We start from the raw sequence: 143,019 nt of genomic DNA, 5'->3' as shown, positions 1-143,019 counted from the left end.
CACCCAGTATCTTACCCTCCTGTGTTTCTTATTCTAACAAATGCCTCTGTTTGGACTTTCCGAGCCTTGTTGTTCAATCCACAAAATGGCGGAAACACGTCCTTCCTCCTCTGATCCTCAGGTCTTTACTCACACTGATTCTGCCTCCTCTGAGCAATCTTTCCTGATGCCCCCAACCACATTTCTCTTTCTCTCTCCCATCATTTTTCGTTCCTCCAGCTCTGTGATCTGCTTTGTATTTGAATTACCCATGTGTGCATCTAACTCTCCCTCTACATTGTGAGTCATCCATAGCCATGATTGTGTATATCTCCCTACACAGTATCTAGCACAGGGAATAATGAATCTTGATTGCAGTGACTACCATTCTCTTTCTCTCCCTCTGAGTTGACAGACTCAAAGAGAGAGCCCAGAAACAGACACGTTTTGCAAAATATAAAATGTGGGGTTGATTATCAGAGCTGGAGACCTTGGCCCTCCTCTCCCTCACTGCCCACATCACTCACTTCCTCGCTGGCTCTCAGAGCACGGGCTCCATCTCGCACAAATGAGGATGCAGTGACACTAAGTGAACTGCAATGGCTGACACCTGTAAGTGACAGACCGGTGCAACCCAGCATGAAGAGCTCCAGAAATGTCCCTCAGAGGCAACACACAGCCGTTTCCACACAACCCCAGAGAGACAGAAACTGAATCTTTAGGAGGGAACAAGGGGTCAATGATGATAGCATGAATTTTAAGCTAGATGGGAGAGGAGAGGAGCTGCCTAGCAGGCATGCCAGAGAGCAATTTGGAGCAAGCAGTGATGTGGTTCCAGACCAGAGACCTTAGAAATGATCAACTGTATCCTTCCTTTCCCAGAGGAACCACATAACCCAGGGGAAGATGCGGATGTCCACCTGCAAGATGGTCTCCTGGAATTCCTGCCCATGCATTGTCTCCCTCCCAGACGGACGAGGGCTGACCTGTGTAACCAATAGGATGTTGAGGAAATGGCAGTCTGTGACTGCTGAGGTCATAAAGTACATGGCGAATCCTGTCTTGGATCACTCCCTCTGCAGAAAGCTAGCTTCTGTGGCATAAGGATACTCAAGGTGTCCAATGGAGAGACCCATGTCTCTGAAGAATTGCAGCCTCCTGCCAACAGCCAGCAAAGAACGATGCCAAGAACCATGTGAATGAACCATCTTGGAAGCAGGCCCTCCAGCCCCAGTGAAGCCTTCAGGTGACGTAGACCAACTGATGTGTTGAGAGGCTGTGAGTCAGAGCCTCCCAGTGATGCCACTCCCACACTCCCGACCTGCAAAAACAGTGAGAAAATAAATAGGTGACACCTAAATTCACTAAGCGTGGGGCTTATTTGTTATATGGCAATGGATAACTAATACAGATGGTACATATCATCAAATCCTGTTCTGTCTTTTCACAATGTATCCATAGTCATTAACTCATCTTGTTCTGATACTTGGTACATTTCTCTGCTTCAGAGGTAGAGAAGTTGTGGGTGGGAAAGGATAAGTAGCTTTTCCAGATTCACATTATTGCATGATAGCCAAAACAGGTGAAGAAACCAAGCAAAATTCTTACTGCTACTATTTTCTCTCTGCCCACAGTCTGGCCACTGAGATCACATTATATGGATATCTGCCTTCTTATCCATTTTCCAGGGCCTGCTCTGTTTTGCAAGAACTCCTTGTTGGATGTTCTAGGACACACCTGGAGGCAACATCACAGGTGGATTAAGAAGTTACCTCAACTTTAGCACAAGCTGCTAAACTAGACCCAGTATTCCCAGCCACCAATCAACAGACCTCAACTGAGTGCCCGCCATATGACAAGTGTCAAAAAAGCCACGTCTACAGGATGCATTTCCTAGAGGCACAGTTCAATAGAGAGCCAGGGGGGTGAAAAAAAAAGAGAAAAGAAAAAATAAGAAAGCTATAACATTTGAGCTTGAAATGTCACAGAGAGCCAAGGAAGTTATCTGATGGATTGCCCTGTCATCTCCAAGCCAAAAGAAAAAAAATTTCAGATCCATCAATTTGTTCCTGCCCTTTTAATCCAAACATTATTTTACAGCATCAGAATGCAAAGAAATTATTTTCTTAGACATTCGACAATGTGTGCGGATTGCTGAGCTCTTCACCAGAAGATAGCAAGTGAGAAGGGCAGGTTGTTTAAATGTCTGCACATTGTATTGATTCAGATTATATATAAAAATATACTGTAACATACATTATAACCTATTCTGTGGCATATGTTCATCTATTCATTCATTCACTCATTCGTTGGACCCCACTGTCTATGTGACTCTGTCCTAGACAATGAGTATGAAGGGGGACACCTGTGAACATACACTCCAGCTGCCCAGGTGTAAGACCACCCCTGCCCCCCTCTGGACCTGCTGCTCCCTCTGGCTCACTTCTGGTCAGTAGACATATTCTTTTTTTTTTTTAATTTTTTATTTATTTCTTTTTTTTTTATAAACATAATGTATTTTTATCCCCAGGGGTACAGGTCTGTGAGGGAGAGGGAGACAAACCATAAGTGACTCTTAATCTCACAAAACAAACTGAGGGTTGCTGGGGGGAGGGGGAGTTGGGAGGGGGGAATGGGGTTATGGACATTGGGGAGGGTTATGTGCTATGGTGAATGCTGTGAAGTGTGTAAACCTGGCGATTCACAGTAGACATATTCTTGAACATCCTTTCCTTGAACCACAATCCGGGCTTCTACCTTCTGCTCCTTGGATCAAATGTTTGGCTCTTGGGCTCAGATCCTTTTGGGTTATGTCCTCATTTGCAGAGCAGGCTGAAAAATTCCCTCCCCGAACGCAGAAAGAGGATCGCCAGCATGAAGTATACACTGTAGAAGTTTAGAGAAGGACAAGCACTGTAGGTTGGCTTCACAACAAAGACTTCCAAGTGAGGTAGAATTTGATGTGGGGCGTTTGCCAATTTTCAAACATGCTCTTCCTCCTCTCATCTCAGGTCTTTCTCACATTGCTTTTCCTCCTCTGAGCAATCCTTCCTGGTGCCCCCAGGCACATTTCTCTTTCTCTCTCCCATCATATTTGGTTCCTCCAGCTCTGTGATCTGCTTTGTATTTGAATTACCCATGTGTGCATCTAACTCTCCCTCCACATTGTGGGTCATCACTAGGCATGAGTGTGTCTATAACCCCATACAATATCCATTATAGGGAATAATGAATCTTTATTAAAATGCCTACCATTCTCTATTCTCATTTTACAGATGGTGAAATGAAAGCACAGAAAAATGAAATAGCTTGCTCAGGGTCATATAGCAAAAAAGTGGCAAAACTGAGATTTGAACCCATGTCAACTGACTGCAGAACCAGAGCTCTTAAAGCCTTCCCAAGACTGGAAGATGTTTCTTGCTAGTGATTCCATACCTGCTGGTCTGTAATTTCTGTATAATTCTATTTTTTTAAAGATTTTATTTATTTATTTGACATACAGAGATTATAAGTAGGCAGAGAGAGAGAAGAGGAAGCAGGCTCCCTGCTGAGCAGAGAGCCCGATGTAGGGCTTGATCCCAGGACCTTGGGATCATGACCTGAGCCGAAGGCGGAGGCTTTAACCCACTGAGCCACCCAGGCGCCCCTGTATAATTCTATTTTGAACAGGAATCTAAGTCAGTAGATGGAATCTCTTTTTTTGTTTTTATGTCCTTTAAAATGTATTAAGACAGCGATGATTATGTTTTCCTCTGAATTTTCTTATCTGTAGGTTAAATATATCTATTCTCTCCAGATTTCCATAAGATGGGCTGTTTCTAGCTCCCTCACCATCTTGGTCTCCCTCTACTGAACATCCTTAAGTTTGCAATAATTCTCATAGAAAGTGAGACGTAGAAGTAAACACAATCTTTCAGGTGTGGTTCAACCGGAGTACAGTAAAGGGAAGTTATAGCTCCCTGGTGGAGATGGAGCCACAGGCAGACAAAGCCTGCAGAAAATCCAGTTAAAGGGAGACAAGAGCGATACTGAGTCAGAGAAGGAGACCGGAAACAGGAAGTTGGTAAAGACTTAGGAAGGTACATTCTAGTAAAGGCTTGATACACCACGAAAACTGAGAGAAGAGGAAATTTGAAGAAGCAAGAGGGTGGCTCTCAAGGTGAGATTGTGCAGAGGGGCTAAGGAGAATGAGAACTTAAACGATGGATGAATCTGGGGACGTGCGTGCGAGAGCAGGTGGGAAGAAATGTAGGAGTTATGGAAGAGCAAGCAGTGGGCAAGCAGGGTGATTGCACACTGTCCCTTCCCTGTTACATAAGGAAAGGGAAGAGGACAGTGGCTGTCAGGAGGTGGAGCAGGCAACGAGGTTAATGAGAAGGTTGTTTATATGCCCAGGAGATGGGGACAGGGGTGTGTTTCAATAGAGAGGAAAGAGTAAATGAGAAGCTCAAGACTGAAGTTGTTGGAGACAGTTTAAGATGAAGCGAGCCACCCAGGTGGAAGGTACAGGAGCAGCTTGGAGGTAGAGATAGAACTATCAGAAGGTCTGAAGGTACAGAGAAGGGGGCTGAGAACCCACACTTGGTGCTTCATGGTGTGTCAGCCTTTTCCATGTTCATCATTTAGTTACATTGCCTACCAATCCTGGGAGGGAGGTGTTACTATTTCTAGTTTACATGTAAGACAACAGAGGTTCAGATAAGGTAAACAGCTTTCCCAAGGATGAAAAAAGCATAAAGTTTTCTGACTTCTAGACTATTTTCCCCGACCTTTTGCCTGCAGCCTTTTGCACTGTGCACCAAGGAGTTCGGCAAGGTGTAAACCAAGTCCGTGCCCTAAAAAGGGAAGTAAGAGAAGTGAGTTGTTGGGAAGAGTTCAAGGATAAGGAGACTGAGAAGACTGACCACACAATTGTAGAAAAGGAATCAATGTGAAATGAAGAAACAGTTTATCTGGCAGTATCCAAAGCATCAAGGAAGACAGCCTAAGTTTACACTAGTCCAAGGGAACCCAGTTCCAATTTTCTCTTATATTCTGAGAAACAATAATCCATGCGTTAACTTCACTAAGCTTAGTTGAGTGCCATTGTGTTAAAGAACCAGGAGGTGACTCGGAGCAGACATTTCGCATGGCCAGAGAATGGGTAGAATGTACAAGATGTACATGATGAATCAGGACAGTGGCCAGTGACCATGCATGGTGGAATGAGCAACCAAAGAGTGAAGAGCGTGTACAGAAACCCGCAGGTAAAAGGGGCTCCATGAAAGTGGGTAGTCTGAGCAGTTCCCTGCAGAGGGTTGAACCCAGAATTATACACACGTGCAAACCTGGTGGTGAAAGTAGCTACAGAACTAAGGAACACTAAGGTTGAATGTTTTGGATAAAGTCAAGTCTTCTTACTAGGTCTGAACCCTCCCCCACAGAAGGGCTGGAAAAAGAAGCATTTTGACTTGGAGAAGGGACATGATCAGTCAACAGAGCAATGAAATTGTCTATGAGAAATCAAGTCAGGAGGCTACTGGAACATGATTCTGGAAGCCTAGACCAGAATCCTGACAATAAAGATGGGGAGAGAGGTTATGAAAGGAAGAATGGATAAGATTTGATTACTGAGTAAGAAAGAATGAAGAAGAAAGAAGAGGTCAAAGATGACTCTTGACTGTTGTAAAATGGTAGCAACATTGTTGAATAAAGAAAAATGGGAAGGGTCACAATTTATGAGGAGAAGGGAGCTTAAAAGAGCACAGGGATATCACAGTGAAGCCTTTTATAGGTATCTAGAGTTGCAGAGTAAAGTTCCTGACAATGGTTGAGCCTAAATGAGGAAGATTTCATCTACATGGAAGAGGCATGTGACTCTGTGACTGCTTGAGTATGGACTATAAGGGAGGGAAGAAGAGAGGTCATGGTCTGAGCTTTAGGTCACACCAAAGAGAGCATGACAAGCCACAGAACTATCTTCTAGAGTGTCAGGAAGAAGCATTTCAGTTAAAAGGGGGATGATAATAATAGGAGATGTTGGAGAAAGGGGCTGAAGACATCGAAACTTAGATACAGAGGTCCCTCATGTTCCTGGGATTGGGACAGGGAGAGTAATATTTGTGTGTCCAAAGGGTGGCCTAGGAAAGATAGGTCTAGAGTTGGAGAGGAAGTCCAAAAGTGAAAGGACTCTGAAGTTTTCTAGCAGAGAATACTTTTCCTTAAAAGAATTATAAAGTTCCAGAAATCCCTTAAAGTTTCTACTTAAGACTCACTAAGAGAAAATAAAGAGAGCCTCAGAAACTCAGAATTCTTTCAGACAACCGTCAAACTCCTTTTGCTCTCAAAATACTGCTCTCAAGGTACTACACTTGGTAAGACCAAGTGCCTGGAGGCCCAGGCTACAACTCTGAGGTTGCTAAAAACTGAACCTTGACCTCCAAGCAGGTATCTAACTAGCTTCACCATTTTCCCCAAATCAGTATACCACTGGAGGACTGTGGCTCTAACTAGAACCTTAGAGCAAATGTATGAGAGGAAACCCATTAGAACATATTTCCATCTGCATACAAATAATACTTGAAGCTGCTTGCATTTTTACAAGTTGAGAGAGTTTAACAGTTGTTTGGAAGAATACCCAACCCAGTTCGCTAAAAATCTGGGCTCAGACAGCAACAATGTTCTTTGAACCCCAACTGAGCTATGTAATCTGACTTACAAGTGTACATATGAGGATAATGGGACAACATTTTCGAAACTGTTCCTGCACATACAGCTAGAGTCCCATTTGTGTGATAATAAAAGAGTATGAGTTGGCCAACATGGGTTTGAGTCCCAGCAACCTCACTTACTTGCTCTGGGAACTTGAGCCTCTTTCAGACTTTTGGAGTCAGCTTCCAATCCCAGACCACCTCATGGTATTATGAGAATAAGATGAACCAGTCTACTAAAATGGGCCATATGGTATAAAAGAATTACATATTATAAAGTGGTATATATTTTTTATTATGATGATGATGATGAGGCCAAGAAATGGTAAGGAAGTCTTTCTTCAAGTTAGGCTCGAGAGCCTAGAGTTTAAACATCTGACAATGACTTCCCTTGCTTGAGATTCTTCCTCGTCTACCATTCTGAATTCAGTAATACATAGCAAGTCTCCATTTGCCAGTTATCCTCGATCATTTTTAGCAGTGAAACTTCACAGCCCCATGCTCTCTGAAATAAATTTGGAACTAAGTCAGTAGGTTTGGAGAGGAGTGTTTGGTGAACTGAAGCTAATAATTCATTTGGGTGCCTATGTCTCATTTTCTAATGAAGTAATTCCAAGACTTGACTCACTTTGGACTGGAGCTATCAGAAAATATCCATGTGGCCTTAAACTGGGAGAACTACAAAACACATCTTGGGCCCATTCTAAATGCCAGGTACCTTCCCATGCCTTCAAATACAAAATGTAATTCCAATCCTCAATGCAGCTTCTGGGTTGAAATGACTATACCCACTTAACAGATGAAGAAACTGATGAAAGGAAAAGGTTAAGAATGTGCCCAAAGTCATACAAATAAGTGTCAGAGGGAGGATTTTAACACTTTTCTTCAATTTCTGCATTCTTTTCAAATCTCCTATAAGGAAAATCTCTGTAAACTAAATGAATTATTTGGGGCTCCTTCTCGCAGTATTTTGATGCAAGAGCTTCACTGAATCCTCTAGTCCATCAGCAAGGCTGAGAACGACAAATTATCCCATGAAATGGACTATGGAACCCAGAGACAGATCCACATGTATATGGACACCACTTAATTTAGAACACAACCAGCATTACGGATCAACAAGGAAATAATAGACTATTCAACAAATCTTGCTGGGACAGCTGGTCAACCATAAAGAAAAAATAAATTGGAATTCTACTTCACAGCATACACAAAATCAATTGAAAATTGCTTAATAATTTAAATGTGAAGAGTAAACTGTAAAACTTTAGAAGAAAATTGGAGGGAATATCTTTATGACCTCAGGCTAAGAAGTACTTTTATTTTAAAACACAACATAAAAAATAAAGCTCATAAAGAAAAGATGGTTAATTTTGACTATGTTGAAATTAAGAACAAGGGTTCATAAAAATACACTATAAAGAAAATGAAAAAACAAGCCACAAACTGGGAGAAAATATTTGCAATACACAATCAACAATAGATTTTCAGAATAGAATTTCTGAAAATCAGTGAGAAAAAGACAATTTAATAGAAATAGTCCAAAGAAATCATGAGTCTTCATTTCCCAGAAAGGAAAATACAAGTTGCCAATAAACATACAAAATTCACTTGATGTCACAGGTAATTGGAATATTAAAATTAAAACCACAATGAGAAATAATTTTACACCCCAGCATTTAAAAGTCTGATAATACCAAGTGTTGGTGAAGAAGTGGACAAGCAAACTCTCACTGCTGGTGGGAGTGTAAATTGACATGGCCACATTGGAAAATTTATTCGGCATCATCTAGTACATTTGAAGATATGCTTACCCTGCAAGCCTGAATTATACTCCTAAGTATGTACCACAAAACAAATAAACAAAACTATAACACACACACACACAAAACAAGAAAAAGCTCTTGGCCTGTGCAGCAAGAGATATTGGAAAGAATGTCCATAGCGGAACAACTACCCTAGAAAAATTTACCGGAAACAAATCAATAAAACAAATGTTCATTAACAGGAAAATGGATAAATAACTTGTGGTAGAGTCCTACACTAGAATAGCATATAACCATGGAAAGAAAGTAGAGATGCAAACATCAACACACGGGAACCTCACAAACATATTCTTGAACAAAATGAGAAAAAGCTAAACTGCACAAGGATACAGCTATTTCATGATACCATTTCTATAAAATCCAAAAATATGAGATAATAAACAATCTATTGTTCAGAACATAAATTTGAGGCCAACTGTAAAGAAAAGTAAAAGATCTACAGAGGCCAGGATGAACACAGGATGGTGTTGTTTATGGTGGGAACAAGGCGCCTGGGCCTCTAATGGTTCTACGGGGGGGGGGGGGGGTTCTATCTCTCTGGTAGTGTGGTCTTTCTATTGCTATTCATGATATCAGTCTTTACACCTTACCAGTGCCATCTAGGCTGTGTTGTATGAGTTTGATAGAGGAACCAGACAAGGAAAAGTAACAGTTATAACTCAGAGTGACCAGTCGTCGAGCTATCTGGGTCCCAGCTTTAAGTACTAGCTCTAAGCTCCTCTTCTTGACATCTGTATGGCCAGCACCTGGCAGAGCAGCTGGAACCCTCCAGATGCATGAGAGTAACATAGCAAGGGAATGGATAGTGGAGGACTGACCAGGGGGATGGGTAGCAGGACAGATGGATAATGGAATGAGGTGGGCAACTCAAAGCCTACATAAGATGAAGGTATGTAATAGAGACTCTGGGGCAATTTAAGGGAAGAAGCAGAAGACAAACAAGGGATCTGCAACCAGAACCTTCTTTCTCTTATCTCCTGAATACACTCAGTCAGATGAAATTAGGGCCCTCTGATTTAACATAATAAATCTAATTGAACCTCTCTTTATTAATAAAGGAAAGAGGACTGGGGCACCTGAATGGCTCAGTCAGTTAAGCATTGGACTCAGCTCAGATCATGATCTCAAGGTCATGGGACCAGGCACTGTGCTGGGTTCCACACTTAGTGCAAAGTCTGACTGAGATTCTCTTTCTCCCTCTCCCACTGCCCCTTCCCCTCTCAGGTGCTCTCTCTTTCTCTTTCTCTCTCAGATAAATAAATAAATAAATGTGAAAGAAAGAAAGAAAGAAAGGAAGGAAGGAAGGAAGGAAGGAAGGAAGGAAGGAAGGAAGGAAGGAAGGGAAAGAACGAAAGAAAGAAAGAAAGAGCTATGACTATACTAATTCAAAACAACCCTCCTGCCCCCCTATCAGCTTGGAGAATCGTCTCTTCTTTCTCAACCCCCCTGTGCCTTGCCCTGATCCCACCTCCCCAGTCAAAGCTGGTTCAATCTCCAGGATGCACTTGGATTCTGGATATCGTTTGCTGATTTGCAAGCTCGATGCCCTCTGGGCCCTTTGATGAAGGGAAATGTGTTTTATTCTTCTGTTCATCCTACACCTACTAGAGCAGCTGGTAGAACACAGGTGCTGGACACACACTTTTGAAACAGACACTGAGAGGCAGACTATTAAATATAGTGAATCTAAAGTCAACAACTTCAAAACTCGAGTATGAATAGATTGGCAGAGTAGGGATCTCAAAATCGGAAGAAAGGGAAAAATACAAAGTAAGCTCTAGGCTGACTATGGTGAAGATGTAAAAAAGCAATTAAAACAGAGCCTGAAGCCTTGCTGAGGTCCTCTGATTCACAGAAGATACCTAGAGGGCCTCACAGCCCAGGGGAGAAATCGGCTCCATAAACTTTGGGCTGGGATATATTTGGAAGATTAAAGAAAAGTTAGCTTTGTGAAAACAGGACTTTCGAGAAGACCTTTTCTTCTCTGGTCTTTATTCCTGGAAAATACATCAATGCTTCATGGAAGAGACAGGCAGGACGCGGCCAGGAAGAGGTACAGAAATGCAGAGAGATGAAAGAGGAGGCTGGGGAAGTCATCCCTGGGGAAGTGTGAACCTTGGGTGGAATTAATCGTGCTTCTCATTACTCAGGGCCCTGTCTGCATTGATCCTATATTAATTCCGACACAGTGGTCAAAACTCAGTTAAAACCCTTCTAACAGTTACTGCCAAAAACTCGTCTTCTAAAAATCCATTCAAGTTGTTTTATTTTGTTTATACGTCAAATACTTGTTTGCATTCGAAAGTGAAAGCAAAACTTGGGGAAGAGACCAGGCTAGAATTCACAACAAGTTCTGGTGATGTTTTCCTTTTTGGGTTGGTCTCAAATCTTGGCTAGTTCATCCTGGTTGGTGAAAGCGCTCCATTTTCAGCTGCTGGATGAATGCGTAGCAACAGCAGCAACAACCCAGGAGTTAAGACTTGTTGACCACTCACTGTATGCTAACACCGCCTTAATCCGTGAGACTTTGTATACTCATAATGGTCATAATTGTGTCCTCAGATGGGGATTATCGCCCCATTTTCTATATGAGAAAACTGAGTCTCGGGAGATAAAGTAGCCTGTACTGTTAATACAGAGGTTAATCTCCAGGGCCATCTGATTTAATCTCCTTCTAGTTGCTAGTCATAAAGACATCTCTGAGGAACACTGGGTTCTCTACAAATATTTCTACCTTCTTTGAGGGTAAAGAACAACCACCATTAGACCATGGGAAACCTGTGGGCAAAAGTGATCACAGAGATGGGTTATCACGCAGGTCCATACGTCTGCTGATTGAGTTTATCTGGAGACCACACAGAACATTGGGGCTTTGAGAATGTCAACCAAGGAAGATTTCCAACTGCTGGTAGTCTTCTTCTTTACTTTTCCTCTTCCTTCCCTTCCACTTTTCCTCCCTTTCCTTTCCGTCTGCTTTCCACTAAATAAACATTTCCAAACACCTACTATGTGTATGCTTTGTGCTAGGAGGTGGGATACAGAGATAAGGCAGACAAAGATCCACACTCGGGGACGTTGGTGTCTAGACATGGGAACAATGGCAGCACAGTGCAAGAGATGCTGCTCAAATAATTCCGAAGAAGAGTAGAAAGACAGAAGTGAATCCTGTCCCTTCTCTCTGTGTTCTCATCAGACCACAGGGCTATGTTTTCAAATGGGAGAGCATTCTCAGGTGCATCTGTCTGGCAGGCCAGGACGGGTCTACAGATGAAGCAAGCCACATATTACCTAGAGGAAGAACAGTAAGACACACAAAGGAAGGACCATTGAGCCAGGGGTGGAAAGAGAGGGGCCAGGAGAAAGGCAGACAGTCTCCCCAAGTTCCAGGAAGAAGAGAAGGGGTTGGAGGCCCCAGGAAGTAACTTAGTGACCGGCAAAATTCCTCCCTGGCCTGTCACCAACCCCCCCACTCCCGCATTCGGCCCCTTGTCTTCCAATGAAGACTTTGACTTCTCTCTGTCCTTAATCTCGTAAACAGGAATGGAAGATATAAATTGCGTCTGTGCTAGAGAGCGGGACAGAGCCAGAGCCTGCCTGTCGAGCGGAGGGGAAGATCCATTCCAATATTTATTTATTATTATTATTTCGAAGAGAGGGGGGAAAAAAAGCCAGAAATATTTCCAAAATGTCAACACTATTAAGGAAATCTGAACACCTTAATCCATTTAAATGTCAGCTAGAACCAAGCGTGGGTTTTCAGGAGGGGAGAATGAGGAAGTAAGGAGGGGCAGAGGGAATTAATGCCAGATTCCACATAATTTATCAAAGTTTCTTTCTTTTCTTAATATATTAAATATTAAATGCTTCTTTGCATCTGAGTGAGAGAGGAGAGAGAGAGGGACCAGGGTGGAACTCATAAATGCCTAGATAATTGGTTTTGAGGTTTTTTTTTTCTTCTTTCTTTCTTTCTTCTTGGCGGATTCTCAATTTCCCTATAAAAGAGAAAATTCATTTCCAGCCGCTAATGTAATGTCAGCGTGCTGTTTACTAAGCATGGATGATGTATAGAGGGACACTACTTTCAGAGGACTACTTAATGATGCATAGAATTAAATCCTGAGCTCCTCAGCTGAGCCTCCTCCCTCCCTCCTGGTTCCCAGGCTCCCGGTGCATCTTGGGAGCAGCAGGGTTGGCATAACCTGTCTCCCCGGCTGCTAGAACTCTGGGGTCTCTGCTGAGAAAGCTCAACAAGAGCCCCTTATCCTCAGCAGACTTGTGTGCCCCTGGTGGAGCCCCGAATGAGCTCCTGGGCAGGGAGAAGCTGACAGACAAGGGGAGACACGGCTATTCGGTGCTGAGAAGAACAGGAGTAGGGCATTCATGGGAGGCACCAGGTGTGGGGTGCGGGGGGTGTGGGGCGTGGGGGGAGGTGGGAGGGGCAGGGCCAAGTTGAAGAGCCCTGGTAGGGAAAGGGCTGACCAGGAAGAGGTAGTGATTCTCTGAGCTCGCCCTCTGCCCTCTGGAAACCACGGCATTCAGATGTCAAGGAAAATAGATGGGGGGCCGTTCAGCGGCGTCCCCGGGGCCTGTGAGGCTGTCGCTGCCAGAGCAGCACCTTCCCCTGCGCTAGTGTTTGTCTGTTCCTGCCTCTCCCAGGAGGGTTGGGTGGTCTGAGGCAGCCTGACTTCCCCTGAGGCACAGCACCCTGCCGTGAGCCTGCCTGGCCTCCTGCCCTGGGGAAGTGACCCAGCCATGCCACCCAAAGAGACCACTGGCTCTGGCTGGCTGACTTGGCCACCGGCAATGGGGAGACAAGGTAGGAAGGCAGCCGGTGGGGCAGTGGTGGGTGGAGGGGGTGGGGGCAATTCGATTCTTCCAGGATGGGCCGTGGGGAGGGTCACCAGACACGCGGTCCCTTCTGAATATCCTCCAAGGTTCTTTGGCCCCCACCACCCCACTGAAGCTGATCCCCCTCTCCCCGTGGGCAAACTGGGTGGCCTCATTTTCTTTGTTCTCCTGAGCATTTGCTGTCACTGACCACTCCCTCTTTCTGGAAACCCTCTGCTCCTTTGGCTTCGTCAACACTGTTCTACTTCTGACAGCTTGCCGCTCTGTATCCCTCATGGGTACCTTTCGTTCCTCCACTCTGCACACAGAAGACTTTCCATGGGTGTCTTTCTTGATGGCTCATTCTTTCCCTGTGTATTTTCACTCCCTACAAAGGTTCCTGGCTTTCGAGACTCCAAGCCGATCTCTCTAGTCTAACCACTCTCCTGGGCTCTGAGGGCACATTTGAAGCCACTTCCAGGGCACCTCGGCATAGGTACCCTGCTCTTGTGGCCCATTCAGTATCACTGCCTTTTGTCAGCTGCCCTTCCTAGGGCCCATTTCTGCCCATGCAACTGCCATTTGCTCAGGCTTCATGGATCAGAAAACTAGAGTCATCGTTGTCTCTTTTTTCATTTATCAAAGTTTTCACGTGTCCCCTGGATTCTCTCTTTCCTACTCATCCCCTGACCTGACTTCACTGTGATCCAGCTCTTATGCCTGGAGTCTTGCCAAGGAGTCAAGTTTAACCTGCCACCAGTCTAACCATCCCCATCCATCCTGAACCCGGAGGCCTGACTCATCTCCACAAAACCCCATTGCCACTAAATCATTTCACAGGGTCCGGTCACCCCCATTCTGTTATGTCCAGAGGGCCCCACCCTAAGCAGACCCCACTTCTAAGGAAAGTCAAGGCTGAGGGGAGCACCAGTCAAAACCAGCAGAAATCTCCAAGCAAAGCCTCCTGTGGAAGGACAGTGGAAGAAATTGAGAGTTTCCAACAGGGAGGAAGGGAGGCTAAAAGTTTAAGCTCGATTTGAAATCTGAAGCGCTCTACTCTACAACCAAGGGGGAGATACAGACGGACACAGAGGAGTACTTTGGAACCAGTGGACACGAAATATAATCAGCCAGATTTTGGTGGAACTTTCCCTGGTCAGAGACATCTGAAGGTGAAATTACCTCCTCCTGTCTCTGTATGTGTTCCAACGAAGATTGATGGTCACGTGTGAGGATGTTAAAAAAGAAATCCACACTAAGGGCTACGGAGGAAGAGCTTTCCTAGAAGGGCTTTAAGATTCCTCCTCCACTGGAGCACTGGGTGTTGTGCAAAAAGAATGAATACTGTTAACGCTGAAAAAAATAAATAAAATGGGAAAAAAAAAAAAAAAGATTCCTCCTCCACACCACCTTCCCCCACCCTCAAAGGCCCTGTGTTATTCCACCTGATTCCAAGGCCCTCCGTCATCTGGCCCCACCTCCGTATCCACCTTCTTTCCCGGCATCCCAGGCTCTGTCCAGGTGGGTCAGAATCTTCACTGTCCCCCATGTTCAATGCAACTCTTTGCTCATGTGGCTTCCCGACAAAGAATGGTCTTTTACTGGTCCTTCAGACCCGCCTCCTACAGGAAGCCTGCCAGCTTCCTCTGCTCTCTCCCATCTTTGACTCACAGCACCCAACCACATGATCCTGTACTGTACTTCCTCTCCCCCACCTCAAGTTCTCTAAGTGTGAATCACCCAGGCCTCCTGTAAAGAATCGCCATGTTCCTTCAGTGTCTCAGCATCTAACACTGACCTTGGCACACACACACACTCTCTGTCAAGTCCTTGATCAGTTGATTTCGATTAAACACTATTTCATAGACGTTTTCCCTGCCTACATTAAGCCTTGCTTTGTTAGCCTTGCCAGACCCCCCCCCCCCCCGCAAAAAGTCATCCAAAGAAAGATTTTGTGTGTGGTTCTTCAACACATAGAAATAAAATAGCCGCTGAGTTTGACACTAAGGTTTCATTGCATCCTGACCATGAGCCACCTTTCAAAATCCTCCTGCGTCCCTTACAACAACCCACAATTTCACTCTGACCCCATCAGGCTCCCATTATTCCCTGCTGGGAATGTGCCCTTCCCATCTTTGTTCATCTGGAAAATTCCTATTCGCTCTCCAAAAGGGAACTCAGAAATCACCTTCTCAGCGAAGCTTCTCCTCATGACCTCTGAGGCAGCTCCTTCACTCCCTCCTCTGTGCTCCCATGACACTTTGGGCAGATCTCCATTATACTGCTCACCATATTTTATTATAGTTAATTGTGTACACATCTGCCTTCCCCACTGTATGATGTGCTTGCCCTTCAAGGGCAAGGACAATGTCTTACCCATCTCTCATCCCTCTGGAACCCAGCAGAGTGTGAGGCATATAGTAAGTATTTAATTAATAAGGAAAGATAGGGAAGGGACAGAAGGAGAGGGAAGGATGGAGGAAGGGATAGAGGGAAAGAAAGAAAGAAAAGAGAGGAAAAAGCGTGAGCCATTAGAGGTGTGATGACAAGGATCTCATGAGGGCATAGGCCTGACCCACAGGTAAGAAGCGACCAAGGAAGAAAGGAACTTTGTGAGACTTCAGGGATCTGGAAAAAGATGTTTGCCTTTTCTCTGGAACACCCACGCTGGTCCATAGTTACATCTTTCTTGAGTTAAAGCAAATCTGCCTCCCTTCCAGGACCCTGATATTCCCCTGTGCAGAAGCAAGAAGAGAGAGTTTCCATGAAGCCTGGAGATCCTGAGTGATGGGTTAGGGTAACATGGTGTGGGGACTTGGGAGTATGTGCTGTCCCAGAACTGGTTTACTCAGCTGTGGAGTAGGAAGAGAATCTGGTCCTCACAGGGGCACCGGGATAAGTCTGAATGACTCTTCTTGATGCCCATTCTCAGCAGAGTTGGTCCTCAGGAAGGCTCCGGCCCTGGGCTTCCTGCCTAGTTTTGATGCTGCTAATGGGAACAGCAGAGTGTCCCAGCTGGGCCAGAGCAGATGCTTGGATATAATCTGGTAGCTGGACTTGAGAAATAACCCATCTCCCAGGAAGCTATCTGGATCCTTTCTCAGAGCAGAGTGCTATACTTCTCAGAAAAATGTTGAACTGAGTCCGTAAGAATTTATACATAAAGAGACATGCCTAGTGAACTGTTTGGTAGTTCTTTACGGAGGCCCATATGTAAGAAAGAATGACAGCGCCCTCATGAGATAATTCACCTTGGGAAGAAAGTCAAAGAGAGTCAGACTCAGCAGCAGCACCAAGGGTTAGTGAATTCACAGTGATTTGGTTATGTGGCAGTTCTGTTACTTTGGGGACTTGTCCCGACTCGGCTCTCCTGAGGATACACGGAGAAAAAAAAGGTCTGTGTGTTTGGAAACTGAAAGAAGGATTCTGGTAAATTCTGAACTTTTGGCAGTACAGGCGACTTGGTTTTGAGATCTCCCTCCCCTGAGTGCAGAGCCCACAATAGGCTCACTTCCCGAGAGCATCAGTGGCTGAGTTGAGGGAGCCAGAAAGTGGCAACATCTAGACTATTATTAAGGAGTCCTCACCTGAACCCACACATAAGTAAGACTCAAGCCCCTGAGATTAAAGTGTTTAGTTGCTGCTGTCCACGTGGCTTTACCTTTTCAGCTTATTTAAATACAGAGGGTGATGGTTGGAGGCCCGAGAAGAGAGAAAAGAACCCTGGCAGATCCAAGCCAGGATGTCTACAGCCGGGTTGTTCTCTGCGTTCAGGCTCTGGATGTAGGGCAGGGCCCCCCACCCCCAACACACACACACAAAGAGGAGATGTTCCAGATGGAAGCCCTGGCCTTTATTCTGGGAGTCGAGTGCCCTGGGGATGAGATGGTGAGTGTGGGAGGCAGAGCTCAAAGCCGGCTTCAAGTGTGTCTGAAAGGTTCTTCCAGCCCCTAGGAGCTCCTCAGCCTCATCAGACACAGATGTCAAGGGACCTCTAGGAAGGTGGTCACCTTGCCCCCAGCCACTCCTGCCCAGAGCTCTGGTTAGTGCCTCTCCCTGCGTCTTGAGCACACTCAGTACTTGCTTGTCTTTGTGCTATTTTCTGAAAACCTTGGTTTTTTCCATCAAATTCTTTCAGTTTATGTCTTCTAGATTTTTTCCCTCTAACCTCCTGCCCTTTATATAATATCCTAATTTCTCTCCCTTCTCCTCCCTTCCACAATACAACTTACCTCTGTCTCCAGCCCCTCCCCCTAGAAAGCACTGGACAGGCCCAAGGAGAAAGTGAAGCCCACACAGTCTGCCCATCCAATGGCTTCCGTGCCCCTCTGTTCGGTGTTCCTCTCCCCCAAATTAACGGGGTGTCAGTGCCCCCAGACCTGGCCTGCCAGGCTCAGGCCCAGCTCTTCCCTCGGCCCCACCGCCTCCTGCCCGTCCCAGAATCCAACACCCCAGGTCCTGTAAACTCCTCTGGGTCTAAATGTTAATGGTTAATGCGAGTCAATAAGTTACATTTCCCTGGGGCCTTTTGAAGTCACATGGCAAGAGATTTTTTTCACTCAAATCCATCCTCTTAGGAAGGATGGATTTCCTGTGGAAAGTACGATAATCACGCTGCTGAAAGACCTGTGCCCCTGCGTGGCAGCACCCCACCTACCTCACACCTCTCATACTCTATCCTGGTCCGTCTGTCAGGTTCACTGCTCCAGTGGGGGTTGGGGGTATCTCCACACTGGGACCAGCCACCAGCACCACAGGACATTGTCTCAAACCCACAGTGTCTAAGTGTTCTAGGTACCTCGACCAGCAAAGAAACCTACTTACGTGTCTCCCATATCCACTCATTTGTGCTGGCCTGCTGCAAAAATAATATGACGGGGGTTTTTTTTCAAAGTTAAGAAGACTTTAAAAGATCATATGTTCGGGCTGTGACAAAATAAGGGAAACCTCATCCCTATGGGGTAAACTCTGAGATGACTACAAATGACTAAAATTGGAAATTTGGGATGGAAAGGGTTTGTTAGCTGCTATTCTCACAGCCCAAAGTGGAAACAGGCCCTTCACCCAGGGAGGATGGCAGGGGGCACTGAGAAAAGGGAAGCTGAATCCACCTTGCCTGACTGGGAAGTGAAACCTGGGATGGGAAACTCTACCCCAAACCTTCCTCTGGTCATAAAGGCTCACTCTCATTTTGGGATTTGGGGAAAATGGGCCTCAGTTTCCCTGCTTGTAAACCATAATAACCAAAGCTAAGAGCTCCTGGGCCTAGTCTATAAGACAAACAAACAGTGCAAAGTTATCTGCATCCATTCACCTATTCACTCCTCACAACAACCCCATGAGGTCGGTCCTATTAGAGAACTCGTTATTCGGATGAACAAACTAAGGCTTGGAGAGATTAAGTAACCAGCCTGAGGTCCAACAGCACCTCCAAGACTTAAGTCCAAGTCTGTTTATGTCTCTGTACTGCTTGTCCGGAGGCTCGCTTTGCAACCCGGGCATCTTATCCCTCGCTTGGAAGGCAGACTTGGTGCTGGGCCTTCTCCCCCTCATTCTCCTCAGCACACTGGGGCCGGAAGGAAGGTGAGCTAGTTTTCTTGGGCGCGACGTTGGTCAGCCAAAGCCAGCCAAGGACAACCACCCATGCACGCGGACAACACTTCCCAGTGCGTAAGGCACCTTACAGGCGCTCTCTGTTGGTTCTGGCTGCAGACTTCATACGTGAACAGAGCATGATCTCCTGCTCTGCAAAATGAGATCAAATGTTACAGGAAAGCCCCCGGAACAGCGTCAGACACAGACATTACTCTTTAAACAACAACGCGAGGGCCCTTCCCCTCTCCCTCCCAAGAGACGGCAGTAATGAGCAGCAGGGACATCAGTCTTACACGTGGAACCCCCCACACCCCCTCACCCCCAACCTCCCACCCCTCTCAGCCCCATCAGCTTTCTTCCCTGCAAGCAAGCCCGTCTTGGCACGCTGAGCCTCTCTCTCCTCTGGGCTACTTTCTCCCCCTTCCTCTCCACCTCACATCCCCTGCGGCTACAGGTCCTAAATGAACTTTCAACAGATACCGCATTGCAGGCCGAGAATCTAAAAGAAGACCCCAGATTTGAAATGGGGAAGGGATGCTTTGGGGGCAACAGGATGCAGAGCTTTTAAAGAGGGATGGGCTCAGGTCACTGTGGGGACAAAGGTACCAGGCCCTGAGAGACAGGCAGGTGAGTGAGTGCGCACGCTCCCGTGGGTCACATGGTTGCCATCGCATGTGTACAAGCGCACACACACACCAGCCAGAGGCCTGGGTAGAGCACACATCTGACAGTGACAGTCTCAGCACATGACCCCTGCTCGTGCTAAAAAAGAGCTATTTGGACCACCTGTTTTCCAGGTACTTTCTCAGGGGATGTTTAAAACATATATCGTCATAGATAATATATAAAAACATATGCCTTGTTTAACACGTGGCCAAGTGCCCTGAGGACCAGACCCCTTGGCCTGCCCCGTGGCCTCCTCAGCTGGCCCTGAGGTACTTCCACGGTTCCTTAGGGCTCCACGGAATGTTCTTTGAAAAGCAGCTTTTAAACCAGAGGAGGAAGAGACGCAGGGTTCGGGACTGGGTGGCAGAGGACTGTGCTTGACCCTTGGCTCGCATGACTTCAGCAGTTGCCAACGTGGCCTGAAGGGGCAGGTTGCCTGGGTATCCTGTGACTCAGTAGAGTCCCCGCACCAGGGCTGGGCGGTCACATCCTTGGTCCTCATTATGTGAGACCCTAACAAACCCCGGCTTAATGAAGGCCACTGCTGTTCGGATTCCCTGTTCCATGCAGGTCAGCTCAGGCCCTCCCCAATCGCTCATGCTATCCATTCCCTCCTGGCCCCCTGGATCCCAGGCTGACCCCGCAGTCCCACACGCACTCTTCCCCTGATCCAGCTCCTAACTTGACATTTACTCTCTCCCTCCGCACAAATCACTCAGGACGCCTTCTCTGCCAGATTCATCAAAGTAAATATCTTCAGGTCTCAGCTCTGCCTGGCACGTGGGATGCACTCAACGAATGAACCATCTTCCCAGCCCTGCTTTGCTCCCATTATCCTGGGGCTGCCCAACCCCAACCCCAACCCTGACCCTTCGGCCCTCCCCTAGCTCATATTTCTTACTGTCCAGAAGATCTCTATTTGGTTGACCTTCCCACCCCTGCCACAAACTTGTCTAGAGCAGAGCTTGTTATCTTTCCTTCCAAACCAGGGCCCCTTCCCACTGTCCCAATCATTGTTAGCCGTGCAATTAGCCTTAGGACCGCACAGTCATTGCTCTTCATTTCCCTCCTTTCTTGGCATCTCCTCCTTCTTTGGCTCCTGTCTGTTTTTTCTCAGCATGGGCTCCCAGACCGCAGTCCTCCCATCTCATGGCCTGCTCCTGATCCAGGCACATACTCTGTGCTGGGAGCGGTGGGAGGTTTTTCCTTCGAGCTTTGCACGGACCCCAGACACCAACCAGACATAGCCATTGCCAGTGCCTTGATAGAGATGGGTTGGCAAGTGAGTGTTGGAGGCATATGTGGGATGAAAGGATGAAAGAATGAATGGATGGCCCTCTGCTGGCTTCTCCTCACGGAGAAGGGTCACCCATGTTCTATCTGCCCAAGGTTAACACAGTAATTCTGAGGACTGGCTGGAGGCTCTTCTTAATTCTTCATTTGTTTCATCCTCAAAACCAATCTGGAAACAGTTTCCCTCTGTTCACCCTCACACCATGCACGCTCTCTCCCTTTCTCCTGCCCCTGGACCACTGCCCTTCAGTGGCACCACATGACATCTGGGGAAGGCGCCATGACGGGCCATTGTTGGTCAGCTCACACCCTGCCTGTGAAAACAAAAGGTCCAGGCCCATCCACTCAGCAAGGGGGCTTCTCCTGCTTCTATGCACCCCCCAGCTTCTTTCTTCACCTCTGTCTAGAGAACACTTCGAAGCTTCCCTCTCTCTTCAACATTTACCCTATGACGCTATCTTCCAAAGAAATAGATAAATAACAAGAAAGGAAGGAAAGAACAAAGGAAGGAAGGAAGGAAGGAAGGAAGGAAGGAAGAAAGGAAGGAAGGAAGGAAGAAAGAATAATTTTTTCTCACATAGGCAAGGCCAACTCACTTTCCTTACCACCCACCCCCCCCCCCCCACTGAAGACTCCAACCCTTGAAGCTACCAAAATGTGCTCCTCACATGAAGAGTGGGACAGAGGATCTTGCCACATAGCCTGCTTTCTACGTATAACCATATGTCTGGGATGAGCCTTTGGGTTCCCCGCACCCCCTACTGCTCAAAGTCTAACTGTGTCAACTGGTTTATGCAGGGCTATGAACCTTCCTGAGAAAACAGTTTGGGATTTGGACAAACACGGGCATAGCTGGTGTCATTAATGGGGTCTTCAAGGAGGTCAGATTGCAGTGATAAAACTTCAGGGTCTAGATCCCAAAGGGAAAATGCAGCACCCTTCAGAATCAGTCTAGACACAGGAGCTGAGCCACAGCAGAGATGGCTCAGCACAGAACAAGGCTAACATGAGGTTCCCTTGGCCCAGCCTTCTTAGTGGCCTAGATGCTTCTGCAAAGAAAAGGCCATGTACATGCACCGTTTAAAGAGCTAGGGGTTCAAGCGGCTCGGTACAGGTGTCACAGAGGAAGCGGAGGCTTGTCCTCTCCCATTTTGCAGATACTCAGCTAATGGCCTTGCCCATGCCCAGCGAGCCACGAAGGCCACCCTCCGAGAGGCAGCCTGAGCAGAGAGATGATGGGGGCACAGTCAAGAGGCAAGCAGCATCAGCAGATGAGAGAAGCAAAGAAATTCCTGAGAGCAGTGCGAGCCCCAGGCAGTGCCTGAGATGGATGGGAGGACCCACGAGGGGGGTGAGGGGAGGGAGCAGGGGGGACAGTGACAGGGGGGACAAGTTCCCAGCAGCAAGCTATTCCTCCGGTACCAGGAACCAGGCACACAGATCACAGTGACCTCGTTGTACCCACGGGAGGCAAGGTGAAGGAGCATCCAGATTACATAAGGAATCCTCCAGGTCAAGGTACATCAAGCAAGTCCAGGGAATGAACTAGGGAGAAAAGAAAAACAAGACGATTGGCTTCCAAAACCCTGAGCACATTTGAGAAGGCTGCGTAGGGACCGTGCCTGTGCAGAGGCTAAGTTTGGTCATGGCTGGATATGAGATGGAGCATGGGGCAGAAAGCCAGTCACTGGTGTCCCCTCAGCCCACCCTAAGCCAGCTGTGTCCTCAGAGTTGGGACAGTTAGCTCCAAAACACAGGAAGCCTTGGAGAGGAGAGACTTTTTTTTTCTTGGATAGGCAACTGGGCTTTTCACAAAAGCAAATAATTAAAAGTAGCATTTGGATGGTTTCTCACACACATTAGCCTGCATGAGTCCCACGGCAGCCTTGTGAAGCATGGCCGTCCACACTTCAAAAGGAAAGAAGGAAAAGTTCTGCAACATTACATCGGACCCAAGTTATTTCAGCCGCCCTGTACTCCTCGCTCTGCTAAACGGGAAGGGGGTTGGGGAGAGCTCAGGGACATCTTGGCAAAACACTGCAAGCCAGCCACTTGATACGTATAATACATATGAAAATGTTTGATACTGGTGCGCCTGGGTGGCTCAGCCAGTTAAGGGGCTGCCTATGGCTCAGGTCATGATCCTGAGGTCCCGGGATTGAGCCCCATGTCAGGCTCCCTGCTCATCCCCCACCGCAGTCCCGCTTGTGTTTTCTCACTCGCTCGCTTACTCTCTCCCTCTCAAATAAATAAATAAAATCTTTTTTTTTAAGAAAATATGTGATATTAAATGTTGCCAAGTACAAACTGGGCAGGTTTTTGAGAACCAGGAAATCTTATAAACTAATAGGATGTTGTGAGATTCAGGAAAATTCAGGAACTATCTGAGCCGGTGTTCAGTGTGCTTCAGAGTTAGTTAAAAATATGTGTGTGCAAACCCCACCCTTAAACTACTACATAGGAATTTCTGGGGGCCTCCCTATATTTGATAAGCTGCCCTAGTGATTCTACTGTATGTGAAAAGTCTGAGAACTCATGATCTAGGTTATCATTTACCTTAACTTACAATGATTGAGACAATAATTAACTGGTTTGTAAAAACTCACATTTATTGATTGCCGTATATTTCTCTCTGATACCAGTGAATCTTCATGGGCACTTACTCTCTGCCATATATGCATGTTCTGATTTAATTTCCATAAGAACTCCATAGGGTTAGTAGTATTATCCTCATGAGCTTTATACAGGGGGGATCTACAGTTCAGAGAGATGGAGTGAGCTGCTCGAAGCAGCCTTTTAGTTAATGTGTGGCAAAGCTGGGCTCTGACCCAGAGGTGCCTGTCTCCAAGCCCAAGCTCCTTCCATTGCACCCATGACTTCCTCCTCCCTTATGTGAGGCTGGCTCCAGGGCCGGGCCAGCAGGGTCTGGAAGCGCCTCGAATGCCTTGGAAAATAAGAAGCACAATTCTGGGCACAGACGCAGTCATGTCTCATTGTAGCGGCAAATAAAGACTTTTTGAGAAGTTGTTGAGCAAAGATTAGGAGCATGTGTGGCCCCATAAATGCTAGAAGCAAGAGACAGCTTGTCCATAAAAGAATTATGGGAGATTAGAAAGGGAGTTTGAGGTGAGGTCGATAAGAGTGGTTGGAGAAAGGGAGGCTGTCTGAAGGAATGTACTTCATGGTTTGAATCTAGAATCTGTGGAAAGCGAGGGAGTGAGGTATTAAGGTTGAAGGTGTTATGAAAGGGAAGTTGGGTAGAAGGGAGAGGAAGGAAGCTTCCAGATGGAGGGCAGGGGTTCAAGGATAAGGTTGGTGTAAATGGGGGGCAGAGGCTGTATGAAAGCAAGAGAGACAGAGACAAAGACAGAGACAGAGAGGCAGAGACAGAGGGAGGCAGAGGCAAGCAGTGGGCTCATTATTTCTGAGCAGTCAAACTTATAACTAGCAAGATTTTAGAGACAAGCTCTGGTTCCACATTCCAGAATTTTGATCTCAGGACCTTTTTACTCTCTAAAAAAATGTGAGCAGCCCAAGAGCCTTTATTTATGTGGGTTATAGGTAATAATATTTGCTGTGTTATAGATCAAGAGTGAGACATTTTAAAAACCTGTATTTATTAATTCATTTAAAAGTAACAATAATAAAATCACTGGTGTTAATATAGATAATATATTTTCATGGAAAATTGCTATATTTTTTTTAAAATAGTGAACTGGGTGTCATTATTATATATATTTGCACATCTCCTTAATGTCTGGCTTAATAGAAGATAGCTGGATTCCGTACCTGCTTTTGCATTCAGAGTGTTGTGATGTGTTGTTCTGATGAAGGTTTATAGGACAAACTTGGGCCTTAATCAAATAGATAGCTGGAAGAGGGACAAGTGTATTAATCACCTTTACAGATCATTGTGGGTATCCTTCTTTGACACTACCTCACAATTCAACAAATGATAGTTTCTTTTTTACTTTCTTTAAAGATTTTATTTTTAAGTAGTCTCTAGGCCCAACATGGGGCTCAAAATGCCAACCCTGAGATCAAGAGTGGGGTACTCCACTAACCAATCCAGCTAGGTGCCCCCAACAAATGGTAGCTTCTTCAAGATGAGTTGCACTGTGGAAAGGAAATCTTTTTTTTTTTTTAAGAGAGAGAGAGAGAGATAGAGAGAGATTTGATTTATTTATCTATTTGATAGAGAGAGATCACAAGTAGGCAGAGAGGCAGGCAGAGAGAGAGGGGGAAGCAGGCTCCCTGCTGAGCAGAGAGCCTGACATGGGGCTCCATCCCAGGACCCCGAGATCATGACCTAAGCCCAAGGCAGAGGCTTAACCCACTGAGCCACCCAGGCGCCCCATGTGGAAAGGAAATCTTATCAGTGAAGTTTTGGAACCCTCTTACTTTAAATGCGTTGCTCTGCTTTGCACCCTGAGTGGATGCTTTGCCCATGTATGGTCTATAACATCATGCATTGGTTATTTGGAAAATGCTGGCTCACGTTTGTGGTATGCAGAGCTTCCAAACGTACGATAGAAAACCCCATTCTATATTCAGGAGCGAATGAGAGACGCAAAGGCAAAAGACTTCAAAGACCCTTTTAAGGGTCTCAAGGGGTCTGAGTGTCCCAGACTACACTTGGAGAACTCCTGCTGTGGTCTAATAAAGTGTCCCAAACTGGGAAACAAACAACCCAGGTATGAGCTCAGACTCTACCATTCAGTAACTTGGGTACATCCTTGAAATTCTCTGAGCCTTTTCAGCCAAGCCAGATGACTCACTATTTCTTAAAATTTCTCCCATGAGCCCTTCCTACCAAGCTACTTGTCTCCTCCCAGTCCTCCAACTGCCACCTGTCAGTTTCATCCCTTCTTGAAGCCATCCCTTCCCTGATATATGTCTGAGTGCCCCTCAGACAAGCTCATCACTCCTCCTTGGGCTCTTGCTGCCTTTGTTTGGACCTCTCTTGGGGATCTGTTAACCCACCCTGAGTGAGGATGACCAGAGTGCTTGTCTTCCAACCCCGGCCATTTGCACTGCCCTCCCTCTCTGACCCTCCCCACCATGGTGAGTCCCTGGAAGGCAGAGACCCCTGGGCTCATTCATGTTTGTATCTCCTTCCACTACCAGCCATATGCCTGACACGGGGTAGACACCCTGTGGAAGTGAAATTAATTGGTTAGCATATTTCAGGAAGATCTATCTGTAAGGTTGAATGGATATTTATGGGGGAAGAGTCTGGGAAGAGGTGACTGGGAGGTGAAGGCAGAGGAATGATGGTACACGGGAATAAAGAGAAAACTGATAGAAGAGATGGAGAGCAGAGGTCAGAGTGTGCGCCTATAGGTCACTAAAGAGAGATAAAGGGATGGGCTGTGATCAGGGTGTGGTAAGAAGATAAGAAGGGCATTCTAGGGTAGATTGGAGGGGGTTATAGACACTTGGAAAATGACATTGCATGGGATTAAGAAACTAAAGGACACTTGAGATGAAAATCCAGAGACACTGGTTGGCAGAGGGGGCTGAGTCCAGGGTGGCATCAGGACGGCTGCCTGTGTGAATGAGTGAGTGAGTGAGGGGCATCAACAAGGGTGATAGGGAGCCCGTCCCTGCAGTCGCATTTCCAATTCTGTCCCTAACCATGCCAAGGATGCTCTGGGCTCCCAGACACCCAGAAACCCCTGCCTGCTCCTACACATCCAGTGACGAATGAGCTTGCATGAGGCAGAAGTGAAAAAGAGCAAGACACTCTAAACCTGTATTTTTTTCTCTTCAAATATTTGCAGAGAGGGAGTGTGGCACGGGCACGGGGAATGCAGTGCTTATTGCTCACACTACATTAAAATTCAGATTGGCTTGTGCAATATCCCCAGCATAACCGCTCTGTGCTGATATTTTTATAACTCTTAATATCAAACAAATTGCCTCTTCACTGAGACAGTTTAATGGGACGGGGGCCGTGCCCGCCAGCTTCCTCACACCGGCCCCATAAAGATCACCGTTCTGTTACTGGGGACAGAGAAGCCATGAATTTCTTATCAAAAATATGGCTGGATTATGCAGAGTAAATCTTGGACCGTATTAAAGGGATCGTGGTGTTTTAATTTCTTTTCTCTCCACCCCACGCCCCTCACTGAATCTTTTCTTACTAATAAAATGAAGTGGGGGGGGGGCTCCAGATTGGCTCAGCCATGAATCATCTTTTTTGGCCAAGATCCCTGTTTTTGTCACATTCATGCCTCTGCCCCAGTCATCACTGGATGCCTTCCGCCCACCCCATCCTCAATATGTTACCTCTCTTCTTCATGATCTGAGTGAGAAGGAGATTTGGATGGATTTTCCTAGACAGTCTTCACCATAGTGTCAAGTTCAGAATCAAGAGAGCCCTCCAGCTTGGGCAGGGTTTGCCTCAATGGCAGCTGGATGGTGGAGAACTAGGATGACATTAGACACTACTTCCCCAGCTCCATCAAAGACCCTCCCCAGTTCCATCAAAGACTGGGGACTACATCCCCAGTTCCATCAAAGACCCTCCTTCCTACCCATCCAGCCATGAACTCCTACGTGATTAGAAAAAAACAGACTGTGTTTATTAAACAATTGGCTCTCCCTTTCATTGATGAATCAAAGACCTAGGAAAATGTCAATCAAGGCAATCCGTTTGAGATAATCCATATCCCCGAATCGAGTTGGTATAAACTAACTGAAAGCAACAACAACAACAACAACAAAAAAAACAAAACAACAAAAAAAACAAAAAAACAACAAAAACAACAAAAAAAACCCTTGACATTTTATCAGCCCAAGACACAGCAGGTAACCTAAGTATTTTCCAAATATTGGAAAAAGTTCATGGACTCCTCTCTTCTTCCATTGCTGCCTCAGAGAGACACTCAGGATATGAAGTTTATAACAAGTGGTGTAAGGTGTCCTCAGAGGCCCCAAGAACTAGATTGAGTGGAAGGATCGCACGCAGAGAGATCTCAGTAGACACGCAGACATTCTCATTTGTTTGTAGTTACAGTGCTGAGGACAACACGAACCCAAACAACAAGTAATCAAATTGCTTCGCATCATCTTACAGCCTTCCTGAGACCCAAACCCTCCAGACTGATGGACAGACAGACACACAGATGGGCAAAGCCTTATTTTTCAAGGGAGAGAGGTGACCCTCCACCTCAGAAGTGTCCTGTCACTTGGGTTACCTGTGCGGGGTCCTTAAATATTGATTTTTTTTTCTCTGATATCTTTATACCTCAAATCTCTTCTTTCTCCTTCACTCATATGCTAGTAGGTACTTTTCATACTAGACTAACCAATTTCAAGTTTTACATTTTAGTATTCTTTGAAATCAGTATGTTCGTATAACACACTTAACATCCATCGAGGTAATGTGACCCGTTCCTAGAGTTATTATCATTTGGCTCACATTTTTTTTGAAAATGTCTTATAAACATTCAAGCTGAATAATCTTTTTCTTCAAATACTGTATCTTGGGGCGCCTGGGTGGCTCAGTGGTTTAAGCTGTTGCCTTCAGCTCAGGTCATGATCTCAGGGTCCTGGGATCGAGTCCCGCATCGGGCTCTCTGCTTGGCAGGGAGCCTGCTTCCTCCTCTCTCTCTCTCTCTCTGCCTGCCTCTCTCCCTCTCTCTGCCTGCCTCTCTCCCTACCTGTGATCTCTATCTGTCAAATAAATAAATAAAATCTTTAAAAAAAAAATACTGTATCTTTCGGGGTTCTTATAGAAGCTGAAGTCTTATCTACCTCTCTTGTTTCCAGAACTTTCTCAGATCACCTTGGTTTGCGGAGTCAGGTTGTCTTTGAAAATCTGTGAAGTTCCTAGAAGGGTTGATCCAGGCTGGGGTCTGAGGCCGGGCCCTTGGAGGTATCAGCTTTTAAAATACGTCACACTTGGGGCGCCTGGGTGGCTCAGTGGGTTAAAGCCTCTGCCTTCGGCTCAGGTCATGATCCTGGGATCGAGCCCCGCATCAGGCTCTCTGCTCCGCAGGGAGCCTGCTTCCTCCTCTCTCTCTGCTTGCCTCTCTGCCTAGTTGTGATTTCTCTCTGTCAAATAAATAAAAAATAAATAAATAAATAAATAAAAAAAATACATCACACTTTATTCTTAATTAGCCAGGAAGGAACAGAAATCACTGCTTTTATCACTGACTAGGATTAAAAAAAAAAAAAAAGGCATGATTTGGATAATATAAGGTTAGCACATCTTTATAATTAAAAAATTTAGGAATAATCAAAATAAACAAAAATAGGTACCTTGCTAAGAAAAATCATACACAGAACATACAAACATTCAATAAAATGCAGTATCCATTTACAATTATATCTTAGGAGTGCCTTGGTGGCTCAGTCAGTTGAGCACCTAACTCCTGATTTCAGCTCAGATCACTATCTCAGGGTGGTGAGATCAAACCCAGAGGTGGGGATCTGGGTTGGGCGTAGAGCCTACTTAAGATTCTCTCTCCTTCTTCCTCTTCCCCTCTCTGCTCATGCTCTCTCTCTCTGTCATAAAATAAAATAAAATAGGGGTGCCTGGGTGGCTCGGTCCTTTAAGCTTCTGTCTTTGGCTCAGTTCATGATCCTGGGATCCTGCAGTCAAACCAGAGTTAGGCTCCCTGCTCAGCGGTGAGTCTGCCTCTCCCTCTCCCCCTTCCCTGAACATGCTCACACTCTCTTTCTCTCTCTCAAATAAACAAATAAAATCCTTAAAAAAAAAAATGAAATCTTAGAAGTATACTTAATATCATAAAAAAGTATGCACAATATAATGTTGACTAGAAAAAAACAGGTCAGAAAAAAAATTTTTTAATGTACATGTATATACATGTACATTAAAAAATATACATTAAAATTTAATATACATTAAAAACTATAGAATAACAGGTGATTTTTATTTTCTCGTTTGTGCAGTTTCTTAATGTTTGATAGAAAAAAAATGTATTGCTTTTAAAATAGAGGGTAAAAAATAGACTGAAAAACTGGTTGCAATCCACATCCCGTTGGAGTTTCTAAATGGAGCCTTGAGCTTGCAAGACACCTCTTTGTTCATGCCCTCACTCCCTGCACAAAGGCTCCCGTGGGCCCGTGGTGCGCCCTCCCTGAGATACTGCGGATGCACCACCTGCCCTCACGGCGCTTACAGCCTGCTACCCAGCCTCCCCTAGGGATGAAACCTCAGCTAAGAGCTTCCTCCGCCTCTTTGAGGTGCCCTGAGCTCTGGGGATGGCAGAAGAGGCCTGGGCTTCCAGGGGGCCCGGGGCCAGCGGCGCGCACACACCTTGCCCGACCCACCGCGGCCAGTCCCGCTGCCCTGGGTGGGACATCCACCTACTCGCGCTCTTCTGTCCCCTCCCCTTCCTGGTCACCTCCAGAGGGACCTGCCCTTCCACCCCCAATCTGTTGCTTGTGTCTCTCTAGAAAGGTCCCTGCCCTCTGCAGCTCCCGGTCCCGGGACAGAAAGAAAGGCGCCCCGGGGCTGACAGTCCGTCTCCCCGGGGGCGGAGTTCCGGCGGTTGGCGGCAGATGGGGGAGGCCCCAGTGGGGCGCACGTGGATGAATTTCTGGGAGGAAACCATGTACCATCCGCTGTCGCTCGCTGCCATCCAGTGTTTTCTCCCCCCAGTGAGTCTCTTAATTTTGCTCATTTATCTTAAAGAGCTCCGTAAGCGCCGTGGGCTCCGGTGGGGGGGCCGCACGGGGGCTCCGACACCCGACCCCCACGCCCGCCTCCCAGAGGAGCCATCCAGCGCGGACCAAATCTCATTTTCCTACAAATAGTTTGTCAGAAGCAGCAGGGCAAGTAATAAATCACCGAGAGCGAGAGCGGAGCGGGAAGGGGAGAGGCAGGGAGCGGGCAGGGCGGGGCGCACGGCGCGGGGAGGCTGCCAGCGCAGATGGAGGCCCAGGCGGGGAGGGGGAGGCCGGGGAGGGCGCCGGGGAAGGAAGGAAACCGGAGGAAAAGGAGGGAAGGAGATCGCAGAGACAAAGAAGAAAGGAGGGAGTATGAGAAAGGGAGGAGTGAGGAAGGGGAGTGAGGGGCGGGGTGGCGGGGGTTGGTGGTGACAAGGGGAGAGAGGGAAGGAGGAATATGAAACAGATAGCCAGGTATGAATCCGGATGCAGAGAGACCTGAGGGGAAAGGAGAGAAAAAAACGAATCCGAAAGTGCTAACAGAAGGAGGAGACAGAGGTGTCTGGTCAAGAGGCAGGGCTGATGGTGGGCAGAGACACACCCTGCCCTCCTTGGCTGCCACCTTCTGGGCCCTCAGTTGTTGGGGGACCTGTGGTCTGACATCTTGTCCTCCTCTTCCCCACCTCTGCCCCTGCTGCCTACTCTGGGCAAACAGGTGCAGGATGGAGCTCAAGCGGGTCATCTTGGTCCACTCTGTTGCCAGCCTAGAAAGTCTCCAGAGACTGCTTTCGGGGTTGCCAGTTATAGAGCAGGAGAGGGGAAAGCTGCCTACCAACTTTTATGATGAAGCTGTGTGGCCTTAAGCAAACCACTGCACTCCTGTGTGCCTTGGTTTCCTAAACTAGAGAATGAGAACAACAATCCCTGTGTCCAGACTCAGAAAGACCGAAAAGGGTGACCTATATGGAAAAGCATCTAGTGCACAGGGCAGACTGTTGATCAGGAGAAGGGGCCTCCCTTGAGGGTCTGTGGTCAGCGAACTTGGCCTGGGGACCCAAGCCAGGAGCCTTCAGAATCTGTGCACTGCTTGGCCACCCCCGCAGCCTGTGATCCCCAGCCAGACCTCGGATCCTTCAGCTGTCAACGCAAGCACACTCCAATGCTTTCTGCTTTGCCTTTGGTCTCCCCCAGGAAGTAGGGAACACTACTGAGGTCATCATTGTCAAGCTCTCTGAGCTTCTGGTGCAAGGTCAGCCTGATAAGGCCCACCGCAGTACCACCTTCTGCTTCATCCCCACCCCCAGGTCTACCTTCAGGACCTCTGGCTCCTGCAGAGCTGTGGGCTCCAAACAAGACTGAGTTTCTGCTTTCCTCCTATTCACTCCCTCCTTGTCCCTGGGTGCTGGGAGGGAGCCCGTTGTCACTTCCAGGTTGAAGGAAGGAAGTACTACTCTTGGGGACCCAGGTTGTGTGGGGGCACAGAACTATTCCCAGCACCTAGCACAACCCTGGCAATAGCAGACACATAACATGAATGAAATTCATTTAATGTCAGGAATATGCATTCACTCATTCATGCTTTACAAATATAAAGAAGCTGTTATTCTGTTTTATAGAAAGGACAACTAAGACACAAAAATCGCCTAGCCAGGAAGTGGCAAGACTGGGATTTAAATCCAGAGCAATCATCCTTCCCCCTGCACCCCAGGGCTGGGCACCCTGACCTTCAGCATCCCTCTGCAATTCTCTGTGTTGTTCTAGGGACTCCTGAAGCCCAAGGCAGGGAACCGGCTAGGTGAATACAGTTCCTACCCTGCCTTTTCCTTCCTCTCTGGACTTGGGGTAGCTTCTCCACTTCTGGGCTCTGTGCCACTGGCATTACCCTCTAGCCCTGGGCCTTAGGCTATGCCACCTTCAGGCAGAACTTCGGCCTCCAGGCCTTTGTCCCTCTTGGGGCTTTGAGGATGAGGTCACATCCTTGGACCTGCCTCCCCTCGGCTCTCAGGACCCTCCACTGGCTCTGCTCCCCTGTCCTCTGACCCGCTGGCAAGGCGGGCGTCCTGCAGGGATCCCAAGTCTGACCCAAGAAGGCGCAAAGCCCAGGGAGAGAGAACCAGTTTCTGCTTTCCTGCCATGTACCAGTTATATGACCCTGGGCAATTATTTTCGCCTCCCCAGACCTCAGGTTCTTCAACTGGAAAATGGGGATTGAAAAAAATCCATGCCTAACTCCCAGGGCTGTCACAAGGATCAATTAAGGCAAAAGCTAGGAAGCACTTTACAAATTCTCCACTTTCTCTTATTCTCTGTCTTTTTCTGAGGCCCCATCCCCAGCTCTCCCTCCTCCTGTCCCTGCTCTCCTGGCCTGATGTGCATGTGATCATCATCGACCCAGGGTCTGACCCCCGAGGCCTGCAGATGCCTCCCAGGCTTCCCTTCATGAAGAACCACAGTGAGAAACCATTTAAAATCCCAGAGAAGGCCTCGTGGGCGAATCAGGGGGGTGGGGCAGAATAAAGTAGAGCTACGTGCTCTGGCAAAGTTAAAAAGCCAGATTTTCAAATTCTAGCATTCCCATGTATTAACACTGTTAACCTCGAACGAGCACTCTACCTCTCTGAGCCACAACTTCCCCACCTATAAAATGGCACAGTAATGACACTAGCCATCTTATAAGGTAGATGACGCATACGTAGCAGCAGCCCCATATTAAACTACCAATAAATAGCTACTTTTGTTCTTGCCCCCTTATTTTTGTCTCCACTCCTAAACAAGAAATCAGTTGCCAAACTTGGCAGCTTCTCACCTCTTTCTCAATTGTTCCAGGGCCAGAATCTTACCCTTACCCTTACCAGGGCATCCTTACCCTCCCCTCCTTCAGTGAATGGTCCAGCCTCTCCTTCCAGCCCCGAACTGCCCACTCAGCTCTGGTCTGGCCTCATGACCAAGGTGAAAAGCTACCTTGCGTTTTCAGAGTGCCAGACAATAGAGGAGGAGGTGAACATGGAAGCCCTTTAAAATCATGGGATGGTGAGCAAAGTGGGAGAGGAGACATGACCTGTCCAAGGTCATAGGGATGCTACCAACAGTGTGACTTCTCGGCTCCTGGACTCCTGGGCCTGTTCCTTTGGATCGACCTCACCCAAAGCCCTGATGGGGCATTGAGTGCCTCACAGCCCAGGACTGCCTTCCCACTGGCAGCACCCTCCTCCTCAAAGCCCACAAGCTGCCCATGAGGCTCCGCTTTGTCCCAGCACGCCTTCTCAACCCTTATCACTCACCCCAGCTCTTAGCTTCCTCTGCAGGCTCAGCCGTGCCTGTGTTGGGCTTTACATTCACTGCCAAGGACCCAGGAGCTTCTGAACACAGTCTCTGCCTCAAGGAACCCTAGTATCCTGAGTGCCTATACATCCACTCAGTCTCCCATCCCAGCCTTCCTGCTCAAACTGAAGCCCACCCTCCTCCACAAAGCTCTCCAAGATTGACAGACTGATGGAAGGCTGCTTCCTAAAGCCTCGCAAATGGCACTGTTCCTCTCTGGAAACTCTATATGCATGAGGTACTTTCATCTCTTTCTTAAAATTGGACTTCTCTCTTTGTTGATATAATATATATGGTTAACATTTTTAAATCAGTTTTAAAAAATATACTGTCTTGTCTCTTTCCTGAAGATAGAAGTCCACACCGCTGTCTGATTCCATTTTGAACCCAGAGGCAGAAATGGGTTCTGCCTGGGTTCTGCCTGGGTTCTGCCTGAACTGGGGCAGAGACCCCAGTTCTCTGTGATTCTCAGGGAATCAGGCCCAGAAAGCCACCAGTGGGAGGGGGCGGCCAGGCGGGCCTCATTGAGGAAGGGAAAGGCACCCAGGGAGCTGAGTCGAGCTTCACAGGTACCATCAGAGAGAGGAGATAGAACACTGTGGACATCAGAGAAGGAAAAGACCAGGAGAACCCAGGGAGAAACCATCTTCCATTCTGCTCACCTTCAACACACCGACTTCGAGGATCAGCTCAAGCTCCATGCTCCAAAACAGAGCTGCTCTGATCCCCAAATGTGTTTGAACTTGTTCCCCTAAGGAAACACACCACTCTGCGTGGACCCGCCTTGTCACACTTCGTGGGTTCTGTGTGGAAGTTGCGGACTGTTAACATCTGTGCGCAGCTTTGTCTGCTGTCTGCAGTTGGGCTGTGTAAATTCTTCCCAAAGAGAGGCCAGGCTCTAGCAACATTTGTATTCCTAACCCCCACGACAGTCCCCCGACTCCCAGCTTCATACTAGTACTTAGTAAAGCGTGCTGGGCCCATACTAGTACTTAGTAGGTACTCAATTAATGCTTGTTGAAGGAAAGAAAGGAAGAGGGAACAAGATAAAGAAAGAAAGGAGAGAGGGAAGGGGAAGTGGGGGAGAAAAAGGGAGGAGAAAGGAAGGGCTGGAGGGAAGGAGGAGGGAAAGGAGGGGTACAGAAATGCTCTCAGGTGGAAACACTATAAATGATGCACAGAAGCTCTTCCACATCTCTATGTGGGGCTCCTCTCCTTCCCAAGGGCCAACAAAGGGGCCTGGGGAGCAGATTTAATTTTATATTGTCACCCTGGGGATAGGGCCCCTGTTTCCTCAGCACCTAGAGTGGAAGCCAGCACTTCATGGATAGCGCTAAGTATGTGTTTCTGATGAGAAGAAACAGTTGCAAGCTCATTTGGATGATTAAGATTGCTCAGATCAACAACCTTGAGCCGGATCCAGTAAGATACAAGAAATCCATCAGCATCGCCCCTCCTTTAGGAACAGGAGGTCGCTGAAGCAGAGCCGGACGGCCAGCAGCCAGCCAGGGTCATCTGGCTGAGATGCACGTGGAACTTCCAGGTGAGAACACGGCCTCCAGATTGCAGGCATGTGGTGATGGCTGGAACATCTGGGGCTTTGAGCCCGATAAGGGAGGGGGGAGTGGAGGAAAAATGGAGTCTGCTGAAGGGTGACCCAAACAGAAGTGTATTCCCGCATTTCTCTTTCTTTTTCCGAGACATGGGGGACCTAAGGTTCCCATTTCGATTCTCCCTAGCAGAGGAGGAATTTGCCACCGAATGCAAAGGTCAGGCCAGCCCAGGAAAGGTCCTGGACTCTAGTGCCAGAGCTGCCTCCAGCTGGTGACATGGCCTTGGACCATTGGTTCCTCCCACCTGATCCTCCTTTCTGAAACATTTTCCCTGTCAAGGTGGCCTCGTATTCCGTGTTTTGGTCTTTATAGACTCTCTTCTTGAGCAGAGAAGCTTCAGTAGGATTTGAAAAAATCTCCTTTTTTTTTCCAGAAAAACTGTAGCCTGTAGCTTTCATTATTTCAATTCAAGACTAATTCCTCCTCTCCCACTCCATATGCTTCTGGTCTTACCTCAAGGGTTGCCCACCAAGTGAGAATTTAGTTTGTTCTAAAACTCACTCTGCTCTCTGTATCAAGACCTATTTTTCGTCCACCCTTTGAAGACATTTTCACCCATTCACTCATTCAGAAGATCTTCTACTGTGCACATACTATTAGAAAGGCTACAGGAGGAAAAAAAAATATATATGAGTAGTACTGCTGTGCTTTTAAGAAGCTCCTTTGTGGGAGAAAGAATGTAAGCGAACAGGTAAATTACTGTGTGTACAGGGCGTGCGTTCCATACAAAATAACGCCCTAGAATGTGAGAGTCCATCAAAATCTGAGAGGTCATCTAGCTGTTCAAATATCTTCGTATACTGGCATTGCAAATCCGATGCCAACATCGTCTTGTGCCTAGCATCAGGAAGGCATAAATTCTACAGTTGTAAGAAAGAGATCAGAGCCTCTTTATCGAATCATCTAGAAGAAATGTCTGCCCTTCCTCGTGCTCGCCTGTCTCTATACTGTTGGCCTTTTTAATCCAGAGCTTAACCTCTCCAGGCCTTAGCTCCTTCCTCTGTTAAATGAGAGGGCTGGACTACATGACTTCTGAGACCCTTCCAGCTCTAACATTTTATGATCTATGATTAAGACTCAGATGACATTGCTCAACCCGCTGTCCAGAGGGTCACCCGCCAACTTTCATAAAAACAATCATCATTAACCTATGTTAATTGGTCAATAAAACCATCACAGTTTTATAGCATGAAACTTGGGACCTGCTGAGACCAGTACTACCGTGCCATGTGGAAGCTCAGCCTTAGAAACCAAAAGAGCTGACTGGTGACCGCTAGAGTCGTATTAGTCAAAGTGACATAGACTCAAAGTTATTTTGGCTAAAATAAGAACCACTAATGGAGAAACAGAGTGACGTATAAAACAGTCTTAGGGGGCGCCTGGGTGGCTCAGTGGGTTAAAGCCTCTGCCTTTGGCTCGGGTCATGATCCCAGGGTCCTGGGATCTAGCCCCACATCAGGCTCTCTGCTCAAGCGGGGAGCCTGCTTCCTCCTCTCTCTCTCTGCCTGCCTCTCTGCCTACTTGTGATCTCTCTCTGTCAAGTAAATAAATAAAATCTTTAAAACGGTCTTAGGGCTGGAAGAACACAGGCCGATCAGATGGAGAGGAGGGGGCTTTCTGGCACAGGGATTGGTACCAGAAGAGGAAGCCAGAGGCCTTGCTCAGTCAGAGGAACAGGTTCCCATCTGCATCCTTAAAAGACCACAGCCATAACCACCAGGGGCCAGGCAGCCTGTGGTCAGTGGATAGGGTCTGGGTCTGCCTTCCAGCCTCATCTGACAACTACCTCCCACCCTTCCTCAAGTAGCTTCATCTGGTCGGTATCTGCTTACTTCTTACAGTTGGGGACTCAGTGTCTCTCCACTTGTCCCTTGGACTTGGCAGAAATCTTCTGATCTCCTAGGTTCAACCTCAAGATTTTCCTACTGTGTGCCACCATGCTCATAACAAAATGAGTGTTATTGTTACCACCTTCCGTGTACTAGATGATTGGGTAGTAAATCCTCACCACAACCCTCTGAGATCAGAATTTTCCTTGCCATTTTTTATTTATGGAAACTGAGGCTCAGACAGTTGAAAGTAACTTGCCAAGGTCATATACAGGTAATTGGTGGAGCCAGGATTCGAACCTAGATCTGCTGGCTTCCAAAACTCTTCCACCATCATGGAGATCTCCACCCGCTTAGTGGCCTGGCCGGGTCTACCTTGACCACCTCCCTCAAAAAAGGATGAGACAGTCGCATTGTATACTATCAATGACTTTGCCTTGTCTGAGAGGAGAGACAAAATGGTAATGAGAGCAAATTCAAAAGCTTCGAGAAGCATTTGAGGGATGAGCTAAAGGGCCCAGACAGAAACCACAGGGGACAAGCAAGGAGTTTGAAGGTCATAGAGGTCAGGGTCCAGAGGCAGCGCAGGTGAGAGCAAGCAGCTCAAGAGACCAAATGCAGGACACTGGGGCTTGTAGTAAGAGGTATCTTATAGCACAAGGCACAGCCTGCCAAGGAGAGGGAAGTTCATTATGGATGACGCACGTAGCTGGACAGGAGGACGTCTCGAAGGTCAGACGTCTGGGTCTGCTTCCTGCTTCCATCCTCTTGTGTCATCTCTGCCAAGAAGCCTTCCAGCCTAATACAGAGAGCAAAAGTGTGTGTGTGTGTATATATATATATATATACACACACATACTTTGTATATATATATATACAAATATACACAGATATATACACTTTGTGTATATATATATGTACACACATACATATATAAGTTTTATATATATATATAAAACTTCAGAGAGAGACCCTATTAAGTTAAGGGAAAAAATATATGCATGTCAATCTACAATCCATATACCTACCATCTTGTCACATGAAGGCAGTGGACCCTTACTGCAACGTTCAGAAGTCAGCCCTCAAATATTACAGGCAAGCCTGCTTTAGGAAAACCCATTATACAGACGTGTAAACGCATCAAGCTTTGTTCTCAAAGAAGGGATTCTTCTGGTTACCTATAGGTCTGCGTTGCCCAATTTCAACTTAGAGATGAGTTTTCTAGAACATGTCTGTTGTGTAGAGTGATGATGACCTACAAAAAGCATTGAAGGTGATTGCACTGTGAGACTCTGCCCAGTCTGCTTTCAACGTAACAGAGGACTTCCTGGTTTTGCTCTTGCGGTATCATTAACCAGAAAGATTCCAGAAACACATGTTTGGAAGTTAAGCCAGGTCATGACTTGTTATGGTGTACATATGTAATTAAGGTTCATATTCATGTAAGACACTGTAACAGTGTTAGATGTGTATTCTAGATGTTTGATTAGCAATACATAATATTGTTAGTGGTTTAATGAGTGATAATGAGATGGTCTTCCCCAAGTACTCATGTTGAACAAACTACCTACTATGTGAGAAACATTAAAGGATCACAGGCTTCCCATGCTGTGAGGACTGTTCTCTTGAGCTGTGTGATACCGTTCAAACAATTTACCCTCTCTGAGCCTCACTTTACTCATCTGTAAGTCCTGAATGGGGGCCCACCTCCCAAGCCTCTCCCTCCCCCTTGTTCCAGCAGCACTGACCTTCTGGGGAGCCTTGTCCCTACCAGGCTCCCTCCCACCTCTGGGCCTCTGCACCTGCTACCCACTCTACCCTGCTCACTTTTTCTTAATTCTCAGCCCACTTGGCTCCTGTCGTCCTTTGGATCTTGGTTCAAGCATCATTTCCTTAAGAAGTCTCACTGCAGAAACCACTGGGTCAGATCCTTCCATTATAGACCATGTTTCACCACATTTATCACCAATGCAGATTTGCATGCATTCATGTGATGATTTCACTCATGTTTATTTCCTCCACTGGACTATACGCTCCTGAGAGAGAGACTGTTTAAACTCATCACCGTACCCCAGGACCTAGAACACAGTGAGAGCTCAATTACTAGGTGTTGGACCAAAGAATAAAGTAATCAATCAATTGATATAAAGTGGGATAATGCCCAGCTATTACTAATAATAGTGATTAAGAGAAAAATAGCATAACCCTTCCATCACCCCCCCACCCCCCAACACACAACTCTTACCTTTAGGAACATACAATCTCAAATTATAAAATTCTGGCCTCACCAATATTCCATTCCATCTGCCAGCTGCCCACTGCCCACCACTGGCCTACCCATGAGAGTGTCCCTTAATGCCAGGCTCAGATCATTGTTTTATTTATGGTGTCAGCTATTGTTTGGTCTTTAAAGAAATCTGTATGCTCCCCTTCCCCCTCACATCTGCTTTTCTCCCTTATCATACATCCCTCTCTTACCTCCTTCTCCCTGTAGTCATTTTATTTGTGAGCCAAAAATTGACCTTAATCATGACTGATAAATGCAAGAGCAGTGCTCAAGTGATTCGTCTGAATCAATGAGAGGGAGAGTGGAATTAGATGTCATAAAGAAACAGCCTCCAACCTCAGAAGTCCTTGAACATTCACACATCCTTCTCCAGAGTCCTCACAAAAGTCTACACCTTCAGCTTCCCTCGATTTCTATTTCTTCAAGAGATCAACATTCAGGGAAAATGCAAACACAGGATATCCAACTGTTAGATGCATTGTTTAATGACTAACATAGCAACAGTATGATATGATGGTTCCTTTTGTTGTAGTTGTGCGGGATATTAGCTACACTGGGAGTGGCTGATGAGGGAATTCTAAGGATTTATAGATTATTTCTATGCAAAATGTTCCCACTGCAGGGCTCTTTTGTGATTTTCATCCTCCCTTCTGAGAGAAGTTGGAAACAAACTGGTAATCATGGAGATTTGTTGGTGGTAAGACCCCTCAGATTTTAAAAGGGGACTGGTAATATCAGGTCTTTCTTTGGCCTGGAGTCTACAAGGAGCTCCCAAACTGACCTGGAGTGAACTCCCAGCAGCAAAGCCCCGGGGGCCCATGATGATGAATGAGGTGTATGCAAAGCCTGCAACTATAGTGATATGTCCCAGAACTTGTTTCCACCTCTGTCCCTGGGTCACACATCTGGGACAGCTGGCTTTCCCTGTCTCACCACCTCTCCTTATCATCCAGCTCTCAAAAGAGCATGCAGTCAGAGCTTCATAGAAATCATAATGCAATGCAACTATGGAAGCCATTTTCCACTGAGGATGTCCACAGCATAAGCCACGCCCTTGACAAATGGAGCCATAGCAAGGTAGAAATGACAATGAACTATTGGGACTTCATCCAGATAAAAAGCTCCTGCACGGCAGAGGGAACAGTCAACAAAACTAAAAGGCAACCTACGGATTGAGAAAAGATATTTGCAAATGACAAATCAGACAAAGGGCTGATATATAAGATCTATAAAGAAGATATCAAACTCAACACCCCAAAAACAAATAATCCAGCCAAGAAATGGGCAGAAGGCATGAACAGACATTTCTCCAAAGGAGACATCCAAATGGCCAACAGACCCAGGAAAAAATGATCAACATCACTCGGCATCAGGAAAATACAGACCAAAACCACAATGAGATACTACCTTACACCAGTCAGAATGGCTAAAACTAGCAAGTCAGGAAACGACAGATGCTGGAGAGGATTCAGAGAAAGAGGAACCCTCCTACACTGTTGGTGGGAATGCAAGCTGGTGCAACCACTCTGAAAAACAGTATGGAGGTTTCTCAAAAAGTTGAAAATAGAGCTACCCTATGACCAATCGCACTACTGGGTATTTACCCCAAAAATACAGATGTAGTGATCTGAAGGGGCACCTGCACCCCAATGTTCATAGCAGCAATGTCTATAATAAGCAAACTACGGAAAGAGCCCAGATGTCCATCAACAGAAGACTGGATGTGGTCCAGAAGGAGATGTGGCCCATATATACACACAATGGAATATTACTCAGCCATCAGAAAGGATGACTACTTACCATTTATGTTGATGTGGATGGAACTGGAGGGGATTATGCTGAGGGAAATAAGTCAATCAAAGAAAGACAATTATCAGATGGTTTCGTATGTGGAACGTAAGAATCATAAGGATCATAGGGGAAGGGAGGGAAAACTAAATGGGAAGTATTCAGTATCTGATTAGAGAGGGAGAAAAACCGTAACTCTAGGAAATGAACTGAGGGTTGTTGGAGAGGAGATGGGTAGGGAGGGTGGAGTAATTGGGTGATGGGCATTAAAGAGGACACATGATGTGATGAGCACTCAGTGTTATACACAACTGATGAATTATTGAACTCTACATCTGAAACTAATGATATGTTGGCTAATTGAATTTAAATTTTTAAAAAAGTAGAAATGGCTATTGCCACTTTGTGTATGAGAAGAGTCAAGCTGAATGACAGAGAGGGGATAAGGTATCTGAGGTCTGAGCATGGCCAGCAGCCTTCTTCCTTCTAAGCCCCTGTACCTGCCATCCAGCCCAGTCCAGGGGCTGACATGTGCATGCCTGGATTCCTTATCCGAGGGCATACTGCACACAGAGTCCAGAGTGGGCAAGCCCCAAGTGGTAAGTCTGGCATGCGTACAGAGGGAAAACCAAGGTGAGCCCTAAGTACCCAGGGTCCAGTCAGAGGGGTAACAGGCCATAACAAAGGAGCAGAGTTGTGGGCCTGGAGCCACAAGTCAGGAAAAAGTGAGAGTAAAGAACAGGCCTCTCCGGGTGGAAGAATCAGGATGGACTGAAAAGAGGCTGGAGTTCCGCTGGTCCACACCTAGCCAGGCTTGTCACAGATTCTGGGCAACAGGGACTCCGCATAACACAGACCCTACAGCCTCTGCCAGAAAAGAAACAGCCCCTTCCTGAGCACAGAGGCCCACACCTGCCTGCATACAGTAGGTGGGGCTCTAAGACGTTATGTAAATGACTTGAGGCTGTTAATGCCCTGGGGAGATTCCCTCTTTACAGTTCCCTAAGAAGAAGAAAAGAGCAGTGTGAGATGCCTCAATAACCAGCCACCCCCACTCCCCCCTTCCTAAGCCTGTGTCTGGCAGAGCAGGTCTTCCAGAAGTGGGACAGCTGAGCTGACCCTGGCCTGTATTTTCTGAGCCCACCCTGGTTTCTGATGAGCAGCGAACCACTGATTATCGCCCCTGATGGCTGCTGTGGCCTATTTGTAGGGGTCTCTGGGGAAAAAGATCCACAACCTTCTTCACAAACTCATTTCAACTCCTGAAGTTACCTGAGTCTGAGACGTCTCATCTGCCCCCCAGTCTTACACCCCCACTTCCGGAGAGGGTCGCCATCCCCTAGAGTCCTTCTTTGGGCCAGCAAGCCATTTTTCCTCTTTGCAATCCTGCTTTTCCTTTTGTCCCAGGATGCCCAGATCCCCCTTCTTTACCCCCCAAAATGGAGACGTCTCACTGAAGAGCAAGGCATTGGAGCAAGTGCTGGCCCCAGGCAGACTCCTTGATGTGGGGGCGGTGGGGAGCAGCTCTGCCACAGAGGAGCTGGGTCAGCTTAGTCTGTGGCTTGCCCACTCTGACCCCCAAGTCCCTAATCTGTATGAGATAGATAAGAACAGCACCCACCACTGGGGCTGTCAGGATTAAAGAAAATCAAGCATATCGTAGCTGGCATGAGGTGTCTGTGACTATCATTGTGTCAGCCTCCATCCCGCTCCACACGCTACAGTGATCAATTCCGTCTGCCTCTACACGCTAGAATGATCTAGAAGCTTCACGATAGTCAGAGGCTGTGTATGGGGGGTTCCACTCAGCTCCCCAGTTTGTACGGTTCTAAACTAGGTCTGGTTGCACCGAAGCTTATAATAACTGTGGTTACTTATCACACCCTATATGTTAATTTCATTACCTCAAACACGTATGTTGTATGGCATGTGCTGAAGCCAACACCCATTGTGACCTACAACACCAAGCAAAGGAACAATTTGGGAAGTGAGAATGGAATAGCAGGCGTGGGTCGTATCCTGGGGCGCTTCCTGGTTATTTGGCAGAGACATCCAGACACTCAAACACCTTCCCACTGCCCTGCAGCCGGTCAGCCAGAATGTAAGCAGGTTCTCCAGGGAGGTCTTTCCTCTCTGGTCCTCGGAATTGTCCATGGGGTCTATGGATTCTGCCCCCTGTAGATTTACCTGAAAGATTCCTTCACCAAGAGCAAGAGGTGGGGTGACGAGGGGTGGAACTGATTCAGTGGGCACTGTCTCTGTTCTAGCTCTGACGTTGTGTGTACACTCCAGACGTCTCATTTAATTCGGGAACACACACGGAGGGCTGTGGTGGACACTGTCCTGTGCTGCCCTCGTCTCCCTTTGAGACTGAAGGACTTAGCTGCCAGCTGTCAGACCTCTCCAGAACTGCACTTGGCTGAAAAGAGTCAACTCACCCAAGGTCAAGCCCCACATCTAGGGAGTGTTCAATCTGGGGCTTTAAGGAGGTAGTCAACCTGGGACAACTCTGCAGGGCTATCCCAACTCCAGAGCTCTGCAGGTAATACATCCCAGTTTGGCTCTGCCTCTGCCCAAGCCTGATTCCTTCCCTTCCTCCACAGGCGCTAAGCCCAGAAGCATGCCACAATAACCTTCCCACACGCTCATCTCTATATGAAGAAATAGAGGCTCAGAGAGGCTAAGTAACTTACCCAAGGTCACACAGCCTTTAAGTGACAGGAGCAGCCTCAGACCCAACTTAGTATGACTATAAAACTCTACTATTTTCAAACATAAGAAGAACCCCATCCCTCATCAGTCCTTGAACTCTAAAGCTCCCGGAAAGAAAAAGAATGTCCACTTCAGGCCATGGGAAGCCCAAATGAGATCAGGTTTTCAGGTTTAAAACAGACCATAACTCTTATTCTCTTCCCCCACTGAGAAGTTGTCCCTGACCATCTGTGTAGGAGGTCTCATGTAACTGGCAAGTGCACGAGCGATGGCTCCAAGTGCCGGTACAACCCCCGCCCCCCCGCCATTTACGCTCTGTGTGACATTGACAAGTTACTCACCATCTTTGGCCCTCGGTTTTCTCATCTATAAATTGAAAATAAGAGCCCTGTCCCCAAGATTGTTTTCAAGGCTTAAATAACATGATCAATATATTTACACTATTTTGAACACACAGAATTTTCCAGTTCCGTCGGAACCCAGAGCCTTAAAAATGGAATGATAAAAAGGCATTTTCCCAGAACCCCAGGGCTAATTCAATCTCTTCACAGCTTGTGCAGCCCATCTCAAGACTCCAGGGGTTCAGAAGGGAAAGTGATGCTCTCAGGGGACCTCCAGCTGGTATTCGTGGTCCTTCCTGGGGCAGCGTGGGACGCTGGGACAAGCAGGGGTCTGGATGTCAGGACACCTGAATGGCAGTCCTGGTTTTCTCAAAACTGAGCTTTATCAATGTTACATGCCCTTTCCATGCCCCTTCCCTTCAGGGTCCGATCTCTTTTCGGAAGTGAGGATATTGGGCCCAATGCTCCATAGTACAGCTTCCAGCCCAGCCTCGTAGACTCTATGATGTCTAGTGCCTTCTAGAAGGAGAGATCTTCCCACTCCACCTCACCCTCATGACTACCAGCCTGTCTCCCCTATCCTTCCACCCTGGGGGGGATAGTGTCCTTGCGGCCCAAGTCGGGAGCCAGCTATGGCAGGAAAGGGAGGGAGAAGACTGCCACTAAACCCAGGGTCACCCAGAGTCCTGGCAAGGCATAGGCAACCATTAGCCAGTGCCGGTGGCTCTCTTTGGCTAGGTATATGAATGCTACTCCCCTAATGACAAACCCCTACCTGGCGGTCGGAGCACACACCCGTGCCGGCTGGTGATTCACTGACCTCAAACCTCACAACACACCCGATTGTTTTGCCACAGAACATCTTAGGAGTTGCACCTTGATCTTACCATAAGTCAAAGCAAACACAAAGGAAAGAAAACGTACCAGGAAAGAGTTGTGTGAATGGACACCAAAACCCAATAGACCATAGTTGTTCAGAAAGTCAGTTACAAAGTTAATGACCAGTACATTTCACTCAGGGTATGTGGGGCAACAGGAATGTGGAGCAGCTGTCCTCTTCCTCTTACTTCAGGGGATGGGGGGCGTCAGGGTATGGCACAGCCTTCTTTTTTTTTTTTAAGATTTTATTTATTTATTTGACAGAGAGAGATCACAAGTAGGCAGAGAGGCAGGCAGAGAGAGAGGGGCAATCAGGCTCCCCCCTGAGCAGAGAGCCCAATGCGGGCCTCGATCCCAGGACCCTGAGAGCATGACCTGAGCCGAAGGCAGAGACCCAACCCACTGAGCCACCCAGGTGCCCTATGGCACAGCCTTCTTGCAAAACCCCTCCCCGAGAGACATGTGCTTTCCAGAAAAAGAGGGTGGGCAACTTGCTGGGATGGACAATTTTTCTCTGTTAAGAGCTCATCACCAGCACGTCCCCTTGACAGTGGTTTTCAAAAGGAGGCTAAAGTTTTCAGGAAACAAGGCAGAATATTGACGATGTTGACAAAAACTAGAAGGGCTCTAATTTCATTCATTCATCGTTCATTCATGTACCCATTCCCTCAAAAGTGCCTGGTCTAAGTACCCGCTACATGCAATTTCCTTGACCGTCAACCAAAACTGTATGACTGCCTATGCGATTTTGAATGGCTTGTGTAGGAAATTAAGTAGAAAAGTGATAATGAGTAACATTTTATAATCAATTTCTAAAGAGTGATTTGTTGCTTTACCTTGGTGTGGGTATTGTAACAAGGGAACCTTCGGGGATTTTGTGTTAGCTGCCCTGTCCCTGTCCACCAGCAAAGGTGGTATTTATAGATGATTCTCTGCGGTTGCCAGAGGACAGAGGTCCTGTAAGGTAATCAAAGGCATTACCTAGTGTTGGAACTCAGCTTTTAGTCTAGAGAAGGTCAAGAGTTCATCAAATTTAGCAACCCCGTTGTTGGCAGTGCTGGGTTAAGACATACTCTGAGGTCAGCATGGACCAGTGGGAAAGACCGCCTTGGGATCCCAGACAGAGAGGGGTATTTGATACCCTGGCTTTGCCATTTTGAAGGCTGTATCCCAGCATCCTTTGGGTCTACTTATCAGAAGCGTTCTCCCGCTGTTCGTGGCCTCCTAAGATTGCATTCATGCTGAGGCCTGGGCTCTTTTTCCAGAGTGCGGGTCTAAGCTGGAGAGGTGAACCACACAGTCTGAGCAGGGGACCAAAGCTCGGCAGCCCACAAGGTCTGCCACTTCCCTCCCGCTTGAGTGGAGCTAGCCAAGGGAGTGAGCACTTCCCTCCCAGCAGAGAGCAAGGGTCAGGCATGGCGTGAGATGGACCAACCCCATGGAACCATTCCTCAGGGACTCGAGAAGCCCATCCCCTCCATTTGGCCAGGAGCTGATTGCAGAAGTTACAGCTTCTTATGAGTCCTCCCTAAAGACAGCTGCGTTCCTCACCTCCCATCTGCATAATTAACCAGCAGTTGTTCCTGCTTTGTGGAACATGGACCAGGCAACCCCTGTGAGGTCCTGTGGGGACGTTCCAAGTCTGATTGGCAGACAGTTGGCAGGCAAGCCAGCTTCTGCAATGCTTGACTGAGGGGACTGAGGACAGCCAAGTGTTCCTTTCCCATCTCAAATCGTCCTTGTCATCCGCCTCTGCCCCTCTCCCTCCAGACCCTCCCAGTGTAACCTTGGCTGACCCTACTGGACCCTGACCCTGCCATTCATTTGAGACCCTCCAGCATGGTCTCTGATTTCCCCTGCTGGACTGGAAAGCTGAATGAAATCTTAAAACCACTGAATTCTAGTGGATCTAAGCTGGAAGAAATCATAAATCTTTTGATGACAATCTCACTCTCATGCAGAAGGGGAAATTTGCCCACAGGATGCCCAAGGACACACAGCTGGCCAGGGCAGGGCTGAACCCACTCCCAGAGCTGGTCACGGCCGAATTCCACTCACATTTTCTCCTCCCCAGAACCCTAGAAGACATCCAACCCATAGCCATCTGGAGCCTCCTGATATTCCTAGACAAGCCTCACTCTGTTATTTTAACCCTCATTTCTACACATGCAGCACCGACCTTTTATTTAAATTCCAGGTCTATTTTTTTCAGATAGCTAAAGCGCCCTCAGAGGCAGCCTGGTAGAACCCCAGTGCCTCCCTCTTTCTTAAACCCATATTGCCATCTGTGCTCTTGCCTGTAAACATTCAATTCTGGGTGGGGATACGTACTGGGAGGCAAACGACTACCACCCTCCGGGAAGAAATATGTCTCAGCCAGGTAGTCACAGGGGAATTGCAGTGGGGACTGCCCCTCAGACACAAAGATGGACTCCAGGCCACCAGGATGATTGTCTTCCTGGGGTAGGCTTTCTGGGAGTGGACGAGGAAGCTTAGAAGCCAGACGTCTCTGTCCCCACCCATTCTCAGCTATCTACATTCAGGGCCTGAAAATCCCTTCCCCTTCAGATGACACAGTCTGTCTTGGGGGATACATGTTCAAACTTAGCTCTTCCAAAGGGTGGACTGAATCCTATCTCTCTCCAAATTCCACAGCACTAATGACATCGGTGTTATAGCCTGGCTAATGTTAAAATATGGCTCCCAGGCCCCCCAGACCAAGCACTTCCCGGTCCCAGTGCTTACAGGACCTAATCCTCAGGCCACCCCAGGAACACACCTCATTTGTACTGGGGGAGGTTGAGGGGGGGAGGCCACAGGGTGCTCAGAAGGGACCTGGATAGAGTGGAACCCAACTGTCACCACTCATGTCCCAGTAGTGATGACTTTCCTGGCAGCCTGGGCATAGGATCTCTTCCCAATCTCTTAAGAATTGGGGACCCCTCCATCAGGGTATCTTCTTTTTGCCCTCAGTCAGGATGTCCTGCCTTGACTTCCCACAGCCTCAGCAACACTAACCCCAAGATCTTTCTCAAATCCCTCCTCACCTGCCAGGTCTACTCTGGGAGCCTCCATGATGGCTTCATGTAAACATTCTCTGTGAAATACGGGGGATCGGTAAGGCTCTCCCAGCTGAGTTGAATAATTCTGGTATTCAATTGCCTTCTTGGTTAACTTAATCATAGCTTCTGCTTTCCTCTTCCACCTCAAGGGCATGATCAGGCCCGGTCCAGTGCTATTTTTACTTAACAAACACTTGCTCATTAAGTGGGTTTGATGCACCGTGAGGAAGAGAATGGACTGGGAAAGGTCGGTGTTGCTGGGAACGGGTCAATCATCCAGAAGAAGCAGGCAGCAAAGGAGACCTTTCCCAGGAGAGTGACACAAGTGGGCCCAGGGCAGGTGGGAGTGGACAAGGGGACAGACCACACCCAGAGGAGAAGAGAAGGGGTATGTCTTCACACTCAGGCCTCTTGTCTGGGATTCAGGGTTTGGGCTGAACTAAAAGCAAAAAAGATTGGAGGCCATGGGGAATGATGGTCACGAGGCCAGGAGCTTCAAAACCGGGGTTTGCAGCTCACTCACATGCATTTTCTGAGCCTCAGTTCCCCATCTGCAAAACGGGGACTTTGAGCCAGAGTCTCAAAGTGTGGGTGGAGCATGTTAGCAATGCAGAGTCCCAGGCCCAACCCTGGGACTGAGTCAGCCTTTAGCCAGTCCCCGGGTGATGCCATGTGTGCAGAAGAATAAGAAGGCCTCCACAGTTCTCACACACTGCTGAGCCACAAAATCACCCGGGAAGCCTTTAAAATCTCGGGTCTGGGAGGAACCTTTCTGGGATGACAGGTTATTCTGTATCTCAACTGGAGCGGTGGTTAGAAAGATGTGCATACTGGTCAAAACTCAGGAACTGTCCCCTTCCAGTGGGTGCCTTTTAGTATATTCAAATTATATCCCAATAAAGTTGATTAAAAAGAAAACTATCCCATGCTCTAAACCATGTTTGCTTACTGTAAAGCCATAGGAAAGAACACTGCATTCCAGAATGTCTTCCAACATAGAGAACTTCTCCCCTTAGAGAAAGACTGTACTCGGTCATAAACATGAGATGACGTGTTTTCTGAGGATACAGATCAGTGTTTCTGTATCTGTATGGTAATCCTCTCCCACCTGTCATGCACACAACCCCCCATAATCCCCTCTAATTAGGTCAGAATCCCTGGGTAGTTTGTACACCTGTCCAGGTAAGTGTAGTGGGCAGCTGAGCCGACCAGCACTTGAGCGCCTTCTGCAAGTATCAGCAATCAACTCTCATGGCTTCGCCAAGACCCCCGCCACCCCTCCACCCCAGTGCCCAGCCCTGCGCTGAGGGCGGAAGGGGGAGAGACAGAGGAAGAGCATGTGACACATTATATCCCCAAGTAATTTACAATCTGGTTTGGAACACAAGACGGGGATCACATGAAAGACGTACAATTGTAACTGAGGCAGGGCTACTCCCACAGCAGGGGTGGGGGGTAGGGGTGTCCAAGCCCTCCCAACCCCCCCCACCCCACCCCGGCAAGAGGCAAGAGTAGCAAGGGCAGGGCAACTGCTGGAGGTCACACATACTCACCTCTGAGCTGACTTTCCAGGGCCCTCCTCTTGGCTCCCATCCCACCACTGCTTTCGCAAATGAATGAACAGAGACTCAGAGAGGTCAAACCGCTTCCCAAAGGTCACACAGCTAGGACAGGAGGAGGGAAACCTTGAACCCACAGCCGCAAGGGCTCCAGAGCATGAACTCTCTACAGCGTACCCCAGGCTCCCTGTCAGGCCGCGGACTGACATCTTTGCTCCCTGATGTATTTGCCAGAACCAATCCATCGCTAAACCGTGTGCTGTTCTGACTCTGGACTTGGGAGCGGAAAAGGGAGCCAGAGCAGGAGTGGTGTGTATTGGCTGGGAGGGGTGTCTCTGGATGACAAGTACCCAGCATGCAATCACAGGAAACGCGGCGGATTGGAGGCTACAGGTGCCTGGTGTCTCCTCAGAGAAAGGAACCTCCATGCGCAAGGGGAATAATTCAACTCCAGGAGGCGCGGGCATGGCGAACCCCACTGCCCCTCCTCCTTTGCCAGGGCAACCTAGGATGTCAGACAACACTGTGACCGCCTCATTATTGGGCTGCTCAGCCATTGTCCCCGGGACAATGGTTTCCGGCCCTGGCTTTGTGTGGGGCTGCCAGCAGAAGTTATTAACCACAGGAGCTGCCTTTGAGGGACATCCAAGGGAGGGGTGAAAGGTCACCCGGAGCAGCAAGGGGAGCGGAAGTGGGAGGGAAAGGCAGCACAAAGAGAGGGATGAGCCTCTGTCCCCCTCCCCCTCCTCCTGAAGGAACCCCAAACAGAGCTGGGCCCAGAGGGAGGCATTGGGGGTGGGGGTTCAGGAGGAAGTTCCTGCTGTTGTTGCAGAGCAGAGAGGAGCCTGGGATGGCTGACTGTCCTTGGGGGCCTCAGAGGTATGAGCGTAGACATAGAAAGGGACACAGGCTGCATATGGAAAGGACTGAATTGGGGGGACCGGCAGCAGAAGGGAGTGGTATAGGCTGGCGTGCGGCTTCTCCACTCACTCGAAAAATAGTGCTACCCAAGACCTCTGATGGCCATGCCACCTGCCCATCCCCCAACCCTCAGGGAAGTCAGCTAGGTGGAGAATGTGCTGGTCCGCCTGCAGCCCTGCTCGGCTCCGCCTGTGGGTCTGGGAGGTAGAGGTGAGGACACCATGGCTTAGGGCTGGTGGCTGTGGAATTAGACCACAGATAGAGCTGGAAAGATTTTCTTGGTCATCTGATGACAACCACTTTTAATTGGACGGGGAAACTGACACACGGTTGAGAGAGGACTCTGGGTGGGGCACAAAGCCAGTGATGGGCAGAACTGGAATGTGGTATGTTATCTACACCCTGCCCTGGAAGAAATGGTTTTTGGCGTTTAGCTGAGGCTTCCATCCTCACCCCAGGTTTCCATGGGTTCCCGTGGTGGTCCCAGCTTCCTGGATAATGCCCAAAAGCATAAGAACCCCTAAGAGGCCAGGCCTCAGGGAAGACAGCCTTGTCCTGCTTCTCAAATGAGAAAAAGGCAGAAAACACTCTCCTAGAGCTGCTACAGGCCATGGCAGGCCCATCTCCTGCTCTGCCGGCCAAGCAGAATGTGATGCCCGCACCAGAATCTGCCACCCAGAATAGGACCAGAGGGCCTGGAGCTTCAGCTCATGCGGCTCAAGGAGGCCCATGGCTCATCCAAGGTCACAAGGGTCAGAGCCAGAGTGCTGGTCTCCTTCATGACAGCCTCTCCTCCAGCCAGTGCCCAGGGATGGGGCAGGGGGCCATTAGCTGAATAAGAGAGTGTCTTCAAATAAATGAAACAAGATGGGATTGGGAGGGAGACAAACCATACATGACTCTTAATCTCACAAAACAAACTGGGGGTTGCTGGGGGGAGGTGGGATTGGGAGAGGGGGAGGGGGCTATGGACATTGGGGAGGGGAGGCGAACCATAAGAGACTATGGACTCTGAAAAACAACCTGAGGGTTTTGAAGGGTCAGGGTGGGAGGTTGGGGGAACAGGTGGTGGGTAATAGGGAGGGCACATTTTGCAGGGAGCACTGGGTGTTGTGCAAAAACAATGAATACTGTTACGCTGAAAAAAATAAATAAAATGGAAAAAAAAGATTAAAAAAAAAGAGAGTGTCTTCAGTTATCTATAACTGGGTCTGGAAAGGAAAGTATAAATTATGCCACTCAACTTTTCTATTTAAGGTGATACATTTTTTCAAACTAGAAATGATGTTTCAGTTCCATGGTAGGGATGGTTGCTTAGAAGAGAGAAGAAGAAGGAAAACTCTACACAGACAAGGAGCATGTTTGGACGGCATGAGGATTCCATGCGGGGCTGGGAGAGAACGGACAGCAGCCACCTGTCGGGAACGACAGGGGCCGGGGGTCCCTGGGGGCCTGCACCCATCCCTGTTCCCCACTTCCTCATCCCAGATCTTGTCTCTGTTCCCCTGCAACAGGCTCATCTCCCTCTCCCTGTCCCTGTGCACCTGCCATCGCCCCTTCCAGGCCCCCCACCACCCCCACCCGGGACAGCTTTGCCTTCCTCCTCCCCAGGTCCAGCTCTCAGTACACCCTACCCTGATTCCAGACTTTTCCATGGTGTCCTCCCTCCTCTCGACTCCCTATCTACCAGGCCACCCAGGCCTGGCAGCTTGCCACCCAACTCCTTTCTCCCTCCTGCCCCTCCCCAAGGAAGCCCAGCCCAGCCCAGTTCTCCTTACCCTGGGCCCCCTACCAGAATGCATTTCTGAATGCCTTTTGCTGATCCTGTCACCTCTCCTGCCCTGCTCTGGGCACCCTCCCTGATGGCCAGCACAGCTCACCTGAGGGTCATAAACAGCCAGGGGAAGGCCTTCATCTTGACAAACCCACAGTGAGCAGACCAATCCGCAGTAACAGCAGAGTCTCCCTCTCTCCCTCTCTCCTACTCACACAGGCTCGTCCGTACACACAATATTCACACGCACATACATCTCACGCATACAACTCGCCCACAGGCACACATACACAACAGCGGCACCACGACCCCACAGATGTTGTCTATGTTCCTCTGGTCATTCTGGCCATCCTCCCTGTCTCTCTAAAGCCAAGGGCACTAACCCACTGCTCGCTGCCCTATCCTCCCTATCCTGAAACTTCAAAACACCGCCAATTCTGACCCAAAGCACTCAGCTCCCCAAACTGCAGCAGGTTCATTCATCCTCCACGGGGGCCCTGCTTTTGCCCCACCAATGCCCCTCCCCCAAAAATCCCTGGGCACCAATGTTGTTGGGCCAAGTGCAGGTGGGGACAGAGCTCGCTCCCACTACAGACCCAGGCCTACTTTGCCCCTCTTCTCACTTGCATCCAAGAAGCCAGAACTTTCCAGAGTTTGGCAACAGCTTAAAATCTGAACCAACAACAACAAGAGGAGGTGGGGGGTGGGGGGGGATGGAAAGCAAATGAAATGTTAAAAAAAAAATTAAGCAATACTTGCATTCTCATTAGTAGGAACATGTGAGATGAAGCACGTTATGTTATTAGGCATTCTCTCGATTCAGTAAACACAAGCTGAATAAATTTATAAATATCAGCATTAAGTGAGATTTAACGGGGAGCTGTTTATCTTCCGCCTGTCAGGCAGGAGGCAACGACTGCCATGTATCATTCGCCAGCCGTGCAGTCCCCACTCGCTTGCCCAGGTGAGCTGGTCGGGGTGGAGGGGCTGGCACGGAGGGAGATCTCAGCCCAAGATGGGCTGCAGAGGGTGGGGGGTGGAGGGACAGTGCTCAGGGTGGCCCTCCTTGGGTCCTCCAGCAGCCAGCAAGTAGCTGGGTGACTCGAGGACACTCTGCAGCTTCACTGAACTAAGGCTCCTTGATGTCAGAGGAGCTAGTACCCAGCAGGTGTCTGGCAGCGAGCAGACTCACTGCTTACTTTATCTCCAGCACAAAGCTAGAGGAAATGGGCCCGATCAGCAGATGGGCACTGCTCTCTGGGATGGGGAGACGGATAGCGGGCTAAGGAGAATGACAAGGCAGCCACCGGGCTGACATGGGCTCAGGGAGTCTAGTGTTCATCTTGCCTCTGCTGCGACTACAGTCATCCTGGGACTCCGTGTGGCTGACTCCTCACTAAACCTCCATTTCCTTCTGTTGTCTGACCCCAGAGCCTGTGTGACCATTGCCCAGTGAGCCCGTATGCAGTGGTATCAAGTGTCAGAGAACAGGACACCTAGGCTGAGAAGACTTCGTATGACACGGGAGGCCTGAATGTTAGGGAGATGGGGGTACGCAGCCCTCTGCTATGTCTGCGGCCTGCCTCCCCATTGCCTGGACCTGACCTGCAGCCTGGAGCCCCTTCATGGGGTTTGTTCTGTAAACAAAGAGCCCAGATTCCAAAGGCCTTCCCAGACCATGCAGTGCCCTGGCTCCTGGAGCCATCAGCAACCTGGACCTAGCCTGGACCTAGCATGGACCTCAGGCCATGTCCAGGCTCCCACCACATCCTCACTCCCTGCCACCACAATGCACACACACTTATGAATAAAATAAGTTAAATTAAATGTCAGCATAAGATAAAACCTGCATTCCTGTTCTGCTATATAGTGTATAAATTGCTACATTAAGACAAGGCACAGTTAACAGGCTCTCTCTAATGAGGTATTAAATACATGACTGATACCAGTCCTCGGCTAGCCAGCAAGGCTTCCTTTATCGAAAGAGGCTAAAAGGTCCCAACAGATGAAGAATAGAACGTGCACTTGGACTACCTCTGAACACTCTTTCTCTTCTCTCCTCCCTCTGCTGAGGCTTCCAGACCTGGGGATCCACATCAGGAAAATATCCCTAAGTTATCCCAAGATGCTCTGCTGCTGGGCAGCATTCCACGGTGCTGCGGGTGGATGTCACTAGGTGAAAATATGCCAGGGGACTGCACTCCCACCAATACGCTGCAAGCAGGTGAGCTGGGAGAAGACCCCTCAGCTGATACTGTCCTATGGAGAGAGTAAATCATGCAGATGACCTGCAAGGGGACCACACAGGGGGCCCTGGAGAAGTCTCTCGATGTCTCAGAGTGTCCACAGAATGAAGGGATTGAAGCAGGTTCATCTCTGCAGTCCACTCCAGCCCTGAATCTGAACTACGGTCACTATTATGCCATCTGCCTGTGCTGGGAAGGAAGGTTGTGGAGAGCTGAGCTGCCGAGAAGCAGCATCAGCTGCTTATTTACAGATCCTTGAGTGCAAGTGTATTGGCGTTTATGGCTGAGATAAGCACCAGGCAAATTCCATTATTCAACCACATTTATGAGAAGCTAGCTATGTGTGAGACTCCCCACCAGAGGCTCTGAAAAAAGGGAGAATTCATGTGAAAGTCATACATTCCAAAACCAACAGCATATGAGTAAGAAGGTGCCCCTGGGCCTCACTACGTCTGAAACCAGGCCCAGAAGTATCCATATTCCCAAGCCGGCTGCTCCATAACTTTTGCTATTGTTGCCATGAGTGTCTTACCCTAGAGAATCAGGTACACACCAGACCTCTCCCGGCCTCCAACGCCTGTGTCTAAAGCGGGGTCCACAGTAGTGGCAATAAGGCACGTCTCAATGGACAGTTCCCGCCCACTTCAGCGGGAGCCTGTCCACATTCAAAATGCCACGGTCTTCCTGGAAGTCTCAGAACAATTTCACAAAGACAGACATGGATACCTGAAAACAAAGAATGGGAGGGTGTGGTGGTGTTATGAGCAAAAGGGAAGCCAAGAAGAGAAACAAGTTGTTTCTTTGATCGGGGTGTGTGTTTGTGTGTGTGTGTGTGTAAAGACAATCAGTTGTGTTTGGGATATATGACCTTTGAGTCCCTTCCATGATTTCCAAGCGGCAATGCTCACCCTGAGCTCAGGAGACAGTTGGACAAGAGATATATTTGTTATCTACTTAGAAGAGAGCACTGAAGCGTGAAGGTTGGGAGTAGGCCAGAGGAGAGAGTGTGTTGAAAGAAGAGAATATGACCAGGGCCCCAACATTAAAATGCATCATGAACTGGAGATGGGGTGAGAAGGAAAAACCAGAGAAGAACAATATGGAAGACAGAAGGAGCCCCAGATGTGCACAACGACCCAGAAGTCAGGTGAGCTGAGGGCTTCAGGGAGGAGGGAAAAGGTAACTGTGACAAAACCACAAGTCTGTCACAAGGACTGGGACTGAGAAAAGCCATTGAATGTGACACTGGTGATCTTTACCGGAAGGTTTACAAGTAACAAAATATGGAGAGGAACCCAATTACAGAAGCCAAGGAATGTGTTGGCAGTAAGGACCTTCCGGCCATGTTATGGGTTCAATTGTGTCTCCCCCAAAGAGATACTGAAATTCTGATCCTGGCATCTGTGAATGTGTCCTTATTAAAGAAATAGGGTATTTGTGAAAGCAATTAGGTTGAGGTCGTTAGGACAGGCCTTTAATCCAATATGACTGATGCCCTTCAAGAGAGAGGAGAATACCCTGTGAAGGCAAAAACACACAGGGCCCCAAGCCCCTGCAGATAAAGGCAGATTTTGGAGTGACTTTGCCACAAGCCAAGGATTGCCTGGAGCTACAGGAACCTGAAAGAGGCAAAGCAGAATCCTCCTCTCCAGGCTTCAGAGGAAGCATAGCCCTGCCAGCACTTTGATATCAGCCTTCTAGCTTCCAGGGCCATTAGAAAGCAGCTTTCTATTGCCTTAAGCCCACCCAGTTTGTGCTACATTGTTACAGCAGCCCTAGAAAACTAATAAAGGCAGTAATACAACTTCATAAGAAATCTGTTCATGAAGAGATGCAATTAAGCACTTTTAGTAAAGGGAATGTTTATCTTTCATGGAAATACTTGAATACATTTGGAGACTAAGAGAAAGGAATCCATAAAGAGGAAGAAGTAGGAAACTCAAAACAACAGAAAAAATGTATATGTTGATTTTATCTCAAAAAAGAAATTGAAGAATGGTTAATGAAGCACAGAGGAGGCAGAAAGAGATTTGAAATGAGAACCCAAGTGAGAGAACTGTCCTGAGAAGGAAGAGGAGGAACTGTCTTCTAATGCCAACTATCTCAGCCTCCATCCTATAGAAAGCAGAGCCTGAGGCAAGGATGAAGACCTGACCCTTTACCTGGTGGAAAGGTGCAAGGCCAGGACAGGGAGGGTTAAGAGAAGATGAAAGTAAGGCAAGAGAAGGGGTGAAGCACTGTGCTGAAATGCATGACTGTGTTGCTGGAAACTTGACAACAAACTGGGAAGACACACAGCAGCTCGCTCACAGACATGTTCACTTAGCATGCTGGTTGCAAGGGTTGCAAGAACTAAACCATACCTTCAGTAAAGTATCCACTGAAAGGAGATGGGAGAGTTTATGTGACCATCCTCCTCCAGCGTTTCATTTCCCACCAATCAAGACTTACCCAACAGCAAGCAAATGCCCCTGAACATCTGGATTGTCAACATTCAGTCTTTGTCCACCAACATGACAAATCTCACAGTGTAATCAAGTCTTGAAGTAGGAGGATGGAATGTGCTCCAAACAAGAGAAAGGAGGCAGTTGAAGGAATCCAAGAAAGTACACAAAGTTTGTGTCTAATACACCAGAGAAAGGGGGAGAATGGATGAGTGGAGAGATAGAGCAGAAAGAAGTTGAGGAAATTGATGTGGAATGGTTATTGATGTTAAAAGAGACAGAGCCGAAAGAACCTATAAGAAAGAAAGAGATGAAGGGGTACCTGGGTGGCTAAGTTGGTCTGACTAAGTGTCTGACTATTGGTTTCAGTTCAGGTCATGATCTCAGAGCCCTGGGATCGAGCCCCAAGTTGGGCTTCACACTCAGCATGGAGTCTGCTTGAGATTCTCTCCCTCTCCCTCTGCCCCTCCCACCTCTCTCTTTCTCAAATAAATCAATAAGACTTAAAAAGGAAGGAAGGAGAAAAAGAAGGAAGGGAAGGAGGAAGGGAGGAAGGAAGGATGGAAGGAAGGAAGGAAGGGAAGGAGGGAGGAGGGAGAGAAAGAAAGAAAGAGATGGGGAATGGGGGTGAGAGCCCACATTTCTAAAGAGCTAGGAAAAATCAAAGATAAGTACAATAAGCCATCTTGTAAATTCGTATTATGGACTCCTAGATTTCAGAGGGGACTTAGAAATCACTTTGCAAGAAAAAGCAACAAAATCCTGGCAAAGATTATTGGTAACTAAGTAACTTTCATAAATTTACAACACTTGCTGGTGGAGGAGTCCTATCTCAATAATTAATATTTTGGTGTGTGTGTTTAGGAACAGTTTTAAGCATGATAGTTAAACCTTACCCACACTCATGGGAAATCATGTGAGTCCAAGGTTGTAATCCAGACACTTCCCCACCTGGTGGCCCCTGCCTGATTTACAGGCAGCCTACTCAATGGAAAGGAACCACCAAGGACACTGGCTGGGAATCCCAAAAGGACATGTGAAGTGCTCAGACTTTCACAGATCCAGACCAGCTTCTCGTGGACTTGTTTTTCCCTTTGCCTTAGCCCTCAGGGATTTGTCCTGCTTGCTGCCCATCTCCCTCCCCCAGCCTGTTCTGTATCCCACTCCATGCCCCAGAAGGAAATAGGAGCTAGGAGAGAAACAAAACTTGTGAATTTGACCAGTGCTGATCCCGCCAACCTCTAACACTTTGAAGACTTCCAAGATGGCAAATGGAAAGAACACCCGTGTACATGCCCACGCAGATATGAAATGCAGGGAGCGAGACTCCATGCCTGAGGAGGCCTTCTCTCTCTTTCTCTTTGACTCCAAAAAGTGGGTCTCACCAACCTCAACCACTGTCCACCACCTCCACCATTTTTCCTGACTTGTCTCTAGAAAAGACCACATGACCCCTTTCTCAGCAGGAATGCCTAGCCAAAACAGAATAAAGACTCTACTGGACTCAAAGGAGCATCCCAGATGTCTCCATGCTAGCTGCTGGGAGCGTCACCTCTGAGGATTTGATCACAGGTGCTCCCAAAATGCCAAGAATGAATTCATGTGTTAATTCACCAAATCCACATATTTGGGCTAGAGGCAGGTTTAAAGAAGTCAATTTACAAGGAAGAATAAGGAGGACTACCAAGAGGGGGAAGGGGAGGAGAAGTAGGGAGGGGGAGGAGAAGGAGGGAAGGGGAAGGAGAAGGAGGGAAGGGGAAGGAGAAGGAGGACAGTAGGACAGAGGAGGGAGGAAGAAGGGGGAGGAGAAAGGGAGGGAGAAGAAATTCTACTTGCTTTGGTAGTGAAAATATTCTCTCTAACTGATCCAAATTAGTTGTGTTTACTTGCAACTAAAGAGTTTAATGGATACATCACCCAGGAAGACCGTGGATTGGCCCTGCTGATGTTATTAGGTCTTCACTAGGTGGAGACACGCCTCCCTCCTACAGGAAGAACATTCCTTGAGCTTCTAGACCTGCCCAGACCTTTCCTTTCACCTCCTCAGTGAAGAACTGTCTCCATTCTACCAAGCCAGCACCCTCACCCAGTCACACAGAACCCACACCCAGGCCAAGCCTAACTGTATAGTCACCATTAAAATCAATGACACTTTCTTAAACCTTTTAGGAAATGTCTCTCTTTTTCATGCGGCCAAGACACTATGAGGAAAGAAGGGTTTCCAGGCACATTGGCAAGCATACACCCCACCCCACATTCTCTCTCACAAGGATCCAATCTGGAAATAGAATCCACTCTCATGAGTTCTGCCTGCTGGGCTCCTCTCCGGCTCCTATGTCTTCTCCTTCAAGGATTTCTTCCGGGCACCATCATTTAATACTTAATACTTCCTTTTTTAAAATAATTTTTATTTATTTATTTGATAGAGAGAGAGAGCACAAGCAGGGGGAGCAGCAGGCAGAGGGAGAGGGAGAAACAGGCTCCCCACCAAGGAAGGAGCCCAATGCAGGGCTCGATCCCAGCACCCTGGGATCATGACCCAAGCCAATGGCAGATGACCAACTGACTGAGACACCCAGGTGCCCCAATACTTACTACTTCCAATATTTGTTGAGAACCTACATGTACCCAAAGTCATGCAAGGCAATGAGGACACAGAGGGAGCAAGGCAGTCTCGGGATCTGGCCTCATGGAGGTCTTTTTTCCAGCCCTCCCCTCCCCTCCCTTAATGCTTCAGAGCACAAGCCTCACTGCTCAGACCCTTGTCTTCCTCCCCTCCTCATCTCTAGTCCTCCCACAGCTCTTTCAAATTGTGGGGGCATCCCCTGAGGTTCATGTTTTCTGCTTTCCAGGTGACAGCAAGCTTATCAAATGACCCAGTGCTTGCTGGCATCTGTTGGGCCTTACAATTCATACTTCACACTCTTCTCAACACAAATGTTTGTGTTTTAATACATCTTTATGGTCGCAGTGTCCAAATTAGAGGAGAGACCTACTGGAGGCCGTTTCAAGAAAGGTGTTCTCTCAAGTGTCCTGTTCAAGAAGATTCCACTTTCCTGGGCAAGCCTGGAGAGATGAGGGTCCTTTCCAGGCCCCACTTGCTTTCTAGATGGCTTTTCCTAACCCCTCTAGTCTCTGGTCATGTCCTGGCCCCAATACTCAGGAGTTAGGCAACCGTGGATATGGCTCACCCATGAGGCAGATCAACACCAACATCAGCCATGGCTCACCAGGATGCTATGACGTAATGCTTTTGAAAAGTGTTCTGGAGGTATTCACTGCTGCCATTGCTCACGGCAGTCTTCCCACCTCCCCCAGTTCGCCTGAGCACCCACAGCAAGAGAGAAGGGAGAGCCCACCGCTCTTTGGGGTGCATGGCTGAGAAATGCTAATGGAAGACTTCTGTATCATGTGCTCCCCCAGCTAGTAGGGAAGGGAATGCCCTCCTGAAAATGCCTTAAAAACACACCTGTAAAGTAAGTCTTGAGCTCACCCTGCCCTCTCCTGGACCTGGAGTACTGTCAGCTGACTGTCTTCTGGTCTGGGCTGGGCTGGGCTGGCTCCAGGAGGCAAAGGGCTCCTTCAGACTCCCAGTTCCAAGAGGCTTCCCATGGTAAAGTGAGTGGGAATGCTGCCTACCTTTTCCTGAAGTATTGTAGGAGGGGTTGATGGCACAACAGCCCAGTGTCTATACCCCAGACGACTATGGGGTGGTGGGGAAACAAGCCAGTGAACGAGGGGCTCTAACCACTCCCCACATTGGTCCATGTCTCTTGCCTCCTCTGTCTTGAACATGGAAGGCTGCATCGGATCCTGAACCCATTCATCCATTCCTTCGTGGTTGTCTGGTCTGTATCAGGCACTCTGCCTGGAGAAATTCACAGTAACTCCAGGACCCCATGGTGTCTGTCAAGTCCAATGAAAAGGGGAAATGCGATTCCTAAAAAGGAAGACTTAAACTAGTTCACAGAATTTGGGAGAAGGGAGGTCTTCCAAATCAGTGTGAGAAAAGGAGTAAAAACAGAAGCAAAGACAGAGCCACACTTGCTACACTTCCTCTTATCTCTAAGAATTGGGCCTGCTACGTAAAAAGGTCTGACTGCTCTTACCTCCCTGGTCTTAAGACATTGGGGGTGCTGGTGACAGAGTGACTCCATTGGATGGGGCGCTGAACAGACTGGAGAACGTTCTACAGAAAATTCCGAGTCTGCTGAGGAAACCAGAACCATGAGGTAGAGCCCACTATGGGCTCAGAAGCAAAGACCTTGACCTAGAGTTTCCCAGGTCTGTGTCTATCTTCTCCACTCCAGCATGAGCACCTGGAAGGGAAGGAGTCTGGTCACTCCAGGATGGATGCCTCCTTTCCTTCTAAGTGGGAAAAGATGGGCCTAGGAGGAGGGCTGGCCTGGGCTTAAACCATCTATATCACCTTGGTGAATTTGCTTGATTTTTCTAAGCATCAGAATCTCCTCCTCCGCCGCCTCTTCCTCCTTTTCCCCTCCCCCTTCTCCTAAAATGTAAGGCGGGGGCAGTAACCAGCAACTCGCTTCCTGCATTCCTCTGAGCTCCAGTTTCCCTTGAGGTGAAGCCTTCCTACAGCTTCTCACCACCTTCTGCCTTAATATCACCGTTCTTTGCGTAATCTCCAATATAATTTTCTCCTGATCCGCTCTTGGCTCCTTGGGGTGGGAATCGTTAGTTGCCCTGCAAGTACCCCCACGAACCAGTGTTTGGCAAACACAGGTGATTGGAAAACACCCGCCTTCCGCACGGATTCCGAGGCGTACAGAGCAGCTCCGAAGGCTGCGGAGACGCAGAGGACCCCGCCCAGGCTGCGAGGACCGCAGGGGACGCAGGCTGTAAACGCGAAGAGGCGGGAGGCCGGGCCACGTCCCGGGCCGGCTCCGGGAAGCCTTGGGCGTCTCCGTTCCCGCCTGCGTCCAGCCAGGCGAGCCAGAGCGACTGGAAAGCCGACAGCTCCCCGCCCCGGGGCGTACGGAGTCCCCGGGGCCGCGGCGGGGACTGGGTGCTCGGCTCAGCCGGCTGTCCCGGGACGCGGCACGAGGACGCTCCGTTAACCTCCTGGCTCGTTCTGATACCGAGGCTGCATAAAGGGAGGGATCCCATGCAAATGAGAGCCAGTGTCGCGGAAGGCTAAAGACTTTTAATTAAAGGAAGGCACCTGGAGACCCAGCCGGTGGGAGGAGGGAACTGAATAGAGCAAGTCCGCCGCCGCGGGGCGGGGAGGGAGTTGGCCTACGCGGGACTCGCCCTCGTCCGGGCCCCCACCCACCTCCCCGCGCAGAGGAGGACGTCTGGAGGAGAAGAGGGGCCTTTCTGTCCTTTGGAAAAGCTCTGACATTGCGCCGCTGGCCCAGCGCCCTGGGACCCAACTCTCAGACCCCAGAATCAAAATTGTCTGGAGGAAATTAATGGCCCCAGGGGACCAGGCAAGTGGGAAATAGAGTTGGACTCCCAGAACTGCCGGCGTCAGGACCTCTCTGCTGCGTAGCCGGAAATTCCAGGCAGCCCTGAGGCCAAGGATAACATCTGGGGGAGCCTTTCAGAGCAAGTGCTATTTTATTATCATCATCACCCCTAAAAGCTTCAAAGCGCTTAGCAAGCCTTATGTCATGTGCTTTACTTCTCTCATCTCAGTTAATCTTCAACAACCCTCAATACGTAGATGTTCTAATTAGCCCCATCTCACAGGGGAGGCAATTGAGGCCAAGTCACTTGTTAAGGCCCTCCACTGCCTGGTAAAGCAGAGCCTCCAAGACTATCCAACTCCAAAATTCAAGGTCTCCGGACCCTTTTCTTTTGGAATAAGAGCTCCCAGAATGGCGGACATGGCGTACGGGCAGCACCTTGGACAGCGTCTACTACCTTCTTGGTGCTTGCAAAGTAGGTGCTCAATAATTGTAAGGCTCCTTCCAGGCTAAAGATTTCCTATATTAAGATCATGCACGTGCTGGGGCACCTGGGTGGCTCAGTGGGTTAAAGCCTCTGCCTTCGGCTCAGGTCATGATCCCAGGGTCCTGGGATCGAGCCCCACATCTGACTCTCTGCTCCCTTGGGAGCCTGCTTCCTCCTCTCTCTCTCTGCCTGCCTCTCTGCCTAGTTGTGATTTCTCTCTGTCAAATAAATAAAATATTTTAAAAATTTTTTAAATAAAAAAAAAGATCATGCACGTGCTCCCAGACCTAGTTCTTTTTCTACCTCTGGTTTTATAAATGCTGGTGATGAACCGATTCTGATTCATATGATTCATCTTATGTGAGGAAAGTCTGACCCTAAGTTAGTTGATCAACCCTGAGAAATGACAACACAGCTAGGGTAATAACTTGAGGATAACCATGACCAGTTTGAGGATTACCACTTGCCGTTAAATGAATTGTAAAACTAAAAGTAAGATTTATATGGGAAGACAAAAAGAAACTTGAATAGTCAAAATAATTCTGTATAAAGAAAAAAGTTGTAGGATTCCCATTACTTGATTTTAAGAATTACTATGAAGCTACAGAAATGAAGACAGTATAGTATTGGTAGATGGAGAGATACATAGATTAGTGGGTCTTGGGAAATCAAAAATGGAGTCATACAAGTATGTCCAGCGGATTTTTGACAAAAGGGCAAAAACAGTTCAGTGGGGCAAAAGGGAGTCTATTCAGCAAATGATGTGGGAGAATGGACACGCATATGCTAAAAAAAAATTACCTCTAATAATTGTAATGCTCCTCCTCCCTTGCCCAGACCTTCCTTCATATTGAGTGGGTGGGGGTGAGGAAAGGGGAGTGTTCCTCTGGAGAATGACTCTGGAGAGATAAAATTTGGAATGCAAAAATCACCTGCTGGGCTTCAAGAACTAGGGTTCTGTGCAAGGGCCCCTCAGGCGCCTGGACCCCAGCCCATAGAACAATATCTTCCCACAAAGTAACATGGCAAATGGTGAGTCCTGTTTATTGTCTTTCCCTCTTTCTTCGTAGAAAGGTGTGCTGAGAACTGCAGCAAAGCAGAACTGGGACCTCTGAACCCATAGGGAGTACCTCGGACCCACGGTCGTCCTTGTTTACCTCAAGCTCCCTGACTCCAATTCACCTCTTATCACTTCTCAGACTTTTGGCTAAGATCAAGTGCAAATTCACCTCTGTTTTACTCTCTACACACTGGGTGCTCAAGAATCTTGCAGTGTAATAAGGAAATTCCTTATTCTCCTGTCTGTTGAAAATCAAGGTTTTTGTGTCAACCCAGCTGAAAGCTACCGCACCGTGTCATCTCCGTTAGGGTCACCTGTAAGGAAAAAAATAAATGACCCACGCTTGGTGGGACTCTCCTACAGTTACTGAATGGCCTGTGGAGTGACACCTACCTGTAAGCTTTGACCGAGTGTGCAGAAGGCGCTAAGCCCTGCCCAACTCCTCACTCCTCCAGCGACAGTAACAAACACATTCTTGTGGTACAGGCCAATATTTTACAGACCTCATTTTGTTTAAGATCATCTACAATCATATATGACAAGCATTATCATCCCCATTTTAAAAGTGAGGAACCTAAGTCTCAGAGAGGTTAAGTATCTTGCCTAAGGCCATGCAGCTTAAAAGCAGAGAAACTGTGATGTACTCTCTGACAGCTTGGTCTGGCTCTCCAGAAACTTTCCCCACCATATTTTTTAGTCTGGCAGGTTCACCCAGTGTTCAATAGCCCCAAATCCTTGTCTTGTGGAGAGCTCAGGTTCTGTGAAAGAAGATCTCCTTCCAAGAGAGGGCTTCATGGGAATCCCTGGACCCAGTCATGACAGGAGGAAAACCTTTGGATTTCTAAAATGTCAAAGTTAGTGAACAGCACTAACCAAAGCAAATGTTGGAAGGCAATGGTTAAAGTCAAAGTGTCACCAGGAGTCAAACAGTAGTGATGTTGCCAGTGTCTGCCATTCTTCATGGGGTCTAAAACCCAGATGGGCTTACTGCATGCTTCTCACTTAAATATTTCTTCCTGGCTCTCCGACCAGACCAGAGCAAATGGGTCTCCCAGAAGAGACCCTCCTCCCCTAAGACCTTTGAGACAACACCCTCCCCAGTTTGGAGCCCCTGTAAATCAGGGCCCCAGAAAGGCCTGGCAGGGATGGAATGGGGTGTGTCTTGGCAAGGGGACCTGCATGTTTAGCACAATGACCTGATTGTGTGGCTTGTTCCAACTCAGCAGCGCTCTGGTCACATGTCCCCTGGGCAGCAGGTGCTGTGACCTTTGCCCAGAGATTTGGAGCTCTTGGTGTCAGGGCTGAATGCCAAAGAGGAGGAGGTTGGCCTGGCTGTCCCCCCCTGCCCCTGGAACCTAGGGAAGGCAGCTCCCTATACACCTCTCATTGACCATGGCCAGGACCTGAGCCCAATTTCCACCTAGATTCTCCTCCAGGCATCCTCAGATGCCTGGAACAAAGAAGGATTTGGGCAGGCAGGCTTCTCAGGTTAAAAGGTTAAGGGATACTGAGTTTCTGCTTCTACCACCAGCTGCCAGGAACCAATGAGGGGCATTTGTAGCTGAGACTTTGGCCCAGTGTTTGTCTTGTTAGCTGCTGTGTGTCCAGTGCCTAGCACCACTCAGTCACAATAAAGTCATTGTTATCCTTGCTGTTACCATTCATTTCATTAAACCCTCATGCAAGACCAAATGTTTACTGAGACCCTCCTATGCACCAGGCACTCTTCCAGGCATGGAGAACATAAAAGTGAGTGAGACCGACGAGCACTCCCTGCCCTCATGCCACTTATCTGTTACTGATGGGGGGAGAAGGAAGGTGACGAACAAATAAATACATGATCAATATAATATGTCAGTGGCAGAGAGAAATAAAGCAGAGGAACAGGGATAAAGAGTCAGGGAGAAGGTTGCAATAAGGGGGACTGGAGAGGGGTTCCGTGAGAAGGTGGTTGGGGCCAGGACTTGGAGGTGAGACAAGTATCAGGCTCAGCGAGTGAGAACAAGCCTAGCATGTCTGAGGAAGGTCAAGAGGCCAGTGCTGCTGGAGCAGAATAAAAGAGGAGGAGAGGCAAGGAGACGTATGAGGGAAGTGACGGGGTGGCGTGCGCTGATGGAGGAGGACTTGGGAGCTTTTTCATTTTCTCTGAGTGATCAAGGGAGTCACTGAGTATGCATTGGAACATATTAGAATCTCACGCCAGCATATATACATAATATAGTATATATACACATATGCTATTATTATATATAGTGACATATATTATAAATATATTTGATATATATTACATGTAACATTCTCCATTATTATATAGCTGATTTACATAATAATACATAGTAATAGACACACGAATGGACGAACGTATTAAATGAAATCATGGATATGACAGCATTTATTCACTATAGTGTATCAGGCTACACTATTATTACAACCTAAGGGTTTTCAAGATGCTTGCACACACAGTGGCTCCCAAGAGCCAACCCAATGAGATTAAAAAGGAAGATATCCTTAAGCACTTTGTATTGAAAACAAGAGAACTTGGGTGAAGGGACAGTGAGTGTTTTTCGCTCAGGGCACAACTCTAGGAAATGCTTCCTTACGCTATTACTTAGCAGCCGGAACACGTTCCAACTTCTATATTCTTCTTTACGGAGATGGAGACATGAAGGCCCAAGAAGCTGCGTGACCTTCCCAAGGTCCTGCTGCTTCAGTCCAAAGCCTGGCACCGAACTTCCTCACTGTCAGCCCGTGTCCTTTTTTTACTGCCCTATATAGAGGCAGACACACCTTGTATACCTCTCCACCCCTTCCTTCATCCCATATCATTCAGCCGCAGGGGGGGCTATTGGTATCCAAATCCAGATGGGGTTTGAAATCCAAAACCCTGGGCAACTTGAGGCACATGCCTCCTCCCTATCTCATCTGTCAGCCGGTCTATAACAGTCTGAGTCCTGGACCCACATCTCCATCCTCTCTTGTCTGATCTGTCATCAGACAGAGATTTCCCTTGGCCATTAGGAGGTTTTGAGGTGAGAAGAGCTAGATCTGCCTACAGCAGTTACAATTTTAGGTGACCCAGCCCTCCAGAGGACGTAGGAAGATAAGCCAGGACTAGCACTTACATTCAGTCTGGTCTTCGTAGGGCTGCAACCTATCACCACCAGACCAAGGATGAAACCGAAAGTCAAGAGATGACTATGACAGTATTTCCACCACCCCATCTCCAGCATTGCTTCTCTCCAGACCCAATGTTCCCATCGCCGCCCCCCAAGGGGAATCATGGGAACACAGTCTCTTCCAGCCTGCCCCCTGTCTGCCTCCAACCCACTGTGAGGAAGAACTTTCTAAAGTTGCAGTGAGGAAGAACTTTCCAACACATTTAGAATATAATTTAGAATATATTTAGAATGTATTTAATATTCTAAATATATATCATTTAGAATATATTTAATATTCTAAATATTCAATTTAAATATATTTAGAACATTTAGAATATGTTTAGAATAATCTAAATTCCTTAACATGCCTACAGGACATTAGCGAGCTAACTAACCCTGCACACATTCTCAGTCACATCTCTCAGCCCATACCACACACGCACATGCACACACACACTGTAATTGTATTTTATTTCCCACTACAGTGAGTTCTGTTCCCTAAATGTGCCTGGCACCCCCTGGCCTCTGGACCTTCATATTGTGGATTTCTTTCTGCCCATACCAGAATATTCAACCTCCATTTCCTCTCATTCTTCTATTTGCCTGATTGATTGCACCTCTTTCTTCCAATGTCTGCTTAGGGGTCCCTTCTGAACAGCTAAGGCTCTGTGAGGTGCCCCACTCTGTGCTCCCCACACCTCCCACTCCCCACTCCAGCCCCATCGTGGCACCTAGCACACCTCCCTGCAGGAGCCTGCCTCTTTGGTCCTTAAAGATATGATTCTTGTTTGGGTCACTACTGTGTTCCCAGTTCCTAGCAGAGTGCCCAGCACTTAGTAGAGGCTCAATAAACATCTGTGCAACTAAATTCATGGAAAGGAAGGAAAGGAGAGAGGGAAGGAAAGAGAAAGACTCTCCTGGTGAGATAACCCTCACATTACACTCATCATCATAACTGCTTCAAATTCATCATCCGTCACATTTCTCCATTTCTTAACAGTTTACAAACCACTTTCACAGAACCTTACTGACAGGATGTGAATATGATATGCATTTTTTTTTTTACTAAGTATGAGGAACCTGAGAATCAGAGTAAGTAAGTGACTTTCCCAAGATCACATAGCTCAGGGCAAGGCTGTGTCACAAACCCAGTCCTCTCTGATTCTGAGCTCATAACTCATCAGGCTCTGGAATGGAGAGACTGAGTCTCAAGCATGAGGGGCCAGCTCCTTCTTAATTCCTGAAGGAAAGACCATAATAGTGAATTCAGTCACCCAGTCTGATCTGTGAAGGTGGCCTTGGGATCCCGGGGGTTGCAGTGAACCCTCTCTTCATTCCCTAATTAGTTCTGAGCAGTCAGGAATGTTCTCAGGGAGAAGAGCATTCCCCGGTCAGGATGCCCACCCTGACTTCTGTACAACTTCGTCCCTGCCTAGAGGATGACAATGACCCTGGACTAGGAAACCTCACAAGTACCTCCCTCCTTACTCTGCCTAACCTGCTTACCTTCCATCTTTAGAGGAATGTTCAGAGCAATGAAGAGAGAAGCCAAACTAGACTGCTGGGAAGCCGATTAGTCCTGCCTATTTTAAAGGTGCCCAGACTCTGCCCCCACGATTCCATTTCTCGTCTCCCATCTTGCCAGGAAAATATTCACACACACGCACAAAGAGTTTGTTGCAAACCAATTTTGATAAGAAAAAAGGTGGAAGACAAAAATACATGGAAAGGGCGACAGTTGGACTGCTTTCAATCCATATTGTGGACTATGATTGAGAAGTTCAAAGGTAGAGCTACATGTCTACTGACATGTAGAAATGTTCAAGACGTGGCTAAGCGAATAAAAGCAACTTGCAGAGCAAAATTCACAGACAGTAGGCTACTCTGTATGCTGAAACACACACTCCTAAAACAAAGGTCATAATTTCTACCATAACAGACATAAGGTACGAATAGCGAAGTTCTGGAAGGACAAACATCAAATAGATAACAAGGTTACCGCTGGCTAAGGACTGGAAGATGGGTGTCATTTGTCCTTACTGTTTGAATTGTTTTTGATATATTATGCATGGAAGGAAGGAAGGAAGGAAGGAAAGAAGGAAGGAAGGAAACTAGCTAAGACTCTAGCTTTTCAAGAAAGTGGCAATTAGGTCAGACATTACCTACCACGAAGCTCAGCCTGGAGATGCAGAGCTCTTGAGGCCACATGCCAGCACTCCCAGGAATGGTGTCTTCTTCTATTCCAGACTCCACTCTCTGGATGCCCAGGAACACTTTCTGGGAGGAGAGTTCTCAGGCTGAAGAACTTGGCAGGCTCCTCAGGCAATGGAGCGGGTTCTGATCCATGAGTGTGGTCCTGGACACTCAGAAGATAGGGGCCAGGATGCTGGGTGAGTACACATCTGCAGATGGCCGGGAAAAGGAAAGAGCTCACGTATGCTGCAGGAGGACCAGCTGTCCTAGGACCCAGAATGTTCCATCCTCCTTCGATGACCACCTTTGGTGTTGAGTATCGTGTCTTCCGGTGTTGAGTATCGTGGCAGCAACGCCATACTCAGAAACAGTGGCCTCTATCATCTTCACTGTGGCCAGCATTCACAGAGCACCCACTGGGCTCCAAGCACTTTATCTTACTTAATCACTGAAATATAATAAAAGAGAAGGACCATTAATAGTCCCACTTCTCAGATTCGGAAACTTGGACTCAGAGAAATTTGATTGGGTGACTGTCCTCCATCACATAGCCCCTACAGGAGTGTGCCAGGGTTCAGCTTCAGCTGCCAGACTCCCAGCCCAGCCGTCTGACTCCTACACCATCTGCACTGTGGAGGGCGATATCAGGATCCAAGTGGGGAAAGATCCCTCCCCAGGACTCTGGGCTCTCTCTGCTGGAGTGAGCCCTGGGGGAAGTGATTCTACTTGAAAAACTGAAGTCTCTCCCAGCAGACAAGATAGAAGTCTGTAACTGACAGGGAATAGGGAGGAAATAAACAGAAATCAGCAAGACCACAGCACATACTATGTGAGGTTCAAAGGAGAAGAGCTTAAGACAAATAAAAGGAAACGCTACCTTATATGAAGATGATATGCCTAAAAAAGAAAAAAAAAGATATTTAAAACAAAGTTTTGAAACTTGCATAGGTTTAAGGTCTGCAGATCTAACGTAAAACATTGAGACTGCCATTGTTAACACTTACTTAAAGAACACATTGTTAACATTTGCTAAGGGAATAGAATGCAAATGTTCTCACCAAAAGAGAGAGAGAGAGAGGAACATGAGGGGTGATGGATGTGTTCATTAACTAGATATTAGGGACCCTTGCACAATATATACACACATTCACCATGATGTTCACCTGAAATATCCTACAATTTTATTTGTGAATTATACCTCAAGAAAGCTGAGAAAAAAAAAAGAAAAAGAAAAATGTATAGGTGGATGATTCCCTCCATTCTTGCCACAAATGAGTTCTGTGTCTGTGCTTTGCCAAATGTGTGAGAATTCCTTGAGGGAGAGGCGGAATGCATTGTGACCCCAACCTTAGCCTTGTTTTTTATTCTTTCATTTACCTGGCCTCTCTGAGGGCCAAGAAAGCCTCTGTCTCATCACTAGGGGTCAAGCCCATCGGCCACAGATGGCCCCTGAAACTGACAAACGAAACTCATTTTCCAGTTTGTTTTCAAGTTTGTTCCAACAGCCTTCTGGAAGCTACATAGCTGTCCACGCCCTTGAAACATCCCATGGGGTGGCGGAGAGAATGCGGGCTCAGGTTTTCAATTCCAATGAGCCTCAGTTCAGATCCTGACTCGGCTGCTCAACAATGGGGTGACCCAGAGCGACCTGTATGCCCCAGCTGCCTCAAAAATCAGCTTCGCTGGGTGTGTGTAAGGCACTTAATAGCCCCTAGCATTTAATGATACCTTGTAAATAATAGTCGTGGTGGTTGTTATTAGAAAGAAACCCTATGCTTCGCATCCCCTCGAGGTGAGAGTGTGTCTATCCTTTCATGGGGGCCACAGAACAAGGATGGACATATTGCTGGGGCACTAGAGGAGAGATACAAAAATCAGGGTCCAAACTTGTAAACCCTCAGAGCTCCTCCTCCAAAAGCAAGGAATCCAGGGGCTTATAGCAGAATGCAAGTAGTCTTCAGTCCAGCCAAGGCCCAAAGTGTGGCAAAGCGCCCAGGAGTGCTCTGTTCAGAATACGGGCAGACTTCCAGGGGCCAGGCAGTGAAAGCTGGGGGCAAAAGGCATCTGAGATCTCCGGAACTTTCTCTATCCTTCAACCTCCCCCAACCCCGACCCTTCTCCCCATCCAACAAGGTCCCTTGGTCTTTTCATCAGGGCCCTGGGCACTGCCAAGGGGTAGGGGAGGCCATGCCCTGGTCTGTGGTTTGTATGAACAGCAGGAATCTCTGGCAGTCCAAGGCCACAGAGAACAAAGCCAGCCTGGAGCCTGATGAAGAGCCCTGGGTCTGGGTTTTTTCCTTGGCGCCTCCCCAAAAGCAGCTGTCAGGAAGGCAGCCCACTCCAGTGCCCTGGCATTGGCCTGAGAAGATTCTTGGGCCCTGACTCCTGCTGCTCAGGCCTGGACCAGGAGCCTGGCCAAGGGGAGGGCATTCCTGCTGAGTGAGCTGCTCTCCCCTCCTGTGGCAGGAAAGTTTTCTGGCCATGAGGGTCTGACCTCACTCTGGCCACTCCTTGGTTTCCAGAACCTTCCTTCCTGAGTGGAGGGTGAGTAGGTACTGGCGAGTGGGAGGAAGTAGGATGGGGTGAGCAGAATTTCCAACACTTAAGGCAGGGCCTGGATCACTAGTGTTTATTTGGTCATTGAGTCATCCACCTACCAGCTGGGTAACCTTGGATATTCTACTTACCTTCTCTGGGGCTCAGTATTCTCATCTATAAAATGGGTTGCAAAAGGACCTTGCTAATTATTTGCAGCTTTGAAAAAAAAACTATTAAAACTAGAAAAAAGTAAATGTGTTATCCCTGTTTACCTCGTTCCTGTCCTTTCCTTCTGTCACCTTCCACTCCGCTTCCCCAGTGATATTCTTTCCTACACAGGGGTCCTCCAGAAACCCCGGGTGCAGTCACCAAAAGGCTGCGAGTAGGCAAAGAACTTGAAAGACACATGCCCAGGAAGTATCTCCAACCCAAAACCAACCAGACAAACATGCCATTGATGGCTTTTTCCAAACTGCCTTGCACACATGAGCCTTTCCTCTCACCTGCCAGGACCTGTATTTCTGTTTCTGTGTTTGGACAGCCTGAGGGGGAGGGGTGGAACAGAGGCTCATTAATGATTGATTCTCTGGCAGGGCCACCAGGAGGCCTCTGGGCAGGCTGTCAGCCATTTCCTGAGGTGTGGGGACAGGGTAGAGATCCCACAGGGCTGGAGCCTCACGGGGCAAGCCTGGGAGGGGGAAAGGCAGAGCACAACCTGCAGGTGCCCTCAACACTTCTGTCCTCTGTGAAGGGGGAAAGTTAGCGAGTCTGGGGGCTCTGCCCTGGTGCCGGCCCTCCCCCTCTGCCATTGGCTTTGCTCCCCTTTTGGTGGGTCAAACCATGCACTGTTCCCCTCACAGACACCTCCACCCCCACGGCAGCCCACCCCACACACACAGCACACGGACTCACTGGCCCTTTCCTCTCCCACGGCTCACCTGTTCATCACCCCCTGGTTCACAGGGCTGTTAGAAAAACTCATGTCGCAAACTTTGGGAAGGGGACTAAAGGAATGGGCTTCTCCAGCAAAATTTCAGAGGAGTTATAATTCTGCCCTTCTTGAAAGTATTGGCCGGCCTTTGTTGCCTAACAATAATTAACTTCTGTGCAGAGCTGTGGTTTCCAAAGGGCTTCCACGTTCGCAATTCTCTTCATCCCTGCAACAAATCTATGAGGCTGGTCTCACCCTCCTCACTCTCCACCTGCACCCACATTCCACTGAATAAGCAAGTGAGGCTCAGAGAAAGGAGATGGTCCTGTTTCCCATAGCCAGGGCGGAGACCTTCTACCTCTTAGCAGAGAGCTGCCAGTTTCTTCCAGGGAATGCATTTCAGTCCCAGAATTGTTTTCCATGCAGGGAGAGGGGTCATTGGTAGGTAAGCAAGGAGGGTTTGGGGGGCAGGCCTCTGGGTGGTCTGCACAGAGGAACTTCCAAGGCTTCATGTCAAAATGGGAGAGAGGGATCCCAGATTCCCTCCCTGTCCTATCATTAAGAAGTAAGGCCCATGGTCCATGCTGGAGTCCAAGGGGCCAAGGAGCCTGAGCCCCAAGGTGATAGGATTCCATCTGTGCCATTAAACAGCCACCCCAGTAGCCTGTGTAAACTCTGAGCTGCTTATAGAAACCCCAAACCACCGTTCTTCCTAATGCAGTCAGCTTTGAAGGCCAACTCCTCCTGGCATGCCTACGGCAGCTTGGTTTTAGCACTGAAAATCCCACATCTAGGGCATGCTTTCTGTCTCATCTCAGGCAAACCCAACCACCAGCTCTGCCGATGTCGGCTGAATCCTGGGAAAAAAAAGATCATGTTTTGAAGGCTCGGCAGTTCAACTTAGAATTAAAAAAAAAAAAAAATTCACAGAATACTCCTGAGACTTAGGCAACTATACCTGACATGTATTTCAGACTCTTTGAATGTTAAACCTGAAAGAACATTTATTTCCACAAAGAAACACTCAGATCTGTGGCCAGATCTGTCCAATTTTTAAAGGCAAGCCAGAGCTACTCTTTCTTCTCTGATTTCATATTGGCAATTAATCACATTTTCTTGGAAAAACACTGAGTTCAAAAAAATTGTAACTGGGTTTCAACCACAGGTTTCCAGTTGATCATCTCAGCATGAAAACCTTATGGGCCCCAAATCTAAGAAAAGCTGGAGAAGGAGGTGTCGGTTTTTAAAAAGTATGTTCTAAATGTCCCATTGATCCAGGAGTCTCTCATTCATGATGTTAGATTATCTTGAAATATTAAGTAACATCAGAGGAAGGCTTAAGATTTTTATGTGTAACTAAAATGTTCATGGATATGAGTTTCTCAAATACATTATTTTTTGTTTAAATAGACATAATATAAATATATTTTAAAGTATTTAGCTTAAATATTGAAATATATGCATTTCAAACTCTCATTTTGCAGAGAAGGAGAGTGATGTCAAAGAGACTGACTTGGAGTCCTGATTAATAATTATTTTCTTGGGGCACCTGGGTTGGGCATCACCCTTTGGCCCAGGTCATAATCCCCGGGTGCTGGGATCCAGCCCCAAGTCAGGCTCCTTGCTCAGTCGGAAGACAGCTTCTCCCTCTCCCTCTGCCTGCCACTCCCCATGCTTGTGCTCTCTTTCTTTCTCTCTCTCTCTCTCTGTCGAAAAAATAAAAATCTTTAAAAATAAAATTCTAAAAATTCCATTTTCCAGACCTTGGTGGAAGGGAAATAGGAAGCAGTAAGGTACCCATGCCTGATTTCTGATTGTAATTAAAAAGTACCACGAGGCCTGGGTTTATCTCCTCAGTAGGGCTTACTATATTCTTACTGTTCGCTAGTTCTAGAACTCTGCTAGGTCTCCTCCTGGCCATCTGCTATCACCTGTAGTCCGGGGAAGGGGTGCTCTCATGACATGTGAATGGGCTTTTTGCACCTTTCGTTTTCATATTTAAATGATTTCTTTAATGAGCTCACAAATGAGACAAGAATATTTTGACAAGTGGCTGTTTTTGTCCTTTGAGAACAGTTTGCCAGAAAAGGGAGAGGGGGTGGATTTATTTTGTTGAGTGGGAGAAAAGCAAGAATGGATGCGTGAGTTTCCATGGTGACTGGTACCTATCAGTCCCTTGGCTTAGGAAGAACTTCTGAGGTTTGCAGAACTGTTTAGATCAGAGCTTGGCAGGCTCACCTGGGCCCTGCCTCCTTGGTGGAAGGGAGCCTGAGTGGACAGTCAGCCTTCACGTCTACTGCCCCAAAGCTCCCCTACGGAAGGAGGGTGGGCACCAGAGTGATCAGCTGGCCCATGGCGGTGTCCGTCGGACCTGCACTGAGGTCCACTTCCATCCCAACACCTTTGATCTTCCCTCTCCAGTGGTCTTACCAGAGAAGTACAGGATCTGGACATTTGGAAACCACAGAGCAATTTTAAATAACAATTTTGGGGAAACTTTTCATGCAGTAAGGCCCCTATTGTTTTTGTTTAGGGCCATTGTTACAAATGTGGAAGATCCACTTGGGGACACGCATATTCTCTGCTCTTTCTTTTCACAAAATGATTAATTTCTATGAAATTAAGAAAGCCTGGGAGAGAGGAAGAAGTGGATTAACCTGAAAGATAAAACTTCTTTTTTAAAAAGATTTTATTTATTTATTTGACAGAGGGAGAGGGAACACAAGCAGGCAGAGTGGGAGGGGGAGAAGCAGGCTCCCCGCTGAGCAGGGAGCCTGACATGGGGCTCAATCCTAGGATCCCGGGACCATGACTTGAACTAAAGGCAGACGCTTAATGACTGAGCCACCCAAGTGCCCCAAAACTTTTTTTTTCATTGAGAAAAACTGTGTGTTTTTACACACACAGGCACACACATGTGTACATACACATGCACATCCTCCTGAATAAGCCATTCCCTCTGCCCCTTCACTCCCCTCTCACTCTGCTATCTCTGGCCTCTGTATCCCGCAGCCGTCCCTTCAGGCCAAGGAGTTGTGCTCCTGAGCTTGGCCATCTGGTCTGAGACTGGGGAGCATCCAGGCCCTGTCCCACCTCCCCAGCCCCCCACCCCCACCCCCACCCCCACCCCCTACCCCCCACTCCCTGCCTCTAGCCTGCAAGGTGCTCCAACTTGTTTGTTCGCACTCACAATCTTCCCTGGACCCAGCCTCCTGGACCGAAGAGAAAAACCTATGATCAAAGAGAAGGCAGCTCATTCCTACCCAAGATATCCCATCTTCTTCCCACCTAGGATCCCCAGCTCCCAAGGCTGCTGATTCTTCCAGACCAGGCCAGAGGTCAACTCAGTCCTGTCCCCATCTGACACCCTTCCGTGCTAAAGTGAGATCTAGATCCTTACGGCCCACCCTCTGAGCTGTTCTTCCAAGTTCAAAACCCACAAAGGGCAAGAATGAGGGCTGGCTGGTGAGTGAGTGTGTTTGGGAGGAGGAAAAGCCCTGTCGATTAGGTTATGGGACCATTTTCGTTAATCTAATAATGTGAGTTTGTGGCTCTTGTCTGGGTGAGACGGAGGCAATGGATTCTGGGGCTATTCAGGGTTCTGCCTTGGACGAAGTCCACACCAGTGGTGAGAAGGTCGGACCTTCTTGCCTTCCTGTCTCCAGCCCTATTTGCAGGATTTTACCTTAAGAAACAGGCTTAAAAACAAAAGGGGGGGGGGCTGAGGTGGAGGGTGAGAGAAGGGATGCAAGGTGTCACATAGAAACTGTGTCTCTCACTTCTGGTCGTCAGTGACCGCAGGAGGACCCAGAGACCCTCATCCTCAGGCTCTGAGGCCTCCATCTCCTACTCCTCCAATATATCCAGGCCTGATGAGGTAGGGCTCAGCTGCCTCCCTCTCTTCTCTCCGCTGGAAACAGAAGCTCCAGCGAATGTTTCTAACTCCTGAGTCCACTCAGCCATGTCCCCCTTGCAAAATCCTCCCCTTCCCGCACCCCCCTGCACCCAGCCAGCCAATCCGTGGCCTGCGAGTCTCTCCAGACCCATCTCTCAGGGCCCTGGCGGGATAAAACCGGTAGGCGATGCCGGGTGGATGGGAACAAACTTCAGAACGAGGAGAGACGCAGGGCCCAGGGCACCCTCGCGGGCTGACCCGGGCAGTGAGGGCCTGCGGCGGCCGGCTGGCCAGGTATGCTGCCCAGGGGTTGGCTGAAAAGTGACTGGGGGGACATCGGTGATTCGAGAAGGGAGAGGGGCCCAGGGAGCCTGGCAGTGTTTCCCCCTCCTAAGTTAAACTGGGTAAGGCTGGGGCAACAGAGGAAGAGGGCTCCCGGCTGGAGTTTGGGGCTTCCTCAGAGGACCCCCAATCCCGGATCCTCCCGGCAAACGTGTGTTAGCCAGGCGGAGGTGGGCCACCCTTCGCCTAAAAATCCTCTGACTCCAGCCACGTGATGAGAGCCTGAGGGATAGGGCCCGGGGAGAAGGCATAAGACAGGGACATCAAATCTCGTGCCCCTTCCCCTGGGTCTGTGCAGGGCAGTGGCGTGGCGGCGGGCGCGGCGGGGACCTGCGTGAGGAAGCCCTGAGCCCTCGGCGGGCTGCGAGCGACTCCCGGCGATGCCTCACAACTCCATCAGATCCGGTAAGGACCGCGGCGCTGCCGGGACCCCGGAGCCCCCGCGTCGCCGTGCGTCCGTGCGTGCGCTCAGGTCGGTGGGGCTGGGGCGCTTACGCTCCGGGCTCTTGGGACCCACCTGCGCCTGGACGCAGCCGGGGGCGCCGCTGGCCTAGCTCTCCGCTGCGGCCGTCTCGCCGTTCTCAGGCCCCGAGGTCCCCCTCTCGGCCCGCGAGCCGCCCTCCCCAGGCCTTGGTTTCTGCGGACCACACGGAGCGGTGAGGAGCTCTCCGTGTGGGTCAGAGGGGTGTCCCTCGCGCCGCACCCCCGTCTTGCATGTCCCATGGGGGAGGACATCCTGCGTCTCTCAGGCCCTGGGCCGCCCCCGACCTCTAAACCCTGGAGCGCGGGTGCGCGCAGCTCTTGCTCCTGGCTGCCCTGGTGGGAGGTGAGCCCCGCGCACCCCTCAAGCGGGCGGAAAAGAAGCCCGTGGTCCGGGGCCTGGGGGGCCTCTGAGTGCCCTCGGCTGCTCTCGGGCTCCTCTTTTCGGAGCCTGGGGCAGGCGGAGAGAGGCGCGCGGGTCGTCTGGCATGGGAGCACCGGGCTGCCCGCGGGGCCGAAACCCCCTTCCCAGCGGTGACCCGGCCCAGGGCCTTCCAAAGCGCTCGCGGTCCCTCCCTGGCCATGGCGCCTGCTCTTCCCCGCCTCCTGGCCCAGGCCGGGGTTGTTGGGGGCGGGGGGAGGGGTGTTACGGAGACAGAGCCCCAGGCTCGGGGCCGGCTGGCGTGGTGGGCGCGGTGGGCACGGTGGGCACGTTGTGCGCTGTGGGCACGGCCGCCCCGGCGCGCAGCAAGTGTGGACAGCAGGCAGAGACACGGCCTGGCCCCCGGTGATGGATGGAGCCGGGCGGGCCGCGGGGAAAGCGATTTATGGGGCCAGGGCGCAACGCTATCGATTTGGGCCGGCGAAGTGAGAGGAAATCAATATTTCAGATGAATTCTCGGCGAATATGAAGTCCCGCTCGGCAAACGGGACATTTGTTATAATAAGCAGGGTCGGACCGGGCACGGCGCGCGGCTGAGATCTCTATTTAGCCGAGAGCGCCACGAGTCCGAGCTTCGCCGCGCAGCCTCTGGTCCGGGGGCCGAGGCTCCACAACGAGGGGTGCGGGGAACCCCGCGGGGCTCGGTTGCTCATTCTGGCTTACTCTAAGGTGGGAGATGGAGTCAGCAGTACTCTGCCTCGCCACCTCCGTGCCCCTAGAAGAGCGTGGTCCAAGCTGTCCCGGCCCCCTCTGCGGGCGCGGGGCCGCATTCGGAGCGCGGAGTAGAGACCTCGCGGCCCTTCCCGGGAGCGGCCGGGTCGGCGAGCCAGGGAATCGAGCGGACCTCCCTGGCTCCCCTTATCGGGCCGCACTCCGGCGCCGCGCGCGCTCCTTGACCGCTTTCTGAGGCCGGGACCAGGGTTTCGCCTCTCGGTCATTAGCCAAACCGGGGTACAATACCGGACGTCGCCCCTGCCTCGGGATCAGAACGGTCTCCGAGGGCGAGCTTAGTGCCCCTCGTTCCGGCCAATTCCGCTGGGTTCCCGATTCTATCTCCCCCAGCCCACAGCCCGACCTTCCCCTGACCTTTCAGGCGATGGTAGGATTGAGTGCCCTGGGACCTCGAATTTACCGTGCTGCCCCAGACCCCTTCCCTCTGTTCTGCTAGGAATAAGACGAGGTCACGGTCTCTTGGGTTGGCTTGATTTTGTTTTCGCTACCTATTTTCATTCTAGAAGCACTCAGAATAAATGGGGATAAAAGAAGGAAAGGGGGGGAAAGACACCATTTATTTTTACTTTATTTTTAATCAGCAACTGGCCCAGAAGATGAGAGGTCATTCCCCACTGGCTCAGATGCAAATTATCCTTGGGTTTGGGGAGAAACCGTCCACTCCCTGCAGGGCCAGGACAGAGGTATTTTTCCGTTTAAGGAAGGCAGAGGGTCGACTTCTAAACCTTCCCCCACAACAAATAAATAAAACTGCAAGGAGAGAAAATGAGCCTTTCTCCTTTCGTTTAATTTAATGCTAATAAAACAGAAGAAAACTGTAAAACAGCTCAAACATTTCAAGGCTATCCCATTTCTTTTCTAAATTCTCTTAACGAAAACCTGAGCGAGAGACCTCCCTCTATCTAATCAGTTTTCTTAACACCGTTGCCTATATTTAAAGATAAACTCATAAGCTGACTCCCATTTTTATAAGCCCATTTCTATCAGGTTTTAGCAGCTTCCCTCTTTTCCCCAGGCACTTCCATTCTTGAGTTGTCTTTTGCCAGGAGAGCTTCCATTTAAGTTTTCTCTGGAGCAGAATCCCGGGGTGCGCAGGCTAGCCGGCCACAGGGCTTTTCGCGGGACCGAGGGCGAGCGCACCCACCGTTTCCAAAAACCCAAGAAGCCGGAGAAAAGTTTCCTGCGCGGCCCTGCACACCCGACCAGCCCAAGCAGCTCACCCTGGTCTGGTTCACTCTCACTGCTGTTTGATCTTGCTTTGAAGAAAGGTCATATATATATATATATATATATATATATATATATATATTTTTTTTTTTTTTTCCCCTACAAGCTTTTTTCTGAAGGGCTGCGGAGAGCACACGGGGAATTATTTTGATTGCGCTGGTCAGCAATGGGCTGAACGTTCTGTAAAATCTGCTGGGAATTTTGTAGCATCAGGGAACAAAGATCCTTGAAGGCGCAAGACCACTTTTTTTAATGTTTAAAGATAAACGCCACGTAAATATTAAAATGAAAATAATTCCGTATCAGCGAGGAAGAGAGTTTAGTAAAAGCAAGCAGGTTGTCATTAAAAGTTATGTGCCAGAACTTGCCGGCAGCCCTCTTCCCCAGCTACTGAAAATAGATTATTCAAGGGGTCAAATGAGACTTAAGATCGAGGAGGAACATGCCTCTAACTTCCTAAATCTGAGATGCAAAGCCCTGTTCCCTCCTCTTGGTCTATGAAAGGAGGAAAGGGGACCAAATGCATTTGGGAGGGATCTATTTTCTTCCCAGTTTTCTTGCCTGGGTTGAAAACAAGGTCTCCGAATGGGAAACAGTCTCAAGGAACATAAAGAGGTATTGGGGTTCCTCAATTCATCTTTGTTTCAAGAGGGTCCATCCTCCCACCCTCCTCAATGCAAGTTAATTAGGAGATAATTTAGCTACCTTGTGAATTAGTTTTAAGATAAGTATCTTTTCAAGCTTTGTCACTTTAATTGCCCCACTGATTGATAAGACGTAATTATTTCTAATTGACACTTTTTTGATGTCCACTGGAAGCATTTATTTGGGACTTTTTTGGGGTGGAAGGAAAGTTAATTAATTTCATCAGTCTCTACCCAAAAAGACTCTGCCTAATTTTGCTGAAGAGGACAAAGGAAATGGAGAAAAATGAAACAAAAAATCAGTCTCATGAAATTTTAATTATTGCAATATTTTTATTGAAAAGAGATCATCCGCTAATATGATCATATGTCAAAACTTTCTATTTATGGCTTCAAATCTCTAATTTAAGGGGGTACCTGTTTATTGAGTATATATTTTTCGATGGATCTACTCACAACTCCTTCATATGCTGACTTTATTTTGGAGGTTACTACGATTTGTAATTAATTTTTGTGAAAAGTAAAATCAATAGAACTCCATATGCTCAGAATAAATGGCATCATTTTCATAAGAGCTAATTGTAAGAAAGACTTACTAATCATCATCCCTGTTCTGTAATTATTGATAGAGTTGGGTATGAAGGTGAAACTTTACTTCGGTGACATGCCTTTTAAACCTCGGAGTAAACAGTTTAATCATTCACACCCTCCAGAATATGTTACTGTGAGAGAGAAAGAAGGGACAGAATAAAGAGCAAAAGAAAGACCCTGAAAGGAGGCAATGGGGGAGGGGAGGGGAGAGAGAGAGAGCGAGAAGGTGGCTGGAGAGAATCAAAATGAAAGAACTTATCACAGAAGCAAAGGTAGCCAGGTGCACAGGACCTTTGTCATTCAATATATTAAAATGGGAATTCTACTTCAAAACACATCCTTTTGAACACAGATCTCTACCACAGCCCTAAGCAACCCCTAAACACCACTGGCAACTTCCCCACTTTTCTATGCATGAAAAAAGGCAGGATTTTCAGGAGCCAGCTGGTCTGGCTCTTGGGTGTCTAGATATCAAAGTCTTGATTTGGTGGTGTCCCTAAAAAGGAAGCAAGAAAATACGCATTGTGCTCTGGGGGCTTGTAAAGAGATTTGAGTGTTGTTTATGTTTATTATTAAAGCCCTTGGGATCTTCATTTCTAGCTGTACACCCACAATCTTTCCACAGACGGACTTGCAACACACTGACAGGAAAACGTTTGCACACAAACCCAGAGTGGAGACACGTACTTGCACACACTCATGCACGCCTGAAATGAGAGAAGCCCGATCAGACAAGATGTGCTCCTGCCAGGTTAATTTCAGCCAGTGCCTTTCTCATTTATGTATAAAATCTTGTCTGCTTTTAATGATGTTTCTCCCAGATTACGTGGAGCTGCAAGAATGAGGAAACATTCTAAATGAAAAAAGAAATTTAAGACGTACAAACAGCAGATAATATCACATACCAATCTCACTATTAGTGAAACTGAAAAAATATATAAATAGTGCAAAAAAAATCAGCAAGGGAGAGTTTAGTAATGGAAAATTCCCCTGCAATTAAATGAAACAGTAATTTAGTAGAGATATGCCTGAATGAATTAGCATTTATTAATTGGTTCTCATAAAAAACAATTTGCGTGTGTGTTTCAGGGGGAGATATTTAAAGTATTTATTTTTCATAGGAAAAGTGCCTCAAATATTCCTATCAAATTATGGAGTGATCATATTGTATTTTGTGAAAAATCCCAGTTTTCTTATTTCACCTGCCCACAAAGAACGTGGGTTGAGGGAGATGAGTTCTTTTAAATCAGAATGAAGCTGGTCCCCTCTTCTCTTGGGACATTTCCAAGTATGACACCAATGGGAAACCCATTGGCGGGGTCTGTTATGCTCAGAAATATCCAAGCCTGGTACTGAGCAGACTGCCAGGTGACCTGTCTCCTCTGGGGCACAACTACCTGAAGCAGAGGAGCCTGCTTTGTGGCTCTGCCCGCCCCCACCCCACCCCCAGCCTTCCGCAGCCAGCCTGCTCCAGCATCCTCGCCAGCTCAGGCAGGAACTGCAGTTTGTAATCTCAGCGAGGAGCTTGCTAGGGTTGACTGGTGCATGGATGTGTTTACTTTCTCTCGCCACAGTTGGTCTGTCTTCAGTTCTAAGCATTTTAAAGCTGCTCTATTTATCAGTCCAAGAGGGGGCCGAACTCAGTTGCGCTCAGAAAGCTTTGAGCTCTGGGGTTCTGAGGACACAAGGAGCCAAAAGATAAAAGAGACAATTTCATTTAAGAAAAAAAGATGATTTTAAAAGGAGAGGACAGGAGAAGGCACCCCTATCTAATTGGCTTTTGTTTTAGTTGAAACTCGGGGACCGGCTGATTGGCCCAGACTCCCTTCGGAGATAGGACACGGGGATATAAAACATCATATAAAAAGAGGAGAATGCACCCCCATACTTAGAGGTCTTTGGGGGAGTGATTCTTTTCTGGGTTCAGACTGGAACACTTTATAGTCTGAGTTCTTTTGGAGAAAGAGCTAGAAGATATTCTGCCTAGGAAGTATGTGCAGTGACTGCACCTGGTTCTTTGGGGGAAGGAAGAGAGAAGAGCCATCCAGGGGTCTCTTGGTTCCTGAAAGCTCTACTATCCCAGGCCAATCCCAGTTCATTCAGTTGGTGATCAGTGCCTCCATGATGGAGTCTCTGGGTAGGGTGGGTGGGCAGAGGCATCCACCCTTCCTGTGATCACCTGTGGTCAGCGCACTTTTAAGTGGACCTTTGAGAGTCATAACTATTTCCTTAAGTCCAGAGTTAAGGTTGACAATCCTGTTTGGGTTTTTTGAAAGCCCCTCTAGGTCTCTCCCTCGGCCAGGTGGGGACACAGTGAGCAAATGTCTCTTCCATGGGCCATGGGCCAGAAAAATCTTCCCAGGAAGTTTCCTATTTTAAACCCACAATTCATGTCACTGATTCTAGGCTTTGCCCTGACTAGGGCTCCTTCCCCAGGAATGGGGCTGGGCAGAAACCAGCATCTCCTTCCTTGAGGCATGTCCAAGGTCAAGGGCAGGGAGGTTCAGGAGGTCCCCCAGGGCGGGGTGGATTCTGTTTCTGTGTTCATTCCTCAGGATCCCTCCCTAGTCCCGAAAGCCAAATAAGATGCCAAGTCTTGCTAAGGCTCGGCACAGCCAGCCCCACGCTATGCTGGCTTTCCTGATGCCACTTTTAGAGCTAAGAAAGAGCTCAGCACACCTTGGCACTTAGTGAGCCCTCAGTAAATGAAAGCTGGCTTAGTATCTCAGCGGGCTCTTCTTGGGATGGTTTTCCTCGGGAGAGGGCACATCAGCTTCTAATTTAATTCCCAGGACTCCAACCAGGCAGCTACTGTTTTTGACATTTTTGCAGAAGAGAAGGCAATGGATGCTAAGAGAGGCTGATGTGACTCCAACCAACGCCCCTTTCTTCCACCCACCCTCTTTCCCAAAGTCCAGCTCATTCAAACTCCGTGTACCACTGGATGGTTCACGCCTGCAACTCGGCTGGGAATTCGGGCCAGAACCCTTGATGAGAGAGGGTATGAGGGCCTGTAGGGACAGCAATTGTGACAGCAACAGGCAGGGCCTTCTGTCAGCTTGTTCTCCTCATCAGGGTCCCTAACACTCCCACTCCTTAGAATAAACCCTTTTTCAGTGCAGTCCTTGGTCTTCCCATCTGCACAATGGGGGAAGTGGCACCCATGACGATGTCCCTCCTGGAGGTCACTGTGAGGAAAAAAGGGGTGATCAGCCACTGGGAAAGGCAGAGTTAGGGGATTTTCTTTTAATGCATGCCCCGAAGGCTGCCCTGTTTTCACGTGCATCAAAAAAGGGGGACAGCTATTCTCCGGTACCTCGATTTATCATAAGCCAGCAAGGAACTCAGTCCCTTGGCAGCTCCAAACTGCACTTGGCCTACCTACGTGCATCCACTTCAGAGACTAATGAGTTAGTGGGTATGCTGGAAGTTCCCGAGTTACTGGGAAGACCCATCCACGACGTCAGGGGCCATCGCCGGTGCCCAGTCTCATTTCCCTGAGTTTAGGCTCATTCCTTCCGCTGCTTCCGCAGAGTCCCTCTCGCTCAGGGCTTTAAAACCAAATCGTCTCCTCCTTCAGAGATGCCTCTGTGGTCCAACTTGTAACATTAGCTGGTAATGTTTGCTCTCTTTGCTGTGAGACTAGTTGGCTGCATTTCTCAGATGAAAACCCTTCTGTAGTTTAAGCAGAGAGACTGGGTGAGAGAGAGAGAGAAAAAAAAAAACCTAAATATTTTATATATTTCTTTTTTTCTCACTTCTTTTAACTCTGGTCTTTCTTTTCCAGTCTTCAGCCACAATGCTCATCAGTTTTTCTTTTGCACTTGTTCTCCTAAGTGGCCTTGGAGTGACCTGAGTAGTTAGTGCTAATTAGTCCCCTGGGACATATTGTCGCTGTCAGACCAGCACAGCAGAGAGGTCGGGGAGCTGGTTGGGTGACGCATCTAAGAAACAGCTTAATCTGCTGTCATCGTGTGAACTGCATGTTTGCACACCCAGGGTCCTCTGTGTGCGTTGCATTTTTTATCCCTCAGCCTCTCTAGGAGGACAGCAGAACTATTATTCCTAGAATAAACTCCGGGGCCAGGAGGTGTCGGGAGGCTAGGGATTTTGCAGCCCCTGGGAAGCCAGGGCCGTGGGAGCCTCCCCACCCCCACAGTCAGCAGGAGGGGCTGTGCTTTGGAGGCTTTGCCTGTGCTGACCTGGCTGTTTTCTCCCTGTGTGACCTAGGGCAAGTCAGTTGTCTCTCTGGGCTTGAATTTCCTCATGTGTGTAGAATATGAAAATGTTGCAGGGCTTCAAGAAAGTACTGGAAGTATGACCAGTATCCCCGCCCCGCCTGGCACATAGCTGCTACTCAAGAGTTTGGGTTTTTTCGTTTTTTTGTTGTTTGTTTGTTTGTTTGTTTTGTCCTGCTTCATCCACTGGTCACCAGGGAGGAGAGTCTCCAAAAATTCTCTAAGGCAGATGCCCTAGAGAAAATTAGTCTCAGCATTTCCTGTGAAACAATGCAGGAGTAACTTACAACCCAGCATCCAAACTTTGTTCCAGTTAAAATTTAGGCCTACTGCCTAGGAGTGTTGGATTAAGTGAAAGCACACTTGGGAAGGGCTGGCTCGGACCCCCGTGGCCATTATCAGCTGCTGTGGCAGCACACTCTGCAAAGCGAGTCCTTGTTTCATTTTACCAGAAAACCCAGTCATAGGGGAGACACTAGAATGGGCTATCCATGGGCTTTATGTTGGAATCCAGAACATTCTAGGGCTTTGGTAAAATGTAGTGTCTTAGAGGACAGGTGCGTGGAAGTGGGTGTAGAGCTCTGCTGGGCGTGTAGTAAGGGAGAACCACACAAAGACACGTCTCGGTGCTTGTTCTTAATTGACACAAAACCATACGGTTATGTTTTTAAAAATTCACTAATCTCTCTTTCCCTCTCCCTCCCTCCACCCTGCCGCTTCTTACTTTTTCCTACTTTGCATAATAATAATCCAGCTTTGTCATGGCCGAAAACCCTGGGTGACATGTAGAATTCGCTGAGCCCCAAATCACTGACCCCAGCTCTTTTTTGGTCTTCTACTCCAACCCTGAGATCGGTCTGTCAAAATGGTCCTTGGGCATCTGGCTGTGACTCAGGAGGTGGGAGGGGGGGGCGAGGAATGAGGGCGGGAGGGAGAGTGTTAGGGCAGGAGAGGTATTGGAGTCAAGATAGGACCCTGAGGGTCAGCGGTTTACTTCAGTGTAACAAGCCCTCATGGTGGGCCACCCACCATGTGCAGGGCGCCATGCCAGCGAGGTGGCACTTGCTGACCGGGTGACAGAGGTGAGCAGCACCTTCTCAGGGTCATTGGAGTCTTGTGATTCCCTGTCAAGGGGACAGACCCCTTGACGAGGAGGGGAAATAATCAGACCAAACAATTCAGTGGCGAGTCAAGGACTGAAAACTAACAACCTGGGTAGTGGGAACACCAAAGGTCATTCATTTATCTCCATCCGTCACCCCGGCCCAACCGTGTCGTTGTTGACAACAGTAAAGCTCATCTGGCCTTCGTGGGTCTAGCTGGTCCTTGGAACACCTGTTCTAAAGAGACAGCATTGGAGCCTGTGTGGGCTCAGCCGGCTCCGTGGGAGTCTACACCAGGGAGCCCAGAGTGGGGTGGCTGGCCAGCTCATGGCAAGAGGTTGCCGATCTGTAGGTACAAATGCCACGGAGATCTGCCCACATCTGCTAAATCAAACCCTAGCCAGATACCTCTGATGCACATCCCCCCTCCCCCCACCTTCAGGGACATGCGGACTTCATAGGGTTTCCCTTCTAGACCCCCCATCTCCTTGACAGTGTGACAAGGAGCAGGTCCTTCCGGTCCCCATATTCTGTGATGACATGACAGTGCCCCACACCAGGAAGATCCTCATGCCCCCCAAGCTTCCCCTCTCCTGCTGGCCACAGAGCTGTCTGGACAGCTGCCCCTAACTGTGACAGGTGGGCCCAGACCTCATAGCTCACCCTTCTGCAGGTGAGACCTCCTCTCAAGAATCCTGCTGGCAGTGACACGGTGGCTGTCCTGATGGCTTTCTCACAGCTTCGTCCCTGGCTGGCTGGCTCCCGTTGGCTGGAAGGCATCCATCTCCCCGGGAGATCTGAGGCCAGGAGCGCATCGTGCCACTGCCCACGCTGCTCTCTGCCCCCACCCCCTGGAAGTCACTGTCCGTACTGCAGCAAGGACGCAATTGTGCACAGCCTTCTATTGTTTGCAGACAATTTGGTGTGCATTTACCAATCCACTCCATGTAGATAGTGCCCTTGTTGAGGCCAGGTGAGCCTCTCTTTCCCCTGGCTGGAGGACAAAAGGGAGTGCCAAAGGGGCTGGCATCGGGGGTCTTGTAAATTCAACCACTTACACCTGCAGAAAAATAGACACACGGTTCCCGCCTTGGCGTGGCTATAAGGACTAGATGACCTCAGGCTTGGGAAGAGCTTAGTCGGATGCTTCCCCCACCAGCCCAGCTCAGATACCACCTCCCCTAAAGCCTTCCCTCCTCTCCAACTCCCCAGGGCCCCCTAGCATTTTCTTTTTATGGCATGTTTTGCAGTCCACTGTGTGAAGGAATATTTCTATCTGTGGCTCTTGCCCTTCTAGATCTGGGCTACCTGAACACCTTTGAGGCTGCGGGGCTCACCCAGGAGCTCCCTAGGGTTATGTGACACCAAGTACCTATCTGGACCCAGAGCTGGGTCCAGACCTCACAGGCCTAGTGGCACAGCAGAGGCTCCATGCTTACAACCAGGGCCGGGTTAGGGACACCGGACTGCCTTCAGAGTGTGCTGGGGTAGAGTGAGGGCAGACTCAAGTCCAGGGAGTGCTGGGTGGCCTGTTCTAAGTGAACACTGACCCGGGGAACAGAGGAGGGAGGCCTCCCACACCTGCTGACAGGGACTGCTGAAGCCTAGGGAGAGGCACCAACACACACAGACACACATATACACAACACACACACTCCCGTACACACAAACGTACAGAGCCATACACATACGCACTCACACATACACCCAGCCAGAGCTGGGACTAGGGCAAGGCAACAGGAGGGCAAGATTTAAGGATGCACTCACTCTCAGGCTCATGCAAGGGGAAGGCTGGCCCCGAGAGTGAGGGCCTCCTTAAATTCTGTACCCTGGGCGCACGGTGTCCTGCCCTAGTCCCCTGGACATGATACACATGCTCACATAGCCAGTTACACCCACACTCACATACACGTGGGTGACAAATGCTCACACACATACGTACAATGCTTACCCTGTCTCACTAGGAAGTGTAAACACTAGAAGAAGCCTTTATGGTGCGAAACACTGTCCTAGGTTTGTGGGTGATTAAAAAAACAAAACAAAACAAAAGGCCAAAGAATCCTCTGCTCTAGAGACCCCCAGAGATCCAGGATCCAGCCAGGAAAACCCAGGTGCCATTGCGAAGTCCCGATCTAGTCCACATTGCCGAGAAGCACCAGTAACAGACACGGTAGATGAAGCGAGGCCCAAGGTATCCAGGGAATCTGCTCTGCGTTGTGGGTCAACTCGGATCAATGTAAGCATGAGGTCCCTGGCTTGTGACCTCCCCTTTCTTGCAGCCTACAGTTTGAGGTGTGAGCAGAGGACCTCCGGTGTCCAGCCATGCCCACCTCCCCGGGGATCCCATTTAAGTTCTAGGACAGAGATCATGAGGGCCCTGTAGGGACCTGGGTTTCAAATGAGACCAAAAGACGGCCATTCACATGGGCCACTCATGAGACCAGTGTCAGAATCACTAGCAATACTCTGTCTCTGGGGTTCATACTGGCTCTTCCCAGACGAGGACACTGTTACCAAGCAGGCAGCAACAGCAGCAGGACCTGCTTATTCTAGAATCTGGCCTCTTGGTGCCAGAGGACTGCAACACTGAAGGTAGGTAGCTGGGGGTTGTCACCGGTGGGCTCCTTCCTCCACTCGGACCATGAGAATATCCTGTCCGGTCTTTCATCCCTGCTCGGATTTCCCCGGCAGCTCTCTGCGCGAGCCCCTCTGTCCTCAGCCTGCGGCTATGTGAGCGCACAGGCCCCTGATTACAGAAACGTTCAGGGACCACGTGAGTGTGCCCTGCAATCTCAGGGAGGCACAAGGGTTCTGTAGCGCCTGCATGGACCGATTATTACCAACAATGCGGTGGCATCATGAATGCTTTGTATGTTGGATCCACAAATATTTGTATCACCTTCATAAATCAGTGATTCTCAAACCACGTGTCCCTGCAGAACAGGCAGAGGTGCTCATTGATAATAATGAAACTGAGCGACAGGGGCAGGAGAAAGTGCATTTGTGGACAAACCACGTTCAAGTTCAAGGTGTAATTATTTTTTCTATTTAATGGCCACTACCTCGTATATTCCTTAGGATCTCGGATCGATTGAGCAGCACATTATACTTTTCGCTATGTGGAGCTTGCTGTTCAGTCACCTTCTTGGTGAAAGCGTGTGTGGCCTTCCTGAGGAGTGTCATAATAGCGTTGATGTGAGGCTAGGGCTGCCTGATGTCTGCCTGGTGGGCGTAGCACCCTCATTCTGTGAAATGATGGGCTGCACAGGCCTGCATCAGAAGGTACCACGGAGAATTTGCACCATCCAGGAAGGAGCCCCATCCCCAAGCCCCCACCTCTCTCACCTTTCCCTTCTCAAAAAGCCCCCTGCTTTCCAGGCAAGTGGTACCTAGCACGCGTGTGTCGGTCATGTAAGGGAACCGGTGATCGTGGCCAAGGAAGGACACTCACCCACATGACTTGTGCAGGTTGCTCCCCTGTCTTGCTCTCAGCTGTTCTGGAGCAGACTCAGGGCCAAGACACCTCTCCTGGAGCTTCCTCCAAAGATCCTGCACCCCCCACACTCTCTGTCCCAGTCACCTGTCTTATTCAGCTCAGGCTGTTAAAACACAATGCCAGGGGTGCCTGGGGGCTCCATTCATTATACCTCTGACTCTTGACGTTGGCTCCGTCATGATCTCAGGGTTGTGAGATGGAGCCCTGCAGTGGGCTCTGCACTCAGTGCGGAGTCTGCTTGTCCCCCTCCAGTTCCACCACCCCACACATGCTCGCTCTATCTCAAAAATAAAATCTTTAAAAAAACACACAAAACCCACAATGGCACACGCCAGGTGACTTAAACCACAGACATTTATTCCTCACTGTTCTGGAGGCAGTCTGAGATCAGAGTACCAGTATGGTCAAGTCTGGTGAGGGTGCCTTTCCTGGCTTGTAGGCGGGCCCTTCACATTGTGCCCTCACGTGGCCTTTCCTTGATGTGGGTGCCTGAGGAGAGAGAACTGGTATCTCTTCTTACAAGAATAAACACTATTATAAGCTCAAATGATAAGCACTGTCCCCATCATGAGGGCTCACCCTCATGACCTCATCTAACCCTAATTACCTCCCAAAGCACCCCCCCATATACCATCAACATATGAATTTGGGGGGACACCAGCATCTAGCCCATGACACCAGCCACAGAAATATCATTTCTTTTTCTCCTCAGGTGCACAGACCACTGGGTCCGCTAACCCAGTGGTGCTTCTGTTCCCAGCCCTCTACAGCCCTGAGACGAAACTGTCTCCTCTCTTTCTGGCCTGTTTCTCTCCTAAGTGGGTACTCCGCCAGGTCCCTGTGCCTGGATCCCCTGAGGTTTTACTCCAGCTCCTCAAGAAGCATCTGGGGTCCCTCTGCTCTCTGCCTGACTCCCCACATGCCTGACTACACCCCACCCTCACCCATGCTTAGTTCTCCAGGGTTCTAGGACACACTCTCCCTCTCACCCAATCACACATCCCCGGGCCACACATGCCTCAAGCTCTAACTCCAAATTGTTTCAAAGGACATTCGTACTCTAAACGTATTCAGTTTAATAAGTAAACATCTACAGAACCCTTCAGCGTGGCAGGTGTAGAGCTAGACTCTGGTTGCAGAACTCAGGAGACATGCTGACATTGTAGAAAGAGTGGAAACAAGGTGGACTTTTAGCCACAAGCGAAGACAGAAAGGAAAGGTTCCCTTCAGACAGACATAAAATGCAGAGCTAGTGGGAGAGGGAGGGGGACAGGACGATGATGGGAGGGGCAGGGGTGAGACCCTACCCTGAGGCAGGGGCAGGATTCAGAAATGTGGGGTCCTAGGACTGTGTCAGCTCCAGGGACCAGAGTCAGCGCCAGGCAAAGGGTGCGGCAATGGAACATCAGGTTGGGACTCTCACAAACAACAGGGGTCTTTGACCAGAGAGGCCAGACGAAGGCATCAATACCAACCCTGCCATCAGGAAGGCTGCGTCAAGTGCACTCAATGTACATGTTTGGGAGTGTTTCGCTCACTGTGCATGAAAACTTCCATCCTCCCCTGGCTTGACTTCACACTTCCCTTGTTGATCTTCATCTTCCCTTTAGCTCTCTAGCTAGAGCCACATACCTATTTTATCCTCTTCGAGCTTTGTGGTATTTTTATTAAGGGGAACAGCTTGGCAGTAATCCGGGATGGCTAGATGACTCACATTATTCAAATGTTCTGATTTCTCTCCTTTCCCAGCCCTAAGATTCCAGAGAATCTTAGCCTGGTGATTTTCCAAAATCATCTCAGAGTCCCGTTTGCACTTCCTTTTAGTCCAATCATTAACAGGCGTTTGTGGGCAAACTGCTGGTGTACAGTTCGAGAACATTCTATCCCACCTCCCTGACGCTGTTTCCCACCACTTCCATATGCAAACCCGTGTTCCAGCCAACTAGTCTCTGTTTCCAAAACACACTGTGTACAGTCCCACCTCTGCACCTTTGCCCGTGCAATGGCAGCGGCCGGGACCGTCATCCCTACTCCCACTCTTTAGACAAAGTTCTGCCCATGTTCCACTTCCCTAATCAGGCCCTTTCCGCTCCCCTCAGCTTTTGCGACAGTCCCCGTCTGATTCCTGGCTGAGCTAGCTAAGCAAGAGTGAGAACTCTTCGTTTTCTCTACCTCCCCAGCACTCGAACATAGAATCCTATACCAGATGAGGGCTCTATAAAGACTCATGATGGGATTTTTGACATAAATCTCCAATAGCATGTTTTATTGTTTTGCTAGTTGACCTAACTTGTCCATTTGCACTTTTCAAGTGAGGTCTTCCCCACATGAAGCCCACTTGGTCCTTTCACACGATATTGCTATAATCACTGCCTGATTTTCTTTATAATAAGGGACACTATGCAACTGAGGAGACCAGGAATTGCAGCTTTTTTGGGAAACCTGATGCAGCCACTTCGGAGGCCTGAGCTGCCCCACTGGGACCTTTCCTCGGTCCTAAAGCCCCTTGCTGGCCTAAGCCTAGATGTGGGGTGTTGAGTTTGGGCAGCAGAGACCCCTGGGATTAGCAAACACTGGCAAGCTGGACAAGACTGACCCAACAGTGTCCTTCCTCATGGATGCTGGGCATCGGCTGGGCAGGGTGGGTGGCCAGATTGAGGGCTATCTGTGAGGACCAGTGCTTCCAAGAACTGAATTCCCCAAACTCATCTGGCACATCATAGATATAGGCTAGATGCTTAATAAATATTTGCTAAATGAAATCACCACTTTGAAATTTGCTTTATACAAGTGTTTCTCAAGTGTGGGCTTCATTCCAGCTTCAGGAGCTTCCAGGGCTCTGCGAACAGAGGTAGGGCCCTGGAGCCTGTCCCCACCCCAAGTGCCTAGTGATTCTTCTGTGGATCAGCATTTGAGAACCCCAGATCTAGGGTCTGCCAATCAAGGCTCCCCCAGGGGTCTCTCACATGCCACACTTGCTAGGACTGTGTCAGCTCCAGGGACCAGAGTCAGCTCCAGGCAAAGGGTGCAGCAATGGAATGTCAGGTTGGGACTCCCACAAACAACAGGGGTCTTTGACCAGATAGGCCAGACGAAGGCATCAATACACACTTCTTTCTGTATGGAACCCCTGCCTCTCAGAGATTCCCCCTCTGGCTGTGGGCAAGAGTGGATCTGACTCTCACGCAGTCTCAGGTCTTCCGTTAACTGGTTGCGCACAAGTCAGTTAACCTTCTAAGTCAGTGTCTTCATCTAGAAAATGGGAACAACATGCCAGCCCCACCTCTCATAGAATGATGAAAACCTGTCCCTGGTACAATCAAGGTCCCATTGATATTTGTTGAATTTATTTAAATGTAAGAATCACTTACCTGCCAGCACTTTAAAAGGGCTCTGCAAATGTTAAGTGATTCCATAACCAAACTTTAGACAGAATCTAGAAAGTTCTTGAAAGCAGGAGAAGCCCGGAAGTTCTGGTTGACGTGGGGGGAACCCCTCCTGGCCAGGCAAGAGTGATTGGCACCTACACGAGGCTTTGCTATACTGCTGTGTGTTGACATTCTTTCATTAAAGAAGAATTTGCCACATGATAGAAGGATCAGGAATGGAGACCAAGATGGGAATGACAGCAATGTCAAGAGAGCAGGTGCACGTAGAGAAGGTCAGATGTTAGAAAGTGCTCTCTGCTTGACTGAGCCTGCCTGAGACTGGAAAGTACTTGGAGGGACGGCCGAATATCCCAGAAGAGTAGCCCAACGGGGCCTCCCAAGTCTTCTGGATCCAGTTCAGAGCTAGAACCCTGTGGATCTGTGCATTAGCTTGCTGGGACTGCCCTACCAAAGCACCACGAACTGGGCAGGGGTACAGGAGGCTGAAATAACAGAAAGTTACTGTCTCACAGCTCTGGAGGCTGGAAGTCTGAGATCAAGGTGTCGGCGGGGTTGGTTCCTTCTGAGGGCTCTGAGGGGGAATCTGTTTCCCACTCTCCTCCTCCAGCTTCTGGTGTTTACTGGCCATCTTTGATGTTCCTTGGCTTGTGGCAACATAACTCCAGTCTTTGCATCACATTCTCCCTGTGTCATCCCTCTGTGTCCACCTTTCCCTTAAGGACGCAGTCACGTTGGATTCGGGCCCACCCTAATGACCTCATCTTGATCATTTATGAAGACCCTATTTCCAAATAAGGTCACCTTCTGAGGTCCTGTGGGTTGGGACTCAACTTCCAAGTTTTGAGGGGACACGATTCAATGCATAACAATCTGAGTTAGTCTGGGTCAGTCCCCTACCCAGCCCTGAATGGACCTTTAGCTGCTTTAGGTCCAAGTGGCACCAAGTATAGAAACCTCTGTTGGGACTGACAGAGGAGGAGGAGAAGCCAGCCTGGGTTCTGTAGAGCCTTTCTTGTTTGCCCACCCCAGTGTTCCCACAGAGGAAAGGAATCTGCTTCCCAAGCCCAGAACCCACAGAACAGAGCCTCCAATCTGGGTTCATGATGTAAGTAAATAAGAATGACAAGCAAACAAGTTGGTAAGAGGAGCAGAAATCTCTTTAGGGTGTGCCTTGGTTCAGAACACATTCTGCCCAATCCCTACAACTTTCTTCCTCCCATGTCCGCTAAGATGGCGCTAGCCATCAGGTCCCAAAGGGTCTCCTGGAATGTGGAATGAACAGGGATTAGGTCAGAAAATGTGAGCCTTGGTGAGGTCATGAAGTGAGTCGGTGACACTAGACAGGTCGCCTCCCCCTTCCTGGCCAAGGACACTCTAGAAGGGCCCACCACTCTGTCGCTGAATAGGATACAGCGCATGGCCCCCTCCATACTCACTTAGCCACAGTGTCTCACTCTGCCATCACGCAGGTCACATGGTGGCCCAGGGGGCCCACTTTCCTTCATTCCTACAAGTGGCCTCAGGGCCACCCCCTGTAGGTCTCCTGTGTGGAAAAGTTACCCAAGGTCCCCCCCACAGAGCTCTCTCTGCACCCGAGGGCCTGAGGGCAGTCCTGCAGTTGCGGCGATTGGACTGGGAGGACAGTAAAGATCATCGGTCCTTTCAGACCAGATGAGGACGCTGAGGCACAAACAGGCAAGGTCACAGAGTGGGTGGAACCTGGGTCTCAGCAGCCCCGTTCCCGCCCCTGAAACCATAACCTGCGGGCTGAGTCTATCCCCGTCTGTGCCTTGCTGGTTCCTTATGCAGCATGGAGTGAGGCTTCTAGAGTGTGTAATCCACTCGGCTACGGTACCGGGTTCTGGGGAACCAGCCATCATCAGGTGTGGAAACCACAGACATGCCATTTTGTCAACAGATTTGGCTCGGTGCGTCAGGCTCAAAAAAGCGGTTCCTCTTCATTAGTTCCTACCTGTTTCGCTCCTCAGGAAGGCCAGACCTCCTTTCTTCCCCCTCCCACTCCAGCCCCAAGGGTTCTGCCCCTCACACACACACATACCCACAGACACGCACACACAGACACACAGACACAAAACCTTTCTAACTGCCTCAAGTTCAGGCCAAGCTCACCCTTTCCAGCCACCTCCGTGCTGAGCTAGTCAGTCACCTCTTATCTCAGTTAAGATCCAGAAGCACAGAATCCCAGTTAGAGAGAATCTCAGAGCCGAGGTCATTGAGTTCAGCCTTCTAGGTGAGGCAAGATTTCCCTCTTCTCTTCGTCACATGATTTCACATCTCTTTAGGACACCCTCGCGCCTGTGACCTCTCAGGGATGGCAGACTGCTGCTTCCTTCCCTCTCCCCCTCCCTGTTCTCCCTTCCCTTCCAGGGGTCCTTCTAGCTACCTCCCTACTCTCTCCCCTCCCCATCTCTGGGTGACTTTTAAATCAACATCCACAAAACCCACTTTTATAACATTGTAACTTTCAGCTATAGAATCTGGCAGGACGTTCCGTAACATATGACATCAGGACGCAAATTCTGATGACTCACCCTCATTCCCCAACACACACACACACACACACTGCCCCCCACCACCATAAGTATTCCACAGGCTCATCGAAAGAACTGAAGGAGACAGCGCATGGGAATGGATTTTAAAATTTTAAGGTTCTATAATGTGTCAGGGATTATTAACTTGTAAGTTTCTCAAGGGCAAGAACTGTGTCTTCTGCTCAGAAACCATCTCCCCACACACACCCAGCCTGGAATATTATTAGACATAGAGGGGGTACTCATGGAATTGAAATCTAACGAACTGAAAATTGCTTTAATATAGACCCATATTTTTAAAAACAGCATTAATATCCACAAGGCCTCTGACCCCAGGGAGAGTGCTGGAAGGTGTAGCACAGTGATTTGTGGGGCTTCTGGGACTCTAAGTATATGTCCAGGGGCTGCTGGCTTTGCCGCCACCTCGCACACCTCTCTCCTCTGAGAGATAGAGGCTCAAGCCTTTTCTGCCGCAGCCACCCCCCCCACCACGTCCCCCATGGCGTGTGGTGTTGGGAGTCTAGAGGTCTCTGAGTTCAGTAGGAAGGAGCCAAGAAGAATGACCTCTGGGAAACCTCCAGCCAGCCCTGGAAACATCCACCAAAGCCTCTGACCAGAAGTTCATTTTTAATCAATTAATGCTTTCAATAAATATTTATTGACCATCTACTGAGTGGATGTAAACTCTGGGCAATCACAGAGGAACTGTTAAAAAATACAGATTAGGGACACCTTGCCAAGAGACTCTGGTTGAACTGACTGGAGGTAGAAAGTTCCAAAGGCCCCAGGCGATCCCAACACGCAGTCAGGGCGGGAGCACGGCTGTCCCCCTGCAAGGCAAGCTTGTGTGGCCAGGTAGGATGCTACCCCTGCCTTCCAGGAGCTAGGCAGCTAGGGGGCAGGCAAAGCATGGACCCTGAGAAAGGCCTTAATAAGGAGCCTCAGGTGGAGGGCTAGGGATGGGGTAATCTGGAAGGGAAGAGTAAAGGTCTCTGAGAGCTAGCCAGGGAAGCTTCTATTTTAGGGAACACGAAGGCCAGAGTGTGAGGTGCAGATTAGCCACTCCAAGGCTGCGCCCTTCAGGGAGAAGAGGGAGTGTGTCTCAAGTTGGAGAATGAAGGAAGAAAGGGAAATGGTGCCCAAGCTTCATCATGGGAAGAAAGTGGCCCATCCAACTGTTTGGCTTACCGATATCATTTATAGACCTGAGGAAGCTTGCAGGGGCCTCCAGAAATCTCTGAGACAGCCCCAGAGGGGAACCTAGCCATGGAACCCTTGCGCTTGCCGGCCCTCCAGGACTCAGAAGAGCCCATGTTCTCCCCGTCGCCTCCAGCTCACCAGCCCCTGGTCTCTCCAGGCGTCCAGACCAGACTGGCTTTACGACAGGGCCGCGCCTCACATCCGGTAGGACTTTTCCCGGGAAGCTTGGAGGTCTGTTGCCATTTACAGCAGCTCCATCCCTGGAAATCCACGCACTGGGGCTCTTCCTGGGAGGGAGGTGACAGGGTTAATCTAAGGGCTGGGGGAGGCAGAGAAAGGCCTTGAAACACACAGCGAAGCCAACCAGATTAATAGAGGAAGAGAGAGGGGGGTAGACCATTAGGAAGACAAAGAGAAAATCATGCTGGAGCAATAGAAAGGGAAATCTAATATCAACTAGGGAAAAATAAATGGAGATTAGGGCAAACAAATTAGCTTTAATGGGTTCAATGCTAATACAAGAATAACAGCCGAGCTGCGAATGCCTTTGAGGGGAAGATGGGATAAAGAACCTGAGCAGTCATGCAGGCAATAAAGATGGTGTGGGGAGGGGGTGGTCAAAGGCGGCGGGGGGGGGGGTGGAGGCAGAGAAGAGAGAATGCTGGGGGTGAAGGGTAGGGGAGAGGTGGGCCAGATAGGTGGGCTCTGCCATCTTGGACAGGACCCAGGGACTGGGGCAGGGAAGGGGCTGGGAGGACTGAGAACAGGGACAGACAGAACGGGAGGACTGAGTGAAGGCTGGAAATAGAGACAAGGGAGGCAATCGCAAAGGGGAGGGACAAGGGACGGGAGGGCAGAGGAATGAAACCCGGATTGGAGACAGACTGGGTACAAAGAGGGGTTGGGGGCGACAGAGGGGAACAGAATGCAGGAGAATGAACCAATATGCAGGGGAGGGGAAGGAGGTATAAGAGAACCGAATTCAGTGAGTCCTCTGAAGAAAACCATAGAAAAGGCAAGATTAGGCCTCAACTAAAGGAAAACCTGGGGAGGACCCCGAAATGGATTTAGTAGGTGACAGAAAGGCACAGTTGCTCCGAGAAAAGGGGCCGACTATCTGTGAGGACATGTGAGGACATGTGAGGACATGGGCCTGAGCATTATCTTGAAGGCCCTAAGCCCACCTCTCACTTCTGCCCCTTTGTAATGGTGTGGCCTTGGGCAAGTTACATATGGCCTCTGCTCCTCAGCTCCTCATCTGTAAAATGGGGACAAGAGGCTACCTACCTCAGAGGGCTGTCAGGAGGACTAACAAAAGGATGCTTTTAGAGTGTTCGGCCTGGCTCAGGAGCCAGTACCTCCTGCCATGTTGGCTTTCGATGGTATCCCTAAGCATCGACTCATGGGGGAAGGAGGCTGAATCCTGAAAACAACCTTTGCTCCTTGCCTCCTTCCCCTCTTTCCTCTTCTTTAAGTCCAACATTGGCAAATGACCCGCCAAATGTGGTTCTTTCCCAGATAGAGACTAATGCAGAGGAAATCTCTTTATCCACCCTTTGTCGCCCTCTGCCTCTCCCAGCCCTCTCTCCCTGTTGAGGAGCAAAGAGGAAGGCAGAGCTTCCAAGGGAGCCAAACCTCTTATCCTATTGTTCCAGGGCCTCCAGGGACCCTCAGATTTGCCAGAACTCCAGGTAAGAGAGGTTGGGAGCTGAGCCTGACCTCATGGCCTCAATCTGGAGACCCCTCGGGCTGCATTAAAGTGTAGGGAGGCCCCACAAGAGGAACAGAGCCCAACAGACCAGGAGGAAAAACCGAGAAGAACAAGGTCAGGAATCAACGAAGAACCACCTAGACAGGGGCCCCAGGGCATTCCAGAACCTTACAAGAGCAAGACAATGAACAGGCAGGAATAGGCCTCTTCCTTTTGCTCCCCGCTAGGACCAGTGGCTTCTTCCTACAGTCTCCACCTCAGGATACCTCAGGGTACCTCAGGGTACCCTGCTCAGGATACCCCAGGGTACCTCAGGGGTACCTCAGGGCTCCTTTGTGCTCTTACAGCCCTCCAGCACCCAGAGAAACAAGTTTCTACACCAAAACCTCCTGTTGAAGTGCCTAGGAACAGGCTTCTCGTTTCCGACTGGACGCCGACAGACATGCTACTTAACGTCAGAGGAGGTCTGAGGAAACAGGACTCTGGGACTGGCTTGGTTATGCCCTCAGCCTTGAACACAGAGCACAATGCTGAGCTTCTTGGCAGCGAGACCTGGGAAACCAGTTTTGTTTTGACCAGCTGGATCCTGTTAGACATAAAAGGGCAGCCCTGCCCCACGGCCCCAAGTCAGAAACTTCTCCTCAAGGGATCCCCTGACCCTGGGATGTCCAAGTCCCTGGAAAGGCAGCTTTTGACACTACACCGTGGTCATCCCTAATTCAAGCTGTCTCTTGTGGCTCTTTCCCTTGATGCACACTGAAGTCTCCCCAAAAGAGCCATAAACCCCAGGGGGGGAGGGGTCAACTTGTGTAGGTCACCCCTCGTCTTTCTCCATAAGGCCTTCTCAGGCCAGGGTTAGAAGGAAAAGGCTTCTCACCTCAGAATCTGCAGACCTGCCTTGGGGATAGTTTCCTCACGCAGGTGACATGGCACAGTAGCTCTGTTCCCACAGAGAGCTCCTGCAGAACCGAACAGGCCGTAAGTTCATGACAAGCACTCACACATCTCACGCTGATGACAAAGGCTGGATGTAAAGGAAGGCGTCCCCCTTCATCCCATGGCTCCTGGGGGAGGGCAAACTTCTCTTTTCCCGGACCCTTTTTAAAAAGCTCATGTCTACGAGAATGTGACTTTGGAAGACACAGTTCTGCACAGGGCAAAGAATGTGTGGGCTTCACTAGGCTTGTTTTAGGCCTGTTTACTTTCTTTCCTCCCTCTCTCTCTCTGTCCCTCCCTTTCCTCCCTCCCTCCCTTCCTTCTCTCCTTCCTTCCCTTCTTCCAATAATTACCCAACATTTATTGGATACCTACTATGCACCAAGCATTATACTAGATATCAGGGCTTTTAAGAGATTTCAAAAAAAAAAAAAATCATCCCTCAAGGGCCTGTAGTCAATGCCATGGGACATAGCCAGTATAAACAGACACATTCTCTAATACATGTAGTGGCAGACACTGTGTCCTGGAATGTTTCAAAGAAAGGACCAGAAACAGCAGGCAGGAAGGGCAGGGAAGACTTCCTGTAGGAGGTAGTTCCTGAAGTGACTCAAGGTATGAGTACAAATTTACCCAGAGCTGGTTAAGACAGGTCACTGCGGGCATGGAGGGCAGCAGAAACAAGGCTACAGGCGAGAATTCAGATGCTGTGAAAGGCCAACAAACAATTCTGATTTGCTCGGTTATCGGAAATAAGGCTCGGACAGGTAGGGATGGAGGCTGGAGAGGTAAGCCTGGCTCAGCTCGTGGGGACCCTGTCCTCCAGGTTTAGTAGCTTTGACCTCACCAGGCAGGAGATGGGGCTGTGCCCCAGCAGTCTCCTTCAGTAGGGACATGGCCGGACTTGGGTTTTAGATGCACGGCTCCGCAGGAAAAAGTCACTTGTGCATGCTGAGTCCGGGGACGGGTGAGTCCACATGACTCGTTAATTCCTACGCACCTTTGTCCCAGATTATACATCACTTAGGGAGATTTTCTTGGGTCACCTGGAACTAATTTTATCTCTCACCCTCCCCCCATTATCTTTTAGTACTGTAACCTTCTGTGTCCTTAGCACCATCCAAGCAGGACTTACACATTATTTGTGTGTTCACTTTGTAAATATCTACCCATTTCTAGATTGGAGGCTCCCTGAGGTCAAGCGTCCGTTCTCTGTGATCAGTTCCAGTAAAGTGCTTGGCACGTGGTGGGTACTCAGCACATGTACACTGAATGGATCCATAAATACACAGATGCGTGAATGCAGGGATGGCTAGGAAGGTACTGGTTAGGTAAACATTTAGGGGGTAAAAATGCCATAGTTTGGTGAGTCCTCCATCTGGGGAGAATGGAAAAAGCTAAAGGCACTCAGTTAATTTGCGGGGCATATATTAATTGAATACCTAATCCAATTTAATAATGAACAAAACAGACATGGTCCTGTCCCCATCATGGAGCTTTCAACCTGGTGAGCAAAGACAGTCGCTACTCGGGTGTATAATCATGCCAATGAGTGTAAAACTAAAATTTGAATGAATGCCAGGCAGGAAAGGGAAAGGAAAAGAAAGGAAAGGAAAGCTACTCCTTGGTAGTTGGTGGAGAACATCTAAACACAGGCCCTAACCTTCTCTGTAGGAGATAGCAAAGACACCTGGCCCAAGTGGCTTAGCACTGAACTGTAAGGGATAGGTCCGAGTTAACTAGATAAGAGGGGAAGACAATGAAATAAGTCAATCAAAGAAAGAAAATTATCATACGATCGTGCTGATATGTGGAATTTGAGAAACAAAGCAGAAGATCATGGTGGGAAGAGAGATAAAAACGGAACCGGACAAAACCAGAGAGGGAGACAAACCATAAGAGACCCTTAATCTCGGGAAACAAGCAGGGTTGCGGGAGTGGAGAGGGTTGGGAGAAATGGGGTGGCTGGGGGATGGACACTGGGGAGGGTATGTGCTATGGTGAGTGCTGTGAATTGTGTAAGACTGATGAATCACAGACCTGCACCCCTGAAACAAATAATACATTATATGTTATTATATGTTAATTAAAAAAAAAAGTTCTGTGTAATGGGAGAAAAAAAAAAGAGAGAAGACAAGAGTTCAGGCAGAGGGAACAGCACGTGCAAAAGCCCCAAGGGAGAAGGACACACTGCTGGCTCTGGGGTCATGCAGAAGGCCCATGAGGGTGCAGGGCAGAGTGCTGAAGGGGGCACGAGGTGATGCCAAAGGGCAGGTCCTCTGCTTGCCCTGCAGCTCCTGTTGCTCCCAACCAAGATGACACTAGTGAGAAGCCTCTTTGTGACCTAACAGGAGATTTCCAATAGGAAACTGAACGAGGAAGAAGGGGGAAAGCTCTGGAGGTCCCGGGGAAGCCCACAGGACCACCCGGGCATGGGTAGTAGGTAAAAGGGCAGGAGCAAGGGTGATCACCAAGGATGACCGTCTAGAGTGGGCAGAGCCCTGGGGTTTGAGAAAAGCCTGAAAAATATACACATATGGGACGCCGGACAGAAAGAAAGGGGACGGTTGTGGAGTCCGCCATTTAGGGATCCCATGGCAGGGAGTCTGCGCAGTAACCATCACCCGCCGCTCACATTGGGAAAGCATTTTTCTGTTGCATGTGCACACGGAAGCATTTTTTTGTGGCAGGTGCCGGGTGGACAAAGACAGGGCCTCTGCCCTTGAGGAGAAGAAGCAAAGAGACTGATCACTGTAATCAGTGCCATGATGGCGACTTGTATAGAAGACTATGGGGAGCCCAGGAAAGTTCTGTGTGGACCTTAGGATGTGGGATTGGTGCCTATAACAGGAGTTTTGCATGATGAGCCTCTCTGTTTTCCTTCCGCGGTTCCTGCTCCTCAGAGCTCTATAAGGGGTAAAGAAATGCCCAAAGAAAGCCCTAATGCTTCCCTAAATGGTCACTTCTCCAAAGTGTACCTTGCTGGACAGTGGGCTTTGCAGACTTCCAGACCCCTCACTATAGAACAGTCCTCTCTGGTCCTGGGAAAGTTGGCATCTCTTTGTCTGAGGGCCTTCACACTTAGAACCTGCTCGTGTCCAGCCAGACAGGCTTGTCTTCCTCTTCCTTACCCACCCCTCCCCACCCACGATGCTCCAGACCATGCAAAGGACCTTTGCTTAGGAAGCTTCAAACCTCTTTCTGGTTCACACCTTCCCCCCAGCACAACCAGGGGCTCCCACTCATTCCTGGCTTCCGGCCTCAAAGCCCACCCCGTCCACAGCGTCATGGAAAGGTGGTCAGTACAGTGGGTGTCCCAGCCCTTCCCAGGGCAGGAAGGAAGTCTGCACCCACCTCTGGGCAGTTGGTGATGACTCACCCAAAGGAGCCCACTCCTCCACACCGGACACAGGAAGGACAAAAGTCCTTCCATTACAAAGACTCAGCTCAAAACCTCAAACCATAGTGGCCATCTCCATCTTCCGCCAGCAGGCTCTTTCCAGACTCCACCTGTCCTACACCACAGGAAGGTCTTCCAATGTCTTGAGAGCACCAAGACCTTGTGCAGGGATTTATTTTCCTGTGGAAACTTCTTTACCTGGTTACCTCCTAGTCATCCCCCCCAGCAACCTCCAACTGACCACTTATGGCCTCCCCTAGTATCTGAACTTAACCTCTCTCCAGAAACTTCTCCCTTAGCACAGTGATTCCCAATATATGTGATTGCATCTCCTAAAGATTGTAAGTTCCTTGAGGGCCAATTTCTTGATCTTTTCAAGATAGTTTCCTCCACCTTCATGGTAGGCACCTCGTACATGAAGAAGTGAAAACTATGATATACAAACAGTATGAATTATTATTCTTTGAAGCTGGTGGGGACAAGGTGGTAGCTGTACAAGTATTTCTTTCCTCTCTTTATTTTCTTTACCAGCCATCGCCTAGCCTAAACCAGTGGTTTGCAACATGTGGCCCCAGACAAGCAGTATCTGGGAACTTCTTAGAAACAAATACTTGGTTCCATCCCAGAACTGCTAATTCAGACACTCAGGGCATTGGGTTCATCAGCCTGTGATTTAACGAGCCCCCCAAGTGATTCTGATGCATGCTCAAATTTGAGAACCACTGTTCCAGTCCTAAAGCCGAGCTTGGGGTTGTAACATCCAACCATGTAAATATTAAAAATTAGAAAAATTTTGCACAAAATCAAGATTTTCAGCAAACAAAACACTCCTACATCCTAATTTCCCCATCTTCTAAAAACTGTTGTTATAGTTCAACAGCAGACACAGCACGAATTCCCATCCAATGGATGAGAACAGTAAGGCTGGGAAAAATGAAATCCACTTTCTCAAATGATAAAATTAAAACAGGCAGAGTCCATGCAGGAATCTGGCCCAGTGCTCTTTGTACAGCAACACAAAGGCATTCAAAAGCCAGTAAAATAAGAGAAAGCACTTGAGAATTTATAATTTAAGGACCAGGAGTATGAGAACAATTTCCTCTTCACACTGATGTTGGATGATCTAATAAATAAGCTTTCAAGGAGGGTTCCTGAGGGCTTGGGTCTCTAAGGATCTTGATAAGTCCTTCAGGAAGATTTAGGACAATATCCCACATAGCTTCTTCAATAGAGAGACAGACAGGGTTTTTTTGTTTGGTTTGTTTTTGTTTTTTGGGGTGTTTTTTTTTTTAAGGCACAATACCCAATTTAGGTCACCCCAAAAATGGCACTTGGTCTTTTAAACCTGCTACCTTTCTACTGGTGAAGAACTCCATGTGTAGGAAACCTTGCTTCCAGACAGAGCAGTCCTAGGACAAACACCTGAGCCTTGGTGGATGAGGTAGAAGCCTAAGTTCTGGAAAATGGGGACAAAGCTGGACTGTCTTAAGGTCTTGTGTGCGTTTGGGTGGCTGTCTGGCGCCCCCTTGTGTTCAGTGTCTGCACCCAAAGAGCCAAAAGACCACAGGGATGGAGTGTGGGTCAAAGCACTAAGCCATTGTCCAAGGACGGCCCATGGCCATAAGAAGTCAATGGAAGGGGTTCAGAAGTGGGCCATCTGGGATGTCCTCCCATCCCTGGTGGAAAAGCACTCTCTAGGACAAGCTGCCTAGTATGGGTATGGTGGAAAATTGTGTCCAAGCTCACCCAATTGCCTCCACCAGGGAAATGGATCGCTGTGTCCCTCCTGCTGGGTATTTGGCCAGCAGGCCTGTTCCTCCTGACTTAGCACCCAGGCCAGAGACTTATAGCCTCTTTTTTCTTCATTTAAGAGAAATGGACTGTTCTGCTGAAGCCATTTGGGCCCCTGAGGAGACATTGCAAGGCAGTTCTGAATGTGCTAAGTCAGTGGGCGGTAATGGGCACTGTGTGCCCAGTGGAGGCACTTCCCACCCTTCCCCATAAATAGTCCTTAACAGGCTCACACAGAAAGGCTTGGGGTGGGCTCTTCCTCCTCGCCTGCCTGCTCCCCCTGACTCCTACCCCTGGAGCTCTACCATCCCAGCCAGATCACCAAGTCATCCCCTGGCGAGAAATGATGTCCTTTATGCCCAGATCATGGCATCTTCAGCACAGACTGCAGGACCAGTGCCAAGCTGCCAGGGTTGGTTCTGGCCATAGGACAGGGCTTAACCCAAGAACTGAGGGGAGCCTTAATCCTTGTCTAGAGCCTGGGCGCTCCTCATATACGCTGAATCACATAAGTCATGGAAAGCAGGTCACTCACACTCTCCAAGCCCCAGTCTTCATCAGCAGAAGGGCGATCTCAGCCCCAGAATGAGCCCAGTGTGGGTCTTGGCATTTTCAAGAGTTGAGAAGTTTGGTAAATCTAACAGACAGACACCTTCTTGCCTCTAAGCCTTTGCATATGCTGTTCCCACTGCCTGGAACAGTTTTCTCCCTCTCTCCTTCCCTTGGCGAATACCTCTTTACCTTCAGTGTTAGAGTAGACTCCTCCAGGAACTCTTCTAGAGTCCCCTAAGCCTGGGCTTGGTCCCCTCCAGTAGTTCCCATAACCCCTTGCCTGGTCCTGGTCCCAGCAGTGATAACATGGTCTGGTGATTGGCTGTTTGTTGGTCTGGGCCCTCACTTTAGTAAACGCCATGAAACAAGAGCAGAGATCACATCTGCCTTACTCACCTGGGCACCTGCAGGGCCTGGTACAGTGCCCAGAACATGGTAGGCACTCCATACATATGTGCTTGACTAGGTAGATGGGCTCAGAATGAAACACAGGCTGGGGCCAGAGGGCCGAGGGCAAGTTAGCAAGACAGCTAAGGAAACACACACACACATCCACATTCTGCATCATGGCCTGCAGCCCGGCATGTCATGACCCTGGAACCCTTGCGAACACATGCTGTGGAGATCTCTGCCCAGCCTTGCAGTTCTCTGGCCCATTAGAGAAAGAAGAAGCCATGGGATCACTAGGGCTGGGAGCCCACAGATGAGGCCTGGGCCGCTCTGCCCCAGCTCGACCATAGAATCTCTGCTTTTGTTCATTTCTGTTTCTTGATGCACTTGTGCTGATAAGATCTGGCTCTGTGTTAAAAAGAAAAAAGACAAAGACAAACGTAAAGACCACTGATTTAGTCTACACCCTCATTTTACAGATAAAGAAAGGGGAGCCAGAGAGGAGAGGGGACGTTCTCCAGCATCACAGAGCTCAGCATCAGAGTAGGAAGACCCGACATCTCCAATCTTTAGATACTTGTCAGAAGGAGGGAAGAAGGTGGGCAGTTGTTATTCAGAGTGAAGGGTTGAGGGTCTGAGAGGAGACTGAGTAGGCCCTGTAGGTCCCCAGATGGCGTGTGTCCCTCCTACATCATACACCACCCTCCCCAACGGGAACTAGCCTCCCCCTGCAATGGGAGAGAGGAGTCAGCAGGAGCACTGGAGGGCGTGATGGTGGGAATTTGCACATGCACACAGCACCCACACTCAAGGGCTAATTCCCACCGCCCTGCCCTGCCTGGCCTTGACAGCTGTTCCTGGGACTACTGTCTTCTTAGGCCACGGAGGGCTGAACCAGCTGGGAGGGGCCTTTGTGAACGGCCGACCCCTGCCAGAAGTGGTGCGTCAACGCATCGTGGACCTGGCCCACCAGGGCGTGCGGCCCTGTGACATCTCCCGCCAGCTCCGAGTCAGCCATGGCTGTGTCAGCAAGATCCTCGGCAGGTAAGCACGAAATTCACCATAAGCACGAAATTCACCACAAGCCACCTTCCGCGCAGGGTTTGCCTTGGGAGGCCCACCTCGCGGCCACACCCCTTCCTCTGGGGGCACGACATCAGCTCCCACGTCCAGCTTCCCTCCCGGTGGTGCCTCCCCACCCACTGCTCTTCTGTAATTTTCCTGTCCTTGCTTCTTTCTTTGTCCATTTCTCCTTCCTTTCATTTCTCCCTCCCCCTTTGCTCCATCTCTCATTTTTAGGGGCTTCCCCACTCCTAAAGCTGGAGACTCTTCCCTAAAGCACCCCACTCCTGCCCTGGCTGAGACCAAGGGAAATGGAGCAGCCAGGGAGGGGACACACAGGAGGAGAGGTGGCTCCTGAAGTCTCACTCCCTGCATGAGGGATATTGGAGTGTGCTTCTCAAGCTCTTTAGTCCCAGAGCACCTGCAAAGGAGCACCAGGGTACCTTGATGAGCTGCACAGCCCTAAGCCTGGTCCACACCAACATATAAATCACAGCATCTTCTCCAGGAGCCAGGCCAGGGTGTTGTGATTTTTAGGGGATGACCAGGGACCAGTTTGGAACACTCATGCCAGAGCAGTGGTTCATCACCAGGGCTGCACGATGGAGTCACCTGGGGAAACTTAATTAAAAAGTAGGAATGTGTGTCAAGGCCCCAGCCCACACTCGTTATTAAAGCAGAACTTTAGGAGAACAGGCCCAGGTTTTTGTATAATGTTAAGGCTCCTTCAAGGGATTCCAGTTTTCTATAGCCAGAATTGAGGACCACTGGCCCAAAGTTTCAGGAGGGACCAGGAGCAGCAAAGCCCTGCTTCTGGGCTGACACAGCATAGCCTGGAGAGCCATTCCCAAAATGTCCCTGCCCTGGGGGACTTGAGGCTTTGCATCAGCTCAGTGTAGCTGTCTCCCTCACTCAGCTCATAGGTGGATTCAGGAACAGTCCTGGTTTAAAGAGCCAAAGGGACCTGACTGTAGCTGAACTGTGGAGAGCTCTGGCTTCCTGACTGAAGTTGCCAAGGACAAGGGCACTGCCCCACCCCCTCCAGCTCAGGTCAGGAGAGGGGCTCCTAGGTTGGACTGCAGTGTCCTCGAGAGATGAGTCTGGAATGGCTATGGTGGACAAGCAGAGTTTTAAAGAACCAAGCTTTATTCTCTGACAGAAGAGACCAGAGAGTTTCCAGCATGAAGAGGGGAAAGTTATCCTGACCTAAGTCTTGGATCTACCAAAGTAGCTGTCTGGGGGCTCAGAGGAGAGGAAAAGTGGACAGCCTGGGAAAACAGGCTTGGCTTGAGGGCCTGGACGTGGTCAGGGATCCAGGCCAGGTCGGCATTCCAGAGTCCAGGAAGAACAGCTTCCACCTGAACCATGTAATCTGGTAGAAAGCCAGTGGCCAACCGTGGTGGTGGTGGGCGCAAGGGGGCGGGGGGGAAGGTAGGGGAGCAAAGGTAAACCAGTAAGACAGAGCCGAGGGCCCAACAATCCAAGCTGGCCTCCTGGGGAGGCATAAAGCCAGGATGGCCAAGAGTGGTGAGTCAAGCTTTAACCCCGGAAAGCTGCGGAGAGAAACCCACTACTGGGAACTTTTATGGACACACAGACATACGCAGCAAAACTTCTTTCTCAGAAGGGAGATCGTTTGTATGCCATAGGAGGCTTTTGTGGAAGCTCAGATGTCCAGGGCAAAGTCTTGAGCTGGGGGCTCTGGTTTGGCAGCAGCATAAACCTACTCATGCAAGGGAAACAGACCGTGCCAGGAACATTAAGTGTCTGAGCCCAGCCCTGGGGGTACATCTTACACCCAGAAGCCTTGGGGAGGAACAAGAGTCTCTGGCTAAGTCCCAGCCCGGAGACCCCACCTGCTTATTGGGTAATTCTTTGGGGTTCTCTATTGGAGTAGGTACTACGAGACTGGCAGCATCCGGCCTGGAGTGATAGGGGGCTCCAAGCCCAAGGTGGCCACCCCCAAGGTGGTGGAGAAGATTGGAGACTACAAGCGGCAGAACCCCACCATGTTTGCCTGGGAGATCCGAGACCGGCTCCTGGCGGAGGGTGTCTGTGACAATGACACTGTTCCCAGTGTCAGCTCCATCAATAGGTGAGAGGGACACAGCCACCGGGTTGGGGGGAGGGGAGGAGTCAGGGCACCTGGGCTTTGGGGGAACCATGATAGAGACCCAAAGGAGGGCTGGCTTGGGTGGAACAGAGCCGAGGAAGGGCTCTCCTGCTGAAAAACTAAGCAGGAAGCACCCCAGGTGCTACAGGGCAGGATCCACACCTCCCCACTGCTCTACGACACTCCTGTCCCCACCCCACCCCACCCCACCCCACCCCTAGTTGTACTTTGCCAGTTTCCTTCCTCACACGCTATACTCTCTTTCATTCGATAAAAGAATCCTGAAGTGACCCTTTCCTGGGCCACACGACCCCTAACCTGGCCCTCATTCAAGCATTCACTCAATTGTTTGGTCATTCAATTATTCACTCATGGCCTCAATCAATTATTTACTCACTCATTCATTCCCATATACGTAATTCACTCATTATGTGCTAGGCCCCAGGAACACACAATCCTTGTCCTTATGGAGCTTATAGTCTAGTGAGAAGACAGATACTATCAAGTACTGAGTGCCCCCAGACACAATTGTAAAAATGCAGCTCTCAGTCCTCCTAGGGAGAGGAACATGAGGTACGTGAGCTAGCATGGGGCGCTTGGTTTAGGAAGGAAAGAAAAGATGTCCCTGAGAAAGAAACAATGAGTAAGAGTTAACTAGGTGAAAATGGAAGCCAAAGATGCACTGAGACAACACACACAAAGGCCCTGTGGCTCACAGATCTTAGACAAGAAGCTGAATGGAAGCCAGCAGACGGAAGGGGGGCACAAGGTAGGCTGAGGTGGAAATATCAGCAAAGACCTGCCTTTTAGAGGCTGGTGGCCATGTCACATATTCTTGCCTGTGATCCGTAAGAAATGGGGCAGACTGTCAGCAGAAGGCTGAGTTGCATTTCAAAATGTCCGCTCTGGGTACAATAGGGAGAACAGATCAGAAAGAGTCAAGAGCAGGTAGGGGTGGGCCAGTGAGTGATCCCTGCGGGAAAGAGCTGGTGGTGGCCTGAATTAAGTTGCTGACTGTGCCATGCAGAGAGGAGTCAAAGCTGGAGAGGTTAGAAGGTCAAACCCCAGAACTTCGTAATGGCTTTGATAGAGGAGGGAGGGAGGCAGAGGTGAAGCCCCCCCCAGTATTTCCGTCTTGAGTGCCCAGTGGAACTGATCATGAAACAGCAACACTGGGAAGGACCAGGTGTGAGGAGTGAGGTCAGGGGGTTAGTTTTAGACAGGCTGTCCTTGAGGCACCTCCAAGATACCCAAGAGAACTCAGAAAGGCCCGGGATCCCAGGCCTCGTGAGTCCTGTTTCCTCCTCTTCTCTCTAATGGCCTTTCTGGTCTTCCTTACAGAATCATCCGGACCAAAGTGCAGCAACCTTTCAACCTCCCCATGGACAGCTGCGTGGCCACCAAGTCCCTGAGCCCAGGACATACGCTGAGTGAGTGCTGATGTGCTGGCACGCTCAACCTTGCACACGCACACCCATGTGCAAACACATAGTCACACACACGCCCACACAGACACACCCACTGGCGTGGACTGAGCCCTTCTTAGGACAAAGCCTCGCTGGGTCCCCAGAAAGATGCACTGATACACTTAGGGGCGGCAACACTTCAGGCAGCCTCCATTCCAAGAACCCCTCCCACAGGGGACTTCGAGGAGTGTCCCCCCTCCATGTGCTAACCCTCTCCCTCTCATCCCACTGCAGTCCCCAGCTCGGCTGTAACCCCCCCAGAGTCACCCCAGTCAGACTCTCTGGGCTCCACCTACTCCATCAATGGGCTCCTGGGGATCGCTCAGCCGGGCAGCGACAGCAAGAGGAAAATGGACGACAGTGAGTGTCAGGGAACCAGAGGGCAGCCTGGGGTGCAGGAGGGTGGTCTGCTCAGGCTCCAAGGGGACTGGTAGCTCCGGACTTTGCAGAGGCCAGTGACTCCCACCTACAGCACATGGCCTGTCCCTAAGCTGGCCACAGTCCCCCGGTCTGGAGCTGGGTCCTCCCCATCCCTCTCCAGCCTGGAGTCTGCCCCTCCAGTCCGGCCTGGGGCATGGGTAAGGTGGGTCCCCTGAATGCTTTCTCCCTGCCTGGGGACATCAGGTGACCAGGACAGCTGCCGGCTGAGCATCGATTCCCAGAGCAGCAGCAGCGGGCCCCGCAAGCACCTGCGCACAGATGCCTTCAGCCAGCACCACCTGGAGCCGCTCGAGTGCCCCTTCGAGAGGCAGCACTATCCGGAGGCCTATGCCTCCCCCAGCCACACCAAAGGCGAGCAGGTGAGCAGTCAGGTGAGTGGTAGCACAGTGGCAGGCAGGGGCTGCCCCCCAGCACGGTCTCGGGGAGACTCCTAGGACCCCTGCTGCTTGCCACCAGATCAACCAGAAGTTGCACCAGTGGGCCCAGGGCGCATGCTTCCTGCGGCTCCTTGCCAAGTCAGCCCTTATTTTACCAGATGCTGGTACCTTCCTCCTTCTGCCCCCAGCCCCCTCACCTTCCCTCACTCTTAGCCTCAGAGCTCTGCCCTTTCCCAAAGAGCGACACACCCAGGCCTCGCCTTCCCTCTGTCCTCTACGGCTTTCCCAGAGTGCAGGGTCAGGTCCCACAGCTCTGAAGCGGCAGCTCAAAGCCCTACACCATGACCTTGACCAGCACCGCCAGCCTACCCCCGGCCACTCACACCTGCACACCATAAGATCTGCTTTACTCATGCTCCCGAGCATGTCCTTCCCGTTCACACCTCTCTGCCCTGGCACACAGCATGCCCGCCCCGCAGAGTGCCTTGCCTTCCACTTTCCTGCCTGGAAAAGTACTGCTTGGCCGTCATCACGAGTCAGCTCAAGCACCCCTTACCCATGATTCGCGCCCTGCCCCACAACCATGCTTCATGTCTCCCTGGTCCGTGCTTCTGTCCATCCAGCATGCCACCCCAGTGACTTCTCACAGCCTACTCTAATTGCCCAGTGGGCAGAGGTGTAGACAGTGGGTTTCCTAAGGTAGGGCAGCATCTGGAAGCATTTTTTTTTTAAATTTTAATCTCCAGCACCAATGTGGGGCCCCTCTTAGAAGAGATGCTCAGTAAAGCTGTATTAGTGAGTGAGCTGAGAAATCCAGAACAATAAATTGCAGGTTGCCGGGGAGTTTTGATGTCTAGTGCTCAGGACGGGTAAAATGGTTTACAGTGGGTCCACTTCTGGGTAAAGCTAACAGAGATGTCCCTGGTCTCCCCGCTGAGGCCAGCAGAGTCTCCACAGCTCCGACAGAACTTCTAGGACCACTGGCCCCTCCGTTCACGTATATCTGTCCACAGTAGCAGTGGCTACCATCCCCACCCCCAAACCCCCTCCCCAGGTCAGCCAGCTGAGGAATTCCCTTAGGGTGGGTCTGCTCACCCCACTTTGCTTACGCTGTCATTTGATCCGGGAGTGAGGCAAGCCTTACGCCTTGAAAGTCTGAGCAGGACAATGTGGATGAGGCCAATAAGGGGCTGAACCACAGCCAGTGACCGTCTGGGCTGCTGGGCCCATGCCAGCACCGCAGCTGGCCAGGCAATCTGCGTCAGCGATTTTTATCAGCCTGGGCTGTGGCCACCACGAGGGGGTGCAGAGAAAGTTGGCCGTCAGCAGACCTGGGGAGAGGGCCCGAGTGCTCATCTGAGAGTCAGCACACAGCTCCCCGAGGGATGTGGAGCTGCAGCTGTGGGCTCGCTCACAGGGAGCCCGCTCTGTGTGCAAGCACCAGCTTTCCTGCAGAAATTCTGCTGCCTAGACGCTGGGCACCCGCTGGGTCCCAGAGCCACCTCCTGGCTCCCTGGTGAGCCCCCAGAGGGCCCTGCCTGATGATGGCAGGGAGACCGAGACCAGCACCAAGCTGGCCCGTGCACATAGGGAATCGTGGTCTTAGAGAGTCCTGGAGCTACAGGGACCTTGAGGACCACGGAGCCCAGTCTTTCCATTTGTGTGGCGATAACCCAGGGCTGGGGAGGGTAGACAGAGCCTGGGGGAGTGAACCGTTGTGGAGCTCAGGTCTGCCGGCCCTGGTTTCCTTCTGACTGGCCTGCTGGCTCCCTGTTTTAGATACAATACTTCCACATCAGTTCTCGCTCGAAGGCTAGAGAAAGAGAGTTTGAAAACCATGGAACTGCTCCAAACTCTTGCCCTGTAGATAAGGAAATGGAGGCTCAGCAGTGTCCATCCACGATTCATTCCTCCCTCAGCCAATCTGTTCGCTCATTCATTCACCTGGCTGGGTGGTAAGGGGCAGGGAGTCCCAGCCTGTGCCGAGGGCTCCCTGTGTCTGAGCCCCTGCCTCTCCTGCCCTTGGTGACTCGGACTATGTCATCGAAGGACACTGTGCGCTCTCACCTAGCCCCAGGAAGGCCCTCTGGCCTGGGGAGCTGAGAGAGAGAAGGACAGGTCTTCATACCTGACCTCAGGATTGGGGGGAAGGCATAGCCGTCTTCCCTATCAGATGGACAAGGGGGAAAGCATTCAGCAGAAACGCCACGTGGCCTCACTCCTGGTTCGGGTTGCTGTTTCACCACTAGGCACAGCCAGGAGTCACAGTGAGGAACTGTTCTTTGTCCTCTCTTTTATGGGTGCAACAAGAACACATCAGCCGAATGTGAATATTATGACAGTGACCGAGAACTTTGCAGCTTATGACTCTGCACAGAATTCAGAAATAGTAATACCTTTTAGAGCAAAGTCCTGGGCATTCTGTGCTAAGCATTTAATGTATGTATAAAAAATCTCATGTCATCTTTATATCTGCCCGGTGACGCAGATTCTATTTTCCCTGTTAAAGGGATGAGTGGCTGGTCACGGCAGACCCAGGCCTCAAGCTGGCCCGCGTGCTACAGCATTATGTCCCTGTGCACCCGGATTCAAGTTCAATCCCGGGAAGAAATCCGGCCATCACTGGGATGACTGGGGACTTTGGGGGGAACTGGGGGACATTTTTCCCCCCACTGAACCATCTGGATTTGGGAAAGCTAGGGATTTTGAGTTTGTATTTGTTATCAAATCAACACAACCATAAGGCATTTTAAACTTTTCTTACACTCTCTAGAAATTAGGTATTTTGCTCGATTTCATTAAGCCTGGCTCTAAGCAGCTTCCCCCTGCCTTGAACCTGGCCCCCATCAGAAAACTATGGAACCAGAGAACCATTCAGTCAGTAATCACGGCCACATGACAATGGTGCCCTGGTGGCCTCTAAAATTGCCTGCAGCTTCCAGAAATGCCTGGCAGGCAACCCGAAAGTGCCATGGCCCTTTGGAGAACCCAGCTCCACAGAAATCATTGGAAGTGGTTGCCTTTACTGGACCCATTATGTAACCGTGGAGCATTCCTTGCTTTAACCGTTGCATGCAGAGTGTGTTTGTGACGTGTGCGACCCACATGCAGAGGACAGGTGTGTGCTTGTGTGTGCTGTCCTGTCCCCTCGAGGGAGGGAGTCACGGTGAGGGGTAGTGCACGCTTGCCTGTAACTGAACAAGGGAGAGAGAAAACCCCACAGGTACTTAATAAAGAGGTTTTTTGTTTGCTTTATTTTGTTTAAACAAAATTAACCCCAAGGATCACCTTCCAGCGGAAGCAGCAAATTAATATTGACTTGGATATCGAGGAGAGGAAGAAGACAGCCACCTGTTCTGGCGGGGGTGGGGGGGTTTATATCTGCCGCTTCCCTGAAGGGAAGAGCACCTGCGGCAGCTTTGTACCTGTGTCACTCTTGCCTGGGGACTTGCCTCTCCGGGCTTCAGGCTCTCCACCTATAATACAGACACAATATTGCCTGCCCACGTCACAGGGCTGTGGGAGTCAGCGGACAGGATAACGTGGGCAAAGCTCTAATGCGCGCCCTTGGCAAACAGCTGTGGTTAGGACGTCATCCAGTTGAGCGCCAGGTTGGGGAGCATGGACAGGAGAGCGGGATCCCTCAGGTTTCCATCTTGCCTCTGCCCCATAGGGGAACCTGCCGCGTTTTGTGGCCTCCGAGGCTGTGTTTCCCATCTGGAGAGGCATAAACCAGTGAATGGGTGAAGCACTCTGAACCCCACCACAGAGAGACGGCTCCTGCCCTGCAGCCTGTTCTCTGAGGGTCCAGACCCTGTGGGGAGACAAGGATGGAGGCGGCCATCCAGCCAAGCCCTCGAGCCACATGCAGCTTTGAATCCTGGGGCTGCAGGAGCAGAAGCTGGGAGCCAGGGATTGGGAGAACAGTGGGGCTGCGAGTCGAGAGCGGAACAAGAAACCCAAGAACCCATTGAACAGGCTAAGTGGAGTCCGACTGGAGTGGAAAGAAGGAAGAAAGGAAAGGAGCCTTTCTGCGCAGATCAGATCTCAGGGTCCCTAGTGAGGTCTGACGCCAGGGAACCTCCGCACAATGACTTCTCTTTGTTCCCCAGGGCCTCTACCCGCTGCCCTTGCTCAACAGCGCCGCCCTGGACGACGGCAAGGCCACCCTGACCCCTTCCAACACACCCTTGGGGCGCAACCTCTCGACTCACCAGACCTACCCAGTGGTGGCAGGTACGATGCCTGGAATGTCCTGGGCCACGTGGGCCCAGCTGCGCAGAGGGGCTGGAAGGCAGAGCGTGGATGGCCCTGAGGCGGAGGGGGCTAGGGCCCTGGGCCTGCAGAGGAGAGGTGGGCTGTGCCGGCTGGGCCTCCGGGTGGGTCCAGAGGGTCCGGCCTCTCGGCGGCCCACCGCCTCCTCCGCGCTCCCCCACCGCAGTGGGGGAGGGTAGGGGGGCACACAGAGTCCTTTCGCACCGCAGAGGCACAGCATGGAGGCAGAGCTTCTGTCTTCCCCCACCCTCACCCCAGGAACACGCGCAGCCCCTCCCGTCACCCCTAGACTCAGAGAGGAGCCGCCTGCCCCAGCGCCCCGCCCGCACTCCCCCACCCCACATCTCATGGCTGGGTTTGTGCATGTGCCCACCCCATCATCTCACACCCCTCTCTCCTTGTTGTCTCCCTCCCTCCGGCAGATCCTCATTCACCCTTCGCCATAAAGCAGGAAACCCCCGAGGTGTCCAGTTCTAGCTCCACCCCTTCCTCTTTATCTAGCTCCGCCTTTTTGGATCTGCAGCAAGTCGGCTCCGGGGTCCCAGCCGGTGCCTCGGTCCCGCCCTTCAATGCCTTTCCCCATGCTGCCTCCGTGTACGGGCAGTTCACGGGCCAGGCCCTCCTCTCAGGTACGACAGGGAGGTCCCGGGCAGCTCTCGCGGGGGGTGGGAGCGGGGGGATCTCAGGGCCGGCCACCAGTCCCCTGCTTTGGGGTCCAGCCCCCTCTCTGGCCCTCAGTTCTGTCCGCCATCACTCTATTCCCTAAATCTTCCCGCAACTTTTGGACATGCCCATATGTGGTGCTCTGTGCTGGCAACATCAGGCGGCGGGAGGGGCAGTCTATGCCAGGAAGAGGGGTGCCTGGCTGATTTCTAGAACCTTGCTCCAAAGCACCATGGACAAGCAGGGACGTTAAGGTCAGGAGCTGGGCAGTACAAAGCAGTGAAACCTTGGTTAGGGTGAGAAATAAAAAAAGAAGGAAAAAAGAACTTTGGAGGGGAAAAAGTCATTGGCTTTTGTAGCCAATGAATGGACCAAATTTCTAAAGACAACAGGATCTGTCCCCATTGGGTCTCCATAGTGTAGCTCTTCCTGTACCCAGCTTAGCAGGGTCACCCTTGGAGAACACCGAAGCAGAGTTACTCACCAGCTTGAGAGGTGGAAGAACAGGGGCACCTCCCATCAGGAACCTCACTGACTCAAAACATGTAAAGCTGGAAGCACTTCGGGGCATCTACAAGAAATCTCTCCTTACACTGATGGGAAACAGATCCAGGAGGGAGAAGGGCCTGGTCAGGGTCCCTGAATAGGCATGTGTGTCTGGCAGAGTGAGGGCTCAGCCTGCGTTCATTCCAAGTTATAAATCAAACTGGGTCTCCCCAGCAGAAGGACATCAGCCCATCCAGCTAGGGCCTGGACAGTAGCCGAAAGAGTCGGGGTGTCTGGCTTGGGCAGGAGGCCTGGAGTGGAATAAGCAGAGGGAGCAGAGACCCATCATCATCTCCAGATATCCGTCGGGCTTCCCCAGAAATGGGACTATTTTAGATATGGGCCCAAGGCATTGAACTAGAACCCATGGAGGAAGCCAGAAGTGAGGCAGCCCTTCTGGGCCAGTGGTTTTCAACTTTCTGGGCCTCAAAACACTCTCTTGAAGTGACAGCTTTTGCAGAAGCCAGGTGTCCAAACCAGACAAATGAAGAGCCACTCTGTTTGAAGCAGGGACTCTGCCCCTGAAAGCCCTTGGACCACCAAACTAGAAAACCAAGACCTCTGCCTGCCCAGCGGGACCACAAGGTCATCTTATTCACGTTCACAGACCCTGTCTGATAGCTGCCTCTATATTCCGTCCGGCAGGCACCTGTGATTTTTATTCTCTGTGCATGCCCACATCTAATGTGGGAGGTCCTCTTGAAAGAAGTGGGCACAGCGGTAAAGGGTTAACAAAGGAAGTCCAGTGTGTGGGCTGAAAGACAGTGTTTCGGGGTATGGAGCAAGGAAACGAATGTTGACTCAGAGTTCAAAATTTCAAAAGCGGGTGAAGTCAGTGGAGATGGGTCATTTGTTTTGACCAAAGTGATTAAAGGAGAAAAATCCGTGAGCTGAGTGGGATGATGTCAGCCAGAGAAAATGGGATAGGGAGGGTGGGAGGCAAGCCAGGGAGTAAAGGGACTCACATCCCCTGCGGGGTGGAGAGGCCCGATCGCTGGGAAAGACTGCCCGCTTCGTGTGAATGGCAGACCCAGAGCAGGAGGGCTGCAGTAAGGCAGCAAGGGGGTGAGGTGTAAGTGAAGCGTGTGATGCTGGGGAACGGGACTTTGGTTACTGTGTGAGTCGTCCAGAGACTTGGCAGGCCCGGCTGAGTGGAGAGGGAAGGGCAGGTGGCCACGGGAAACGGTCTTGGATAGTCGTAGGAAGTATAGTTGGAACAGCCTGGGGCAAAGTGTCCCCCCACAGTCTCCCCCCACTTTCTCCCCTCCCCATCACCCTGTGAGGGCTTCAAGCACCCCCTGTCAACATGCAGTCAAACTGAGTGCCACTTCCACTCTCTGCCGGTTCTTAGACTAGTGGCCATGCCCACTCTCCAGAACGACGGCAGGAAGGGAAAGTTACCCACCGCATGGGGTAAGGAAGACGCCAGGGTGCCGAGCGTGGCCCCTGCAAGAGCCAGTGGGGGGCTGCAAGGCCCAGAAGACGTGGCACCAGAGGCAGGGGCTCAGAAAAGCAAGAGGTGCCCAGACTTGGAGGGACTGGGTTCAGGCAGGTTGCTAAGAGCAGGAAGCAAGTCAGGGCTGCGGTTCACAGAGTTGGGCCAGCTGTGTGGCTAGGGATCAGTGTGTCCATGCAGAGCCCAGGGTGTTGACCCACAGCTCCTTGAAGACCATCCACCTGCAGCCTCTGGTCAAGAATGGGCCTAAATGCCTACCCTGTGGCTGAGCCATGGTGATCAGGCTGGGAGGAGATCCAGGGAGAATAAAGGCTAGGAGGAACAATCTCAAGAGTCCAGGGGCCTAGAAATTGACCCAAGGGAGGAAGAGGTGAACTTGAAAGGAAGGGAAGGTAGCCCAGACTGAATTATTCTGAGGTAGTGCTGCAGACCAGAGGAAGGGGCAGGACAAGCTGAGTTTTCCTTCCAGATTCAGCGTGGCCCTCCCGGCTCTCCTCCTCTGAGTGGCTTCCTAAGGATCCTCCCAGCTGCATCTCCATCGCCCCCTGGGGTCACCTCCTCTCTTCGCCCAGTGACTCTGATTGTGCGATTTCCAGGGTGACTATCCTTCTGGGTCTCAGCTTCTCCCTAATCAGCCAGAAAAGTAGCATGAGGGTTTGAGGAACAATAGGATTGCCCCTAATATTCTTGTCGTTTCCCTTCAGATGCCCCAGTCTGGGTCCCAACACACTTGCAAGAGTGATATCAAGGCCATCCCTGTCCTGCCTGTCCTGGGGCTGATTCCAGCTCAGCTGATCAGAAAGCTCCGAGTTTGGTTTTATCATCAAAGAGTCCATTACCCGCCTCCATTCTTTTGTGCGAAATTATATTTAGTCCTGCCAAAGAGATTTCTGGATTGCTATAAATTTTCTTTGCTATCAGAACAAGATAAGGAATTGAAAAGGGGTCATGTAGAGGGCAGACATCAAAGTGGACAAATAAAATTGTCTGCAATCACCTCTACCCTCTGAATTCCTCGGAGGAATGCTACCAATATTTGGAACTTTTACCAGTATTTCTGGGGTGCTAGTGCTTTCTTATAGAACCCCACTTTATAGCCAGCCAACATGGGCCTGTGTCTACATCACCTTCTGAAAAACAGGGCCATGTTGGAAGTATATTTGAGTGCTGAGGAGTTACAAATCAAAGAAACTCATGAGGAAGAGCCTTAAAAATAAGTAAGTCCGTTAAAGCTCCTGGTTCGGCCACATTGGAACTCATGTACTCATGGCTTCTGTGGTTTCATTTCTCAGAAGTTTGCAAGGTTTGCGGCTTTTTGGAAGTAAGCACTTATGTAAGGAACAGAAGTAGAGTTTTGAGGGATTGAAAAGGAAGTTTAAGGGGCCACAGCCTGGGTGAGAGCCATCCGATAGAAAGTCTTGCTGGGCTTTCCAGAAGGGCCAAGTTTCCTGGAAGCCTTTGGGATGTGCTCTGGCATTTGATTCAGAAACTTCTGTCCCACCGGGAGAAAACTTGGGGACTAAGGAGAGGTGAAGATTGAAATCTCAGAATTTAAGGGAGTGAGGCTGATGAATGTATTTCTAGGAGCGGTCTAAGGGCTGGTTTCGTGGGGTGGGGTCCCATAGGGCAACTGTGGCTAAATTAAATTGTGGCTTCAGGGGAGCCCATGCCCCAGGGCTGGGCCCATGGAGCTGCAAAGCTCAAGAAGCAGTAGGATCAGGTGATGGGATGAGATGGATGAGGGTGGGGAAAAGGGGAATGTGGGACCACAAGAGGCCTGGAGAGTACCTTGGCCAGCACCAGAAAAGAGTTGGCCTAAGAGCCAAGACTGACCTCCTCACCTTAAGCCATGGTCTTGGTAGACACAGCCTCAAAATCCTGCTCAACACGGTGTACCAGGGAACCCCTACCAAAGAATTTAGGGGTAAGCTGAACCTAATTTGCAATCTCTTATTTAACCTAGCTCTTCACGAGACAGGAAGATGTAATTCAGAGCAATTAAGGGGTTTGCCGCTCAACCACAGTCTGGCTTGGATCTAGAAGCAGGAGGAGGAAAGGGAGAAGGCATCGGGCTTGAATTAGCCACCACCCTTTTCCATCACTCTCCTTTGCATGCACCTGTCTACCCTCCTTACCCCTGCCACCCCACAGGCTTCTTGTCACCCCTTTCTCTCATAGGCTCCAACGAGCCCGGTGCTTCATCTGAGGGCTGAAGGGGCTGAGTCTGATAGCTGATTGTATTGCACTCCTCTTGGAAGAGATCAGATTTTACCTTGGTATATCTCCTGCGTATTTCTCCCTCTACTTCTGAATATACTGAAATTTCCTTGCCTCACTTGGGTTTCCAGTCCCTCATCTGTTTGGACCCTGGGTCAAGTGAACTGAACTCACCTGTAGAATTTGGGTAGATTCTTCCCTATTTGGTCCAGCACCAACCACAGCAGGACATTGTACTAAAGTCAAACAAATTAGGAGGTGGTGTATGAAAACATTCACATACCTTTAAATAATAAACACTGATGGCTCATTCAAATAAGATTTGCTCTGTAATGGTTCCCATGACATGTAGCAATTTATAGAATGTGTCCATTGCCCTGATCAGTGTCCACCTGTAGCATGGAATGCTGGCTCTGAGCCATGCTGGTCATACTGTAGCAGTAGTAATAAGGTGCATAAGGCTACCCTTCCGGTTTTCCTCCCATTTTGCACACGAAGACACAAGCTTGGGCACATAGGTGGCTGGTCTAAGGGCACTTGGAAAATTAGCTGTAGCAGCAGACTAAGGACTGAGGTCCTCTGGTTCCTACACGGTTCCCTCCAGAGAAAGGGCAGAAGCCCAGAAGGCCGGGTCTTGTCTGCTGACCCCCAGGCTTGCCTCCACACACGCATCCGATCTAGTGCCCCATCTTGAGTTAATGGCGGCCCAGCTAATTTAGCATTCTTATTCACTGCTGCATCCCCAGTACTCAAAAAAGTGCCTAGGACATCATACTTACTCAAAAAATCTTTACTGAATGCGCAAACGGTCTTCAGGGAATCCCTAGAAATCAAGGTAAGAGTTAGTCCCTCCAACTAACTCTAGTCGTCCCTTATCGACGACTCATAAGGTTCCGTGGGACATACCTTCCCTCTCATCATTCCTGGCCACCCGTTGAAGAGTTTGAAGCATGCAGGACCTGGGGCGAGTGGGGAACCTTGGGGGGAAAAAAAGTTACAAGCAGGAATATAGAGAGAATGATCTTGGCAAGTTGGTTGACAGGCTCACAGGGAGTCCATGCAAATCCTAGGGGAAGAAGCAGCCCCTGTGCGGAAGAGGCAGAGGCATTTGGGGGAAATGGTCATAATCGAACATAATGGTTCTCAACCCATGACGATATTGCCCCCTGGGGACATAGGGCAATATTTAGAGATATTTAGGGTTGTCACACGGCGGGGGGGGGGGGGTGAGGGGCTGCTACCGACATCTCTTGAGTAGATACCACGGGTGCTGCTGAACGTCCCGCAATGCAAGGAACAGCCCCCACGCAAAGATGGCGCCAAATGTCAAGAGTGCTGGAGTTGAGGAAGTTCCGTAACCATCACCAAGAACTGGGTTGACCAAATAATTCATCACTCACACTGGGCCATTTGAGAGTGAAATGGGCATTATTAATACATATGCTGGCATGGGGGTCCTAACCTGGGCAGAGGTGGGCAAGCCAGGATGTGCTACCAAGAATCCCTGGGTGAGGAAAGAGTTCGATCCGGACCTGTGGGACATGGCAGCTGTGGAAGAAACTCAGCCAGTCAGACGGGGGCCTCCAAAACAGGAAGTCTTGACTTCCGGGTATAAGGAAGAGTAAAGCCAGGGCAATCAGACAGGTCTCCAGAGCTGCCTCGGTGCCACAGAGGCAAGGGCATTATAAACAGAGGGGGGTGTCTGTTTTACTGAAAATGTGGGGTTTTCCTTCCTTCAGAAATGGGGTTACCAGTTGTCTGGTTCATGTTCACATGTAAATGCTAGGTATCTCCCAGCCCACATCTCCTTTCTAGGTCAGGGATCACCGGTAGGTTTTGTGCCCCTCACAGCTCTGATAGGAAGACCCTCTCTGGCCCCCCGGAAAACAGTACAGCGATTGATTAGCAGTGTCTGCCTCGGGTCCAGAAAAAGGGTGGTCGAAGGTAGTGGCCCAAAGGCCACACCCGTGCCATCCCTTGCTCCTGAGCCCCAGAGCTGGGGCTGGGAGACCATGAGTCTGAGTCCAGTGGCCTCTAACCTATTACTTACGGCTGCACCCACTGCTGTACTCGACGCTGGGGGGATAACAAGGACCCAGAAGACATAGCCTCCAGCCTCCCTCCGACACAATGAGATTTTTGTGGGTGAATTAAGATTCACACAAGAAATCATTGGAGGACGGGCCACAATACAGGGCTGCAATAGGCGGGTGTTCCCTGCACGGTGTGGCCTGCACCCTGAGGCCTGGGCAAAGGGGGAAAGCCTGAATTTGAAGGAGGGAGGAGGGGGAAGCGGGTTTGGAGAGTGGCTTTAGAGAGAGCTGGCCTTGGCACAAGGAAAGACTTGCTGAGCCTCAGGGAAGCAAGACAGGAAGTGCCAGAGCCCACAGTAGCTGAGCTAATGATCCCTCACTGTATTTTTCCAGGGAGAGAGATGGTGGGACCCACACTGCCTGGATACCCACCCCACATCCCCACCAGTGGACAGGGCAGCTATGCCTCTTCTGCCATCGCAGGCATGGTGGCAGGTAAGGAGGCAGGGGGCTGGGCAGGAGGGGAGTTCTACAAACAGGAGGTGTGGGCCAGAGGTGGAGCACGAGGGGACAGGAGGGAGAGCATGTCCCATGCACAGACTTCCCAAAGGGCATGGAAGGACCCACCAAAGGGCACATGTTGTAAATGCCTCCAGGCAAGATGTTAGTTCTGGCTCCTTAAGTCTCCCCTGCTCAACCTCCTTCTTCCCACCTGCTCCAAGACTCCCCATGATGAAATGGGCAGGGCTGAGACAGACCAGTGTTCAAATCCAAGCTCTGCCACTGCCTCCACTGACTCAGTGAGCCTTGACGGAGAGCCTTGATGGAGAGTGCTCTGGGGGTCCGCAGAGCGATGTGAGCTGAACACCAGCCCGACCCTTGAACCATCCATGGTCTTCCAGGCATTTCCCTCCGGTGAATCTGTATGCCCTTTCTGCTGTCTGAGTGTGAATGGTGTTGGTGATGATGATGATGATGATGATGGTTGACATATACCTTCCTTTACACCCCACCCCCACTCAAACCTGTATGGGTGGGACCCACGTTCTAGGGACTCCCAAGGTACTCCAGGAGACTTGCTGGGAGGATTTCTCCACCATCATTTGGACCATCCTGGATTCCTGTCTGCCAGTCCTTTGGGTTTCTTTATCTACCAGCATGATCATTGCCCAAAAGTGACCCGGGGTGTCAAGGTCTAGGCGAGGGAGGAAGACAAGGGGCGAGTCGCACTCCCTCTGTTAGGGAGTTATGGGAAGTTATGGGAAGGACCAAGGGTGGATAGGGCAGAATCAAGCCATTTCTACTGCCTCAAGAGGCCCTAGGACCTGGAGCTTCTGGAACAGACTGTAAATCAGGGCATCTGTGACCCCCATGCCAGCCTCTGTTGCTCTGACCCCAGACCCTTAGCAGATACACCCAGGCCTGCTTCCCTCCCTCCCTGGCAGGGACTGTTCTTTGCCAGCCACTCACTCTGGGTGCCCAGTGCTGAGGCAGGTGGGCTGGGCTCTCCTGGGCTGAGGGCAGGGAGGGAGACTGGAGGGAGGGAAGGAGGCTCCAAGCTCCCTGGGAACCTGCTGAGCTGGCACTTGTTGCCGGCCTGGTTACCGTGGCGATGTGCTTAATGCAGCGTTGAAAATACAGAATACTGACTCCTCTCTCCCTCCTGGCCCTGGACTCCCTCCCTCCCTCCCTTCCTCTTCTGGAGCGTGAAATGAGATTGGTCAAGATAAAAAAGGAAAAGATTCGGTTATTTTTTTAAGAGTGTGGATAATGGGGCCTCTCAATCAAAATCCCAGGCTCCAGTCGGCTCCCCCATCCCCCTTCCAACCTCTCCACCTTCCAGGCCGTCTGCTTAGAGGAGGAGGAGGGAACAGAAAGCACAGGGCTTTTCTCTTAATTATGAATCATTCCCCAGGGCCAGGCCCAGGGCAAGGGGGTCCAGGAGCCTGGAGTCTGACCTGGGAGATAGCTGGAGGGTTTGGGCCTCTCATCAAAGGCCCCCAGATGTTTCGAGAAAGATCTCATCCTGAGTGAGTGTGGTGGAAAAAAAAGAAAAAAACAAAACAAACAAACAAACAAACAAAAAACCACAGTACTGTTTGATGAACTGCCATTGGATTGCAAAAGGGTGGGCCTTGCCTTGCACGGTGCACGGGCTCCCCAATCAGTTGTGTGTAAGTAAGTTTCCGGAAAATGGAATACTATTTAATGCATCATCTGGGTCCTAGGAATGCCACAATACAAATGAATTCTTTTTTTTTTTAATTTATTTGATCGAGAGGGAGAGAGTACATGCAGGGGGAGCAGTAGAGGGAGAGGGAGAAGTAGGCTCCCTGCTGAGTGGGGAGCCCGATGTGGGGCTCGATTCCAGAACCCTGGAATCATGACATGAGTGGAAGGCAGACGCTCAGTGGACTAAGCCACACAGGCACCCTGTACAAATGAAAAATGAATTCTTAAGGAAGGGTTTTTTTTCCCCCATAAAATATTATTTGTCCATCTCTTACCAATAGCCACAATCCTCCAGTGGGCTGAATAGTGATGCTTTCCATTAAAATTAATAAACCTTCACATCCTCCTCTCTCTCTCTCTCTCTCTCTCTGCCTGCTTCTCTGCCTACTTGTGATCTCTGTCTGTCAAATAAATAAATAAATAAAATCTTTAAAAAAATATATAAAAAATAAATAAAAATAAACCTTCACTGAGCATCTACTATGTGCTAGGTGCAGAACATGTGCTTAATGCAAGGCATGCCAGTGACATTCTTCAATCACTTGTGGAAGGAAGGTGAAGATCATTTATTATGCACTTCTGTGTGCCTGGTCATTCATAGATACAACTTTCTTGCTTAATCCTCACCATAGGACTAGGAGGCTGGTATTATTCTAGTTTAGTATAGATATGGAAACAAGCTTAGTGTGCCTAGGGTCTCCATGAACCGCACTATGTGGTTGAGTTGTTCAAACACAGGTGTTCTGATTTCAAATCTAGGGCTCTTCGTGCTATACCGCACTGCCTCCCACAATATCGGAAATAACACAAATTCTAAGAAAGCGACACAAGAACAGGACCAGGACAGACTTCTCTTATCCACTCATCTTCTGTTTTGCCTTCTCATGGTTGTTGTTGTTCCTGCCCCATTAACAGAGTTGATGACCCTCACAGCAGCTCTAGAGCTGACTGGCAACTCCAGACAGATGGATCCATTCATCCATCCACCCAGCTTTCCACCGTGTGTCTTTGTACACATTTTCCACCTATCCGTGCTTCTTCTTACCCATTCATCCACCCTTCCATTCTCCGTCTTTCCGTTCATCTTTCCTTCCATCCATTGTTCCTTCTATGCACTCATCTATCCATCCTTTCTTACATCCATCCTTTAGGTGAGCCATCCATCCTTCTATCCACCCACCCACCCACCCATCCATCCATCCATCCATCCATCCATCTATATATCCTTCCATACATCCATCCCTTCATTTATCCATCTTCCTATCATCCGTCCTCCATTACCCAACCTTTCAACCATTCTTGCATCCTTCCATTCGTTCACCACCTTTTCACCTAACAAATGCTGGTTGAATCTCTATGGCATAGGATCCTGGGGGGTTATAGCAGTGAACAAGGCAGGCCCCTCTATTCATGGAGCTTAGGACCTAATAGTGGAGGGAAAAGTACAGTAAACAAGTCAACGAATGAATAAAGAAGATAATTTCAGATAGTGATAAGTGCTGTGAAGATAATAAAGTAGAATGATGTCACAAAGAGCCACAGGGAGAGGAGATAACTACTTTAGATTGGGTGAACAGCGGAGACCTCTCTGAGAAGGTGTTCAAAGTGGTCAGCCAAGTGATGAACTGGAGCTGGAGCAGGCCATCCCCAGCCCAAAAGAACAGCAAGTGCAAAGGCCTCGAGGCAAGAACCAGTTTAGCATGATCACACATGAAAAGGGGGTGAGTATATCTAAGAACAACAAGTGAATGGGGAAAGCATTACAAAAGGAGGGGATTTGGGGAGTGGCTGGGTCAAATGTTAAGACTACTCAGGCTTCTGGGAAAACGGAGTAGCTAGTCAAAAGCAGAAACACAGAGACCAGTTAGGGGAGGGACAACTGCAATAGTTCACTCAAGACATGACCGTAGGGGCACCTGGGTGGCTCAGTCGATTAAGCATCTGCCTTCCGTTCAGGTCATGATCCCAGGGTCCTGGGATCAAGCCCCACATGGGGCACCCTGCTCAGTGTGGAGTGTGCTTCCCCCTCTCCGTCTGCCCCTGTTCATGCTTTCTCTCTCTCTCTCTCAAATAAATAAATAAAATCTTAAAAAAAAAAAAAAGACAGATGAGGCTTGGGCTGGGGAGGTAGCAATGAAGGAGGAGAAAAAAGACACTGAGGCTATGTTAGTGGTACAGCCAACAATACTTACTGGTGATTTGGCTGTAGGGGTTCCAAAACAGAGGCTACAAGGATGACTCCTAGACTTGGGGCTTGGGAAAATACATGACTGGTGGTGGTGGCAAGTAAAAATGTGGGAGACCAGGAGAGAAGGAGGTAGAGCTCTATTGGCCCCAAGAAATCAAGAGTTCTATTGGCCCCAAGAGGATTGAGACACCTCCAAATACCCAGTTTAATAAGGCAGGGGCACATGATATATGTCTCAAGTCAGGAAAGAATTCTGGCTAGGGCATAAATTTCAGCCATCGTACTGAGCTGTTATTTAATGCCAAGGGATTAGACAAGATCACTAGAAAGAGAATGTGGATGGAAAATCACAGAAGGCTCACAAATCAGGCCTTCAGCATTTAGAGCTCGAGGAGAGAAGAAACTAGCAAAAAGAGTGAGTGGTGGAAGACAGTGGATCCGGCAGCAGAGGCATCACAAAACCCAAAGACGTTAGAAGGAACGATGACCTGAATCACAGTCAGCTAGGAGGTCGGGGGAGGGGATTGGGAGTGGACAGGGAAGTGACCATTGCAATGATCGGGGTGGAAGTTGTGGGATTTCAGGGATCAGCACTCCTGATGGGAATGAGAGGTGAGGGCAGGAACCAGGAAAGAAGCACAGAAAGGGGCTGGTAGCCAGAGTTGGGACAGAAAAACACGATGCAGAAGATAGCAGAGCATGTTTGCTGGCTAGAGGAAGTGGTAAATTAGGAAGAAAAGATTGATAGAGCAGAAAAAGAAGGGATAGATTGTAGGACCAAGACCTTGGAAAGGCAAGTGGGGTGGGATGCAGAGCAAAGGGGACAGGTTGGCCTTTTGGTCTAGGGGCGTTTCATCCATGTGGCTGGGGCAGGTGGATGGATCTGGTGGTGGGGAGAAGCTGCTCCCAGGCATGTACCCCCTCCTGAGCCCCCAGCCCTACACCAGCTTCCCTGTGATCGAAGCATGTAGGTACTTGGTGAACATGTGTTCAGTAAGTAAGTGTGTGAGTGAGTGAAATGCATGGGTAAGTGACAAAATGAGAGAGGAAGCAATGTGTATTTTCCACCAATGTCTTCCTCGTGCTTCGGAGCCAGCAGTGTTTGGCACTCGGTGGAAGGAAAGGCACGGGGCCCCTGGCTTCCCCCTAGGGTGCTCTGATACCAGGCCATTCTGGCGTCCACCCGCAGTAAATGGAGAACAGTTAGCATTGTGGGATATAAGGAATACCCCTGGAGTAGGAGCTAGGGGCCAGGATTCAAGTGCAGGCTCTACTGAACACGGGACCTGGGGTAAATGTCTCTCCCTCTCTGGGGAGCAGTTTCTTCATTCATGATCCTCTGTTGAACTTTATTCTAGCACCTGCTTAATGGGAAAATAGTAAAAGTTAGCATGTCCTGAGTGCTTTTTATATAGCAAGTGTGGGGCTCACCATTTAATGGATATTATCTAATTTAATCGTCCCTAAACCCCATGAGATAGGGACAGTAATTCGCCCCATGTTACAGATGAGGAAATCAAGAGGAGATGTGACTGGCCCAGGGTACGCAGCTGAGGAGTGGGGAGCAGAGGTTTGACTCCAAGCGGGCCAGCTCCGGATCCGGTGATGGGGAGCTGGAGCTGGAAAGCTTGCACTTTCAAGCTTCCCTTCCAGAGTCTGTGAAAGAGACAGGAAGTCACAGAAGGTCCTCCGCTCCCCTCCCGACAGCAGATGAGGTTTTGAAAGGCCATGCGGACTGACAGGGGATGGTGGGGTTGGCAGGAACCTGGCATTGCATAGGCTCAGAAGCACATAAAGGGATAATCTGGAATTCAGAGTTCGAGCCCTAAGGTCAAGTTCTGCTCTGCCATTTGCCACCGTGGGGCACTCCAACGTCCTCCCCTATAAATTGCTTCAGATCTAGCTGGTGAGAATAAAGGGGATGAGTGAATGGGAAAGCGTTTTGCAGTCTTTAAGCTCCTTGCGGAGTATGGATGATATTGGAGTGGGCTGCTTGGGTCTGTTGCTGTCATCTAAGGGAAACTTTCTGCGATTTCTCTGGTCAGTCACTCTTTTGGTAAAGCCAAGAATCCACTTACCGAAGGAGGTGATCTGATTAACTTTGTGTCAATTCACGCACTGAATTTGCTTCAAGGGGCAGACTTGGGGTGGGACAGGGACATCCTCAGAGCAAGTCCCAGGACAGATTTTCCTGCAGGGCTCCTCCCTCTGCTCTTTCCTCTTATCCTCACTCAGGACCCCCTGCCCTCCCCGCACCGCCTCACCCCTGCCCCTAACAAACTCAGACCTAGGGAGGCTAACAAGTGTACCTGCGGATTCTTTCTGTGGCTGTTTCTGACCCCTCTTACTCCCTTCGACCACTCCTGGAATGGCCTTCTGCCGGAGGTCCACGCAGCAGAAAAAGCGGCTACAGCTTGGGTCCTAGAGTCCCAGCACAGCTTCTAGACACCACTAAGCCCTTCAGTCGCGTGTGCTTCTGCGGGTCTCCAAGCCTCTGCTCCTTTACCTGAAAAATGGGCCTGAAAATATCACCTCGCTCCTGGGGTAGTCGGGAGGACTGAGCTTGTCAGGGCAGTGCCTCTGGTACCTGGCAATAAAGGGCTCTGTCCAAAATGATGCAGACTAGGGGCCCCCCAAAGGGTGGGTCAGGGGCCTCTTGGCTCACCTTGTCCTGCCCCAGCTCCCCCTATGCCCCAGGGCTCACCCAATGGCAGCCCTGCAGACCCTTCTCCCCACCCCCAAGCCTACGTCGGTGTGTCCACCTCACAGGCCTCTCACCTGTGTGCCTCCAACAGGAAGCGAATACTCTGGCAATGCCTACAGCCACACCCCGTACTCCTCCTACGGCGAGGCCTGGCGCTTCCCCAACTCCAGCTTGCTGAGTAAGTCCGCTGGGGGCCACCCAGGCCCTCTGCTGCATGGGGTAGGGTTGGGGTACAAGGCTGGGCCAAAAATCCGCCTGAAAGGCAGCTGGGAGGCCCAGGTGAGATGGAGGGTCTGGGGAGACAGGTGTTCTTGGCAGGCCAAGCAGGTGGAGGGAAGTCAGAGCCCCTGGTTGTCTGGAGGGAGAGCACAGAAGCGGGAGACTTTTTTCTCCCTGTCATGCTCCCTCCAGCCGCCTGAGGCCATGTGTCGGGTGTAAGATTCAGGGCTCAGGCCTTGGGAGGGCAAGGGTAGACTCAAGAAAAGTCTCAGAATGGACTTCCCGTCTTCAGGGACTCAGAGTCCAGCCGTGGTGACACTGAGACGTGGGCGTCCAGCAGGATGCCAGCCGCCCTCTGACCCCCGGGAGCGCGCTGTTGGCAAACGAGGTCATCCCGCTGTACACATAAACCATCTCAGTGTTGCACAAGGGCTCATGACTCCACACCAAAACGCTTACATGGGGATCCTTTGTTCACGTTCCCAGTATTTGGCTTGAGATGCGGATGCCCCTTCAGTGGAAGGTCCAGAGAGTGAGCCGTGGGCTCCCCTTCACCTCTCTCTTGCCCCGGGGCTATGGGTTGGATACAGAAGCTTTTTAGGAAACCAGGCCCCTTAAATGGAAACTCGAGGAATTCTGCTAGAGTCTCCCCGAGCAATGACCTTGAGGGTCTCAGAGCAAACCTCAGCCCAGGAAAACTGATGAGGCCAGTGTGGCCCACCCCGTGGGCACTGTCACAGGCCTAGCAGGACCATCCACCTCCCAAGACCCCCTCTCCTGCCGTGACCTCCAGGCATTCCAGAAGCGACCAGAAGGATGGCTCACCAGGGCTCTGTTTGCCAGATGGGTTCCACTTTAAGCCACCTTTCTATTTGATTTCACCAGAAAGGATGAGGCTGCTGAGCTGGCCCAGGGGACAGGTCACCTCCCTGCCAACCCCACTGGGCTGCCCATCCTGCAGTTGGACAGAATCTCCCCAGGGAGGCCCTCAAAGGCACATTTCCCCTGGGCACTCAGGATTCTAGTCCTTCTGGGCCCTAAGAGGAAGATTCTCTGACCTCTCACTGTTTGGGCAAGGGTGGGGAGGGCCTCAGGAATCCCCCCCAATGTGCTTGGTTCTTCGGGGTTCCAGATGTAACTGCTCCCAGTTGCCCTCTCCCTGAAACGAGGGTGTTGAAGGTCAAGGCACTCCTGGGAGGAGGGGCAAGAAGCCACGGTTCTCATTTTGGCCAGAAACCCGAAGGTGAGGCCAGAGAAGGAGGAAATAGGGCCGGAGAGGAGTTAATCTTTGATGATCAGATAGGCCTGAGGAGTAGATGATTAACTTGTGTTGTCTTCAAGGTTAGCAGATGCCGGAGAGGCTGTGTGGTGCAATTTCCCCTCTGACCAGCGGTGTGGTTGTTGTTTTTTTTTTTAACATGTCCAGGTTCCCCGTATTATTACAGTTCCACATCAAGGCCAAGTGCGCCACCCACCACCGCCACGGCCTTTGACCATCTGTAGTTGCTATGGGGACAGTGGGAGCAACTGAGCACCAGGAGGACTTGGCCTGGGACAGGCCTCAAAGAGTCACACAAAGGAATCTTTATTTATTACATGAAAAATAACCACAAGTCCAGCACTGCGGTGCACCCCCTGTGTGGTTGTTTTAATGAACCATGAAAGACAGGATGACTTTGGAGAAGGCCAAACTGTCCTCTAAGACTCCATAAGGAGGGGCAGGAGTCCCAGGGAAAGTGAGAACTGTTCCGTTCCAAAAGAGACACTAGTGGAGGAGAAATGTGGAGAGAAGAAGGAACAGTCGAGGAGCTCGAGAAGGATGGTGCAGAGGCCCACGATGGGCTTAGGGCCCCACGGGGGCCCCCTGGCTCCTCCATCAACAGGCTCTCGGAGGCCACACATCGCAGCCAGGCACCAACGCTCCCGTCACCGCCCCGCAGAGAGCCGCCTCCCACCTGCCCACAGCTGAGCTCCGGCTGTCCACCTTCTCTGCTCAGCTTGCTTGGCATTTCCGCACCTCCCTCCTGGTGGGGGCTGAGGGCTGGGTCAAAGCTGGAAGCTCCTCCTGATGGTCACCAGGACCTTCCTGTCGTCTGCTGCTGAGAACGTGTGAGCACGCCCCAGTTCTTCAGTGGATCACCCCCTGGCAGCCAGATCAGCCCACTCCAGCTGGAGACAAACATTCCCAAAGGCACCCACCCCAACCCTGGCTCCTGGGGAGTAACCTGCAGCCCTGAGGCAGAGCGAGGCCCAATTGCCGGGGGCCCGCTTCCCTCCCCCAACAGCCCCGGCCCCGCCAGGTGCACCCCTGCAGCCCCAGCCCACAGCAACTCAAGAGTCCCCGTGGCGACCCCCCCCCCAAGCCAGCATGGAGGTGCCCTCTCCGGCCCCCCCCCCACCACCACAGCCCTTGCCTCCGCCAAAGCCTGACTGTAAATACTATAAATGAAGCTCTGTTTGGATCAAGCTTCCCTCTTTCCACCCCCAGACTTTGGCCTCTCAGTGAATTGTCTCCCTGCCATGTTGGGCTTCTCTCCTTGATGCTTCTTTTCTTTTCTTTTCTTCTCTTTTTTTTAAAGACAACCCACCATTACCACATAACTCAATAAACCATTACTCTTCGTCTCAGGCTTTGGGGTTGGCTGGGGAAGGAAGCAGCCTGGGTCTGGGCTTTCTCCAGAGAACCTCAGAGCCCCCATGGACCATGAGCTCACTGTGGGGTGGGGGGGCGGGGAGCTGAAGGACCGTGGGCTGCCCAGGAGCCCTGACTTCACGTTCCCCCTCTCCCTCTGTGACTAGACGTTGAACTCCAGGCAGCCACTTCTCCTCAGCTTTGATTTCCACTGTGAGTGAACGCCAGGATAAAATGAGCACACGGCACGGTGCCGGGGGCCAATCGTAGACTTCCCGCAAGTAGTCACTCTTGTTATTCACAGGAAGCCAGAGAAGCTGCAGGCAGGACAGGAGAAGGTTCTGGAAACAAAATAATCTGGGGCCTACATAACAGCTCCTGTGCCTCCTGGAGCAGGAGAAGAGGAAGGGAGAAGATGTCTCCTGGGCAGTGCTGTGTGCCAGACTCGGTGCAAAGGGCATCCAGTAGATAAGTTGGGATTAGCCCCATTTTACATTTGAGGAAACTGAGGCTCAGGTAAAATGAAATAACTTGCTCAAGGTGGGAAATAGTGGGTTCAATCAAGTCCTCTTGGAAGGACTGGGTGACGGGAGGCCCTGGGTGTGCAGGGCCATGAAGGGCCAAGGAAGCCTGTGGGGACTTCAGACAATCCCTGTCTGAGAAATGCAGGAGAACACAGGTCAACATAAAATGGTCGCCATGAGGGCTCTGCCCCCACCAGGACGCTTGGCCTGCAGGCACCTTCTCTGTGTGGGGCACAGCCGGAACGAGGGGGCAACGCACCCTGTTGAATGCTGACAGCAGGGCAGACAACTCGGGTTTAGTCAGATGAAGAGAGAACTCCTCACCCACCAGGGACTCCAAGACTAGGAGGGCTGAGGAAGAAACATAGGCTCTAACCCCCCAACCCCACTCCAGTCTTCCCTACAGAGAGGCCAGAGATGCTCACCAAGGATGGCATGAAAGTAGAGCCATGGGACCATCCCACAGAGAAAATCAGCCTCGTCTCTGAGGGGACCCAAGTTGAGGCTCATTTTCTAGTAACAGCCCTTCCCTCTACAACAAGCTTGGCCACAGGACTGAATCCCATCCTACGTGAGGCTCCTCATCATCTCAAACCTCTGAGTCCCTGAGTGCCCTAAGGCAGCCCCCCACCTGGTTCTGAGGAGCAACGAACCACCCACCCCCATCCAAGATTACTTTGAGATATGCGTTGTCCCAAGGAGCCCGCAGTGCAATTTCTCATTTGCAGCCAAAACACTCTCTGGGAACACTTGGTGCCCCTGGCAGGCCTCCTCCAAACCCCAAACAGCAAAGGGACTTGGGCTGTGCTTTTGCTAGGGGGTGACCATGATTCAAAACTCCCCTTCCTTTCTCTGAGGTGGGCTGAGCAGTCCTGGGCACTCTGCCTCAAGCAGGTGTTGGTGTGTGGTGTGTGGTGTGGGCCAAGGGCAGCGTGTACTGGCCGGTACCTACCCAGACATTCGATCTGTAGTCAAACCATGGTCCCCTCTTGGAAAATGCAGTCATCTATGCATTCGGGGAAAGCGACCATTTGAGGTGCCCCGGCACTGGGGGTCGCTGTTGAGAGAAGTTGGGGCCACATGGGCAGGGCTTGGTAAAGGACTATGAGGAGGATGGAGGGACTTAGGGGTTGGTTTACCACATAGCAAGGTTTCTGTGAAGGGTTGTGGGAGTAGAGTGTGTGGGGAGGAGAATGGGGGATGGGACCTGGGCCTGAGCATTCCCAGTGCACCAAGGGCCCAGCCTCACCCACCCTGCATAGTAGCTAGAACAATCCCAGTCACAGCCCGTTGTGAGGAGGCCTCCTCAGCTTTCAGGGCAGCTCTCCCTGCTGCTCCCTCATCTTCACTCATCCCCTTCAGTGACCTTTACCCCCTGCCCCTCCTAGCATGGCCAGGCCTGCCCAGTGTCAGGAGCTCTGGGCTAGGCAGCCCCCACAGGTGGCCGTAAGAGTTCCTGCTGAGCAGCTCAGACCACCTGGGCCACGAGGTGGAGTACAGCCCATCTTTCCAAGGTGGGCTGGAGCTGGTGTGATCCTCAGGCCTCTAGGAGTGGGGACAGGGGCAGCTGGGAGTCCTGCCTCCAAGACCAGCCCCAGGCTGGTTCACCTCCCTGCCTTCTCCAATATTCTTGCCATGAGTTGTTATCAAAGAGAGTCTGTTTTCCATGGGGGCACACACTCCACCCTGGCAACAAGCTCAGGCAAGAGGAGTCGGTGGCCAGTCTACCGATAGGAAATAGGGGACCAGCAAGATTGAGAGGTTCGCTAGGGTTGCCCCTCTCCTGCCTTCTCTCCTCATCCTCCTGCTTCCTTCCCCAAAAGCAAGTACCTTTTCGGGTGTGTACTTATCTGGGTCCTCATCAGGTGATTCCTGATGTCCTTGTCCTTCAGGGGTGCAGGAGGAGAGGCCTAGAGACCTCAAGACCCCTAGTCAGTGGGACTGAGCTTCAGGGGCAGAGGGAAGCCAGTGGGGACTGGAGCTCCTTGCCTGGCCCCCTTCATTCCCAACTTCACTGCCTACCTTCATCTTCCCTTCACAAAGGCTTAGTTTCTGCTTATAAAAAAAGCTCACTCATTTCAATTTGTGTCCCTGATTCTGAACATTGGCCCTATTTTGCACTTGGAGAAACTGAGAACCAAAGATGTATTGACTTTTTCAAGGTCATTCAGAGGAGGAGGGACCACAACGCAACCCCTCATCCAAGGCCAACTCTGCATCGTAATCCAAGACTTGGATACCCAAAGGTAGCCAGGCCTCTGCAGAGACCTCAGGCAGCTGTGACTTTGTGCGGAGGGTCAGAAGCTCCGTGACCGCCTAGGGCACTGCCTTGCACTCCTGACGGGGCCAGCAGTCCCGGATGGAAAGCCTGGATGTCAGGCTACAGGTGGAGGAGTGCACGGCCGGGTTGATCCCGGTTCCCTTCTATCCCTGGCCCTGAGTTTCTCCTCAGGCCATCCCTTGGCTGCTGTTCTCCTGCCTTTAGGGTCACAAAGCATTTTCGTCGGTAGGGGATCTCCCTGTTCCTCTGCCCCAGCTTCTGAGTCACCCTCCACAGGGAGTGAGCCAACGGAGTGACCACCGCGGTGAAGCTTGGGAAGAGTCCTGTCCCTCCACCTCTCACCTCCTTGTCCTGACACTGTCATCTCTTAGTTTTTGTTCCAGTCCCTTCTCCTCGGGGTCTGATGAAATTATTCCTTTGACGCCCCCGTACCTCCCCCGCTTTGCGGGCGTCTGCAGGGGTGTGGACCTGTGAGAGAGTGGACGAATGCTCAGGAAGGGCTTAGAGGTCCTACATCCTGCTCCACAAATGCCACCAACTCTCCTCTCTCCGTCTCCTCATCGTTCGACTCCTTGTTCTTCTCATTACCTTCTTCTGTTCCTCTTGCTCTTTGGGGACACAGGCATAGAGGCTCCCTCTCCCGGCAGGTGCACAGGCCCACGGCCGTCCCAGGCGCACCCCACCACCTTCCGCCCCACCTGCAATGTCACAGGCCCTGGGACAGAACCGGCAGCCAGGCCTTTGAAGAAGCCGGAGGACCAGGGCAAGACAGGGCCCCTCCTGGTCAGCATCCTCCCTCCTCCCCCGACGGCACCCCTTCTCCTATTCTTGCAAAGGGCTGCACGGGGATTTGGGAATTTGGGGCCAGGACTAGGGGCTCCCCAGCGGCAGCGGTGGCAGGAAGCGGGGCTCTCTGGGTGAGGGGAAGGGGAGCGGGGGTCGGGCCCAGCTCCTCCGCATCTGTGCCTGGTGGCAACCGGCCAGGTTGTGGAGTGGAGCGCTGCCTGCGGCTCTCCCAGGGAAATGTGATTTCCCCTTGAGTGAAGCGGACTGTGCAGTGTGGAAATTGGCTCTTTTCTGAGCGAGCGGTGGCTGTTCTGGAGTCGGGGCGGGCTGGGGCCCGCGGGAGGCCGCGCTGGCCCCTGGAGTGAGCCGGGAGCAGCCATGTGCTGAGAACTCATTAGGGATAAATCAAACTAGTACCAGCATGAAGCCAACACCCCCCCTCCCACCACGCCTCCGGTCCCCACCCCCTCCGAGACCCCCTACTTCCACCTCCTCCTTCTTCTCCGAAGCCCAGGCCCCCTCCCCCACGTCAGGGAGCGGAGCCCACTGCACACAGACAATCACACACACAGGCCCGCAGCCTGCAGCCCACTCCAGGAGCCGGCCTCCAACGGGAGCCCAGTTGACTGGCAAATAAATCTTTGTTGTTTGGTTTTTGCTTGTTTACTTTGGGGACAGGGGACTGGTAGCAAGCTGTACCTTCCAGCCCCCAGGCATACAGCACCCCTCCCCACCTCAGCCTCGCCCTGAGTGTGGATGGGGAACTCACATTCAAACCCTCTCACCTTCCTGCCTTCTTTCCAGGCCTGTCCCTGCCTCCCCACATGGGTTCCCCCCACATATATCCCCCTGGGGAGATGAGAGCAGAAGGTTCCCTGGGCTCAATCTTATCTATCTACCACAGGCCTCCCAGGGGACTTCACCGAAGCAGGACACACAAATCCTCCATAAAAGGGTGAGCTTGCTCTGAATGGGTTGAATGGGAAACTCATTCTCCCACCCCCCTCCCCACCCCAAAGGAAGAAGGGAAGAGAAAGAGAAAAGCTTAAGAAGGAGGGGGAGGAGATTGGGGAAACTAGCTGTTGGTGCCAGGGAAAGGGGGCTGCTCTGCCTACCTTTCTGGGGACTGAATTTGAGGGGTACCAGAACCTGCTGGTTCTTGTCATCAGAACAAGGCCCCAGTCATCACCTTTGTTTCTCCCAACCATCCCTGAGAGAGAGGGGCCAGTGATGGAGGGAAGGGGCCCAGAGCTGGGGGGTGGGCCTTGGACTTTTCCCAGTCACCTCCCCACTGGAGACCCCAGGGCTCTCCAGTTTCCTCAGCTGTGAAATGCATGGCGTGGGCCATGATGTCAGGCCCTAACATTGTGATTCAATAGTTGCTGGGTCAGTGAAAGGCATTCCCAGCCTCATCTGACTGGTTCAGGTATGAAGCCTCTTTTCCCCAAATTCCCCAGGTAACTTTCCATTGAACACCACAGGAAACGCCATATTTCCATATTTGGAATCAAGTCTCTGTTGGGGTGGGGTGGGTGGCTTCTGGTGCCCACTCACGCAGGGCACTGGGGCCCTGCCTCGGCTGGAGGAGAGAAGCCAGGCTTCCAAAGGATTCCAGGACTGGGGCAGAAACCAGAATGAGGCTAAGGCGGCACAGTTAATTGAGGGGGGGGCGCAGGGGAAGTCTGCTGAGCTCTCATGCTGACTGCCAAGTTCATCTGGGGTCCGCTCGCGAACCATCTACTACGTCCCAGTCTCGGTGACAGGCACGGAACTGAGAACAAGACAAATCTGATTGGATTCCACCACCCACTGCCCCCCACCCTCAAATCCCTCTGAACATAGAAATGAGACTTCTACGAAAGTCACTACAGAACAAGGTGGAAAAGTGATGAAAGCCATGAGTGCTTTCAGGTTTCAGACAATATTTGCAAAATCCTTCCTGTCCTTCCCAGGCTTTTCTCTGGCATCCCTGTCTTCTCGAAGATGAAGAAACAGCTGCCAGGAACGCCAACCATAAACACTTAAACCCCCATAGGGCCTTAAAAGCCAGACCTCAATCCCCAGAAAAGGGCTGTTCTCCTGTGCTTGTGTTCCCAGGAGGGAGAAGGAGGGTGCTAGGTGAGGGGAACGCAAATTGTAATAGAGACCCTCCTCAAACACCGTCTCACCCCACTCCAGCTCAAATGCCACTGGCCGAGAGCCTGGGACCAGAAGCCCTGGGTTTTTCTCTGAGCTGCTTCTTTGTTCCTGCTATGTGGTGCTGGGCCAGGATGGGGAAGAGGGGTCCCAGCGTCTAAACCAGCTGGGCAGCTGACCCTCCCTGTGGGGGCTTCTCTGGTTCCCCCCTGCCCCCCCCACCCCGCTTTGTCCCATCTCAATCCCTGCCCCTCCCCAGCTCAGCAGGCTGCCCCACCTACCCTTCTTGAACCACAGCTTGGAGGAGCTGAAGGGAAAGGAGGAGGGAGAGGTAGGAGGGTAGGAAATGAGACATAGGAGACCAGGGAGGGGATACATGGGGATGGAGACTCCAGCTGGCTGTGAGTTCTAGGTCCTTGGGTTCTTCTTTCCCATAAGCTTCTGCTAAGTGTTGGTGACAGAGACAGCAGTCTTGGGGGACAGGCCTCCCCTCCCTGATCCCTTCCCCCACAAGCGCCTTGCAGCCAAGCCCCGCTTGGAGGGTGTAGGGAGAGGCCCATAGGGACTGTAGCACAATGATGGGGGGCGTCCTAGAAGGGGGAGCAGGTGCCTTCTCTCAGCAGCCGGCCCGGGGTGGGGGTTGGGTGGGGGTGGGCTGAGACCCAGGCCAAGGCTTAGGGCCCATCTGAGCATGTCGCCTGCTAAGGAGGAGCGGAGGCGGGGGAGGGGAGGGCGGGGAGGTGAATAAATAATAGGAAATAAAACTTCATGAAGCAGAAAATAAAAGGCAGATTATACAGATGTGGCAATTTGAAGGATCATTGCCTCTGTCCTCTTTTTAACTGCTGCATCTGGAGTTTTGAAGCAGCTTACCCTCTCCCTCCCTCAGCCACGTCCCCGCCTGGCTGGAGGCCCCCAAGGGGCCAAGGCACGAGTGGGGACAGCACCTCTAACCTCTCTGCCAGTGGCAGTCCCTAGCACCATGCGCTGCTGCCAGGCCTCCACTGAGCCTGTGGGGTTGAGGTGGAGGGTGAAGGTGGGGGGCTGGGTGTTTCGGGGTGAAGCCCTGGGAGATGTGTGGCAGAGGCTGGGTTTGTGTGAGGAAGGGGAACAGCAGAAAGACAGCAGGGTCTGGGTGAGGACAGGGCTGGTCACGAGGAAGGTCACCGGGCGGGAATGACAGGAGGGAACATGGATGGTCAGGAACAGAGTGAGGAAGGGCGCCGCTCGCCAAAGGGGCTTCGGCTGAGGGGCAGCTGGGGGGTGAAGTTTAAATCTCCGTATCTTCCTGCAGGCAGCTTCTTTCTCCCTCTTCATCAAAATTCATTTGTTAAGCTTCAATTTGACACTGTGCCAGGTGCCATATAAACAGACATGGTCCCTGCCCTTAAGGAATTTCCAACCTAAGACACACACGCACACTAACATTTTGTTTATTTTATTTTAAATATTAATGTATTCCCCACCTTGTTCCAGAGAGGATTTGAGACAGCTCACAGGAAATGCATGCAATAAATTAGGAAAATACGAATAAGAACTAAAGTATTGGGACCCCAGAAAATGCAGAGTGAGCGGCCCCGAGCAGCCCCCCCGTTGAGCTGGAGATTGGCCTTGAGTCTCGTGGCAGTGGCCAAGTGGAAGGGTTTCACGGTCCCTTACCTGACTGAGAGAGCCGTTGCTTTTCTGTCCATGTACCTCCTCCAGACCCTGTCTGTGTCACACCAGACGGAGACAAAGACGTCAGAAAACCAGAAGCTTCCGCCTGACCCCAAAGGTGAGGCAAAGGCCCATTTGGCTCAAATATCCTCAGAATCCTGGTGTGTCGCCTCTCAAGTCCACTTCACAGAACCGTCACAGAATCATTAATAGAAACAGGGAGTCCGAAGAGGACAGGTTTAGGGGGACGATACTAAATCCAGTCTTATGTGTAATAAGTAACATCTGTACAGAAAATTATCCTCTCTGGGAAGAATATTGAGGGCCGAGTCCTGTCCAGTTAGACCTCCAGGGCGAAAGCCAGGGCAGAGATCAGAGCTGAAGGTTGATTTATATCAGGAGGCTTTCCGAGAAACTATCCTGAAGGCCTCGGAAAGCTGCACCTTTAGGGGAAGGCTGAGTTCAGGGGTAGGAGGAGCAGAGGAAAGACAGAGAAAGAACTGGAAGAAGGGAGAAGAACCAGGAGAACATGGAGGCCAGAAGCCCAGGGGGATACAGCTTTGAGAGTTACACTTTCGGACTGCAGGTGTTGGCTCCTGAGCAATGGGAACCAGCTTGCCCAGGTCCTCCCCCTGGGAAGCGTCTGTTCCACTGGGAGCAGGGACAGAAAGAAGAGGGAAGGGAATGAGGGGATAGCAGGGGAAGGGAGGGATGTAGAAAGTTACAGACTTAACTGGGGGAGCAGGGATCAAGGAAGGCTTCCTGGAGGAGACGGCATCCAGATACAGTTGGTTTCCTCCCCGTCCTGGTACCAGTAGTACTCAGAATTTCTCTGCAGTTGGTCCCAGTCTCCATCCTTTGTGTGATACGGCCTCACCACCACCCCATCTCAGAAGGTGGGCTCTGCCTATCCTAAGCCCCTGACCCTGGTGATTGGCAGAGAGATGGGCACATAGCTCAAAGTGGGCAGCTCAGAGAGACTCTGTTACTGGACTTGAGTTTGAACTTCCCAAGAAGCAGATGGTCTCTCTGTGTTAGATTTGCACCAAGAAGAGGGCCACTTGGTAGCTCCTGGGGCCATCTTGGGACCACGAGGGCTCCTCCTGCTTCCTAGCCTGGGAGATGGAGCCCAGAAGAACAGAGCGGGGCAAATCTCAGTGCAGAGCCCTCACTCAAGCCTCACCGACCTGGATATAGAGCGACTCATTATGGGAGCAATGAAATGTCCTCTCTTTTTTTGGCTAAAGCCCATTTGAGTTCAGATTTGTTACTTGCAACTTCCAGGCAGAAGAAAAACCAAGGCCTTGCATTTGGAGAGCAGAACCTAAGCGGGGCCCGCAGGAGGGGAAGGTGCATGGGGTAAGGCCAGCAAGGCCATGAGCTAATAGCTAACTTACTAGGCTTTCCTTCAGTGCCAGGCATTGTTCTGAGATGTTTACGTGTATAATTTTACTTATTCCTCACAAGGACTCTGTGAGGTAAATAGTGTTATTATCCCCGTTTGATAAAGAAGCAATCCGGAGTATAAGAGGGTAGGTAACTGACCCGTGGTCAGACAGCTAGAAAAGGGACCACAGGGACTTGATCCCAGGCAGTCCAACTCCAGGTCCTGGCTGCTGAGACCAGATCATGCTGGGCCTTGTGCAGGGCTAGGCAGGTCTCCAGGTCAAAGGTCGCTGAGAGGTGAGGGGCATGAAGACTGAGAAGACACTGGATTTGATGATTAAGGGTCACAAGTGGCCCTTCTGGTGTGTCCCCCTTTCAGAGATGAGTACCATAGAAACCAGTTTGCAAGGTATGAATGGGAGCCAGATGTGAACAACAGCCAGGTGTGAACGGGAGTCAGGTGTGAACGGGAGTCAGGTGTGAACGGGAGCCAGGTTTGAAGGGGACCCAGGCAAGGGAGAGAAACAGCTGGCAAAGACCACACATCTGTGGGTCTCAGATACAAGAAGCAAAGAGACAAATGCCCGCTTTTCTTTTTCTTTTTCCTCGCAAGGGCGATATACTGGAAGTTGTTGGCAAGGGATGAAGAAGGGGGTGAAAGTAGGCCCAAAGACCCAGAAGGGAGCCCTGAGGGAGAAGCAGTGGTGGTGTGTGGTCTCAGGGAGGAGGCTGGGCCCAAGAGTGCAGTGAGCACCTCTTCTGCTAGAGAAGGGAAGAGGAAGGGGCAGGTAAAGGAGTCAGCCACAGTGAGATGGCAAGGGGGCAGAGGCGTCCAGAAGAGTTGATAGAGAGGCGGCGGGGAGGAGCCGTCATGGAGAGTGTGGCATTCAGGAAAGCCATAAGTACGTGTGAGTATGTGCAGGCATGCGCCTGGGGGTGGGGGTCAGGGAGGGAGAAGGGCCAGATGGCAGATTGCCAGGTTGTCCTAAGTTTCCAGGCCACTGGTTTTCCCCCCCTTTTCATTTTTTATTCTAGACTTAAAAGAAGTTGAGCAGGTAGTACAGAGGGTCTCCAGGCCCCATTCTGACTCTCCCTACTGGCCTTATTCACTCAAGTCATTTCATTTTCTTAAAGCAGGACTCCCAGGCTGGCTGGCTGGCTGTCAAGCCACGAGTCTGGGCCTCTCCTGCTGGAAAAGCACACTCTTGGGCTGCAGGCAAGGTCCCATGTGACCAGGCCCTGCCCCCCAACTGCTGTGTTTCCCTTGCCCACCCTCACCCCAGTCCTGCAGCCCCACTTCTTCCATTATAGCCCATCTGTTGTCACCGTCGGACTCTGACCTCCAAAAGGAAAGGACCCAAGCCTTGGGCCTCAGCGGTCTTTTACTCTTTGCCGGTGCCCAGCAAACAACCAGCAAATAAAT

The 143,019-nt window shown here is 50.1% G+C and overlaps 1 protein-coding gene and 1 pseudogene across 11 annotated transcripts; both read left to right on the top strand.

Annotated features, from left to right (window-relative positions):
• The first annotated feature begins 63,440 nt into the window (after positions 1 to 63,440).
• LOC123926267 lies at positions 63,441 to 63,544 on the top strand (annotated as a pseudogene).
• A 13,649-nt stretch (positions 63,545 to 77,193) lies between these two features.
• PAX8 (paired box 8) lies at positions 77,194 to 132,825 on the top strand. 11 transcript variants are annotated; one of them, XM_045979935.1, is made up of 12 exons: positions 77,194 to 77,281; positions 77,628 to 77,734; positions 107,082 to 107,247; positions 109,163 to 109,360; positions 110,720 to 110,808; positions 111,079 to 111,204; positions 111,469 to 111,644; positions 115,775 to 115,898; positions 116,439 to 116,566; positions 123,246 to 123,347; positions 130,068 to 130,154; positions 131,622 to 132,825. In XM_045979935.1, exons 2-11 carry the CDS (start codon positions 77,710 to 77,712, stop codon positions 130,152 to 130,154), a joined length of 1,221 nt encoding a protein of 406 aa, XP_045835891.1. In that variant the 5' UTR covers positions 77,194 to 77,281; positions 77,628 to 77,709; the 3' UTR covers positions 131,622 to 132,825. The 11 variants fall into 11 exon arrangements, with proteins under 11 accessions (XP_045835891.1, XP_045835888.1, XP_045835886.1 ...); XM_045979932.1 differs by having other exon boundaries at positions 116,360 to 116,566; XM_045979930.1 differs by having other exon boundaries at positions 111,469 to 111,656; positions 116,360 to 116,566.
• Positions 132,826 to 143,019: the final 10,194 nt, after the last annotated feature.

This window comes from Meles meles, chromosome 15, assembly GCF_922984935.1.
Source record: "Meles meles chromosome 15, mMelMel3.1 paternal haplotype, whole genome shotgun sequence".
Lineage (NCBI taxonomy): Eukaryota > Metazoa > Chordata > Mammalia > Carnivora > Mustelidae > Meles > Meles meles.
The sequence above is the reverse complement of the archived record's forward strand: the minus strand, read 5'-3'. Positions and strand labels throughout refer to the sequence as shown.

What these genes read in the sequence shown, in the direction of transcription:
- PAX8 (XM_045979929.1), top strand. Translation starts at nt 77,710, where the DNA reads ATGCCTCACAACTCCATCAGATCCG. An exon ending in GTCAGCAAGATCCTCGGCAG is followed by an intron (nt 107,248 to 109,159) that starts GTAAGCACGAAA and finishes TCTCTATTGGAG; the next exon opens with TAGGTACTACGAGACTGGCA. An exon ending in GGGCCAGGCCCTCCTCTCAG is followed by an intron (nt 116,567 to 123,245) that starts GTACGACAGGGA and finishes GTATTTTTCCAG; the next exon opens with GGAGAGAGATGGTGGGACCC.